Raw genomic sequence first — 144,179 nt, 5'->3', positions numbered from 1 at the left:
TATATTAAAGCCAATTTATAAGGGGGTAAGCTGGGTGGCTGAGTGGATTGAGAGGCCGACCCAGAGATAGGAGGTACTGGGTTCAAATATGACCTCAGACATTTCCTAGTCACTTAACCCCCATTGCCTAGCCTTTACCACTCTTCTGCCTTCGAACCAATACCCAGTATTGATTCTAAACCAGAAGGTAAGGGTTAAAAAAAAACACAATTTATAAGTAATCCAATTATCATTTCACATATAACATTTGATGTTAACATCACATTTAAACATTATATATATATATATCATATTTCACATGTAAACACAGAAAATAATTTTTAACAAGGCTTTTGATGTTAATGACAAAGAATCGTTACAAATTTATAGGAATTTGGCAGGGAAGCACAAGATGGAAACCCCATTGCTTATGATAAGTCATGACTCTTACAGTGCAGATTTTCTTGTTATTTGTCTGTTTAGTACTATTTTTAGCAGAAGAAACTGCTTTTCTTTTCACTTTTCTACTATCTAACCTCCTCAGTCTTCAGCTAGGCAAATCTTTTTTCCACTTTTTGGATATATTATTTACAAACCTTTTAAATTCAAATTGCTTTTAGGAATGTTTAGAAAGTGTTGTCTCCATATGAAGAGCAGTACTCTTTAAGGCAGAGAACCTTCAAACTCATCAAAATGGCTATCTTTTGGCTATGCAGAACATCCAAGGCTTATATTAGTTCACCTTGACACTGTTTTTTCCAGTCAGAATGGATCTCAAGCAGCGCTACTCAAGTTGAATCCTTATTGTAGGAAAAATAAAACTAGCCACCTCAATAGGTTGCAAAGCTGTGATGAAGTTCATTCTTCTCAAGCTAGAGGTGGCAGTGAAGAACAACAGTCTTTAAGGATCACCTTTACCCCTTTCTAGTTGCATTTCAATAGAGAACCTGAAGCTTTTGTCTCTCCCACTAGTTAGAAATTGCCTAGCTCCATGTTGGTGAACCTGTGGCACACATTCCAGAGGGGGGCTGTTCCCTTCCCCCCTCTTCATGACTTCCTGAGGACATTTTTCTCATCACCTGATCACCTGTCCCTCTGCCCAGCAGCCCAGTGGGAGTGCTTCCTTCCTCCTCTGTCTGAGGTAAGGTGGGGGGCTCACACGTGGCAAGAGGGTTGTGGTTTGGGCATTTGGTCTCTAAAAGGTTTGCCATCATCAGCTTAGTGGAAGCCTTTTACCAGCTGTCAACTATTCTAGAGTCATAAAGTAGTCATATAAAAACTGACTCATGATAATGCTCTGTAGGTATAGGAGTCTGCAACATAAAACTATTATTGCTTTGGCACTATTTAAACTGTTTATCCATTCTCATATTTCTCTAGTTTTTAAATAAAAGTTCCTTCTCAAAGATGTACTTGGATTGATGCAAAGTGAAATGAGCAGAAGCAGGAGAACATTATACACGGTAACAGCAATATTATAAGAAGACCAATTGTGAATGACGGCTATTCTCAGCAATACAATGATCCAAGACAATTCCAAAGGACTTACCACAAAAAATTCTATATACTTTCAAAGAAAGAACTGATGGAGTCTGACTACGCCTTTGAAGCATACTTTTAAAACTTGATTTTTCTTGTTTTTGTTTTGTTGCTTTTGCATGTCTAATATGGAATTTTAAAAAACCCTTCTCTACTTAAAAAATATGTAAAATTATTCCCTAAAATAAAAACATCAATTTATAACTTTCATAAGGGAATTTGGGTCTTTATATTTAAACCTCACAGTTTATTTCCTTAATAAATATCTTAAATCACATTTTATATGAATATATTTGCAGTTATGGTTAAAATGTTTGCTTTGTTACTTCTTTTACTATCAACATGTTTATCTCCAATAGCAGTAATATCTTATATTCTTTGATATTAATAACCATATTTTAATTCATACAAATAATTTTTGTCATGTTCTTTATCACTAAACTCTTTTAATTAAAGAGAGTCTTAAAGATAATTTGTATCAGGGAAGATGAGGAAACTGGGGTTCAGGAAGCTTAATCAGAGAAGGTATTCTAATTATTTCATCATTCAAATGTTATTGAATGTTCATGTTTTGGAAGCTAGTTTGGATTCACTTGGAGGAGCACGATGATTTTTAATGTTCCCAAGGGATGATTTTTGAGTGAATGTAAGTATCACTAGTCATATATATCCTACTCTCCTCTTATAAGGGAAAATGTTTAAATTTAAAAATTTTAAATATATAACTATATTATCTGTGTTCTAGGCATGAGGTTGAGCTGAGTTTCTCCATTTTGATTTCAATTATTTGATGAAGCAGGAACTTTTATTTTCTTTGAACAAACATCATTAAAAAGTACACTACTGGGGGCAGCTGAGTAGCTCAGTGGATTGAGAGCCAGGCCTACAGATGGGAGGTCCTAGGTTCAAATCTGACAACTGACATTTCCCAGCTGTGTGACCCTGGGCAAGTCACTTAACCCCCATTACCTAGCCCTTATCATTCTTCTGCCTTGTGACCAATACACAGTATCGATTCCAAGACAGAAGATAAGGGTTTATCATTAAAGCTTTTTTTTTAATGAAGTAATCTAGTCTCCTCAGGGAATCATAGTAATCATATTTGTATACATTTCTAGGTAACATCATTAAATCTAGACTGAATGTTTTTTGTTGTAGTCATATAATGCCGTTTAAAAAAGATGTTGAAATACTTTAAAAAAACTACAATAAGAGGGAAAGAAAAGAAATTAGATGGATGAAAAAAAAATTGATCTACTATTGTCCAAGTTGGCAGGGTCAATTAAGTCAACCTCAAGTTTATATTCAAGATCCAGAGTTAGGCTCATCTTTGACTTTGCTTTGGAAAACCAAGTCTGACTACAAAAATTTTTGAATTGTTCAACTTTGACCACAGAGATTTTTAACAAAGATACATGCTAAAATTGGGCATTGAATTCAAATTTTCCTCCATTAAAAATGGGTATTATCCACAACAGCAAGAAAATAACCTACTCAAGGAAATTTGATTATATGATTATTTCCACATTTTTAGAGTCAGAATTATTCCTACCTTGTCTCTTTCTACCATTGTATGATATTAAATACTGTCTCTTGTTAGTCCTACCTCCAAACAGCCAGTGTTTGTCATGAATAATTCTAATAATGCATTTTGTGTCCTTTTGAAACCCATCATTTCATTCAAATTAGGTATCTGCAGCCAACTCATAGAATGTTTCTTTGAAAAATCTATTTCTTAAGATGATGTGAACATTCTATATTTCCTATTAATAAATTAGGTAAAAAAAACACAAAGAAAATTATATTTCTATTTAGTTTATGTTTACAGAAGTAAAAAGACCTAGCTAAGCTTTTAGGACAGTAATCCTGCTCACTTATCTAAGTCAACTAGTAACAAGCTGGGTTATTTTATTCCTGCTTTACCTTTAGCAATCTAAAATTTTCAAGGAAAATTAAGAATAATATTGAAAAAACATAAAAGAATCTAGAATGAAAACATGATGTAAAGGCTAAAGTCAACTAAAGAATTATAAATTTATCCCTATCAGGACAGATCTTAGGACTTCAAATATATTACTTGAGACACTTTCTATGCCATAAGAATAAGGTAGGCAGTGCAATGGATAGAATGTTGTACTTGATGTCAAAAAGGCTCAAGGTTAAATCTTACCTCATATACTTCATAGCAGTGTGATCCTGACCAGGTTATCTAGTCACCTTTATCCTGTTTCCTCCTTTATAAAAGGTAGAAAATAATAGCACCTGTGGCACTATATGTTAAACCATATGTTTTATATGTTAAAAAAGAAAAAAAAAACACCAGAGTTCCCGAGTTAAAATTAACTAGAGCCACTGCTACTCTGAATCTTCTCAGAGTCAAAGACCCCTCCCAGGCACAGGATTGGTCCTTATTGGTCCCGGAAGTAGGGAGCATGGCTTCTCTCCTGCATGGGATTGGTCCATTCAGGACCAATACTACACCAGGGAGTTGGTGGGAGAATGGTCCCACCTCCAGCATGGGATTGGTCCATTCAAGACCAGTCCCACACCAGGAAGTAGAAGGGAGAGACCCCTGGGGCATGCTAGGAGAGGTAGTTCCCCAGCATGCACAATCTTTTAAAACCCACAATATCAAATATATAAACTTTATAGTAATAAAGTATTTTGTGAGTGCTACATTAATGGCTAGCTCTTATAACCATTGAACATTTTCATTCTGTCATTTATGAACGCTTAACTATTTTAATATTGTTAAATACTGATGAACATTTGTTACTATATAGTATTTTAAATAGTGTTGTGTTGTTTTTTTTTTTTTTAATTTTGGACAACTATTGAGTTCTTCTTATGTGTTGGGGCCTCTCTGGGTCGTGGCTCTACTCTAGGTACTTTGAAAGAATTCTTACAAAGTTGACAAAAAGACTATCCCTGAATTCGTGAAACATATTCATGGAACATATTATCTAAAAACACATATGCAGAATTATCAGTAATACCAGGCAGAATGTAATGATTGCCATAAGGGAGATGTCAATAAATTCCTATTGGGATTTAGGAAAGGAAGATATCATATTCAACAGAGAAGATGTATTTCAGCCTTTAAAACCTGTTGGAATTTTAGCAGATGAGAATATTGCAACTGAAGGATAAAGAACTAGTATGAATAGGGACTTCCGGTTAAGATGGCGGCTTAGAGAAAGCTAAAGCTCAGATCTCCGGAAAACCCTTCCCGACCAATCTCAAACGATAAGCTCCTAAGGCGCCGAAATTCAAAACGATCAACAGCACAGACCCTGGGAACCCTCCTCCTGGACCTGGACCCGGTTCAAAAGGTACGGCTCCCCTTAAAAGCCAGAACCCGAGATCACTCGGACCTCAGGGGTAGGAGCGCAGAGTCCAAGGATCCCGGAAGCCGCAGCCGCGCCGGGCTCAGAGAGCAGGGTCTGAGGAACAACAACCCTCAGGGTCTTCTACCCAAGTCCCAGTCCGGGTGAAAGTTACTGCCTGGGGCTTCCGCTGCAAAGAGCCAGTCGGTCAAAGAGCCGGTCGGTCCGGGTGAAAGTTACTGCCTGGGGCCTCCGCTGCAAAGAGCTGGTCAAAACAACAGCAACCCTCAGGGCGGGCAAGACAGCCTCACGGGCTGGATCCTGCTATCCAAGTCTCAGTGAAAGTCTGTGCTCTCGGAGCTTGGGGAAGCTGCAGCCCATCCCCCCGCAGGCCTGCGAAACAGCCTCACGGCCAGCGATTCTGAAGGCAACTTCCGGAAAGCGAGCCGGGGGGAGAGTGTGGCCTCGTGGTCAGACCCTTCCATTCCAGTTCCAGTGAGGCATATTCAGTTTAACCCAGGGAAAGCCCATAGAACTATCTGCCCAGGACTGCCTCTGAACACCAGAAAGAGACAAGAAAAACTAATCCTCCACATTCAGAGATGACAAACTCCACAGAACCACAGAAGCCCCAAAATACCAAGAAAAATAAGAAGAAAGGGGCGACTTTGGACACATTCTATGGAGCCAAAATACAAAATACAGAGCAGACAGAAGATAATATAAAAGAAAATGCTCCAAAACCTTCCAAAGGAAATGGAAACTCTCCACAAACCTATGAAGAATTTGAATCAGAAATGACCAAAAAGATGGAAGCCTTCTGGGAGGAAAAGTTGGAAATAATGCAAAAGAAATTCACGCATCTACAAAACCAGTTTGACCAAACTGTAAAAGAAAACCAGGCTTTAAAGGCCAGAATCAGGCAGCTGGAAGACAACGATCGTGTAAAAGACCAAGAATCAATAAAGCAAAGCCAAAATACCAAGAAATTAGAAGAGAACATAAAATATCTCACCGACAAGGTGATAGATCTGGAAAATAGGGGGAGAAGGGATAATTTAAGAATAATTGGACTCCCAGATAAGCCAGAAATAAACACCAAACTGGACATGGTGATACAAGATATAATCAAAGAAAATTGCCCAGAGATTCTAGAACAAGGGGGCAATACAGCCACTGACAGAGCTCACAGAACACCTTCTACACTAAACCCCCAAAAGACAACTCCCAGGAATGTAATTGCCAAATTCCAAAGCTATCAAACAAAAGAAAAAATCCTACAGGAAGCCAGAAAAAGACAATTTAGATATAAAGGAATGCCAATCAGGGTCACCCAAGACCTTGCAAGTTCTACTCTGAATGATCGTAAGGCATGGAACATGATCTTCAGAAAGGCAAGAGAGCTGGGTCTCCAACCAAGAATCAGCTACCCAGCAAAACTGACTATATACTTCCAAGGGAAAGTATGGGCATTCAACAAAATAGAAGACTTCCAACTTTTTGCAAAGAAAAGACCAGAGCTCTGTGGAAAGTTTGATACCGAAAATCAAAGAGCAAGGAATACCTGAAAAGGTAAATATTAAGGAAAGGGGAAAATGTTATCTTCTTCTTTTACTCAAACTCTCTTCTATAAGGACTACATTTATATCAACCTATGTATACTAACATGTGGGGAAAATGTAATGTATAAATAGGGGGTAAAGAAAGACCAAATAGAATAATCATTCTCACACAAAGATTCACATGGGAAGGGGAGGGGAAGAAAACTCCTATAAGAAGGAGAGGAAGAGAGGGGGGGGGGGGTTACTTAAACCTCAATCTCAGGGAAATCAGCTCTGAGAGGGAAAAACCTCCAGATCCATTGGGATCTTGAATTCTATCTTACCCAACAAGGGTAAGGAGAAGGGAAAACCAAGGGGGGGAGGGGGAGAGGGAGAACAAAAAGGGAGGGTAAGAGAGGGGGGAGGGGGAGGGAACAAAAAGGGAGGGACTAAAAAGGGAAACATCAAGGGAGGGGACAAGGGGGACTGTTTCAAAGTAAATCACTGGACTAAAAGGTAGAGCCGAAGAAGAAAAGGTTAGAATTAGGGAAGGCAATCAAAATGCCAGGGAGTCCACAAATGACAATCATAACTTTGAACGTGAATGGGATGAACTCACCCATAAAACGTAGACGAATAGCAGAATGGATTAGAATCCAAAACCCTACCATATGTTGTCTTCAAGAAACACACATGAGGCGGGTTGACACCCACAAGGTCAGAATTAAAGGATGGAGTAAGACCTTCTGGGCCTCAACTGATAGAAAGAAGGCAGGAGTGGTAATCATGATATCTGATAAAGCCAATGCAAAAATAGACCTGATCAAAAGGGATAGGGAAGGTAATTATATTTTGTTAAAAGGGACTATAGACAATGAGGAAATATCATTAATCAATATGTATGCACCAAATAATATAGCACCCAAATTTCTAATGGAGAAACTAGGAGAATTGAAGGAAGAAATAGACAATAAAACCATACTAGTGGGAGACTTAAACCAACCATTATCAAATTTAGATAAATCAAATCAAAAAATAAATAAGAAAGAGGTAAAAGAAGTGAATGAAATCTTAGAAAAATTAGAATTAATAGACATATGGAGAAAAATAAATAGGGATAAAAAGGAATACACCTTCTTCTCAGCACCACATGGCACATTCACAAAAATTGACCATACATTAGGTCACAGAAACATAGCACACAAATGCAGAAAAGCAGAAATAATGAATGCAGCCTTCTCAGATCACAAGGCAATAAAAATAATGATTAGTAATGGTACATGGAAAACCAAATCTAAAACCAATTGAAAATTAAACAATATGATACTCCAAAACCGTTTAGTTAAAGAAGAAATCATAGAAACAATTAATAATTTCATCGAGGAAAATGACAATGGCGAAACATCCTTCCAAACCTTTTGGGATGCAGCCAAAGCGGTAATCAGAGGTAAATTCATATCCCTGAATGCTTATATTAACAAACAAGGGAGAGCAGAGATCAATCAATTGGAAATGCAAATGAAAAAACTGGAAAGCGATCAAATTAAAAACCCCCAGCAGAAAACCAAATTAGAAATCCTAAAAATTAAGGGAGAAATTAATAAAATCGAAAGTGATAGAACTATTGATTTAATAAATGAGACAAGAAGCTGGTACTTTGAAAAAACAAACAAAATAGACAAGGTACTGGTCAATCTAGTTAAAAAAAGGAAGGAAGAAAAGCAAATTCACAGCATTAAAGATGAAAAGGGGGACAGCACCTCCAATGAGGAGGAAATTAAGGCAATCATTAGAAATTACTTTGCCCAATTATATGGCAATAAATACACCAATTTAGGAGAAATGGATGAATATATACAAAAATACAAACTGCCTAGACTAACAGAAGAGGAAATAGAATTCCTAAATAATCCCATATCAGAAATTGAAATCCAACAAGCCATCAAAGAACTTCCTAAGAAAAAGTCCCCAGGGCCTGATGGATTCACCTGTGAATTCTATCAAACATTCAGAGAACAGTTAATCCCAATACTATACAAACTATTTGACATAATAAGCAAAGAGGGAGTTCTACCAAACTCCTTTTACGACACAAACATGGTACTGATTCCAAAACCAGGCAGGTCAAAAACAGAGAAAGAAAACTATAGGCCAATCTCCCTAATGAATATAGATGCAAAAATCTTAAATAGGATACTAGCAAAAAGACTCCAGCAAGTGATCAGAAGGATCATTCACCATGATCAAGTAGGATTCATACCAGGGATGCAGGGCTGGTTCAACATTAGGAAAACCATCCACATAATTGACCACATCAACAAGCAAACTAGCAAGAATCACATGATTATTTCAATAGATGCAGAAAAAGCCTTTGATAAAATACAACACCCATTCCTATTAAAAACACTAGAAAGCATAGGAATAGAAGGGTCATTCCTAAAAATAATAAACAGTATATATCTAAAACCAACAGCTAATATCATCTGCAATGGGGATAAACTAGATGCATTCCCAATAAGATCAGGAGTGAAACAAGGATGCCCATTATCACCTCTACTATTTGACATTGTACTAGAAACACTAGCAGTAGCAATTAGAGAAGATAAAGGAATTGAAGGCATCAAAATAGGCAAGGAGGAGACCAAGTTATCACTCTTTGCGGATGACATGATGGTCTACTTAAAGAATCCTAGAGATTCAACCAAAAAGCTAATTGAAATAATCAACAACTTTAGCAAAGTTGCAGGATACAAAATAAACCCACATAAATCATCAGCTTTTCTATATATCTCCAACACAGCTCAGCAGCAAGAACTAGAAAGAGAAATCCCATTCAAAATCACCTTAGACAAAATAAAATACCTAGGAATCTACCTCCCAAGACAAACACAGGAACTATATGAACACAACTACAAAACACTCGCCACACAACTAAAACTAGACTTGAACAAATGGAAAAACATTAACTGCTCATGGATAGGACGAGCCAATATAATAAAAATGACCATCCTACCCAAACTTATTTATCTATTTAGTGCCATACCCATTGAACTACCAAAATACTTCTTCACTGATTTAGAAAAAACCATAACAAAGTTCATTTGGAAGAACAAAAGATCAAGGATATCCAGGGAAATAATGAAAAAAAACACATATGATGGGGGCCTTGCAGTCCCTGACCTAAAACTATATTACAAAGCAGCAGTCATCAAAACAATTTGGTACTGGCTAAGAAATAGAAAGGAAGATCAGTGGAATAGACTGGGGGAAAGCGACCTCAGCAAGACAGTATACGATAAACCCAAAGATCCCAGCTTTTGGGACAAAAATCCACTATTTCATAAAAACTGCTGGGAAAATTGGAAGACAGTGTGGGAGAGACTAGGAATAGATCAACACCTCACACCCTACACCAAGATAAATTCAAAATGGGTGAGTGACTTAAACATAAAGAAGGAAACCATAAGTAAATTGGGTAAACACAGAATAGTATACATGTCAGACCTTTGGGAGGGGAAAGGCTTTAAAACCAAGCAAGATATAGAAAGAATCACAAAATGTAAAATAAATAATTTTGACTACATCAAACTAAAAAGCTTTTGTACAAACAAAACCAATATAACTAAAATCAGAAGGGAAACAACAAATTGGGAAAAAATCTTCATAGAAACCTCTGACAAAGGTTTAATTACTCATATTTATAAAGAGCTAAATCAATTGTACACAAAATCAAGCCATTCTCCAATTGATAAATGGGCAAGGGAAATGGATAGGCAGTTCTCAGATAAAGAAATCAAAACTATTAACAAGCACATGAAGAAGTGTTCTACATCTCTTATAATCAGAGAGATGCAAATCAAAACAACTCTGAGGTATCACCTCACACCTAGCAGATTGGCTAACATAACAGCAAAGGAAAGTAATAAATGCTGGAGGGGATGTGGCAAAGTAGGGACATTAATTCATTGCTGGTGGAGCTGTGAACTGATCCAACCATTCTGGAGGGCAATTTGGAACTATGCCCAAAGGGCGACAAAAGAATATCTACCCTTTGACCCAGCCATAGCACTGCTGGGTCTGTACCCCAAAGAGATAATGGACACAAAGACTTGTACAAAAATATTCATAGCTGCGCTCTTTGTGGTGGCCCAAAACTGGAAAATGAGGGGATGCCCATCAATTGGGGAATGGCTGAACAAACTGTGGTATATGTTGGTGATGGAGTACTATTGTGCTAAAAGGAATAATAAAGTGGAGAAGTTCCATGGAGACTGGAACAACCTCCAGGAAGTGATGCAGAGCGAGAGGAGCAGAACCAGGAGAACATTGTACACAGAGACTAATACACTGTGGTATAATCGAACGTAATGGACTTCTCCATTAGTGGTGGTGTAATGTCCCTGAACAACTTGCAGGGATCCAGGAGAAAAAAAAAACACCACTCATAAGCAAAGGATAAACTATGGGAGTGGAAACACCGAGAAAAAGCAACTGCCTGAATACAAAGATTGAGGGGACATGACAGAGGATAGACTCTAAATGAACACTCTAATGCAAATACTATCAACAAAGCAATGGGTTCAAATCAAGAAAACATCTAATGCCCAGTGGACTTACGCGTCGGCTATGGGGGGTTGGGGGGGGGAGGAAAAGAAAATGATCTATGTCTTTAACGAATAATGCTTGGAAATGACCAAATAAAATATATTTAAAAAAATAAATAAATAATAAAAAAAAGTAAAAAAAAAAAAAAAGAACTAGTATGAATAAAGGATGTAAGCCTGGGAAAACATGAGCAGTACAGAGGAAGTGGTGAGCAGCCTAGTTGGGCAAGACTGTAAATTATGTACAAGAGAATTGTGGGACATAAAGCTAGAAAGGAAGATAGCATGTCATTGAAGATTATTGAAAAGGAGTGTGTGTGTAGATAGATAGATAGATAGATAGATAGATAGATAGATAGATAGATAGATAGATAGATAAGATAGATAAGAGACTTGAAAACCTGAGAACAATATTGCAGATGTCTACTTTTAAGTTGAATTTTCTCCTTTTATGGTATATATCTCCTTAGGGTGGAGAGTCCCCTTCCCCCCCAAAAAAAAATAAACCTCTAAAACTAATTAGTAAACTAGAGAAAAGGCAGAAGAATTAATTGTGAAGAAAGTCAAGGGAGGAGAGGTAAGCTATGGTACCCTGGGGTAGGAAATAGAACATGATCAACAATGTAAAATAGATAGAAAAAGGAGGATAAAGACTTAAAAAACACTATTGGATAAATTTTATATGAGGTTACTGATGATTATTGAGAAAGTAGTATAAAGAGTGTGGGAGGGATAGCACAAAGTTTGCAAAAAATTAAGGTGTGATTAGTGAAGAAATGGGGGCAGAAAATGTAGATTTTTTGCCTGAGGAAAGCTTGGCATTTAAAGGAGAGAGATGGGTGGTAACATGAGAAGTCTTCATGTAGAAGTCTTATGGGAAGTTTGTTTTTGTTTTTGTTTTTGTTTTCTTTTTGGAGGAGATATATCACTCATGGTTAGGCAGAGAAGAACCCAAATGGAGTTAGAGAGAATGAATATATTAGAGAAGAATGAAGAGATTACTGATAGACCAAGGTCAAGGATGAGCATGTTGTTGTTCCTTGCATTATCTGTTATGATGAATAGACTGAATTCCTTGAAAGTATGAGTAATGATTTTTGGTTCTTTTCTGTAACCTCCTCATTGTGTTCATGTAGGGTTTATCATACATAAACACATAGTGTACCACATGAATAACTTTTTAAAATATCCAGGGAACCCCAACAGAGTTGGTAAAAGTGATTCTTATAATTAATTAATTAAATTTATTGAAATTTCAACTTTCACACAAATGCTAGAATCAACTATTATGGAATACAAATAAGTAATGTGTGAGATAGAATGGAGTGTGCTATTCTCAGGATGAGCATTCAGCTTACAAAGGCTGGTTTGTTACCTTTTGTTGATTGAGGACTCAATTTAGGAGGGAGACTGATGAAGGACAGAAAGGACAATGAACAGCTCAGTTGCTCCTCTTTCCTCACCTACATTGGGTTGGAAGCACAGGTGCTTTGATTTCTGTATATATTGCCTACTTGCTGCCTGGTCAGTCAGCACTTCTTAGCCCATCATTGAAGTATTCTCTTTCACTTCAGTTTTCAAACCACTGCCTCTTTTTATTTCTACTTTCTGATTCTAGGATTTCTTTATTTGAGGGGGTTATCTTAGATAATCACAAGTATAGATTGGAATTTTAGGGAAAAATAAAAAAAATAAAATAGTTCTCCCCCCACCCAGTACTCAGGAAAATGATTCAAGCTGGTCAACCTTTATTGTTACTTTAATCACTACTTTACATATTAGAAATTTCACAGTTCTCAATTATTTTCCCCACCTGATTATGAACAATATTGAGGAAGGGATTTCGTATTACTATTGATTTCCTTACCTAACCAGAACCTCTAGAATAATTCTTGTAAGTGATGGTCAAAAGTCAGGAGGTTGCCTTCAGCTTTCCTCAGTAGGAAAAGTGCAAACGTGGATTCTTGAGGGAACTTTTAATTCCCACATTTCTGAAAATATGTTTGGAGTTAGATTTCCTTCCCTTGTATTGACTGTTGCTCCTCCAATCAGAATATAAGGTCAGCCTTAGTGAAAAGAAAACTTTTAGCCTTGGGCACAACACAAAAGAAAGTAAGGATAATCACAGTTTTGGTGTATCTGTGCCCACAGATAAGAAAGAGAAAAGCCAAAGGAGAAAGCAAAAGTCTTGCAGGCATCTGCTCTACACACTCCAGCCTAGACACTTCAAATTAATTTTTTTCCTTTTAATTTATATTTTTATTGTTATAAACTTGACACAAACCAACAATCAGGAATTCTTTTAAATAAAAGAAAAGCAATGACAAATATAAAACCCAGTGGAACTGCTCGTTGGATACCAAAAGGGGATGGGAAGAGGGGACAGAAAGAACATGAATCATGTAACCATGGAAAAATATTCTAAATCAATTAATTAAATAAAATTTTTCAAATAAAAAATAAAAAGGAAAATAAAATGCTTTGCATGTAATACTTGGAATCTATTATAGATAGCTGTTTTATATTCATTTTACAAGTCATTTTAATACTGCCCTGCTTGTCTGTGTTCTCTTCTGAACTTGTTTTTGCTCTTTTAAAACAATAACTAGCCAATATTTAAATAGAGCTTATCAGGTACTACGTTAAGCACTTTATAATCATTCTTTCATTTGACCCTCACTACAACCTGAGAGGTAGGTACTTTATTATTATCACCTCAATTTTACTGATGAGGGAACGGAGGCAGAGGTCAAGTGATTTCTTGGGGTTCTGTAGCTAGTAAGTTTTTAAGGCATTTTTCTGACTCCAGGCCCAAAGTTCAACTGTGCTGTCTAGCTGTCCCATGCCCTCTCTACTGACTCTCTTTTAGGTATTTTATTAACATTATCCCCTCTCTTTTCTTCTGATAGAGCAGTATTTCAATCTTTTATTGTATCTATCTAGAATTCTTCTCAGGTTTCTCTGTCAGATTCCAGTATCTCCAGTGTCTTAAATGTGAGCCTCCTTGACTCTCAGTGACTCATTTTTCACTTAAAATGTAGCAACTCTCCAAATTTCCTATATGAAAATGACAATTCTTTTAAAAATTATAACATAATTAACAAATGTTTAGATGATTTCCCATTGGAAAATTTTTATCTTTCTTAGTTTAAAAATAATTATATACCTCTCAGCTGAAAGAAAATAGTAACCAGCAACTCTACATCTTAAATATGGGTAAAGGTCTCCTTTGGTGTCCTTGAAATTATTTTTTTTTTGCCTTCATATTTCTCCAGTTTTTAAATTAAAAAAACTCTTTGTGGTAGAAAACTGTTCTTACACAATTGAGGAATCAATTTACATCAACCACAAGGTGAACTGAGTATATTTTTGCCACAGTTAAATTTCTGTCCAAAATTGCTCAAATCTCATACTAAAGTTGGGTTTCCTTATATTCATACTCACAGTTTTTTTTTTTATTAAATTAAAAGTTATTTTTCCATGATATTTTAGGTACCAAAATGTTCATTTACAATAGTTGCAGTATCTTATATCCTTTGATAGTTAATGTCAATATTCTTCTTTATACAAAATACTTTTTTCATCTATTCCATTAATTTTATTTTTAATGTAATGTTTTATTTTAATAACAAATTTGCATATTAGTCTTCCAAAGGTATATGATCCATATTGTCTTCCTCCCTTCTTTTCTCCTCACCCCCCCCACAAGGTGACAAGCAATTCAATCTGGATTATACATGTATTGCCATTCAAAAAAATATTTCCACATTATTCATTTTTCTAAACCCCAAAGCATACAACCAGATAAAATAAAAGTGATAAATCATATGTTTTCAGCAGCATTCCCACTCCAACAGTTCTTTCTCTGGAGGTTGAAAGCATTCTTTTTCATAAATCCCTCAGAATTGTCCTGGATCCATTGTGTCACTGTTAGCAGCAAAGTCTATCATAAAATTCCACAACAATGCAGTTACAGTATATAATATACTCCTGGTTCTACATATTTCACTCTGCATCAGTTCATGGAGGTCTTTCTAGCTCTTTCTGAAATCATCCTGTTCATCAATCCTTATAGCACAATAGTCCCATTACCATCATATACCAAAATGTGTTCACCCATTCCCCTCTTGAAGAGAGTGCTGTAAATAATTTATAAAGGGAGATAATGAATTCCAGTTCACATAGACACAAAAAAGATGGTATAGGAATTCAGTTCTCTATTTCTCACCCAGATGTCTTAGAAGGCTCTAATTTCAGCAATAAAGAGAAATCAAAGTAAGCTCCTACACATGTGCCAGAATTGGTATCAAGTGGGTAAGAAGTTGGCAGAAGTTATGGAAAAGGTGGTGCCAGAGAAGCCAATACAATAAATAAACCAGATATCAGCAAACTCTGGGAGAGAGACCATTTTGAGAAGTCATTCTTCTTTCCTCTTCAGAAGGGTCAAGTAGATAGACAACATTAAAATATCAATCAAAAAAACATTAGGACTCACTGAGCCATGATCTCAGATATCTTGAAGAAAATAACATATCTAACAGATGAAGTCAGTGTGACATTTTTATTGTCAGTTTTTAAAATGTAATCTTAAAATCAGATATTCTCATTTAACAAGGTAGAAAATCTATACAATTTTTTTAAATGGCTAAGTTTTAGTCTAGAGTTCAAAAAGTTAAAAAAAAATAATTGTACCACCCTTAGTCTAAAAATATTTGCAGAAAATGATGACAACTGAATTGTAATGTTTCCTATCTAATTTGTTCACTTAACATTTTTACTACTCTTGTGGGGAAAAATCCCCAAATTGCAGTTATTAACAGTTCCATTTACTAAAGTAATTGGTTATAAGCAGAGTTTCAAGTTGTTCACTTTCTTCTTCCTTTTAAAAATACTATCTCCTGGAAAATTAAATAGAATATCAAGTGGCATACTTCCAAAAATGAGCAGCTGCCATTCACATTCCTTAAGAGAGACCAGATACCCATATGCAAGAAATAGGGAATTTGTCAATAGGAAACAGACTCTTTCTGAAGGTAACCATGAAAACTGTTGTCATTGAAGATTATCAGTTGCATTGCTACAGCTCATACACTGATTGAACTCTCTTCAATCAATTAGGAATGGAACTATCAACAAAGCATGCAAATTATAACATTATTCTTATATGTAGAGCAAGTAACTGGACATTATTGAGAAGGCACTGCATTAAATATTTCAGGCAGGTTTTTAAGCATACAGAACCTGCATGTAAACAAGACTGATAGGGGCACAAAGTTCAAAAAATTTCCTAAGAGAGGATAATAGATAAAGGATGGAGTGAAGCACTAAAGCAGATAATCCCTCATCCAATAATTCCACGTTATAACAACATTCAATTGTTTTTAATCGCAATGATATGCAGAAGGAGTAATAATTGTTAAAGCATATGGATATTCTACATTTAGGTTGTATGAAATGCTTTAACTATAGAATATCTCCCTAAATTCCTCCAGATTAACTATGAAACTTTAAAAAAAGTACATATTTGATAAAGGGGGCGGAGCCAAGATGGAAGTATAGAGTCAGTAAAAGTTCAGACCTCTGAAAACCCTTCCTTACCAATTACAAACTAAGTGCTCCTGGGGACTGAAAATCAAACCTAACAACAAGATGGAGCCAACCTACCCTACTGCTGGACTCAATTTAAAAGGTATGTCCCCCAAAAGCCAGAATTTGAGAACACTCTGACTTAAGGGGAAGGCAGAAGAAAGATCCCAGGATCTCCACCTAGAGTGTTAAGCCTCCAATGGCAGCAAGAACCTCAGGGTGGGAAAAGGTGCTGGTCTGGAAGGAGTACCTTGTGGGCAAAGTTGTGCCAAGCTCAAAGTGTTGAACACAGGTGGTAGGGAAGGAGTTAGAGAAGGAGTGCAGAGCAGGCAGCCTAGTTGCAGCAGCATAGACCCTCCATATTGCTCCCCCCTTCCAGGAGGTTTTGGCCTCAGAGCACCTCCAGCACAACCCAGCTGGACTTAATCCCATCAAATGTCTTCTGAGAGCAGGGAAGCTCAAGTTCCAACACCCCTCCTCCACAGGGAGTAAAGAAGAGGTATTTATGAGTAAACAACAGAAAAAGAAAAAGAAATTACAATCAACAGTTTCTATCCAGGCAATGAACAAAGAGCAAATGGAACAGACGAAGAGGGAACACCAAGTAATAAAACAGAAAACCCAGCGAATTGGATACACGCTTTGGAAGAACTCAAAATAAAATTCAAAACACAATTAAGAAAGGCTGAAGACAACTGGGAAAAGAACTTAAAAACTAAGAGAAGTCAGTTGGAAACAGAGGCACTTGAACTAAAATGAGAAAATAGTGTCTTAAAGGCCAAAATCAACCGTCTTGAAAATGAGGCAAAGGAGATGAAATATGAGATAAAGAGGATGAAAGATGGCCTCCAAAGAAAATCAGACCAGAAGGAGAAGGATGACCAAAATTCCAGGGATGAAATCCAGTCTTTAAGAACCAGAATACAACAATTAGAATCAAGTGACTTCACAAAGCAGCAAAACACTAAAACAAAATCAAAAGCATGAAAAATTGAGGAAAATGAGAAGCATCTCATTCACAAAATAGAAAATTTAGAAAATCATTCCAGGAGTGACAACTTAAGAATCATTGGTCTACCAGAATACCATGACAAAAGAAAAAGCCTGGACATCATACTATAGGAAATTATCCAAAAAAAAAAAAAAAACTGCTCCGATATTCTAGAACAAGAAGGAAAAGTGGAGATGGAAAGAATCCAGAAATCACTTCCTGTACTTAATCACCAAATGACAACACCCAGGAATGTTATAGCCAAATTCAAGAACTATCAGACCAAGGAAAAATTTTAGAATGTTATAGCCAAATTCAAGAACTATCAGACCAAGGAAAAAATATTAGAATGTTATAGCCAAATTCAAAAACTATCAGACCAAGGAAAAAATATTAGAATGTTATAGCCAAATTCAAGAACTATCAGACCAAGGAAAAAATATTAGGAGATGCTAAGAAGAAGTCATTAAGATACCATGGAACCATAGTGAGGATAACATAGGATCTGGCTGCATCTACACTGAATTTATATGTCACAAAGAAGCACATGCCGGGAGGGGGGAGAATATCAATACAGTGGAAGGGTAAAGAGGTTGGAGATAGGAAATACTCAACTCTTACATGCATTGAAATTGACACAAAGAGGGAAGAACAATCCAAAGCATTGGGGCAGAGAATAAATTTGCGCTCTATAGGGGAGTAGAAGGGTAACAAATGGACTGGTGGGGAGGGAAGCAGTAAAAGGGAGGGGGTACTTTTAGAAAGACTACAGGGAAAATAAGGGGGGAATAAGAAGGGAGGGGGTAGAAAGGGAAGTAAAATAAGGCTGGGAACTAGGGGGACTGATTAAAAACTCACATTGATGTAGAAGGAAATAGCTAAAGAAGAAAAGGCAGGACCAGGAGTAGACATCAAAATGCTGGTAAATACCCAGCTGATAATCATAACTCTGGATGTGAATGGAATGAACTCACCCATAAAATGCAAGCAAATAGTAGAGTGGATTAGAATCCAAAGCCCTACCATAATCTACAAGAAACACACATGAGGAAGGTAGATATGCATAGGGTCAAAGTAAAAGACTGGAGCTAAATCTATTGGGCATCAACTGATAAAAAGAAAACAGGAGTCCCAATCATGATATCTGACAAAACCAAAGTAAAATTAGATCTAGTTAAAAGATATAGGTAAGGTAATTACATCCTGATAAAAGGCAGTATAGACAATGAGGAAATATTAGTACTCAACCTGTATGCACCAAATGGCATAGCATCCAAATTTCTAAAGGAGAAACTAGTGGAACTCAAGGATGAAATAGATCAAAGAACCATACTGAACCTTCCTCTATCAGAACTAGATAAATCAAACCAAAAAATAAATAAGAAAGAGGTAAGAGAAGTGAATGAAATCTTAGAAAAATCAGAGTTAGTAGATATGTGGAGAAAATAAATAGGATGTGAGGTGTTGATCTAAACCTAATCTCTCCCATACTGTTTTCCAGTTTTCCCAGTAGTTTTTGTCAAACAGTGAGTTTTTGTCCTCAAAGCTGGGATCTTTGGGTTTATCTTACACTATCTTACTGAGGTCATTTATCTCAAGTCTATTTCACTGATTCTCCCCTCTGTCTCTTAGTCAGTACCATATTATTTTGATGACCACTGCTTTTCTGGTACTGCAAGGCCACCTTCCTTCACATTTTTTCATTATCTCCTTTGATATTCTTGATCTTTTGTTCTTCCAAATGAACTTTGTTATATTTTTTTCCTAATTCAGTAAAAAAATGTTTCTTGGTAGTTTGATGGGTATGGAACTAAATAAGTAAATTAATTTGGGTAGAATTGTCATTTTTATTATGTTAGGTCATCCTACACATGTGTAATTAATATTTTTTCCAATTGTTTAGATCTAGTTTTAATTATATAGAAAGTGTTTTGTAGCTGTGTTTATTGTGACAAGGAAATCACTTTAAAAGACTGACATATATATTAATTTAAGGTCGCCAAGGAATTCAGCTATGTAATTCCAAAATGAAAACTCAAATCAGCCATCAGCCTTTTATAGAGTTTAATTACAAACAGGAGGAAGAAAGGAATTAGAGAGATAGAGAGAGAGAGAGAGAGAGAGAGAGAGAGAGAGAGAGAGAGAGAGAGAGAGAGAGAGAAAGGGGAGAGAAGGGAATAGGGCTTAAATACCCCCTCTGTTTAGGCTGGGCCAAAAGGCCCAAGCCCTTAGATAGCTGGGGCAAAGAAAAGAGATCAGTCCCTATTACTCAGGTGACCAAAAATGGAGAAACAGTCTCAAAGGCCCCCACCTTCAGCTTCCTTCAGAGCAAGCTTCTCAGAGCACACTCCAACCACTCAGACAAACTCCTCAACCCCCCTCGAGTCTTCAGACCCCTCTATCTTTAAGGAAACCATCCAAGTTCCCTCCCCTCAGTTCTCACATCTACCAATCACTGTCCATCAATTTCCCTGTGCCAACGGAGGCTCTAGCTTAACCCAGGACCGCCCAGAGGTCTCTGGCTTTGCACATGTCTGTTGAAGGTCATATTTTCAAATAATTAAATCTTTGATCCTTTGCTACAGCCCTTCCTAAATCCTGTTAACCTGAGTAGGGTAGAGATTGATTCCAAGTATCTCCATTGTATCAATTCTAAAATCAATCATGACTCAAAGAAATTCCTGTTCTATGCTTAAGCATAGGTCAAAGCCCTTTCCATTGTTCAAAAGGTTTCTGTCCTAAAGTAATCTTAAGAAGGGAGGAGGAGGAACCTCCCATGCCAATGGGGTTCACATTCCAATAGACTATCAGTAAGAAATTTTCCAAGTATGAAATTTCCCAATGGTGAAATTTCCAACATTTATAAGTCTAAGGAATTTTAAGGTTTACATTATATAACTCCTGTATTTGTCCTGGCAAATAGATTCCTAAATATTTCATATTATCTAGGATGATTTTAAATGGAATTTCTCTATCTCTTGCTGCTGAGTTAATTATGGAGAGATAAGTCTCTAGTATTTTAGCCATGTGGTGATAAAAGGATTTTTTGGCCATGGGAACCCATGAAACAAAGAAAAATGATAAATGGTCTTCAATCCTGTTTAGTCCCTTTCTTCTCTAGCAGTTGTGGAAGAATGACAAGAAAGTGGATACATAATGTTACAAATCACATTGTTTTTAGACTGTCAAGGAATTTTAGTTTGATTGTCAGTATTGAGTTACCTTTTTCCTTACTTCTTTTTAAAACCCTTGCCTTCCACATGTTTCCAGAGCATAAGAGTGGTAAGGGCTATTCAATGGAGGTTAGGTGACTTGCCTAGGGTCACATAACTAGGAAATGTCTGAGGTCAGATTTGAATGCAAGACCTCCCATCTCTAGGACTGGTTTTCTATCCACTGAACAACCTAGCTTCTCCCTCCTTCCTTCATTCTTAAGACATTGATGTATGTTGGGAGTATGATACTCTCAGAATAATGTCAAGCAGTTAATTCCAAATATTTAGACCTAAAAATGTGTGGACTTGAAAGTGGAAAAACTGAGAAGGGAAGACTAGAAGTGTTATGTTGTTACATTGGTCTAGTTATTTTTTCTCTAAGAATGACTTTGTGGCTAGTTCTTTTATTTTTCTTTGGTGACTTTATTTCATTTGAGTTCTTTTTAGTTAACAAAGGGAGACCATACACTTTACCTCTCACGTCATCATCTAACATGTTTTAATAATTAAAAAACAAACATGCCAGTAGTGACTGTCTCAGGCAGAGTCCATGTAAGCTTCTAGTACTTTGACCATTCACTATTACTTTAGAAATCTTATAATATGAGCTTCTTTAACTATATTAATAGTCTTTAAGTTTTTTAAAATATATATTTAGCATGTAATTCAAGTGTAACTTTGAAACTCCTCAGAGAAGCAAGAATTCAAAAAATGTCCTAGGGTTTTAATTTAATTGATTGAACTTATTTTGGACTACTTAATTCTATAATAAAAGACCACTCTTTATCAATAAATTTAATTGCATCATTTTCCAATTCTCCCATTTGTAGATGCTCTTTTTCATTACTTGTTCTGTCATTACAACCCTAAACTTATGAAACATTCATTTAGCAATGTCTCCTCTGAAAGTTATTCTGTGGGAGTTAGACAATGAGCCATGATGCTTACATTTTCCTATTTCTGAGCTACACACCTGTGTGCTACCAGTATTTCTGAACTAAAAGGAAATTTCATTACATCTTTTTCTTCACTGGGAGCTAGCTAACAGTATAGAAATGACCAAATTTTCCTATTTTCCTCCTCTGGAGATCAGTGGAGTAAATGGTAGTTAGTCCTTCTTTATGATATAAAGACTTCTCATTAACATTATTATCATTGCAAAAGGCTAAATAAAATGACACTTTTAAAGGATAATATCTGCAGGTATATTTTGAATATTGGAGAACAATGGAGGAGTACACATAGGAATATTCTCTAAGCCTATACTATCATTATTCATGGAATGCATCTTTATTCCATATGAGTCCTTTCTCACAACATTTTTTTCTGTGACAAACAAGGGCCAATAACTATATTTAGAACAAATGTGCTACCTTCCTTTATTTATTGCAAAGAAATATAAGAGAACAGGTAATTTTCCTTCAAATGGCCAGAATAAGGTGTCACTACTATATATATATATATATATATATATATATATATATATATATATATATATATATATATATATATATATAAAGCACCCATGATACTTAGAGCTTATTGGAAGAATTAAAAAAAAAGGTTTATAAGATTATCATAGAGTTTTCAACAAATATATCATGGCACAGTATGGTATATCTTTTTTTTTTCATGACATCTAATTTTCACAAGAGACAAGATAAGGGAGTCAAAATACCTCATTGGTAAGTTATTTGAATTAAAATAAAAATACATATATACATATACATATATATGCCTATACATGTACATTATTATAGAGCTAGAAGTGCTCTTATAAGTCACTTAGTTCACCCCAACCCCAGCTAATGTCAATTATCTCCACATTATATTTGAAAAGTAGCTTTTTTAGTATCTCTAATCACCTGAAGGGCAATTCATTTTTATAAGACATCCTCTAAGTGAACAGAATAAAAGGAAAAAAAAAGAACAAATCAATTTAGAAATGTATTCAGACTGATATTTATTAAGATTTGATTTGGTTTCCATGATTCTCCAAGCTAACTAGAAAGACATTCCTCCCTCCTTCTATATTTGGAGTAAGAGAGAAATTGTCCCCTATATTCAATATTGCACAGCTCCCTTCCAAGTGGTTGGAAGCATGTGAAATTCTTCGAATTCTGTCCCCCTGCTAATTGAATATATTGGGCCAGCAGACTACTCTGAGACTACTCTATGAAGCTTTCTTTGGACATGGGATAGCTGGGGGATGTAGAGACTGTGAAACCTAGAGAACTGTGATGGGGGATAGAGGAAAGATGTAGGTAGGGTCTAAAAGTACATGAACTTGAGACATTGTGGTGAGGACTAGACTGGAGCAAGATTGACTACTGGCAAAAATATAAATATCATGTTTACTCCACCATAATCCTTTTTCCTACTTCCTCATTGCAATCTCCACAAGTCCTGATACTTGTCCAATTAATTCTTTTGCATTTCCCTACCCCTAGACCAACTTGGAGGAAAGGTGAATGGAAAGCATAGTCGCCCCAAGCTGAAACAACATTGTAGTTTGCCATTTGAAAGCTTTTTATTTTACTATTTGGATTTCTAAGATGCATGATTGTTTTAATACATTATTTGGTCATTCAAAGTGAATTGTCAAATCTTAAGAAATTGGTTTCATGGCTCAAGGAACAAATCTATACACTATGAGATGGGGGGCTTGATTTGTAAGATAAAAGTGGTTTGATAATTATAGCAATTTGGGAATGAATTGCTGATCAGGTAACTAGGCCTCCTCTATTGAACCATAAAACTAGTTCCTTTATTCTTATTTAGTCCTGATAGAGCTAATGGCTTGAATTACAAAGCAAATCCACATTTGGAATATATCATATTAATCTTGAAGTTTCCTAAAGAAAGTATTGTCACCAGAAAGCTGAATGCTATGGCTCTTGTTTAAACCAACTGGAGTTCCATCATTATTTGCAACCAATTTCAGACTTTTTCAAAGTATTAAGAGGTCTAATGATGGTGATTAACTCAGTTAAAGATGTGGAAAGATCACTAGGTCACCAAAAAATCTAAAACTATCTAATTTGTAGTTAGGCTAATTTATGATGTTACAGAGGAAATAGAGAAGTGATTAAATGTGTAGATTAAAAAGGAAAGAAGAAAAGAAAGAAGGGAGGAAAAAAGAAGGAAAGATAAAAAGAGGATAGAGAGAGTGAGTGAGTGAGAGAGAGAGAGAGAAAGAGAGAGAGGAAAAACCTGAGAATCCAATTGAAACTACAAAGATCTCACAGATTGCTATTTGAAAACATTTTGTTTTACTGTTTGGGCTTCTATGATTCTTGATTGTTTCAATAAATTACAAGACAAGAATAAAATTTTGAATTCTGTGAATTCAAATTCATGATTGACAGAGCTAACCCAGAGTTCAAGGAATAAGACCTCAATAAACAGAATGAGAGGATTTTTCTATTTGGTAACCATTAGGGACCCATACTAATTCTTTGTTTAGAGACATCTGAATATTTTGAACACATAGGTGAGTAGATTACTCATAGTAGCTAGTTATCATCTGATATTCACCAATTTATTACAGCTCCTCCTTTTATCGTCTGACCTCACCTCCTAATCAGTTCAGGGAATTTATTGATCACATGAGACTGTTGATCACATTAGACTTCTAATATCAGAAAACAATAGAATGTTAGATATTAATGAATGCAGTTCTACAGTCACTTCTAGAAATCTCCACCGAAACAACTGTTAACAATAATAAAGGAGAACTTATTAATTCAGGAATCATTATATTGCAGTTGTTTTAATTGTTAAATAGTTTATCCTTATAATAAACCAAACTGTTTCTGTATGATATCTTCCTATGAATCCATATTGTACCTTAAGGAACCTGAGAGAATAAGGCTAATCCATTTTCCTCATGAAAATTTTGGAAGATGACAAGCATGTCCTTGTTATATTTTTTTTTCAGCCTAAAATCCATAACTCTGTCAGTTATTCTGAATATAACCCAGGTTCAAGTCCTCTTTACATACTGGTCATAATTTTCAGGAGTCTCTCTAAGCTATTAATGTCCTTTTAAAAATATAATGCTCAGAATTACATACAATACTCCACGTGTAGTCTGACTACAACAGGATATAGGGGACTATTACCTTTCTTGATTTCTATCTATTTGTCAATGCTGCTTGAGCCTGCATTAACTCTATTGGCAGACAGCATTATAGTGTTGGATTACATTAAACTTGCAGTCAACTAAAATCCCTAATTCTTTCCCCATTGAACTTCTGTCCATCTGAATCTCTCCTGTTCTTTCCTTGTGCTCCTCTCAAACCCAGTTGATATTTTGAACCTAATTGAGAACTATTTGTTTATTTCTGATTAATTTCTTCTTATTGAATTCAACAAAGCTTCCCAGTCCATTGAGGTTCTTTTGTATTCTGATTCTATTATCAATTTCATTAGCTATCTTGAGAATATTAACCAATTTTATATGCATGACATTTATATATTTATCCAAGTCAGTAATTAAAACAAAAAGGAAGTTTATAGAATAGGACTGAAAAGCTAGAGTTGAAATACCACTGAAGACCTTACTCAAGTAGCTCCACTAAAAAGGGAAATAAAATCAGCTTTGTCTGATTTGCTCTTAGAGATGTTTCTTTTAACATAATTTCTAGGCACTATTTCTTCTATTTGAAAATCAGGACAATATTTACTCATATGCAGTACTCATGTGTTCTTGTCTTATATCAACAGGGATTAAGCATTCAAATATGCAAATTCCTAGGGAGTCATTTGTCTACACCAAAATGAGTTGCATTGCCAGAGTGCTTTCTCCCTTCCTCAGATACCGACATGAAGTCATTCAACTCGTGACATTTAGGAATTGGTACTTCAGGAAGGGTTCCTTTTTTAAATTTTAATTTGGAGGCCTGGTGAAATTGTTTGTCAACTTTGGGAGTAGGGGAAGGAGGGGTGAGGGAGGCAACATGAATCATGTAACTTTGGAAAACTTACATGTAAATTTGTTTATGGAATAAAACAAATCTAAATTTTTTTAAATAAAAAAGTTTGTAGAGAAAATAATTAGTAGGAGAGGAATTGATAGGGCCAATTACTGTGGGAAATTCATCTTCCATATGGGAAAGATGTGCACAAGCACTGTCAGATCTTCCATTTTGTTCTCAAGCTTTACCCCATAAGATAGACATCATTGTTGGTTCTTGCTGCCGCTGCTATAATATTGAGGGTTATTCTCTACTTGACACTGGTTCATGAGCTAATGCAAACATGCATTTAGAGACAATTTCTTTCTCTCCTGACTCCATCACAGGAAAGGAAAAATATCCCATGAACAATACCAGTCCCTTAATATAAAAAAAGGAAAAATCAATTTCTCATATAGCTAGCACCAAGGCTTGTTTCTATTTGCCATTATATACAATAAATAATATCCTTCTACTTTTGCTCTATTTCTCTTATTGCGATCATTATTACCATTATTTGAAGATAAAATGAAGCCACTAGTCCTGAATGTATGAATTTTAACAGCTTGAATGAATGTCTTAGAAGCATGAGACACAGGGAAGTAAAAGAGACTAACATAGTCTCTTTTCAGGGAGCCACAGCATCCCAAGTCAGCTCAAATTCATAAACAAAAACTAAATGCTGAAAGCTACTAACACCCTAAATGAATCAAGAACCTTTAGGTATATTAATGATAAGCTACTTGAGGCAAAAGGGGTTGAAGTATCTGGGAAAGAAGAATTCCTCATCATATATACCTATTACACCAAGATTATGATGATGAGATATTCTTTGGGCACAGAACAAGTTGCATACCATTAGAAGACCTTTATGCAAGATTAGGGGTTGATAATGAAGATGACTTTGTAGAGAAGTTGAATTACATGGCTTGTACAGATATAGATTTTAAATGGGAAGGTGGATATTAAAGAACATATTAAAGAACTGGAGGAGGAGAGATAGATATCCAATTTCACATCTATTCTCTAACTTCAAAACATGACAAATGCCATTCATGCTGTAGGAGTGACACCAAGATTAGTTGGAGTTCCACAGGGTAACATACTACACAAAACCTTATGAAAATGAAGACTAGTCTTAGGTAGAAAAGAACGTATTCCAGCAGAAGAACAACTAAGTAATTCAGCAACAGGCTTGTAGCATAAAACACCATCTTCATAACTATGACAGAACAAACACCTAGAATGCTATGGAAGCATAGATTCACATTTGATAAATTTGTTATCAAAGACTTTAACATCAAGTTATAGTTGAGAACTGAGACAAATTATCCATATCCTCTCAAACTTCATCCTTAAACAATCTCTACAGAGGGAAGGAAGAGAGGGAGGGTATGCCATGAAGATATTACCTCATAGTTTCAGATACTTCACTAGACACAATGTGATCCATCCATCAATGTCATCCATGATGATACATACATAGGACATCTGAGAAAACAAAAAAAGTCCTAGTCATGAGCAGCAACACAAATAGCCCTAGAACAAATCAATAACAGTCCCTATAAATGGAAGCCAATGAATGGGAAACAAAGGAAAGCACACACAAGACTACAGTATCGACAGAAAGTATAGACAAGAGAGCATTGCATTTTAAAATGATAACAGGAAAGCACTGCAAAAACCAGTTAAAACAGAGAAAAATATGCATTTAAAAGATTAGCAGCCAAGGAAAAATCTCTACATGTTCTATACAAATTATCTGCCAGTCATAGTAACAGAACAGAAAGAAACAATATTATTTCAAATGAAAACATAACTCCATGATCAAACAAATACATTATATCCAAATTCTATCTTCAAAACATAAGTACACTTACAATAAATCCCTTTGTGAGAAAATCAAACAGCAAAAAAGACAAGCAAACTTCAAATTCATATTCTTGACAAAATTCTAAGAACTTATGCATAATTCTATATTATACTATTATGCTTACACCCACCCACAAAGATGTATATAGGTAAAGCTTACTTCCACACATGAAGATAAACACATTTAATGCTTACTTCCACACATGAAGAATAACTAATGAATTCTGACAAGCATTCATGATAAAACCCATAGTTTACTTCTATGCACAATGAAAATTTCAATCTTACATACATGCACATGTAAAAAATTTACATGCATGCAAGTTCCTGACTGTTCTAGTTTGTTCCTTAATTGAAGAACACAGAACTACAATCAAGACTGAGAGCTGACAAGACTTACATAATGACCAGATGACTGGAGAAGGACAGAGTTTATACAATCAACATAAAAGGACATGGAAGGACTTTGAAAATTTGAACTTGTGATCATGAGGATATGTAAGAAAGCATCATACATGTTCACATCACATATATGCATACACTTCCTACATAGAAAAGGAAGATATCTCATGGAATGGGTGAGTATACAATGTATAGCATAGTGGCAAAACACAAAGTTACACTGATATAAATTAGAAGATAAGACAATTACTTATTCAAAATGTTATGGAAATTGTTGGGATTGTTTAAAATTGTTCCATGGTTTGTTATTATGTCAACACCATGATCATGTAAATCCCTATTACCTAAACTATTTTCCTATACCCAAACTTAGCATAAAACTAGGTAGACAAAATAGCTAAGATAAGTTTAGGATTTTGGGAGGGCATTATTTTGGGAGGGTAAAGGAATATTTAAGATAGTATAGGGTAAGAATTAGATAGATAGGGATATCCAAAAGGTAAGTATCATTAAAATTTGCTGGGTGCAAATTTTTTAAAGACAAAAAAGGGGGGATGTGTAGAAATTACAATGCATGAAAAGGGGAAAAGGGTGGAGACAGAAGCTGTTAGTCGAAATGAAGATTCCATTTGCAATGTGACTGGGAGATAGTTAAAACCAAGTCAACAGCTGGTCTGGGCTGAAAGAGGCTTTTTGGATTTTGGCTGAACCTGAAGGGCTTTTGGCTTTTGCTGGCTGGCTGATTGGAGGAAGAAGAAGAAGAAAGATAGTTGTCCTCATATCTCTCTGACTGACTCTGTTTCACAAGAGTGACTGGATTGCTATTTCTCCCAATATCCTCCTAACCCTCATTTTAGAGAATAGGGAAACCTTATCCCTCTTACCTTATCCTCCATCCTTGACCTGTCTTCCCCAAATAAACCCTTACTTGAGAAAAGAGTATTTCCTCTGAAATCTCAAAGCTCACACTGAGTGATCTGAGGGAGAAGAAAAAGGGGGAGGGGAAGCTGAAAGGCTTCTGAAAAGGGAGGAAAACAGGGAGGAGGGTAGGCAAAACTTGATCCATTAGTCATTTAGTATATCCTCAATGTACACCCTCAGAATTATTATCTATTACACTATATACCCCATAGATTCCCTTTTGTATTCTTTGTTGGTATTTTATTACATGCCCTTATTTTCTAATATAGCTTCTAACTAACAAATGAATTATGATTTAGTGATATCCCTTAAGCATTCTTATCATCTTTATTCATATATAACAGGACATTTATATTTATTTGTAGTTCTTTGGTATTGTTACTATTGCTTCATTTATCTTGGATTCTAGTTCCCTCTTAGAGACTTTGCTCTACCCTTTCTAGTCTGAAAATAATTCTCCTTGACAGAGAACATGAAAGAAAATTGGGAGTAAAATAAGTTCACTTTTTATTGTCCAGGAATATTACACCATCTGCTTTCTTCCTTATTTTCCACAATCAATATATCCAAAGATCCTCTTTTGTTGTTATAAGCAAGTTTCATGCAAATCTCAACTCTTTTTTAGCTTTGGACTTTCTGAAACTATTTTTATAGTTCTATGTGAATTTTATTACATTTTCCTTGTTATTCTCACATAGAAATTCATCTAAGAATTTCTTTTGCATCTACATTAGGCTTTTTAGAGCTTACCTCTTTTCTTCCTTATTAGGTTCATTTGTGTTTATATTTTTGGAATTTCTTTATTGAGAACTTTCTATCCCTCTCAAGTCATATTCCCTTTTAGAGTCTGTCAAGGATTAGAAAACTGTAAAAGTTAAATTAATATACAATAAATTCAAATATTATATTTTATGACTTATTAATGATCACTAGAAATAACAAAAAACAAAAACAAAAACACATGCCCATGGCTAATCTACCTGTTCAAACAGCCTGCTCCACCAAAGCCCCAATGCAGGAAGCAAGGAGAGCTAGCCAGGGACAACCACCCTATTTATCTCCTGTCTACTTCAGCATGTAATGACAGGAAGTCAGTGGGCTCCTGGGAAATGTAGTTCAAAGGCACAAGATTTCCAATTGCACAAAACCAAAGTCCAAGGCCCAAAGAAATGTAAACATTTAATCTGAATTCAAAATGCTTTCTGCAATGTTAGGTCTTTTTATTTAATTCATGTGTGACTCACTCCAAATGTTTCTGATGGTCCCCTTCCTGTTCCAGCTTTTGCTGATTCAACCATCATTATTCTAGTAGATGTAACCAGTGACTTAGCTAGTCAGATTTAGGTGCAGAGGGGGTAATTTCCTTGTCAAGTCTCTGAAGATGAAATTTTTGAGATGAACATTTTATGGAAACAAGTCAAGATGTTGTTTGCTGCTCTGCTTTAAGCTGATATAATTTGCAGCAGTAATGTAGGTATTTGAAATCTCTTATCACTAGTACATCCCATCTCTTGGAATTGTGCTGGGCTCATTCATGATATATATTAGGAAATTATCAATGTTTTCCACAAGAATAGGCCATTTATCATATATCTCAAGGTAATATTTTTTAAAATCATCATTTAAATGATCTCATGCATTTTTTTTCTAGTTCATGGATTTCTACACAGATTTGTTTTCATATTAACTTATAATGCTATGCTAGTACTAATTCATTTCATTTGTTTTAAGTACCACTTATCTTTCCATTGTCAGTTTCTAGTTATCCCAATTTCTAGTTATCTTCAGAATGCAATAAAATCTGTGACATCATATTTATCTTATATCAAAATTTAAATTCCATTTTAAATATTACTCATACTCTGTCATCAATATAGAGACATATGAAGTCAGCTCTGTTCCTGAGATATTTATAAACAATTTTTCCTGTTAATTACTAGATGCTTATTTACCCTTTTTTATGTATCAAAAATAATATCCCCCCAAACATCCAGATTAGATATTATATTGAGATACAGTCCTCCCTCTCTTCATTTTCAATTTAAAGTCATCTTGCTCAGATTCATCAAAATTACAACCAAATGTATTTTCTAAGTCTCCATTACTACCAAAACAGTTGTCCCCAAATCTCTGTTTTTTAACAGAATATTAAATTACCTTACCAATATCTATTTAATAATCCAAAAATAGTAATTTGAAATTTTCTCTTGCCAAGGAATGAAAAGGCTGCTTTAATTGTGGAAGGGTGTGGATAAGTTATGACTTAAGGCCAAGGAAGAATTTCAAATAATAACAGGAATGAAAGATGTTATCAAAGAATTAAATGATAGGAAAAGATGGCCTGGCTTGTGGCGAACTCAAGGATGAGGGATGAACAGGTAGAGAGCCAAATTACCCTGTCAATATCTGAAGAAAGCAAGCAAGGGCTCTATCATATCTAAAATATTTTGGATTGCTCCTCTATGGAGATACTGTGGGATTGTTACAAGGGAATCACTTTAAAAGACTGATATATATTAATTTAAGGTCGCCCAGGAATCAGCTATGTAATTCCTAAATGAAAAACTCAAGTCAGCCGTCAGCCTTTTTTGGAGTTTAATTACAATAGGAGCAACAAAGGAATTAGAGATATATAGAGAGAGAGAAAGGGGAGAGAAGGGAATAGGGCTTAAATACCCCTTCTGTTTAGGCTGGGCCAAAAGGCCCAAGCCCTTAGATAGCTGGGGCAAAGAAAAGAGATCAGTCCCTATTACTCACGTGTCCAAAATGGAGAAACAGTCTCAGAGGCCCCCACCTTCAGCTTCCTTCAGAGCAAGCTTCCTCAGAGCCCAGGAACCACACCGACCAAAAACTCAATTCCCCCTCGAGTCTCCAGACCCTCCTATCTTTAAGGAAACCATCCAAGTTGCCTCCCCTCAGTCCTCACATCTACCAATCACTCTTCATCAATTTCCCTGTCAATGGAGGCTCTCGCTTAACCCAGGACCGCCCAGAGGTTTCTGGCTTTTGCACATGTCTGTTGAAGGTCATATTTTTCAAATGATTAAATCTATACTCCTTTGCTACAGCCCTTTATAAATCCTGTTAACTTGAGTATGGTAGAGATTGGAATAATTAAATTTTGATCTAGGCTGCAGCCCTTACTCAATCCTATTAGGACTGAATAGGGTGGAGTATCTCCATTGTATCAATTCTAAAATCAATCAAGACTCAAGAAATTCCTGTTCTATGCTCAAGCATAGGTCAAAGTCCTTTCCATTGTTCAGCAAAGGGTTTCTGTCCTAAAGTAATCTTAAGAAGGGAAGAGAAGGAACCTCCCATGCCAATGGAGTTCCCATTCCAATAGACTATCAGTAAGAAATTTTCCAAGTATGAAATATCCCAATGGTGAAATTTTCAACAATTATAAGTCTAAGGAAATTTGAGGTTTACAGGATGGCATGCTCAGTTATTTTGATTTTGTTTGTTTGTTTGTTGAGGTTGATTTGAAATCTGTGCCATTAAAGGGAAAATCCAAAATTAGTGAAATGACAGGTCTGTCTGAATGTCTTTTCCTTACATATTTTACTATGCCTCTCACAGTAGATAAAGATCTGGGCATGGAGTCAAGGAGTTCTGAATTCAGATAAGGCCTCAGGTAGTTAATATGTGTAAAATCCTTGACAGTTCACTTAATCTCTGTCAGCCTTTATTTCCTCAACTATAAAATGTCCAGGAGAATAACGAGATTGCTTTGATGACAAAATGAGATTATTTGTCAAGTGTTTCATTATAGTTCCCAATATATAGTACACACTATCATACTTGGGTTTTTTCTTCCTTGTACATCAAACTCATAGTACTTTCATAATTTGCACATGATTCATTCTTGGTGTTTTCCCTATATTCATTCTTTTTAATGCCATTTCTTCCTCTCTTATAAGAATACAGGATTATAATGCTAGAGTCCAAGTTTGATGGTTACACCATGCTTTTATTATAAATCTTTTCTACTTTTTTTTTCCATTTGTAGTGTTATTTTTCATCCTTAAATGCCCTGAGGATGACTACCTATTTGAAATACTTGCCAAGATTTCTTTTAACTGGTTTTATATTACATCGATTCTTTCATCTTTCTGATATAACGCTTCTCATAATTATCCATCATTTTATTTCATAAGATTTGAGGAATAGGTTTCTTTTCTAACCCAATGTTATTTGTAACTCTCAAAAATGTTTTTATTATTATAGTAAATAGAAGAATCATTCATGGGAAAATATTGGACATTAAAGGCTATAAAATGATATGCAAAAAAAAAAAGAGTGGGGGGAATCGATGATGGTACCTAGAGATACTTGAAGAAATAAAATAAATAGAATCATCTTTGTCACACAAAGATACACATGGGAAGGAAGGGGAAGAATACTCTTAAAAGAGGGAGAGGAAGAGAATGCTAATTGGTAATACTTGAACATTACTCTCAGTGAAATCAACTCTGAGAGGGAAAAGCTTCTAGATTGGCCAAAATAGTCACCGCTAAGTCACTGCTGGTGATGAATTTCTCTATAGATAGCTGGCTGATCCTTAGTAAAAAGAATCTGTTTTCAAGGCCATACCTAAAAACTTTTCAGTATAGGGAAACCTATAGGAGCCAACACATGATTCATATAGCATTTGATAATTCAGTCCAGCCTTTATTAAGTGCCCACTTTGTGCCAGGCATAGTGCTAAATTTGGAGGACATAATATCATCCATTGAAAATATACTTCTGAGGTTTCAGAATAATGTTTTGTGGAGGAACTAATTAAAAATAAATACAATGAGTGTGTATCACTGACAATAATTGACCACTGATTGGTTAGAGTGACTCTTCAAATGTGCATTGCGCCTCGCCATCCAAAACGCGCACAGACAGTTTAGGCATTTTATAATGTGAGTCATCTTAGAGATCCATCTTATGTGCAAACATTCCAGTCCTGCCTGGATGACAAGCTGTCTGCCAAGGGACCACTCACTGGAAGCTCAACTGAGAAATGGACCCAGTCCAGAGATGCAGTGAAGGAAACATCAAAGGCAGTCCTATGCCCCAAACAATGCAACCACCAGGACTGATTCGACGAGAACAACACTGCTATTGAAGACCTATTGAGCAAGAAGAACAAAGCCTTTATGGAGTGGTAAAATAACCCAAACTCTGCTCCTAAAAAGGACAGATTCAAGTCTCTCCAAGCCACGGCGCAGTGTGAGATCAGGAAGATGCAAGACCAATGGTGGGAAAAAAGGCAGAAGAAATCTAGCGTTTTGCTGATACAAAAAACTACAAACAATTTTTCAGTGCCCTCAAGACTGTCTATGGGCCATCAAAACCCACCACCACTCCCTTGCTGTCCTCTGACGGTGACACTCTCATAAAAGATAAAAAAGGCCTCAGCAACAGGGTGGAAAGAACACTTTAGTCAGCTTCTCAAAAGACCCACTTCAGTCGACCAAAGCACCCTTGACCAAATCCTCCAAAACCGCACCATTGAACAACTTGACATCCCTCCTTCAATAGAGGAAGTCCAAAAAGCCATTAAACAAATGAGTGCAGGCAAGGCACCTGGTAAAGATGGGATCCCAACCGAGGTGTACAAGGCCTTAAATGGAAAGGTGCTCCAGGCACTCCACATAGTGCTGACCAGCATATGGGAAGAGGAAGACATGCCCCCAGAACTCAGAGATGCCTCCATCATAGCCCTGTACAAGAACAAAGGCTCACGAGCAGCCTGTGACAGCTACAGAGGCATCTCACTACTCTCCACTGCTGGAAAGATCCTTGCCCGTGTTATACTCAACAGACTCCTGTCATCTGTTTCAGAGCAGAACCTGCCTGAATCACAATGTGGCTTCTGACCAGATCGCAGCACCATCGACATGGTCTTCATGGTGAGGCAAATTCAGGAAAAATGCCTTGAGCAGAACCTGAGTCTCTACATTGTCTTCATAAACCTGACAAAGGCGTTCGACACAGTGAACAGGGACGCATTGTGGGTGATCCTCAGCAAGCTCAGTTGCCCAGCAAAATTCATCAAACTGATCCAGCTCTTTCATGTCGACATGACAGGGGAAGTCCTATTTGGTGGAGAGACTTCTGATCGCTTCAACATCTCCAATGTTGTGAAACAAGGCTGTGTCCTCGCTCTGGTACTATTCAACCTATACTTCATCCAAGTATTACGACATACTGTGATGGATCTAGACCTGGGTGTCTACATCAAATACCGACTGGATGGCTCATGATTCGACCTTCGCCGCCTGACTGCAAAAACAAAGACAACAAAGAGACTCATCCTGGAAGCTCTCTTCTCAGATGACTGTGCTCTCATGGCCCACCAAGAAAATCATCTCCAAACCATTGTGGACAGGTTCTCCACCGCAACAAAACTGTTTGGCCTGACTATCAGCCTCAGAAAAACAGAGGTGCTGTTCCAACCTGCACCAGGGAGGCCAACTAACCAGCCATGTATTACAATCGACGGCACACAGCTTTCTAACGTCAACACTTTCAAGTACCTGGGCAGCACCATCGCCAACAACGGGTCTCTAGACCACGAGATAAATGCCAGGATCCAAAAGGCCAGCCAGGCACTCGGGCGGCTGCGCTGCAAAGTCCTCCAACACAGCGGTGTAAGCACTGCAACGAAGCTCAAAGTGTACAACGCAGTGGTCCTCAGCTCGCTCCTGTACGGTTGTGAGACATGGACACTGTACCGGAAGCACATGAAACAGCTGGAGCAATTCCACCAACGCTCCCTCCGGTCAATCATGAGGATCCGATGGCAGGACCGAATCACCAACCAGGAAGTCCTCGACAGAGCCATATTCTATGGTGAACTGTCATCTGGACTCAGGAAACAAGGTAGACCAAAGAAAAGATTCAAGGATCAGCTAAAGTCCAACTTGAAGTGGGCTGGCATTACACCAAAGCAACTAGAACTCGCTGCCTCTGACAGAAGCAGCTGGCAAACCCACATTAACCATGCCGCCGCCACCTTTGAAGATGAGCTACATCGACATCTTGCCGCTGCGCGGGAACGCCGACACCAGGCCACAACCACACCTCCCGTAACAACTGGCGTCCCAGGCCCCATGTGCCACAAACTCTGCGCCTCAGCCTTTGGACTTCAAAGCCACGTGAGGGTACATCAATAGATGATAATGCACAAAGACAATTGTCATTCTCTGTCACTGAGAGACTACCACAAATACTACTAAATGCATCAAATTTGTTCTTCTAAAGTTGCCCTTTAACTATGGCTTTAGAAATGACTGTTTTGGAAGGAATGAAAGCAAGAGAAAGGTGTGAGACTTCTTCATAGTGGAATTCATTGATCTTAGGGTCTGGACCCTTGGGTGATTTTACCTAGGAATTTATTTTACTCTGTCTTGCAACTATTTCTTTTTAATACTTGAGCATGAAGCTATGTTATAAGCCACTTGATTGATATCTTAGGTATGATTAGAAACAGCCTTCAAGTATTGAAGGTCATATAGCTAGAAAGTATCAGAAAGAAGAATCAGACTTAGATCTTCCTGACCTGGATGCACCCCTCATGTAATGTCTGATATTGCCATTAAAGCTACAATGAAATATTTGTTACTCATCCCAATTTTGAAGTGAAAAAGCATAAAGACTTCCTTTCAAATGCTTGTTTTGTAATTTCATTTCATTCCTACCTTCACCTTTGGATCTATAAGTTCAAGTAATGTCATTCTGTTTTCTATAAAATGAAAAATTGTATACCATTAGTTAATCACTATTTTATTTTGTTAACACTGAAATGTAGTGTTCTCATTTTCTAAATTCATTAGAAATGCCTTTTAGTTTGTAGAGATAAATAGTAGCCTCAAGGGGACTGAGTTAAAAATTCAACCTTGTTTTTGATGTATCCTGTGTATGATGCTTTGAAAAAAATACTATAAGTTTTCTTAACTCCAAGAAGGAGTAATGTTTTTATAAAAATTAATGAAAGCTGTAGGTATTATCAAATGTGGTAGCAAGAAAAAATAATCAGTCCAAAATATTTAAAATCTAAGTGTCTTCTTTATAATTTGAATCCAATGATCCTACCAATGATTATAGTTGATAGGATTTGGATCCAGAAGGGAATTCTGAGGTCATCTAGACTTTTTTTTACATATATGGCAACTAAGACTCAGAATGGCAATGTAACTTTCCCAAGGTCATATAGTCAGTAAGTAACAGAACTAGAATTAGCTTTGTTTCTAAATGCTATGCTCTTCTTATTTCACCATGAATTCCCTAAAGGAATCAACAAGGATATTTAAAACAGCCAATCCAGATCAAAATGGACTAGCAAAATAATAGGAATCTGTCAGTATTTTAAATTCCTACTGTTATTTGACCTTTTCTGTCTCATCTTTATCTATTACAACCTTAGCAGATCAGTGAATTTCCGTTACATCCTGATGGATTTCTTCAGAATATCTCTTCTTTTTTTCTCATCAGATTTTTTTTTGCTTTTGTATCACTGGAATTTTATTCATGAGAGATTCTCACACCTTTAGGATTGATTTCCCATGCTGAATTTTAGGCCACAGGAGCCTATCTTTTCTCTCAAATCTTTGAAATAACACTTTTCCAAAATCTATGGTGTGAATCAGACCATGCATCATTTTCCCTCTTTATCACAAAATTTAAGAGAGAACGTTCATTCCTTCTCCAATTTTCCATCAGTTCTACTTCAGTGGTCAGTTATTAGTCAGAATCACTTAGGCCAGAATCAGAATAGTAAATCCTTTCATCATTTCCTCAGTCTTTAAAATAATAATATTATTATTAAAGCAAACTAATACTTTATTGGTCACTTTGTTTTTGACAAACATGAGACTAAAACAGTTATATGAAGAATTGATATATCTAGTCATTATTATCTCCATATTGGGTTATGATCTCTCTCTAAAACTTAATTCTCTTGACTGAGGGAACCTGTCATGCAGGTAGAATTTTTTTAATAACCATTACCTTCCACCTTAAAAGAAATTATTTGCATTGGTTCCAAGGGAGAAGAGTGGTAAAGGCTAGGCAATGAGGGTTAAGTCATTTGCAGAGTCACATAGCTAGGAAGTGTCTGAGGTGAGATTTAAACCTAGGACCTCCCATCTCTAGCCTTGGCTCTCAATCCACTGAGCTACCAAGTTGTCCCTATGAATGGGGATTATAGGAGCAGAGATTGGAATTAACAAAGGTAAATAAGTGAAATAAAATGACTAATGAAATTCTAGACAAATAGATAGATATTATTGGAAAGGTAGGGTGATTTATATTATGAAGGAGGGACATAGGTTAAGACTTGAATGTTATTTGAGAGAGAATGAGAAGTCATTTATATATTTTGAGTAGAAGGATGACACAATCATAACTCTGTATGAGTATAGTTAATATGACAACTATTTGATTAATAAATTGGTGAGAGAAGAGTCTATATAGAACAGGTCAGTTATGACATTGTTGCTTAAGTCTAATAATTAAAGACCACAAAGTAGTAGCAATGAAAATACATTTTTCAAAAGAGATTGAGGAGTTCAATTCAACATGAGTGGACCAATGATTATATAATGAAAAAAGGGGAAAAGTATTAAGATTTTAAGCATAGAAAAATGATGCCTCTACATTCTCTCTCTCTCTCTCTCTCTCTCTCTCTCTCTCTCTCTCTCTCTCTCTCTCTCTCTCAAGTCAGCACTGGCCAAAATCAACAAGTGTGCAAAGGGATACCCTGAAGTGAGCAAGGGGCACCCACAGGTCTTGGGAGTTAACTAAGACCACCAAAGACCTACACCTGAGAGCAGTAACACCAGAAAAGCTGGCAGACAGGGGAGGGAAGACCTTGGGCTCCCCCAGGAAGATAGCACAGCTGTGGAGAACTGAGAATTTGCCTGAGGCTAAAGCCTTGAGCATCAGACCCTTACACTGAGAGCAAGCCCTCCTCACTCAGATTTCTGACTGGAAAGGGGAGAAAAAAAACATGGAGATGGCAAACAATGATCAGGAACAGCCTCTCAACACCAAGAAAAGCAAGAAGAAAGGGGTGACTTTGGATACATTTTATGGAGGGAAAATACAGAATACAGAGGAAATAGAAGAGGAAACACAAACAAATGCTCCAAAACCTTCCAAAAGAAATGGAAATTGTCCACAAGCTCTTAAAGAATTTAAATTGGAAGTTATCAAAAAATTGGCATTTTGTTATCAAAGTTATCAAAAAATTCCTTCTGGCAGGAAAAATGGGAAATAATGCAAAAGGATTTCAGCAATCTGAGGGACAAAAACATGCAATTGCAGAAACAGCTTGAAGCCTCAAAAAGCAGGACAGACCAAACTGAAAAGGAAAACCAGTTTTTAAAGGTCATAATCAGGCAACTGGAAGACAATGATCTTGAAAAAGAGCAAGAATTAAAGCAAAGTCAAAAGACTAAGGAATTAGAAGATGACATAAAATATCTCACTGATAAAGTGACAGACCTGGAAAACAGAGGAAAGAGAGACAATCTTAGAATCATTGGTCTACCAGAAAAGCCAGAAGTAAACAGTAATCTTGATATCATAATACAAGATATCATCCAAGAAAACTGCTCGGAAATTCTAGAACAAGGGGGCAAAATAGGCATTGAAAGAGTTCACAGAACACCCTCTACACTAAATCCCCAAAAGACAACTACCAGGAATGTAATTGCCAAATTCCAAAGCTTTCAATCAAAAGAAAAAATCTTCCAAGAAGCCAGAAAAAGACAATTTAGATATAAAGGAATGCCAATCAGGGTCACACAAGACATTGGAATTTCCACAGTGAATGACCATAAGGCCTGGAACATGCTATTGAGAAAGGCAAGAGAGCTGGGGCTTCAACCAAGAATCAGTTATCCATCAAAACTGACTATATATTCCAGGGGAAAGTATGGGCATTCAACAAAATAGAAGATTTCCAACTTTTTGTAAAGAAAAGACCAGAGCTCTGTGGAAAGTTTGACATCCAAACACAAAGAGCAAGAGAAAAATGAAAAGGTAAATATGAAGGAATGGGAAAAGGAGAAAAATGTTATCTTTTTCTTTTATTCAAACTCTCTTCTATAAGGACTATATTTATATCAAACTATATATACTAACATGTAGGGAAAATGTAATGTGTAACTCTCAAAAATTGTATGCATCATTAGAGTAGTTAGAAGAATCACACATAGGAAAACATTGGGAAATCAAGAGGAAATGGAGAAAGAGGGGGAAGAAAGACAAAGGGAGGGGGAAATCATTGATATTACTAAGATATACTTCAAGAAATAGAAAAAAAACTAAATAGAATAATCTTTCTCACACAAAGATACACATGGGAAGGGGAGGGGGAAGAATTCTCCTATAAGAAGGAGAGGAAGAGAGTGCTAATTGGTATTACTTAAACCTTACTCTAAGTGAAATCAACTCTGAGAGGGAATAGCGTCTAGATCCATTGGGATCTTGAATTCTATCTTATCCAACAGGGTGAGAAAGAAGGGGAAATTAAGGAGGGGGAGGAGGAGGGAGTATAAAAATGGAAGGAAGGAGAGGGGGGAGGGAAGTTAACATATCCTAAACAAACAAACAAAAACCCAAAAACCAACCAACAAACAAAAAGGGAACAGAAAGGGAGGGGCTAGAAAGGGAAGCATAGCAAGGGAGGTGACAAGGGGGACTGATTTAAAGTAAATCACTGGTTTAAAAGGTTATAGCTAAAGAAGAAAGGCCAGAATTAGGGGAAGATATCAAAATGCCAGGGAATCCACAAGTGACAATCATAACTTTGAACATGAATGGGATGAACTCAACCATAAAATGTAGATTAATAGCAGAATGAATTAGAATCCAAAACCCTACCATATGTTGTCTTCAAGAAACACTCATGAGGCAGGTAGATATCCACAAGGTCAGAATTAAAGGATAGAGTAATATCTTTGGGCCTCAATTGATAGAAAGAAGGCAGGAGTTGCAACCATGATATCTGACAAAGCCAAAGCACAAATAGACCTGATCAAAAGGAATAGGGAAGGTAAATATATTCTGTTAAAAGGGAGTATAGACAATGAAGAAATATCACTAATCAGCATGTATATACCAAATGGTGTAGCACCCAAATTTCTAAAGGTGAAAATAGGAGAATTGAAGGAGGAAAGACAGTAAAACCATGTTAGTGGGAGATTTGAACCAACCACTATCAAATTTAGATAAATCAAATAAAAATATAAATAAGAAAGAGGTAAAAGATGTGAATAAAATATTAGAAAAATTAGAGCTAATAAATATATGGAGAAAAATAAATATGGATAAAAAGGAATACACCTTCTTCTCAGCACTACATTGCACATTCCCAAAGATTGACCATACACTAGGTCACAGAAACATGGCATACAAATGCAGAAAAGCAGAAATAATAAATGCAACCTTTTAAGATCACAAGGCAATAAAAATAATGATCAGTAAGGGTACATGGAGAGCCAAATAAAAAATTAATTGGAAATTAAATAATATGATGCTCCAAAATTGGTTAGTTATAGAACAAATCATAGAAACAATTAATAATTTCATTGAGGAAAATGACAATGGTGAGACATCCTTTCAAACCTTATGGGATGCAGCCAAACAGTACTCAAAGGAAAATTCATATCCGTGAGTGCATATATAAACAAATTAGGGAGGGCAGAGATCAATGAATTATAAATGCAAATAAAAATTTTGAAGGCAAACAAATTAAAACCCCCCAGAAGAAAACCAAACTAGAGATCCTAAAAATTAAGGGAGAAATTAATAAAATAAAAAGTGATATGAATATTGAACTAATAAAATAAGACTAGAAGTTGGTACTTTGAAAAAACAAAAAAAATAGACAAAGTACTGGTCAATCTAATTAAAAACAGGAATGAAGAAAAGCAAATTAACAGCATCATAGATGAAAAGAGGAACCTCACCTCCAATGAAGAGGAAATTAAGGCAATCATTAAAAACTACTTTGCCCAATTATATGGCAATAAATATACCAATCTAGGCAATATGGATGAATATTTACAAAAATATAAATTACCTAGATTAACAGAAGTAATAGAATTCTTAAATAACCTTATATCAGAAAAAGAAATCGAACAGACCATCAAGGAACTCCCTAAGAAACAATCCCCAGGGCCTGATGGATTCACCTGTGAATTCTATCAAACATTCAAAGAGCAGCTAATTCCAATACTATACAAACTCTTTGACATAATAAGCAAAGAGGGAGTTCTACCAAATTTCTTTTATGAAACAAACCTGACTGATTCAAAAGCCAGGCAGGTCAAAAACAGAGAAAGAAAATTATAGACCAATATCCCTAATGAATATAGATGCAAAAATATTAAATAGAATACTAGCAAAAAGACTCAAACAAGTTATCATGAGCATCATTCACTATGATCAAGTAGGATTTATACCAGGAATGAAGGGCTGGTTCAATATTAGGAAAACCATCCACATAATTGACCATATCAACAAGGAAACAAACAAAAATCACATGATTATCTCAATAGATGCAGAAAAATCCTTTGAAAAAATAGAACACCCATTCTTATTAAAAACACCAGAAAGCATAGAAATAGAAGTGTCTTTCATAAAAATAACAAACAGTATATATCTAAAACCATCAGCTAACATCATCTGCAATGGTGATAAACTAGATGCATTCCCAATAAGATCAGGAGTGAAACAAGGATGCATATTATCACCCCTATTATTTAACATTGTACTAGAAACACTAGCAGTAGCAATTAGAGTAGAAAAATAAATTGAAGGCATTAAAATAGGCAAGGAGGAGACCAAGTTATCGCTCTTTGCAGATGATATGATGGTCTACTTAAAGAATCCTAGAGAATCAACCAAAAATCTAGAAGAAATAATCAACAACTTTAGGAAAATTGCAGGATACAAAATAAACCTGCATAAATCATCAGCATTTCTATATATTTCCAACACAGCTCAGCAGCAAGAATTAGAAAGAGAAATCCCATTCAAAATCACCTTAGACAAAATAAAATACCTTGGAATCTATCTCCGGAGACAAACACAGGAACTATATGAACACAACTAAAAAACACTCTCCACACAACTAAAACTAGACTTGAGCAATTGGAAAAACATTAACTGCTCATGGGTAGACAAGCCAATATAATAAAAATGACCATCCTATCCTAAATCATTTATCTATCTAGTGCTATACCCACTGATCTTCCAAAAAATTTTTTTTACTGATTTAGAAAAAAAAAACATAACAAATTTCATTTGGAAGAACAAAGGATCAAGGATATCTAGGGAAATAATGAAAAAAAAAATACAAAGAAGGTGGCCTTGCAGTTCGAGATCTCTATCTCTATTATAAAGCAGTGATCATGAAAACAATTTGGTACTGGCTAAGAGACAGAATGGAGGATCAGTAGAATAGAATTGGGGTAAGTGACCTCAGTAAGACAGCATATGACAAACACAGACCCCAGCTTTTGGGACAAAAACCCAGTATTTGACAAAAATTGCTGGGAAAATTGGAAGACAATGTGGGAGAGATTAGGTTTGGATCAATACCTCACACCGTACATCAAGATAAACCTACAATATGTGAATGACTTGAACATAAAGAAGTAAATTAGGTGAACATAGAATAGTATACATGTCAGACCTGTGGGAAGGGAAAGCCTTTAAAACCAAGCAAGACATTGAAAGGGTCACAAAATGTAAAATAAACAATTTTGATTACATCAAATTAAAAAGGTTTTGTACAAACAAAACCAATGTAACCAAAATGAAAAGGGAAACAACAAACTGGGAAACAATCTTCATATCAAAAACCTCTGACAAAGGTCTAATTACTCAAATTTATTAAGAACTAAATCAATTGTACAAAAAATCAAGCCATTCTCCAATTGATAAATGGGCAAGGGACATGAACAGGCAGTTTTCAGCCAAAGAAATCACAACTATTAATAAGCACATGAAAAAGTGTTCTAAATTTCTGATAATTAGAGATATGCAAATCAAAACAATTCTGAGGCATCAACTCACACCTAGCAGATTGGCTAACATGACAGCAACAGAAAGTAATGAATACTGGAGAGGATGTGGCAAAGTTGGGGCATTAATTCATTGCTGGTGGAGTTGTGAATTGATCCAACTATTCTGGAGGGCAATTTGGAATTGTGCCCAAAGGGCAATAAAAGACTGCCTGCCCTTTGATCCAGCCATGGCACTGCTGGTTTTGTACCCCATAGAGATAATAAAGAAAAAAACTTGTACAAGAATATTTATCGCTGCATCTTTGTGGTGGTCAAAAATTGGAAAATGAGGGGCTGCCCTTCAATTGGGCAATGGCTGAACAAATTGTGGTATATGTTGGCAATGAAATAATAAAATGGAGGAATTCCACGGAGACTGGAAAAACCTCCAGGAAGTGATGTAGAGCAAAAGGAGCAGAACCAGGAAAACATTGTACACAGAGACTGAAACATTGTGGTACAATCATATGTAATGGACTTCTCCATTAGTATCAATACAATGCCCCTGAACATTCTGAAGGGATCTAAGAGAAAAAAAAACACTATCCACAAGCAGAGGACAAATTGTGGGAGTAAAAAATCCAAGGAAAATCAACTGCTTGACTACAGGGGTTGAAGGGACATGATTGAGGAAAGACTCTAAATGATCACTCTAATGCAAATACCAACAACATGGAAAAGGGTTTGACACAAGGACACATGTTATACCCAGTGGAATCACATGTTGACTATAGAAGGGGTAGTTAGGGAGGGAGGAAAAGAAAATGACCTTCATTTCCAAGGAAAAATGTTTGAAAATGACCAAATAAAATAATGTTTAAAAGGAAAAAAAATGAAAACTGGGACAACAAATGAAAACCTTAATGGGATTAGAATTGGGATGCCAATTGGTTTATCAAACTCTATTGTTTGTTCAGGAAACAAATATTTGAGACTAGCCAAGGCAGAGCAATTCAGACTAAAATCTTATTCATATTCCCTTGAGCTAGAGAGTTCTCAATATCGTCATTGCCTTCATTAACTTATATGGAAGCTTAGTGGCATCAGAGTCTCTGACAGAAATAGGAAATTTAGAAGTAAGGATCATGTTAGTCAGAGAACATTTGATTTTGAACAAGTTGATTTTGAAGGGCTAGAGAGGAATGTCTAGAAGACAGTGGGAGAACTAAGGAAATTGTAATTCCTAGCATGCAACTATAATAAATAATCTGAGGACAGATCAGAGGTAAAAGGGGGGAGAGGTATGGAAGGACAATGCAAGATTTTGGATACTTGAGGTCACAGAGAACCTACTCGCCTAAAAACCCCTTACTCCCTTCAGGGTCCCCTTACCCTTACAAAGATAATCTGACTGTGTTTATTTACTAAAGATGAATTTAATAACACGTTTAGATTGGGAAGGTATCAGGATAGAGGGAATAGGGATTTTCCTATACTTTGTCACAGATTGGGTTTGAGTCTCTCTCAGCTTTTGAGCTGAGGCCAGGCCTCTCAGGCTTGTGTAGGGTTTCTTTTATTCCTGTCTATGCTGTCTCTGTGCTAGCTTTCTTAAGTTCAAAGTCCTAGCAGTAGACAGCAAGAGGAAGAAAAGATTGTCACTTTCAGAGTTGGTTGCGTCTGTCTCTTTGGGTTAGCACCCTAAAGACCAGGCTTACAGTTCAAACTGCTCCCCTTAAATCCCTTTGTTTGATGACATGATCACAGGAATCCAGGTAGAGCCCACAGTTGGGAAAAAATCCAGGAATAGAGGTACATCTATCCAGAGACAGGGAGAGTGTTCCTTACAGTCTGAGGGCCAGGAAAGAGTCTCCTGGAGAGCAACTGTCACTTTCCAAGTTGCTCCTCCCCCCTCCTACTGTCATCACTGTCCATAAATCTTCACTCTAACATTCCAACTGCTGTCTGCTCCACCTCAGTGGCAGAAAGGCCAAAACTTGATTCAGTTTTCCTTTCCACAAAGTCCAAAAGTAGTAAGGCATAATTAGAAGGAGAGACTTGCAGTTGGGCAGACCTAGGTTTAAGTCCTTCTCTGTGTGCTCTACTGACTGTATGCTCTTAGGTGATATATATATATATAATAACATAATAAAACATAATATAACATATTATAATCATATATATATATGCATATATATATATATATATGTGTATATATATATATATATATATATATGTCTCGACTTTTACCAAGGTAGTACTCGGATCAACCAGACCATTAGATCTAAAGTTATAATTTTATAATTGGAGGTCATCCTCATGCAGAAAAGTTCCATGTTCCTTACATTGTCTTAACTACCAACACCAACTACTTTCCAGTTACCAAAAACTGTCAATCACAGCCTCAAGCCCAGGGAATAGCAGAACTAAGAAGATAATTAATATTTCCAGACTAACCTTTCCAGTTATCATCCTAGAAAGCAATCCCTATGGAACTATGGCCTTGCAGCTACTTCTACCCTTATTGTAGTCCCTGCTTCCTTTTAGCAAAGGAAGCTTTCTCCAGTAAAGTTCTTGGCAATTACAAATGGTTCAATGACAGAAATGATGCTGAAGAAACCAGTGGACCTTTCCATGTCACTTAAAACTACAACCTCCTCTACCTCTAATCTCCATTAAATGTAAACTCTTTGTGAGCAGATTGGTTTACTTTTCTATTTGTATCCCCAGTGCTTAGAACAGAGTTTTCCATATAGAAGACACTTAATAAATTATTTTAAAGTAATTCATTCAGTGAATCAATAAGCATATATTAAGTGCCTACTATGGGTTGTACAAACACAAGCATTCCAAGACTGATTTGTAGAGTAGATACCAATGTTTATTGCTAGAAAAAAATTCTTCAATGCAAACTCCCCACATACATGAAATTTATAGTTTGCCAAAAAACAAAAACAAACAAAAGAATGCAAAATAACATGTAGCTCAGGCTCCTTTTTATCCATCATTATTTGAATAGATCCTTAGAAATGAAAATATTGCCATTGACATTTTATTTCTTCAAACCTCTTTCCTGTCTCTCCTTTATAAAAATACCACATCTGGCTTTCTCTACTTATTAGCTTTTTTCTTTTATCAAGAAAACTTGAAAAGTTGGACTTGAGAAACATGCAAAAATTCTAAGACTTGTTTGCATTCTACTGAAATCTTCTTTTTGCTGAAGGGGATCAAATCAATGAAATATGATGAAACCATATGCTCATTATTTCAAAGTGAGCAGCTGCTGCAGGGAATATTGGGAAGATTTATTAATTCTACCAGTCCTGCTCATTAAGTCTAGGTATCTCTAAACCTCCTGTCTTCCCCCACAAAGGGCATCTCAGCATTGCTTTCACCCTTCCCCCCACTTCCATAGAAATGGCACTGATGGTTCTCCTTATTCTCTTTCAGAGTAGAAGACATACTGTTCCATGTTGATCCTGACTACTATATAACTGGGTAACATTCATCCTACAAAAAGAGACTTTTTGCTTAGGCATGATTTGGAAGAGACATAAGTAGGATTAGCCTTGGCAACGATGAATGTTTCCTGCTATGGGCCATATGCACATTTAATTGAGTTTGCAAGTTTCCAGGCATTTTGCCAAATGGATAGTCTACCTTCTGGTAAGAGAGATGAAGTTTTCCCTCTTCCTCCTACCAACCTTGGGTATCCAAGAATTCATGGAAGCTAGAGGGCTCTACTTTGGGAGAATTCCAGCCACATTTTAGGTAAGCAAGCAAACACATTGAGGCAAAATACTGGGGTGTTTCATTTTAAATGTTTAATTAATTGTTTTCCCTGGTCACACATCTTATTTGCTGGCCTCAACAAAGCTTCATGAAGTTTGTGCCTATTTGCTTATACAGTTTTTTTCTGATTTGTAAAATCAGAATGTCAGAAAACGATGTAACCTCATCACCTCTTTTTCACTCTTAAAAATTACCTAAGAAGGAAATATCAGTGTCTCAAGTATTCAACAATGAAAATTTGACAATGCATACTGATGTACTGCCTCTTGTATGGTCAGAAAGCAGAGACTCCTTTCTAACATTTAAAATTTTATTCCTTAATTTTAAAATACATATTTAAATTTTACTTAAAGTGTTTCTTTTCAGAAGGAGAATATGCCATTGACCTGAGTTTAAGAGATGGTACTTCAATCATAAAGCAATTATTCTACCTCCCACTCCCAACTTTCACAAGGAAACAATGGTGATTTCAAGTAGGACTCAGTCACTAAGAGTAAATATCTCTTAAAGAAGATTTTATAACTTGTGAATAATGATACCAGAATAATGGCTGAGGAATTAATTTAATCAGTTTTTATATTGTTAGAGAAAAACTCACTAAAATTAAGACAGAGCCATGGGGAAAGACAAGACAGAATATCATAGGAATTTTCTAATTAGGCAGAGTTTTACCTCTTATTTCCCAGTTCTTGCCTTCTCCTAATGGAGAAGAAAGCTCAGATGCCTCAGTGGTCCCATAGTAAAACACCTGAAAACACCAATTGGCAAAGAAATATCTAAAATTTGAGACTAGAGAAAGGAAAATGAGGACCCACTGGAAGCAATATTTGGATGAATAAGTAGAGCCAAAAAGAAGAAAAGGCAAGAGTAATAGAATGAATAGAAAAAAGTTGTTAATTGGTATGTCTCCCAAAGGGCAATTGGAAGACTTTAAGTCAACAATAAAACTTTACAAATAATGATTACACAGGAGAATAAGCAGAAATGATATCATGAAAAAGAAGAAAAGAACAAATGCAGAGTTCAGAGAATAAATAAGAAAAAATAATTGATAGTTCATGTATGCTTAATCTTGGGTGTTTAAGAATTCATGGAATTCACAAAATATCAATAAATCTAGAGGAAGAATGAAGCTCATTGGGTAGACCCCCTTTTTTGGGTTTTTTATAGAACAGAGACAATAGTGGCATAGGATGGGTAGAAAAGGATAAGGAATATATTATGTTATTTAACATGTAGGATGAAATACCAAAATTGATAGATAGAAAATGCTTTTGAAATATTGAAGTAAAAGCCCATGAGCAGGAAGAAATAGAACTACCTTTCAACTGGAGGCAATAAGCTTTTCAGTGAAGTACTCTAAATAATTAAATTAAGGGTAACTGAACAAAATAAGATGTTTACAATATGGCCACTTCTAAGACTGTGTATCCTTTCTCTCAAGCATGACTCAATGATATTGTCTACCATGCTACCTCTGTAATAAAAAGTGAGCTTCCTCATGACCTTGACTCAACCACTGTGATTGATTTCAATCTTTTACTAAAGACAGCAAAAGCTTCTTTTTATTCAAATTATTCTGAATGTAGTATGATAGATTTTAAGTTTGCCTCAGGACATTTTCCATCTGTATATGACTACATTATTTTTCAAGAATAATCAATAGGCAATTGCAAAAGTAATAAGAACTATTTTTAAAAAGTTGATGAGCCAAAATTTTTTAAATAACATTTCCATGGAAGAACTTTACATTATTGGTTTAAATTATTTCAACTATATCCTTAGACTTTTAAGAAATTCAAAAAGATCTAAATTACAATGTAAGTATTTGCTTGTGAAATGAAATTTTATTCTGTCTTTTATATATAAAATGATAATTTTAGAGAAAGAAGAGACAGTCAAAAAGTAAGTCTGAGATCCTGAGAAACTGAATGACTTGGTCAGGGTCACACAGCAAGGAAACGAATCTGGCACGATTAATGGGCCCTTGAAATAGATGACTAGTAAAGGCTAAAAACCTCACAGGGTCATTGTGATAGCAGTATAGGAAAATATAAGTTTCCAGAAATTAAATACTGTTAACAGGTATCCTTGAGAGAGTTGGTCTATTATAAGAAGGGAAATATTTTAGTTTGGTATAGGTTCAAAAACAGACACCTTGGTGGCAGCTGGGTGGCTCAGTGGATTGAGTGTCAGGCCTAGAGATGAAAGGTCCTGAGTTCAAATCTGTCCTCAGATACTTCCTAGCTGTGTGACCCTGACAAGTCACTTGTCCCCCATTGCCTAGCCCTTACCACTCTTCTGCCTTGGAACCAAAACACAGTATTGATTCCAAGAAGGAAGGTAAGGCTTTCAGATAAAAACAAACAAACAAACAAATTAATAAATAAACAAATTAATAAATAAACAAATTAATGAATAAATGAATAAATAAATAAATGAATAAATGAATAAATAAATAAATAAATAGATAGATGAATGAATGAATGAATAAATAAATAAATAAGTGAAAAAAGATACCTTCTGGGCCTTTAGACTTTTATCATGCTAACAAAATGGTTTTATGTATGTATACATGTACCCATATTTACATATATAACATCTATAGCATGGATATAAGCAATTTATACATATATTTATACATATAATTATACCTAGAAGATGTGGGCAACTCCATTTCAGCTAATCAATTCTCTATGGCCTTTGTTCTTCAAAACTCTCCATAATCTTTGTGGAACACAGTGTTAATTGAATTAGTTACACAAAAGTGACCATACAAGAGTTACCACTAAATAAATGTAAATCAAATATAAATTTTGCAAAGTTATAGGTAATTGTGATTATTTATAAATGCTTATTTTCATGTAAAGATTTGTCCTAATCATTAGCCTGATATAGATGAAATGATTTTCCCCTTTGCGAGTGTACACATGACCTACTTACCCCCTCTTCACTGAAATATAAAACAGAGATTTAAAAAAAAAAACAAAATATGTATTGACTACAGAGACTACAGAGATAACTGGAAATGTCTTGTGTCCACCTTAGAGTAGCTGCGGCATTATTGTCTCAATGTCTTTGAATGAATGAATAAAAAATGCATTTAAATGCTCACAATATACCATATGCTATAGATCTAAATACAAATTTTCTATTCTTTCCATACTAATTTTCTCTGTTTATCTTTCTTTTTCACTCTATTTATTTTTTATAAACTATTTATTTATTTATTTTTTCCATTATTTTAAATGTTTCATTGACATATTTTTTTTTTTTGCATCAAAATCAAGGCCCATAATGACCCCACCAAATAAATAGAATTCATGTTTTATAATAGAGTAAGCAGAATCAAACCAAAGTGTGCACATTATGTTTCTGAAAAATACCCCCTCTCTACAATTTGCCCATCAACTCTCTGCCAGAAGATGAGAAATATTTATATAAGATTTATTTTAAAAATTGTCTTCTGTTCTAGTAAAACTTTAAGACAGAAAGCCAATGGATAGGCAAAGGAAGGTTAAGTGATTTGTCTAGGGACCCACAGCTCAGAAGCATCTAAGAACACATTTGAACACAGGTTCTCCCAAGATTTGACATCTGGTACTCTGTTTATCTATTTTAACTAACCACTTTTTATTATCAGTTTTCTAAAGATACTAAATGACTTTCTAAAGTCGTTGCATCGATCAAAGATTTTATATCTTTAAAAGTTGTTTTCTTTTAGGTTATTATGACCATTTTACAAATTGTCCTAGTTCTGCTCACTTCATTTTCTATCAGTTCCTAAAGTTTTCCCAGGTTTTTCTTAATATGCTTCTATACATCATATTATACTTAATTAATTTTTTTGAGGATTTGAGGATTGCTCACTTTGTTACCCTTCCATTAGACTGAGCTCTTTGAGCAGTCTATATATAGTCTTTAAAAAAATTCCAGTGCTTAACACAGTGCCTGACACATTGCAATGCTCAATAAATGTTTAATTGATTGATTCCTATTTTGTACCACATCAAGTGTCCTTCAAATATTTTTATCTTTTGGGTGTCCTTTTCTTTGTCTTTATTCTCTTTTCAAGGCATACAGGATATGCTTTGTAATAGTATTAGTACCAATAGTATTATTGATTCTATATAATTCCAGTTGTTTGTTAGAATGGCTGTGAGAGTTCACAAATGCCTGTTCTAGTATGCCTGTCCTCCAAAAGTTCCTTCAGTAACTCTCCTTTTGTTATTTTTTCCTCTGTGTATATGTGTGTATGGGGGAGGGTCTGATTTAATTTGTTCTCATCCACAATTCATGCATTAATTCAGAGACACTAATCATGGCCCTCTGAATTATGGCTCCAGAGATGGATCTTAGAGATGAAATAGTTCAATACATGCAGTTAAAAATGAGAAAACTATGACTGAAAGGAGTTAAAATATTTGACCAGTCACAGAAATAGTAAGGACAAACAGTCAGGATTAGTACTCAGTTTCTCTAATTCAGAATCTTTCACTTCCTCTCTCAGTTTCATTTACTTTTCTCTCATTCGCTCTTTAACACGCCAATTTATTTTCTTACTTCATCACTCAGATAAAACTTTCTTTTTATAATTGAAAATTTTTATTTAATTAATTAATTTAGAATGTTTTTCCATGATTACATGATCCATGTTCTTGCCCTCCCCTTCCCACCCACCCCCACTCCCGTAGCCAACATATAGTTCCACTGGGTTTTATTTGTATCATTGATCAACACCTATTTCCATATTATTGATAATTGCACTAGGGTGATAATAAAACTTCTCTTACCAATATCAGCAAAATTCTAATTATTATATCTGATGACTTTTTCTTAAATGTCATCCTTCTTTAGCTTTTCAGCATTTGATACTGCTGATCATCTTAAATAGTCTCTTATCTGTTTTTTTTTGTAATTATCAACTCTTGATCTTCCTCCTACCTATCTGAATGCTTAAGCTCAGACTTGTTTATAAGATCATTAATCTTATAAATTTATAATCTTATAAATTGCTTGGTGAACTCATCAATTTATATGAACCTAATTATGACCTCTCCTGATGACTCTCCAATCCATATCTATATTCCTAATCTCAATCCTAAAATCCCATCCTATGTTAGTGAAGACCAAATACAAATTTCAAAATGAATGTCCAATGGACACCTCATAGTCCCCTTTTCTTGTGCTGAACTCATTCATAGTTCACCCAACTCAATCCTATCCCTCTTTTAAATTTCACTATTTTTATATAGGAAGACACCATTTTGCTAACCTCCCCAGGCTTGTAATCTCAGGCTCATTCTTGATTTATCACTCTCATGCCCCCCACATCATTTAATTGCCAGACCTTTTCAATGGTGCCTCTACAATATTGATTTCATCTCTCACCTTCTCTTCTTTTGCAGGCACTCATCACCCCCTTGTATTCAATTACTCTTGACCTGGTCTTCCCCACACAGCTCTCTCCCCATTCTAGACCTTCCTTCTTGCCTGCTAAATAGATTGTTCTAAAGGAAGAACATGAATATGTCACTCATCAACCCAATAACCTACAGTGGATAATTATTATATCCAAGATCAAATATGAATTCTTATATTTAATACCTTTCCCAATTTGCTCTCAACCTCTTTCTCCAGTCTCATTACATTTTTATTTCTTCTATATATAACATAGATTAGGTAAAGCTATCTCCTTACTATTCCTCATACATTACACTCCATTTATCTCTGTGCCTTTACAATTATATATAGTAGTCTCTCGGTGATCGAGTATGACTATTGTCTTTGTGCAGTTTCATCTACAGTGTACCCTCATGTGCCTTTGGAGTCCAAAGGCTGAGGCACAGAGTTTGTGGCACATGGGGCCTGGGACGCCAGTTGTTATCTGGTCAGAAGCCACATTGTGATTCAGGCAGGTTCTGCTCTGAAACAGATGACAGGAGTCTGTTGAGTATAACACAGGCGAGGATCTTTCCAGCAGTGGAAAGTAGTGAGATGCCTCTGCAGTTGTCACAGGCTGCTCGTGAGCCTTTGTTCTTGTATAGGGCTACGATGGAGGCATCTCTGAGTTCTGGGGGCATGTCTTCCTCTTCCCATATGTGGTCAGCACTATGTGGAATGCCTGGAGTGCCTTTCCTTTTAAGGCCTTGTACACCTCGGTTGGGATCCAGTCTTTACCAGGTGCCTTGCTTGCACTCATTTGTTTAATGGCTTTTTGGACTTCCTCTATTGAAGGAGGGATGTCAAGTTGTTCAATGGTGCTGTTCTGGGGGATCTGGTCAAGGGCGCTTTGGTCGACTGAAGAGGGTCGGTTGAGAAGCTGACTGAAATGTTCTTTCCACCTGTTGCTGAGGCCTTTTTTATCTTTTATGAGAGTGTCACCGTCAGAGGATAGCAAGGGAGTGGTGGTGGGTTTTGATGACCCATAGACAGTCTTGAGGGCACTGAAAAATTGTTTGTAGTTTTTCATATCAGCAAACCGCTGGATTTCTTCTGCCTTTTTTTCCCACCATCGGTCTTGCATCTTCCTGATCTCACGCTGTGCCGTGGCTTGGAGAGACTTGAATCTGTCCTTTTTAGAAGCAGAGTTTGGGTTATTTTGCCACTCCATAAAGGCTTTGTTCTTCTTGCTCAATAGGTCTTCAATAGCAGTGTTTTTCTCGTTGAACCAGTCCTGGTGGTTGCGTTGTTTTGGGCCTAGGACTGCCTTTGATGTTTCCTTCACTGCGTCTCTGAACTGGTTCCATTTCTCGGTTGAGCTTCCAGTGAGTGGTCCCTTGGCAGACAGCTTGTTGTCCAGGCAGGACTGGAATGTTTGCAAATAAGATGGATCTCTAAGACGACTCACATTTTAAAATGTGCTAACTGTCTGGGCGCGTTTTGGATGGCGAGGTGCAATGCGCATTTGAAGAGTCGCTCTAACCAATGGGTGGTCTGTCCAGCATTCAGCTCCTCTCATGGCTCTGGTGATCTTTACATCCTGGATGTCTCACCAGCGTACAATGATGTAGTCAATGAGATGCCACTGTTTTGATCTTGGGTGCATACACGTTGTTTTATATTTGTTCGCCATTCTGAACACAGTGTTCGTGATGGTGAGTTTGAACTCTGAGCATTTGATGAGTAGCAGTAGGCCGTTGTTGTTCATTTTGCCCATGCCTTGTTTGCCGAGCACTCCTTTCCATCTTTCATGGTCCTGGTCAACGCGGGCGTTGAAGTCTCCCAGTAGTATCAGCTTGTCATTTGTGGGCACTGAGTGCAGGACGGCACTCAGGTCAGAGTAGAACTGCTCGATGGTCTCCTCTGTGCTGGTCAGTATTGGGGCATATGCGCTGATGATTGTGGCATACCGGTCTTTGCTGAGAGGCAAATGGATCTTCATGAGCCTCTCGCTGATGCCCACAGGCAAGTCTGGCAGCTGTTTGAGCAAACTGGTCTTGATGGCCAGGCCAACACCGTGGATTCTGTCTTCATTTGAGGCTCTACCTTTCCAGAAGAAGGTGTATCCAGTGGTGGGTTCGCTGAGTGATCCCTCTTCTGGTAAGCGTGTTTCACTTAAGGCTGCGATGTCGACGTTATATCGCGCCAGTTCTTTACCGATTAGAGCTGTTTTTCTCTCAGGTCTTGGGGTTATTCTCTCTGTCAAGTAATGTCCTGATGTTCCATGCTCCTAGTAGGAGTTTCTTTGTATTTTTTCTTTGATTTCGATCGCTTAAAGGGGATGACCCGCCAGCCACGGTGTGCTGACCGGGAGTTTGTAGGGCAGACAATGTTTGGGACGCCTTTACAATAGTGAGCCCCATATACAGAATTAAGTCTTCTCAAATCTGTCTCTTAACATTCCTTACTTTTTTCAAGTACCACCAAGGAGCCATTCCTTAATCCTCGTAGTTTAAAAATCACCTGAAATCCATTATCTATTTTGTAAATCTATATAAATGTGCATGTGTGTCTAAGAAGAGATTTATATACATGTATATGTGTACATGTATGTATACATAGCCTTAATAGCTATCCTTTCATCTATCTATTTTTATCTCTACACACAATTTTTTCCTACTAGACTGAAAGATCATAGAGACTGTTTTCACTTTTATCTTTCTATTCCTCTGTGCTTGGCACATAATGCATATTTATACAATTATGGATTTATAACTTGAAGAGATTTAAGAAACTATCTAGTCTAATATATTCATTTTCCCCATAAAGGAACTGAGGTCTATGAATGTCAAATGACTTTTTCAAGGCTACATGGATAGGTGTTAGAAATGGGATTTGAAATTATCATCTGACAATGACACATATAACAAACACCCAGTGGAATTGCTCATTAGCTACAGGGGTGGTGGTAGGAGGAATGGAGGGAAGGAATAGGAATCATGTAACTATGGGAAAATCTAAAATAATTAAATAAATAAATAAGTGAACTTAAATTCTTAAAAAATGATCATCTGACTTGAAAGCTAACATGATTTCCATTGTACTATTTGTTGACTAATTTTCATCTATCACTGCTATTTCACCAATTTCATTGATATTTTTGGTGGGAGAATTATGGGTTATCATTCCCATCCCTTCTTTGGCCACTTTTTAAAACATTCTAATGCTGTAACACCCTTCTATAATATTCAAACCATAAACCCTACCTGTTCAATCAGATTCATGTTTATTACCATTTTTTCTTTTGTCTTTTATAGATGATCATTGAGTTCAACACCTAATGTTGATTTTTTATGTCATGTTATAATGGAAAGTATAACAGATTTTGAGTAAAATTATGAGTTTAAATTCTTGCTCTATTTCTTTTTATCATTTGGGGACAATTTACTCATTTATAAAATAAAAAAAATGTTTGGCTTATAAGACATAATGATTCACCCTACCTCTATATACATACAATATGATATAAATCATATTATATATGTAATATATCATATATCATATTGTTTTAATCTTAATTTTCTTCTTTAATCTTTTATCTATATCTTATGGCAAGAAAACTGAGAAAATTAATAGTCATTATTCTTACTTTCTTCCACTACAGGTTCTAAATTTCCACTTTTGTGTTCTTCCTTCATTAAATTTTTGTATCAGAGCCTACGTGGTACACTGGAAATGGAACTTAGTGACTTCCAGTGAAGATGGCAATGTAGAACATTTGGGAAAAGTCTTAATTCCAGGGACCATCCCAGGGTACCAAATGGAACAATGAATGGTAAGAAGTGAAAAAAGAAACAACAATAGCCACATTATCTCTGAACCAATATTGTACAAGGTCATGTTCAGAAACAAGGTTATGAGGATGCCAGAAGAGGAGTAGAAGCAGGAAAAGTGTCATGGTGGGTGAAGCTTTAGGAAATAGGGCTTAAAGATTACTAGTAGTCTGAAAGAGGACCTACCAAGATAGTTGAAAGCTAACCAATCTTGAGTAAATAGGATCTGAAACTATTAACCCTAACCTATTAGAAGCATAGTGAGGGACAAAGTCATCTCCTAACAGACCACTATGCAGAGAAAGATAAAACCCATTCATGCATAACATGGAGAATTGAAATGATAGCAAGTGACTGGGTCAGTTCAACAGACAGATGCATATGCCTAAAGCCCTGAAGGAGAATTGAAACCAGCATAATCTTTAATATCTGTATACAGTATCAAATAATTTTTTGGTTTAAGAGAAATCAAAGAAGAGAATAACTCCATAAGTACATAGAGAACTCTGTGAAAAAAATGGTTTGGCCACAAAGACACCAAAGATGGAAGAAGAAATGAAGTAAATGACAAAATTGAAAGGAGAAATGAAATAAGAGTTACTGAAGAAAACAAAAGAGAAGTTTAGAACAGAAGGTAGAAAACTTTACTTAAAAAGAGATTATCTGAAAAACAAAATAGACAGAATCCAGTGCTTTCAAGAGACAATAAGAAATACTGGAATAAAATTTAAAAAAAAAATGGAAAGATAAAGAACATGTAATATGTCTACTATCAAAATCAACTGACAAGAAAATAACTTTGAGAAGCATTTGGATTCACTAAAAACTATGACCAAACACAAAACTTAGATACTGTACCATGAGAAATCATAAAATTGCCCAGATATTTTAGAAACAGAGGGCAAAAGGAAAATGGGAGGGGGCCATCAATCAGTTTCTGAAAGAACTTCCAAGTTGAAAAAACACCCAGGTATATCATAGATAAAATCCAGATTTTATATCAGGAGGAAAATTCTGTAAGCAACCAGAAAAAAAAAATTATGGACCAAGAAAGCTCTATAAGAAACATTCCACAACTACCATGAAGATGAGCGAAATCTTGGAATATGGTACTTCAAAGAGTAAAGAAAAAATAACATAAAATCAATAATATTTTTAGAAGCTTAGTATAATCCTAGAAGGGGATAACATGTAAATTTAACATAAAATAGACCTTCCAAGCATTCCTGATGAAAAGACCAGTGAATAAATGCTTTTATGGAAGACAAAAGAAACCTAAAAAAGTAAATAATTTAAAGTAATTGGAAGAGGCTAAATGTTGAAGTGTTTACACTGTTACAAACTTAGACTTGATGTCAGGAAAAATAATTTGTCTAAAAGTGGAAAGAATTATTTCAGTAGTGGTAGGTTTCTTCTTTGGAACCTCATTCTGTAAGGTAATCTTTTTATTTTTGTGATGAAAAAATGGCTGCTTAATTTCCTTCAATTTTCAAGTTTTGATATTCTATAATGGGGAAGAATAAAAAAGTATCCTTTAGTTTTTGTAACTTCTCCTGGTTATGCACTCTGATATTACCAATATCCTGGTGTAGACTTTCATCACCTCCTACCTGGACTATCCTGATGTCTCTCTGACTCAAGTCTCTCCCCATCCTTGTCCATCCCCCAGTCAGCTCTCAAAGTTATCTTTCTAAAGAATAGATTTGACCATGTCACCCCTCTCTCAGTAAGTGAATCAAATTCAGTGACTCCCTGTCACCTAGTAGATCTAATATTAAATCCCCTTTTAGTCATCAAAACCTTTTGTTCTCTCTACTTTTCCAGGCTTTTTATACCTAAAATACACCTGTCCCTCACAAATACTCTAATATCTCTTATACTTTTAATAATTACATTATTCCTTTTCTCTCTCAACTAAGAAACACCATTTCCCATTTCCAGGAATTTTCACCGTGACCAATTCTTTAAATATTTTTCTCCTCATCTCTGCCTCTTGCTAACCCTGGCTTTTTTCAAGACCCAGCTAAAGTCTAACCTTCTACAAGAAGCATTTTCCAGTTCCCTTTAATTTTAATTTAATTCTTCTCTCTTTTGATTATTTCCATTTTTTTGCATATACTTAATTTGTACAAAATTGTTTTAATATTGCTTCCTCGTTTTACTGTGGACTCTTTAAGAGTAAGAGCTGTCTGTTTTCTTTCTTGACATCCCCACTTCTTTATACAATGCCTGGAACATAATAAGTACTTAATAAATGTTTATGAACTAATTGAAATAAATTAGGAATAAGGGAGAGATTTTTGGAAAAAGATAATGAAGTCAATTTTGAACATGTTGAAGTTTAATGAACCTAAAACACATCTACTTTAATATATCCAATAGGTGATTGGAGTTGTGAGTATGGAAGCTGGCAAAGAGTTTAGAACCAGATAAGTAGATTTTAGAATTATCAGCACAGAGATGATAAACTAATCCATGGCAAAATAAACATGAAAGAGCAGTTTTAATTAGGGTTAACTTGCAACTCTGTGCCACTCCATCTTCTTAAATATATAGAAACATTTTTTTCTATATTCTGGAGTACTAAAACAATCAGTGGGATCATAGGATCCCAATTAACTGTGATTCAAAGGTTCCTGCCAGACTTTCATGACAAACAGAGTGATTTTTAAGGTACAAGACATCCCTACTAGACCTCATCTTGTCTAGCGTTCTTTTATTCTGCACCAATTATTGCCCATCACAACAAATATTATGTTTTGGACTTTAAAAGAGTTACTTTTATAGTTATTATTATTCCATGCTCATATTTTTAGCTAACCATGCCTATTGTTTCTTTTATTTATTACTACAGCTTTATTTAATACCTATTGAATCAAAAGCCCTATTTTAAGTTCACGGAAAGACTCAAATTTCAGATATCCTCCTTGCCTTCTTGGAACTTTGTCTCTTAGGGGCATGAAACAAAAAATGACCACTATAAAACAGAACATTACTTCATAACTATTTTAGGCAGGTATGATTCAAAAGTTCCATGGTTCTTCTGATGGGAAATTCTACTCAAGGAGTAAGGAATAACTTCTTCTAAGGTTCAAATATAAGATAAACTTTCTAGAGTTGTGGGCTGGTCCTTGAAAGATACTTTCAACAAGCATTTTAAAACATATTTTGCTAAAACATCCCTTAAATCTCCCCAAATCAAACATTGAGTGTCACTTTGAACAGTTAAATTTGCATGGTGACTATTTGCCTTTAAACTAATTGATTTAAACATGCTAAAATCTCTTTCAATGAAATTCCTGAAATTCAGTGAAATTCAATGAAATTTGGTCTGTAGTTCTCTATGGGGTCAAGCAGAAAAATTTGATCTCATACACTTGATAACCCTTTAAGTGATATAAGATGAGTATTTTCAAATTCCTCTAAATTTAGAATACAGGGGAACTATGAATGGAGAGTACAGGATTAAACAAGATTGGGGTTGAGAAAATATTTGTCTTCTAATAATATTCTGTACCTGACATCTTGATGAAATGCCACTGCCTTCTGGTCACATATCACACATATTTCAGTGGCTAATAAGTCAGTTTAATAACCAATTCAATATGTAAGGGAAATTTAGCTATGAGGATGCAAAAGAAAGGCTGACTAAAAGGAACTAGTAAGAAGCAGAACTCCTTTGATAGAACCATGGTTCCTTATGAAAAATGAAACATCTGATTTCAGTGTTTGGATCTTTTTGCCTACAATAATTATTACTCTATTGATCCTGAAGCGTAAAGGCAATGTACAACAATATAATACATGATATAACAATGCACTATTACACTTGGCTGCAGGGGAGATATGCAATGCTTAAAGTATGAAACAAGCCTCTTAGGCACTATTCCCTTAATGCAACATGATTTTCCCCCTGTTATTATGAAAATGCTCCTTCAATTCAGAAAGCTTAACATTTGGAGTATTGTCATCAAGCCCTTTTAATGTACCATCAACACTGGATAATGGTTCTTAAAAAAAATCTCTCCTGAGATGTTTACTTTTTCATGTTAAATGTGGTACAACAAGAGACCATATGGTCTGGTGTTCTATAACTTTTTTTGGCTGGTATCAAAGCTAAATGACTATGGTGGATGTAAATCAATATATATAATCTTCTCAACATTTAAATGTACAAATAAGAGACACATTCAGAGAGTGCCAATGCCACAATGAAATAAAAACTTTTAAATTTAAAAGATTCCAGAGGCAAATAAAATATAAAGTTAGTGTAAAAAGAAAAAAAAAAGCTTGTGGAAGAGATAGTATTTTATAGTCAGAATTCAGGTTTTGATTTTTTATTTAAAGGGCAGGACTGCATTTTAGGTCTGTCATGATTCATCTTCAGTTTTATTCATGGGAGCATATGATATACTTACTCCCTTTCTTCCTAAAATTTTAAATTTTAAAGAGAGTAAAGAACATAAATCAGAGCAATATTAATGCAATATCTAGCCAGGAGTGATTTGTTTGTTTGTAAATAATATGGTACAAAAGTGTCTAAAAATCAAGGGGACACTAGTTTTAAATTTTTTAACTTAAAAGAATTATAATGTGTTAGCCAAATATATTTCATAAATCTAAAAAAATAATTTTCAATACCACCCATGGAAGAATCATTTATCATTGACTTCCTACTGAATATTTTGAACCAAATGGCACAAAGACTACTCAAACTCAAAAAGTCCCAAATAGAATGCATTGTGTTTCCCTTTAAACCCAAACTCCTTTCTGAATTTCTCCATTACTCTCCTGATGCTAGGATATCATCATCCATTGGGAAATATAGTTCATAAATTCAACATTATTCTTGATTTTTCTCTCTGATTACACTTATTCAATCATTTGTCAAATTGTGCTATTTACAGTATTTTTAAAATTTAAGTAGTTCTCTCTATTCACATCCCCCTGTTGAGTTCCTCATAGCTTCTTACCCAGATTATTGCAATGTTCTCCAAATTGGTTCCCCTGCTTTAAGTCCTTCCCCATTTTACTTTATTTTCTACACAGCAAAGTAATTTTCCTTTTGTGAAGATCTGACCATATCACTCTTCTCAGTGAATTTAAGGAGCTCCATTTTGCCTCTAGGATACATACAATCTCCATTATTTGCCTTTGTAAATAATTCACAACTATATCTCAAAATATCTCTCCAGTCTTATTATACTATACTTCTCTCCTACACTTTTCTGTCCAGTTAAGTTTTCCCTTCTTTCTGTTATTCAAATACAGTACTCCAAATCCATTTTCTTGACTCCATGCCTGGGATGCAGATCTTCCATATCTCCCTCTCATGGAATGCTTCACTTCCTTTAGAATATACTCACATGCTCCATAAAATCTTTCCTGATATTTTTGCTCTAACTTTTGGTTTCTTCCATCTTCAGCTTATTTGTATTTAATTACATTTAAATTAAATTAAATTATTGGATATATATTAATTCTATAATTGCTTATCAAATATATAGGCATGCTCCTTCCCCAATAAAATGTCAACTTCCTGAGAACAAAATTGTTTTGTGATTTTATGTTTTTGTATCACCAAGTACTTTGGAAAATTACTAGCAAAAAGTAGACCCTTCATAAATGCTTGTTAACTAATGGAAAATTATGATAATTTATGTTTCATAAATCCAAATTTTTATATGTGAAAAAGGAGTGGCATCTATATATTCTCCATCAATTCATTAATCCATTAATAAATTTATCTCCATTAATTAATGTAAGGAATGATGTAGTTTTAAATTTATAATGTTTGTCTTAAAAAGGACTGACTTTTGTGCCAGAAAAAACTTAAGACTCCTTAAAATTACTATTTAAGGGACAGTGAGGGAGCTCAGTGCATAGAGAGCCAGGCCTGGACACAGGAAGTCTTTTTGTTCAAACGTGGCCTCAGATACTTCTTAGCTATGCAATCCTGGGCAAGTCACTTAACCCCAATGGCCTTACTGCTCTTCTGCCTTAGAACTGATACTTAGTATTGATTCCAAGACAGAAAGTAATCATTTTTTAAAATTATTATTTAATAGTCTACACCTCTGTGAGCCAAGTTGAGCAGGTAATAGTATTATTCTTTTCAAAATAAGGAACCAAGCTCAGATAAAGCTAGTAATTGCTGAAATCACTTCAAAGTTATTTTTTTTTAGTTAGGAAGGAGGGAAGGAAATGGAGGAAACAAACATTTATCATGTGCCTACTTTGTGCCATTTGATCCTCGTAACAACCTTAGGAGGTAGATGCTAATATTTGCTTCATATTATAGACGAGAAAACTGAGATGGAGAAAGTTTGACTCACCACTAATAAGTATCTGAGGCTAGATTTGAACTAAAGTGTTTCTGACTCCATATCCAGCACTTTATATCTACTGTGCCACCTAGCAGACTCTGGTATTGGTGCAAAGTTTTATTGGCAGGGATGGGGTGGTTTCAAAATTCTAATGTGGTTGGTATATAGGACCGATGTGGATCAGCAAGTATTGTGCATGTTAGATTGTCAAAGAGTGGCCTGGGGCACTAAATGTGCCCAGTCACACAACTATAATCTGATAGAGATTGGATTTAAGGACAAGTCTTTTGGACTCCAAAGTCAAGCTGACAATCGCACTCACCTGCCTCTTTTTAAAAATTTTATAGAATAATATGGATTATGAGAGGCATAATGGATATATAATCAGCCTCAAAGACAAGAAAAACCTGCCTCTTATGCATACTGGTCCTGTGACCTAGGTGAATCATTTAACATTACAGTGTTCTAGGCAATTATTTCAGATAATAAGTTGAAGAGAAGGTGCTGACCTTTATTGATAGAGAAATTCATCACATGGGAGTTCCTAATACTAATGAAGCCACATGTCCATTTTTGTCCCTATTTGTAACTTGAAATAAGGATTATTTATTATACATCAGAGAAAAGAATTGATTTCACATAGTGGTGGAAAATTGTGAGATTAAAAATACGCAAGGTAAACAAAAATGTATTTCATCTTGTAGTAGTCGTAGTGGGGAAGTCTATAAGTAGAGGATGCAGTGTATAGGGAGAATGGAGAAGTAGGGAAGGAAGAGACTATGGGACATTTACTTTTGCCCAGTAGGCAAGGAAAGGTCTTTTAACTCCTCTTTCCACCATAGGGTTTTCTGGTTTCCAGAGGGGTCTAGGAATTTTCTCTTCTCTCCATTGGCTTCAACTTCTACTGGTCTACCATGTTGCCATAATTTTAGGAGTCCAGTAACTAGTGCCTCAGTTCCATTTAAACACTAAACATTGGATTCGTTTTTACTTCAATATTTATTTTCAAACATTGATGGATATATACTTAAAAGATTCAGCAAGAATGGATATAGAAACATTTCTCTTAAAACCTCAGAAACATAATATCCTTCCATCCTTTCTTCCCCCACTCAACATCTGGGCATGGAGTGGGATATAAGCACTTACAATCATAGTTTAATTCAGTTCCCAAATAGTAAATACTAGTAAATTAAATTCCTAAACCTCTCTGATCCAGTACACTTTTTTTCTCCCTACTAGACTGGCTATAATATGTAGCATGGATTTCTGTACTCCCAGATCTTCAAGGCTTGAGCTCCTGGGTTGGGGAATTTTACACCCTGCAACTAGTAAAAAACAAGTATGAAAGGAAAAGGAAAAATCTCAAACTTGTAATACTTGTTACTGGGTAGGTTGAGGCTGGTGGATCAAGAGTTAAGGAGTTCTGACCTACAATAAGACTAAAGTTAGTTGGAAATATACATTAAACATGGTATCAATATTGTGAGGTCCCCAAAAGTGGGAACCATCAGGTTGTCAAAGAAGAGGAGAGCTGGATTGCTAATGATAAAGTTATTCGATTTTTATACTGCTTTAACTTTTTATCCAAGGAGTATGACCTCTGTACTGGAATGGACAGGACAAAAATTGGTGAGTTCATAACACAGTCAAAAAGAGAGAGAGCAAGAAAACTCTTAACTACTGTTGATAAATTCAAATCATTTTGCTCAGATGAACTTTTTTGGGGGGATGCTGAAAGAACTGGCAGATGTGGTTGCTATGTTCCTGTCAATGATATTTAAAAGGTGAAAGGAAGAGGCATTACTAGAATGGAAAGAGAAATATTGTCCTGACATTTAAAAAGGGGAAAGGAACAGAACCTGTGAACCATAAGATTGTGAGTTTGACCTGAAAATTTGTTAAAGCATTTGATGCATTATTGGACTTTATCTTCTCAACAATCCTAAAACATAGGTACTACTATTATTATATTATAGGTACTATTGTAATAAATATTCTTAGCCCCATTTTACAGATGAATAACCTGAGGATGAGAAAGGATATATCCTAGGATCTATTAGATTGGTAACATCCCATTAGATTATAAACTTCTTGAGGCAGTGCCTATCTTTTACTTCTTTTCGTATTCTGAGTACTTGGCACAGTGCCTGGTGCATAGTAGGTATTTAATAAGTGTGTATTAACTGATTGAAGGCAGATAATAAAGAGGTGAGACATGATTGGAACTCGTGTCTCCTAACCCTGGATTCATTGCTCTATCCATTATATCCCCCCCATTCCTGCAAGAGTCCCTCAGTTTTAGTCTATTGGATATTTAATGGTATATTCACTTTTTCAAGGTGCCATCTCTTTTTAAAGAAACTTCAGTCTTCATGGCACAATCTCCAAGCACAATTTTGGTATACTACCTTGCAGTATTTAGAAGAAACAGTTTTGTGTGTCTGGGATCCTTGACCTCTGAATGCTGGTGTTCTTAAAAGCTCTGATGAAGATATTCCCTAAGGAAAAAGAAAGGACTCAGAAGGAACTTCCTCTGACCTTGTGAGAGTGATTCACCACTTTCAATTATTCTCTCTAGGATCTTTGTCCCCAAAGATGAGATCAGCTCACATGGAGGAAACACAAACACTTCAACTGGCAGGAACAAACAGAAAACATCTCCTATGTAATCTTATTCAGAGAAGGGGCATAACAGCCTGATACAACATGGACCCAAAGAAAAATTCCTTAGGGAAAATCCATAACAATGCTGCTGTTTTATTTCATTCTACCAGCAACTCTACAAACATTTTGTCTCACTGTCTTTGCCCCCTGAAACAATGACAAAATTACAGGATTAGTGTCAAAATCAAAGGATTTAACAGCAGTTATTTTGACCTTTTCAGAAGGCTGATAACAGCCTCTGTTCCTCCTTCCTCCAGCCAGGAGCACCAAACCCTTCAGAAATTTGGGGATAATAATGATTCAGGACTGAACAGACCAGCAAATACAATAAGTCATGTGCTTCCTTTGTTCTGTTGAACCATACAGAATTATGGAATACAATAGTTCAAATAATTCTAAGAACAATTCTAAAATATTATCCAAACCGTGCTGATGTTATTTAGTTGTTTTCAGTCATTTCACCCTCCATGACTTCACTTAGAAAAGATACTAGAGTGGTTTGCCCTTTCCTTCTCCAGATGATTTTACAGATGAGGGAGGCAAAAAGGGTTAAGTGAGTTTTCCAGTCACATACCTAGTAAGTGCCTGATGCCAGATTTGAACTCATGAATATGTTTTCCTAATTCCAAGCCCACTGCCTTATCCATTATGCCACCTAGCTGTCCCAATCCAAATAGTAAATAAATACAATTACACTCTGCAACTTCACTGGTCCAAAGCATTCAGGCTCTGCATGAAGTTATAACTGAAGAATTCCATTCCATTTTTAAACTACACCCGTTATTATAAAATTTTGCCTTAGAAACCTACATTTAATTTTTTTCAGCTTCTAATATTTATACTAACTCCAACTCCTGAGTTTTAAGTAGATAAATCTAAAAACTGTCCATACAGCAGCCCTTCAAATATTTGAAGACATTAATGTTAACAATAGCAAACATTTCCCAAAGGGCTTTAAAAGACTGTGTACCCTTTGATCTATCCATACCATAGCTGGGTTTATAATTCAAAGCAATCATAAGGAAAAACACTTGTACAAAAATATTTATACCTGCCCTTTGTGCTGCCAAAAAGTTGGAAAATGAGGGGATGCCCGTCAATTGGGAAATGGCTGAACAAATTGTGGCATCTGTTGGTGATGGAATACTATTGTGCTCAAAGGAATAATAAAGTGGAGGAATCCCATGTGAACTGGAATGCCCTTCAAGAATTGATGCAGAATGAAAGGAGCAGAACCAGGAGAACTTTGTATACAGAGATGGATACACTGTGGTACAATAGAATGTAATAGACTCCTCTTCTATCAGTAATGCAATGATCCAGCACAACTCTGAGGGACTTATGAGAAAGAACACTATCCACATCAGAGAAAGAACTGGTGGGAACAGAAACACAGAAGAAAAACAACTGCTTGATCCCATGGAAAAATATTTTAAATTAATTAATTAAATAAATAAAATTTTAAACTAAAAATAATAAATTAAAATTTAAAAAATAGCCAGCATTTAATAATACCTACAGTTTGCAAATTACCATACTAGATTCTGAAACAAAGATAAAACAATTATGTTTTTTAGCCTTATGTTACTAGTATTCCCTAAGTTTTCTCTTCTCCAGACAATATATCTCCAATTCTTTCAACTGATGCTTGGATGGCAAGTTCTTTCATCCTCTCATCAATCTGTTCTTCTGTTACAAAATACATTCCATCTCCCATGTCATTTCCAAAATAGGTCTTCAAGAAATCAAAACAATAATCTAGGTGTTATCTCCCTCTACCTTGATATTGATTCATTAATGACTATTCTTTGGGTAAGTTATTCAACCATTTCTTAATTTACTTCTAATATCATCACTGAGACAAAATGTAATGAGAGGTCCATATTTTTTTTTACAAAAGCATAGTTGAAATCAAGTATGCTATGTCTAGTCCATTTTCTCTTAGCTACCAGCTTAATTACCATGACAAATTTAAAAAAAAAATCTGTCATGAACTATTCTTGAGGAAATTATGGCAATTTTTAGTGATTACTAGCTTCTTTTCTAAATTCCCATAAAGAATTCATTCCTCCAGAAATAAGGATACCACATCTCTCAAATGTGATAACCACATCTTGCCAGAAATAGCAATTATCTCATTGCAATAACTTTACAAATTCAATTTCATTCATTATACAACTTTGAAAAAATAAATTATTCTCTGTCATAAAATTACAAGCTTTGCTTAAAAGGCAATTGTTTCTAAATAATGGACTGAAGGGGAAATTTTATACAAAAATTAACAGTAATAAACATAATATTTTATAAAGAAAGAAGTAATTTGGCCTCTAATTTTAGCATTTAGTGGGAAGGGATATAATAGCATTGATCTCTGAGAGTACTGGAAAGGAAACAAATTCTACATCCTAAATGGTAAACAGGATCTTCTTAAAAATGAAAGACAAAGATTCTGATGAATGGGTTAGTGATTAAACAGAAACCATCTAACATAAGCTACATTCTTTTATCTATTCTGAGAAAGTCACATCTATACATTTACTGTAGTTATGTTGGAATCAGTAATTTGCCTGACAGTTCTAATGTCTAAAGGAAAATATGTCTCAAAATAAAGAGTACTAAATAATTCAAAAATAGAACTTATAAATAGAAATTATGTTAGGGTTACTCATGGAATGGTAATGCATTAAGGCTGGCCATATTGCTAAAGTACTTTCCCTATACTTGAAATGTGAGTATCTTATTGATATTCCAAAGACATTGTCACAATGACACTTGGTTGTCCTTTTTTAGGATAGATTTTTCTCATGAAAATATCAGATGAGTGCTAATTATGTTAAAGAGTGTTGTATAGAAATAATCATACCTGTTAAACTTCATCCATTGCCACATAGCAAATATCAATTACTTAACCTTCATAACTAAATCTTTAACTAAAGATAGATTCTTTACATCAATCCTGGGACTCTCTTGATTTCACTTCATCAATTTTGGATGGTCGGGAAAGAATTTCTTAATTAATATTAAGAAATAAGTAAAATATGGTAAATTTCACTTCATTTTAAATGGGCAACTAACAAAATATTGAACAAAAGTATTAATAATGAAAAGTTTGATCCTTTTCCATTAAAAATTACTCAAACATGAAAATTGGAAAATGTATATGCTTATTTATAAGAAAAAGGCTGAATTTATTTCCCAGAAAGATAGAACTTTAACCATCATATTGTACTAGAACAGTAATGGCAAATCCAAGCTGCCCGCTCCCTTACCCCAGAAAGGGGAGGGAGGAAGTGGTCCCATTGGGTTGCTGGGCAGTGGAGAAGATGATGTTAAAACAATGCCCTCAGCTGTGGTGGAGAACGGGAAGGAAGCAGCTCCCTCCAGTATCTGTGCAGTAAGTTCATCAGCACAATACTAGAATATCTTAATCAACATGATGTGCCTCTGAATTTCTGACTTCAATCAAAGCTATTTATGCAAGAAATGGTATAAGTATACAAACCAAGAACACAAGCAAGAATATTTGATGAATTTAGATAAGGTAGCAGCATGGTAATGAGATTGGTGGTGATGAACTTAACTTGAAAAGGGCATCTTATTCCTTGTAGTTGAAACCAGGGAGAGCAACAGATACAGAGTGGTGGATAGCATTACACTTCTCTCTTCTTATAGTACTTTACCAAGATCTTTCAGAGGTCCAAGAAAACAGCTTGACAATTATACCTCCCAAGTAGCCTAAGGTATATTTTGGCCAGCCCTGGCACTTGGGTGCTCCCTAAGAATCTGTTAGAGTTTTTTCCCTATCCTTTACAATTCAAAGATCAAGAAAAAAACACAAGAGTTGAATTGTTTGGTTTTGTCACCACTATCCATAATTATCCTAGTATTTTTATATTATCTGATACATCTTATATCATCCTAGATATCAGAACATACTATATACACAGGTGGCCCCTGAGTCTAAAAAACCTGCATCCAAGGTCTGTTTATGAAATATACTGGTTTTGTGATAGTGAACAAGATAGAAAAATGTTCAACTAAGAAATTGAAGAAATCATTAAATACCTGGACAAGTCACTTAATTCCTTGTGCTCCAAACAACTTTTTAAGACCTTCCATTTCAGAGCAGTTTACTGGACTGCAGTGATAAGAGGTAATTTTTAAAATTTATTTAGAATATTTTTCCATGGTTACATGATTCTTTATTTTTCCCACCTCTTTTCACTCCCCCTTCTGGAATTGACAAGCAATTCTCATGGGTTATAAATGTATAATTTATACATGTATAAATGTATATAAATGTATAAATGTTCAGAATCTATTTCCATGTTATTCATATTTGCAGGTGAGTGATCTTTTAATATCAAAACACCAATCATATCTCCATTGAACTTTGTGATTGATCATATGCTTTTCTTCTGCATTTCTGCTCCCACAATTCTTTCTCTGGATGTGGATAGCATTTTTTCTAATAAGTTCCTCCGGATTATCAGAATCCTTGCATTGTTGCTAATAGAAAAGTCCATTACATTTGATTATGCCACAGTGTACCAGTATCTGTGTAAAATGTTTTCTTGATTCTGCTCCTTTCATTCTGCATCAATTCCTGGATGTCTTTCCAGTTCACATGGAATTCCTCCAGTTCATTATTCAATTCAGCACAATAGTATTCCATCACCAATAGACACCACAATTTTTTCAGCCATTCCACAATTAATGGACACCCTCTCTCATTTTCCACAATTTTTTGCCACTACAAAGAACACAACTATAAATATTTTTATTTCTGTATTTTCCTTTATTATCTCTTTGAGGGACAAACCCAGCAGTGGTATGGCTGGATCAAAGGGCAGGCATTCTTTTAAAGTCCTTTGCTTATAATTCCAAATTGTCCTCCAGAATTGTTGGATTAATTCACAACTCTACCAGCAATGCATTAGTCCCAATTTTGCCACATTCCCTCCAACACTTAATCAATTTCCTTTGCTGTCATATTAACCTGTCTTCTAGGTATAAGATGGTACCTCAGAGTTGTTTTAATTTGCACTACTCTAATCAGGAGGGATTTAGGACATTTTTTCATTTACTTATTGACAGTTTTGATTTCTTCATGTGAAAATTGCCTATTCATGTCTCTTAGCTATTTGTCAGTTGGTGAATGGGTTGATTTTTTTTTTGTAAATTTGATTTAGTTCCTAATATAGTTGGGAAAATAAAAGTTTATCAGAGTGTTATGTTATGAAAAATATTCCCAGTTGATTGTTCCTTCTGATTTTAGTTGCATTGGTTTTGTTTGTACAAAACTTTTTTTTTATTTGAAGTAATCAATAATTGCAAAAAGAATACAGCAAGTAATCACAAGGGTTATTCATTATGATCAGGTGGGATTTATACCAGGGATGCAAGTATGATACAATATTAGAAAAACCATCCACATAATTTACCATATCAATAAGCAAACCAAGAAAAATCACATGATTATCTCAATAGATGCAGAAAGAGTCTTTGGCAAAATACAAAACTTATTCCTTTTGAAACACTAGGAAGTAAAGGAATAGAAGGTCCTTTCCTAAAAATAATAAACAGTATTTATCTAAAACCATTAGCAAACATGATCTGCAATTGGGATAAACTAGATGCATTCCCAATAAGATCAGGAGTGAAAAAAGGATGCCCATTAGCACCTGTATTATTTAACATTGCACTAAACACTAGCAATAACAATTAGAAAAGAAAAAGAAATTGAAGGTATTAAAATTGGCAATGAAGAAACCAAGTTATCACTCTTTGCAGATGATATGATGGTCTACTTAAAGAATCATAGAGAATCAACTAAAAAGCTAGTGGAAATAATCAACAACTTTAGCAAAGTTGCAGGATTCAAAATAAACCCACATAAGTCATTAGCATTTCTATATATCTCCGACACATCTCAGCATCAAGAATTAGAAATAGAAATTACATTTAAAGTCACCCTAGACAATATAAAATACATATGAATCTATCTGCCAAGACAAACACAGGAACTATATGAACACAACTACAAAACATTTTCCACACAATTAAAACTAGATCTAAACAATTTGAAAAACATTAACTGCTCATGGGTAGGATGAGCTAACATAATAAAAATGACAATCCTACCCAAACTTGTTACTTATTTACTTATTTAGTGCCATACCCATTGATCTACCAAAAAACTTTTTTTACTGAATTAGAATAAAAACAAAACAAAGTTCATTTCGAAGAACAAAAGATCAAGAATATCCAGGGAAATAGTGAAAAAAAAAATGTTAAGAAAGGTGGCCTTGCAGTCCCAGATCTCAAACTATACTATAAAGCAGTGGTCATCAGAACAGTATGGTACTGGCTAAAAGACAGAAAGGAGGATCAGTGGAATAGATTTGAGGTAAGTGACCTCAGCAAGACAGTATATGATAAAACCACAGATCCCAGCTTTGGGGACCAAAATCCACTATTTGATAATAGCTGCTGGGAAAATTGGAAGATAGTATGGGAGATATTAGGTTTGGATCAACATCTCATACACTACATGAAGATAAACTCAGAGTGGGTGAATGACTTGAACATAAAGAAGGAAACTAGAAGTAAATTAGGTGAACATGGAATAGTATGCATTTCAGATTTTGGGAAAGATTTTAAAATCAAGCAAGAGTTAGAAAAAACTCACAAAATTTAAAATGAATAATTTTGATTACATCAAATTAGAAAGGGTTTATAAAAACAAAACCAGTGCAACCAAAATAAGAAGGGAAGTAACAAATTGGGAAACAACCTTCATAACAAAAACCTCTGACAAAGGTCTAATTAGTAAAATTTATTAAGAGATCAATCAATTGTACAAAAAATCAAGCCATATTTCAATTGATTAATGGGCAAGGGACATGAATAGGCAATTTTCAATCAAAGAAATCAAAACTATTAATAAGCACATGAAAAAGTGTTCTAAATCTCTTATAATCAGAGAAATGCGAATCAAAACAACTCCGAGGTATCACCTCACACCTAGCAGATTGGCTAACATTATAGCAAAGGAAAATAAAGAATGGTGAAGGGGTGTGGCAAAGTTGGGATATTAATGCATTGCTGGTGGAGTTGTGAATTGATCCAACCATTCTGGAGGGCAATTTGGAACTATGCCCAAAGGGCGATAAAAGACTGTCTGCCCTTTGATCCAGCCAAAGTACTGTTGGTTTGTACCCCAAAGAGATAATAAGGAAAAAGACTTGTATAAGAATATTCATAGCTGTGTTCTTTGTGGTGGCCAAAAATTGGAAAATGAGGGGATGCCCTGCAATTGGGGAATGGCTGAACAATTGTGGTATATGTTGGTGATGGAATACTATTGTGCTCAAAGGAATAATAAAGTGGAGAAGTTCCATGGAGACTGGAACAACCTCCAGGAAGTGATGCAGAGCGAGAGGAGCAGAACCAGGAGAACATTGTACACAGACACTTATAAACTGTGGTACAATCGAATGTAACGGACTTCTCCAGTAGTGGCAATGCAGTGATCCTGAACAACCCGGAGGAATCTATGAGAAAGAACACTATCCACATTCAGAGGAAAAACTATGGGAGTGGAAACACAGAAGAAAAACAACTGTTTGATTACATGGGTCAAGGTGCATATAATTGGGGATATATTAACATCCTAACGCAAACATCAACAACATGGAAATAGGTTCTGATCAAGTATACATGTAATATCCCATGGAATTGTGCATCAGCTATGGGAAAAGATGGGAGGAGGGGAGGGATGGATAGAATATGATTCTTTTAACCAAGGACTAATGTTCTAAATTGACTAACTAAAATTTAAAACTAAATAAATTAATAAATTTGATATAATCAAAGACATTTATTTAATATTTTATAATTTCTCTATCTCTTATTTGGTCTTAAATTCCTTCCTTTCAAAAAGATCTGACAGATAATAAATTGATTACTGTTTATTATTTCACTTTTATATTTGAATGTATCTTGGTATAGGGTATAATTTGTTGATCTAAACCTAATTTTTCCCATACTCTTTTCCAAATTCTCAGCAGTTTTTGTCAAATAGTGAGTTCTTGTCCCAAAAGCTGGGTTTACCAAACACAAGCCTAATGAGGTCATTTACTCCTAGTCTATTCCATTGTTCTACCCATCTGTCTCTTAGCCAGTCCTATATTGTTTTAATGACCACTGCTTTTAGAGTAAAGTTCAAGATCTGGTACTGCTAGGCCCCCTCCTTCACATTTTTTTTTCATCATATCCCTTGATATTCTTATTTTTTGTTCTTCCAGATAAACTTTGTTATAATTTTTCTAATTCTACAAATAATTTTTGATAATTTGAAAGATATGGCATTGAATGTGTTGATTAATCTGGGTAGTATTGTCATTTTTATTATATTAGCTCAACCTACCCATGAGCAATTAATATTTTTCCAGTTATTTAGTTCTAGTTTCTATTGTGTGAAAAGTATTTTGTAGTTGTGTTCATGTAATTCCTGTGTTCACCTTGGAAGATAGAATCCTAAATATTTTATATTGTCTAGAGTGGTTTTAAATGGAATTTCTCTTTCTAACTCTTGCTGCATAATTTTGTTGGAAATATACAGAAATTTTGATGATTTATGTTGGTTTATGTTGTATTTTACAACTTTGCTAAAGTTGTTAATTATTTCCACTAGCATTTTAGATGATTTTCTAGGATTCTTTAAGTATACCATCATATCATCTGCAAAGAGTGATAGTTTAGTTCCCTCATTGACAATTTTAATATCTTCAGTGTCTTTTTCTTCTCTAATTGCTACTGCTAGCATTTCTAGTAAAATGTTAAATAATACAGATGATAATGGGCATCCTAACTTCACTCCTGATCTTATTGGGAAGGTTTCTAACTTGTCCCCTTTGCAGATGATATTTGCTGATAGTTTTAAAAATATGCTGTTTATTATTTTGAGGAATGACCTTTCTATTCCTATAATTCTGTGTGTTTTCAAATAGGAATGAGTATTGTATTTTGTCAAAGGCTTTTTTCTGCATCTATTGAGATAATCATGTGATTTCTGTTAGTTTAATTGTTGATATGGTCAATTATGTGGATGGTTTTCCTAATATTAAACCATCCTTGCATTCCTAGTATAAATTCCACCTTGTCATAGTGAATAATCCTTGTGATAACTTGCTGTAGTCTTTTTGCCAGTATTTTATTTAAGATTTTTGCAACTATGTTCATTAAGGATATTGGACTGTAGTTTTCTTTCCCTGTTTTTGTTCTGCCTGTCTTTGGACTCAGTACCTTATTTGTGTCATAAAAAGAATTTGGTAAGGTTCCTTCTTTGCTTATTTTGTCACATAATTTGTATAATATTGGGATTTTTTGTTCCTTAAATATTTGATTGAATTCACTTGAAAATCCATCTGGTCCTGGGGATTTTTTCTTAGGGTGTTCCTTGATGGCTTGTTCAATTTCTCTTCCTGAGATGGTATTATTTAGGTATTTTATTTCCTCTTTAATCTAGAAAATTTATTTTTTTGTAAATATTTATCCATTTCACCTTGATGGCCATATTTATTGCCATATGCCATGAAGCCAGATCTTTGTGCAGAAGGGTACCCTAGTATTTTATTTTCACAGCATGGACTCACCCCCAAAAGCCCCATCCCAATTCCATATTGCTTTAGAAGTGTATGATATCATTAATTATTATTATTATTATTATTATTATTATTATTATTATTATTATTTTAAAACCCTTATCTTCTACCTTGGAATTAATACTTTGTATTGTTTCCAAGACAGAAGAGTGGTAAGGGCTAGGCAGTGTGGGTTAAGTGACTTGCCCAGGGTCACAAAGCTGGGAGGTGTCTTAGACCAGATTTGAACCTAGGACCTTCCATCTCTAGACCTGACTTTCAGTCCACTGAGCCATCCAGCTGCCCCCATCATTAATTATTTGTAATTAATCATACCATTATATTTGGAGAAAACTGTTCAACTGACTGCTTAATTGAAATGACTTACCTACCCTATCTCTACTCATATGAAAACTCACATACTATTTCACAGTATTTGGTTCTTATTAAGTACTTAACAAATGCTACTTTTTTTCTACCTTCTTCCCTCCCTCTGTCTCTACCTTCTCCTTCCTTCTTTACCTCTCTCTCTCTCTCTCTCTCTCTCTCTCTCTCTCTCTCTCTCTCTCTCTCTCTCTCTCTCTCTCTCTCTCTCTTTCAAAGGAACCTCTTTGTCATTGTTCTCAATCATTTAACTCCTAAATGAATAATTTATCATGTGGACATGTGGAAGAGGAAAGCAAATAAGACTCTACATTATCATGGATATTGAAATATTGAATGGGTGAAACCATAGGGATTCCTAAACTAAGAACAAAATCACTTATCTGAAGCTATAGAGAAAATGTTATCACTTGATGTTGAATAAGGTATCTATTACAACTGTTTTAAAATAGATATTTTATTATATATGTATAACCCAGTGGAATTGCTTTTCAGATCCAGGAAGAGGGAGAGGAAGGGGGGGTAGAAATCTTGAATCATGTAAGCATGGAAAAATATTCTAAATAAAAATAAAATAAAATAAAAGATGGCTAGGGTGTAAGATAAAAAATGAAATAAAATAAATATTTTAAGACCTAAGAAAATATAAGTATTTTCTCATTATTAGAATCACTAGGGGGTATATGGGGTGCTCAGGGAGGGGTAGTATCTCCGGTATGGAGGGCTTGTCGTGCCCTTCTAGGGCAGCTCTCCAGCCTCTGACCCTCACCTGACACCCAGCTCTCACTTGTGGCTCCCAGTAGCTGCTAGCATGTGGCAGCGGCCACACCCCAGGCAACGGCTTCAACAGGCAGGCTAAACCTTGTAAGGGTAGCCATCGGGTTCGACCCCTGGTGAAGCAGGGCTTTGCTCACCCAGCATGTGAAGACTGCTTCGGCGGAACAGGCGGAAGAAACCAATAAGAAGTTTCAACGGCTGAGAGGGCGACGCAGCAAAGCACTGTGGAGTGCTCAGGGTGTGTTGGAGCACAAAGGACAACATGGCCATCCAATGCAGCTGAGGAAGTCTCCAGATGTAACAACTTTCGTGCCAATGGACTCAGGCTTCCAACGCCGAGAGAGTGGGACTGTCTCTGTGCATCGGCTTTTCCACTTAAATCTCCTTCACGCACAAGTGTCTTTGTGCACACTCATCTATAAACCATAGATGAAAAGGCACAAAGACAATCGTCATCCTCGGTTACCGAGAGACTACTACCATAACATACCATACCAGAATCACTAGTAAATTTATATTTCTTGAAAGATATCCATAGTACCTGACCATGATTTTATCTAAGTGAGGGTATGTAATCAGTGATTGGCAGGACACTTAAAATCCTTACTAAAAGCCATTGTGTAGTTAAATCTCCTTTCAGTATGGAAAGGACTGTGGTTGTAGACAAACTGGATGAGATCTAAATATACCGTGGAAATGAACGTTTGTAAAATAAAATGAAATTTTAGCGATTTTGCCTTAGCTTATGTTTCATTAGTGTGTGCAGAATGCTCTCTAAACCAGTTTTTCCTTAATGTAATAGACAAGCAAATGTTGCATATGATATAGAAGTGTGTGATATCTAAATGGTTCTCCAAGTCACTGCGACAAGCATTAAAGACTTGTTTCAGGAAAAGTAAGATCTTATTCATATAGCTGTCTTTTTTTGGTAATCTGGTCACTTTTGGACTTCATACTTTCCCTTGCTTCTGCCTCCTTTCATTTGATCAGAGTCAATGAACTGAGAGTAGAATCTCTTAGAAAAATATTTTTTGAGTCTTCCTTTTCATCCCCATTTCCTTAGTCACCAATCTCATTTAATTTTGTTACTTCATGCTTTGACAATTAAAATAGTCCCATGAGAGTTTTCTCTACTTCCAATCTCTCTCCCTATCTGCCCTACACAGTACTGCCAGAGAAATTTATCTTAAAGCTCAGAAACTTTCAATAACAGTCTATTGTCAAAAAAATAAAGCCCAAATTCTTTACTTTGGCATTTGAGGCTTTTTATATTTTGACTCCAAATTTCCTCCCTATCCTTATCCCAGATAATTCTTTTTCACAATCCTCATTCCAAACAAATTGCTATCTTCTTTCTTAAATATAGTGAGGGTCTTACTTATTCTTGACTTTTGCTCATAATGTAAGCTAGATTACGAATGAACTTTCTCTTCCTTCATTCCATATATACCTGTTAAATTCAAAACTAGACCTAACTCAAATGCTACTTCCTTTACAAAATATTTTTCTGAGGTTTCCCTAAGTATTCTTTCCCTTTTATACTTATGTATCATTGTTCAGTATTATCATTTCCATGTTACAGGTAAAGAAATTTGAAGGTGAAAGTAAATGATTTTTCTAAGGTCAAAGTGAACAGAAAGCAAGTGATAGTAGTAGTTGTTCAGATGTTCAACTTCTGGTTCAATATTTCTTGACTCCAAGGACTATAACATGCCAGGTCCTTTCATCCTCCCCTGATGTATCCTACAGTCTTTCCAAGATAATATTTATTGTTTCCATGGCATTATCTACATATCTTATCTCTGCTTTCCCCTTCTCTATTTAATCTTACCCAACTTAAGGGTCTTTTCCAATGAGTCAACTTCAAATTATATTGTCAAACTGCTTAAATTCCAGCTTTTTAACTCTTTCTCATTTTCTTCCATCAGGGTGATATCATCTTCATACTTGAGATTGCTGATATTTCTCCAGGCAACTTGATTCCAGCTTTTGATTTATTCCAAACAGTATTCCCCAAATTGTAATAATTAAAATTAAATTACGAGGGTGTTAGTAGCTTTGATAGCTTTATTAAATAAAAGTAGATATAGTAACAAGAGGGAAATGTAGGAAAGAGGTAAGGTAAGGAGTTGCCTAGCCTACCAGACTATGTGTTGTGTTCTGATGGAATGCAGTTCATGTCAAACAAAGGCTTTTTCAAACCCAATCTCCAGTCAGAAGTCCTCAAGAGTCTCTTCAGCAAGAGTCACCAGAGTAAGCATCTCCCTTCAGCAAAATTACCAATGCATGAATGTGAATTCAAATCTGAATGACAATCATAATGGGAATCTAAATGGGAATTCCTTGAGTGTCCTTTCAGCAAGATCCACCAGCACTAAAACCAGAGAGAGAATCTTCCTTCAGAATCTGAATGGGAAAGGGAATGACTTCCAGCCCACTTGGTCTTGCCTTTATAAGCTGTTTTCTCCATCCACTAGCTCTCCTTCATCATATCTCAGGAACCAATCATGGTTCCTCAATTTGCCTAGCACCACCCAGGGGAACAGTGCTTTTGGTTTCAATTTCCTATCTCATTGGCTTCAACCTCCTTTCACTGTGAGTGGCTATATCCCTGCACATCTCAATGGTAAAGAACCTCCAGGTCCCTGATAAATTAAATTAAAACAAAGGGAGGTGAATTCCATTCTCAAGCAGCTTTGTTGTACTCTTTTTCCAATCTTAAACCAATCAGATCTTCCATGTTCAACTATAGGTATTTTTTTCCCTGACCAGCTTATAAGCTGGTTCCTCAGAAGAAAAGATGATCTGGTATTCTCATGAAGCAGAAAGAAAGGCATACATTTCCAGTATAACTTGAAAGATTGTGGAGAGCAAGAGAAGTAATATAGAACAAGAAAAAGGTAAACACTATCTTAATTTTCATTAAAACAGAAGAGAATGGAAACCATAGATCAATGACCTTGACTTGAATTCCAAGAAAATTTCTAGAACCTTTTCAAAATTATTAGTGAATTCTAGAAAATAACTTGTGGTTACAAAATGCCACTGTGGTTTATCAATAGCAGTATGTATTGAACTAAGAATTATTAGTCTAGTATAGTGATGGTGAACCTTTTAGAGATTGAGTGTCCAAACTACATCACTCATATCACATGTGAGTCATCCCTTTAGCTCAGAGAGGGGAGGTAGGAAGCACTCCCACTGGGCTGCTAGGCAGAGGGGTGGGTGGTGTGAAAAATGTCTCAGGAAAAGTAGAGAGGGGGAGGAGAGCAGCCCCCTCTGGCATATGTGCCACAGGTTCTCCAACAAAGTCTAGTATATTCAGGGAACCTTCTTAGTATAGTTTACCTGGATTTTAGCTAAATATGTAACAATATATTTATTGTTTTTTTATGAAAAAGATGGAGAAATTTAGACAATAGTATGTAGCTAGTCTTGATTAGTACAATTGTTGAATCCTATGAAGTAGTGTCATATGTCATACTTTATATTTCCATAGAACCAAGTAACATATTTTACATAATTATAACTTTGAAAAGTGAAAATCTAAATGTGTGTAACAATTTTGTGAGAGTCACAATTCACTCTAACAAATACCTACTTATAATTGAGTATATCTATAATTGGTCAGATGGGTTGACTCCAAAAAAGGAATCATAAATGATTCAATTTCAATTTGGAACGTGGTCTCCAGACCACATGAGGTAATATCTATAAAGCACTTAACACATAATAGGTACTTAAGTGGTTATTTTTTAAATCTATTATTCATGCTGGTTTTTTTTAACATTTTTATCTGTGATTTAGATAAAGGCACTGATGACATGCTTGTCAATTTTGTGGCTAACATAAAGTTTATAGAAATGAATACAAAATTTTATAATTAGGTTCAAAATAACAACTGCCCATTACCAAGACAATATCAGAAATATATGATTAAAAAGCAATTTGTAAAAAAAAAAGAAAAAAAGATATTTAAAAAAACAGTTCTTTCTCTCAATAATAGTCTAAAGGGAGGAAATATGCAAGCAACTAAGTACAAAAGGATAGAGACATCATACATTGGAAATGATTCACACAGAGAAGAGACTAGTATTAAAGGGGGGACTGAGAAAAGGCCTCTTGAAAAAGGCAGGATTTTAGCTGAGACTTGAAAGAAGTAAAAGAGTTCAGGAGATATAGATAAAGAGATAGAAGATAATTCTAGGTGTGGTGGACAGTTAGTGAAAATATCCAGGGTCAGGAAATGGAATGTCTCATGGAAGAAAAACAAAGGAGACCAATGTCAATAGAACACTGATTTAATGAGGAAGAGATGAGATAGAGTTTGTTTGGATTATAGTTAGTTCATGTTAGGAAAAATGTTGCTAAGATGGAGAGCATTAAGAAGAAGGTGAAAGAGAAAATAAGGGGCCATGGGCTTAAGTCAAATGAAGACAACTTGGAGAACCTTAGAGAAAAGAAATTTGTGGGGTGAGGGAGAAGGAATAATAATTGTCTTCTGTGAAAGACAGAGTAGACTTATGATACTTGGGCCCAGAGAGCAAGACTAGAGGAATGTAGAAGTCAGAATGAAATGTTTAATGTAATAATAAAAGGGGAGAAAAACAACCCTTCAGTAATTAAAGTTATCCAAAAGTTAAATAAGCTGATTTGGAAATATAGAATTTGCTCTTAGAGGATGTCTTAAAATATGTTAGACAACACTTTTGAGGGCTATTGTATTGGATAATTGAGAATAGTGGGTTAGACTAGACGACTTTTAAGGTTCCTTTTAACTTAAAGACTATGATGCTCTGACCCTTCGTTTGGGATATGGATAGTCAGAAATGTGTCATTTAAGAAGTAAAGAAGGACTACCTAAGGTATGTGAATTTATACCTATGTGAGAGGGCCATCAAGCGACACTGTTTAATACAGTTGCACATAGAGAGCAGGAGGTCACAAAGTAGCCCCCAGGAAGGATGGAGACATCCACTCAGCCTCCCTCTGTGTGAATTCTCTCACTAACATACCTTACTATTGGAATTGCTAAGATTATTGTTTTCTCTCTAGTTTCAGGAAAAATAATATGAGAGCAAAATACTTGCAGGATTAATACTAATGTTCCACATTATCCCCCTAGAATATCACCAAAAGATCATACTTACAAAATCAAACCTAAAAGACTATTTGTGGGTTAACTTCTGGCAGAGCTGTACTCACAATTCTCCACCCCCATGTACAGGACAGGAACAAGTTTTCCTAAACTAGTACATTAATCACCCCAGGGAGAGGCTGGTACACCATGCCTCAGTGACTGTACTGGAAACCCCCAAAGTAACATTAGAAAAATTATATTTAAAACTGGATTGTTTCCTTTATCCTTTGATTCCTCAACTTGGCTACATTGTTTGTTGGTTGTTTTCTAAGACATCCTGATTGATTATCTATTTTATTAAAAGTAACAAATGATTTTCTTTGATAGTCCACAAGTCTAATCACCTCACAGGGTAATGAGATCTGACCTTTAGCTAGACTCCCTGTGATGAGAAATTATTTATCATTTGCAAATTCTTTGTGTGTGTGGTCATAATCAATAGTAGCAATGTAAGTATATAGAATGATAACAGAATGTTAATCAAATGATTTGTTAAAAGTTAATGTAGGCAGAGTCAAGATGGAGGCCTAGAAGCAGCAGAAGTTCAGCCCTCTGAATTCTCTTCCTTACAGATCACAAACTGAATTCTCCTAGGGGACTGAAAATCAAACCTAACAACAAGACAGAGCCAAGGACCCCTCCTGCCGAACTCAATTCAAAAGGTATCCCCCCCCACCCGAGCCAGAATCTGATAACACTCAGGTTTAAGGGGAAAGCAGAAGGAAGGTCCCAGGACCCCTTCCCCCCACCTAGATCACTAAGCCTCCAGCGGCAGCTGGAACCTCTGGGCGGGCAAAGACACTGTTCTGGAGGGTGTACCTTGCAGGCAGGGCTGTGCCAGGCTCAGAGTGTTAAATACAGGCAGAAGGGAAGGAGCTGGAGAGGGAGCATAAAGTGGGCAGCCTGGTCAGAACTGTGGAGACACTCCATATTGCTCCAGCCTTCCAGGAGATTTTGGTCTCAGAGCACACCCAGCCCAACTAAGCTGAACTTAATCCCATCAAAAATCTTCATAGGTCAGGGAATCCCAAGCTCCAATACCCCTCCCCCACAGACTGCTGGACTTTAATCCAATGAAAACCTCCAGAGAAGAGGGAAGCTCAAACTCCAACAAACTTCCCCCACAAACTGCAGCGAGAGATCTTCTGTCAAAACTCCAAGAGGGGAGACTAACAGAAGACCCCAAAACCAGAAAAACGAGAAGAGAAAGAGCACAGACAAATACAGGGAGCAAAGAAGGGGGAAAATATGAGCAAACAAAAGAAAAAAAGAAGAAAGACATTACAATAGACAGTTTCTATACAGCAAATGGAACATGGAGGGAGGGATCAGAAATTATAAATCAGAAATCCTATTGCATTAGATACAAGCTTTGGAAGAACTCAAAATGCAATTCAAAACACAATTAAAAGAGGTTGAAGACAATTGGGAAAAGAACTTAAAAACTAAGATAAGTCATCTGGAAAGAGAGGCGCTTGAACTAAATTGAGAAAATAGTGCCTTGAAAGCCAAAACCAATGAGCTGGAAAATAAGGAAAAGGAGATGGAATGTGAGGTAAAGAAGATGAAAGATGAGGCAAAGAGATGAAAGACAAGGTAAAGAGGATGAAAGATGACCTCCAAAGAACATCAGATCAGAAGGAGAAGGATGACCAAAAAGCCAGGGATGAAAATCCAGTGCTTAAGAACCAAAATAAAACAACTGGAATTAAGTGGCCTCACAAGGCAGTGGGACACTATAAAACAAAACCAAAAGAATGAAAAAATTGAGAAAAATATGAAGCATCTTATTCACAAAACAGGATTTAGAAAATCATTCAAGAAGAGACAATTTAAGAATCATTAGTCTACCAGAAGACCATGACAAAAGCAAAATCCTGGACATATTACTACAGGAAATTATTCAAGAAAACTGCCCCTATATTCTAGAACAAGAAGGAAAAGTGGAGATTGAAAGAATCCACAGATCACCTCCTGTACTTAATGCCTAACTGACAACACCCAGAAATGTTATAGCCAAATTCAAGAACTATCAGACCAAAGAAAAAATATTACAAGTTGCCAAGAAGAAGTCATTCAGATACTATGGAACCACAGTGAAGATAATGCAGGAACTGACTGCATCCACACTGAAGGACTAAAAGGCATGGAATATGATATTCCAGAAAGCAAGGGAACTGGGTCTACAACTAAGAATCAACTACCCAGCAAAACTGACTATATTGTTATAGGGGAAAGTATGGTCATTCAACAAAATAGAAGAATTCCAATTATTTGTAAAGAAAAGACCAGATCTGAACAGAAAATTTGATACCTAAGCACAGGACTCAAGAGAATCCTCAAGAAGTAATTAAAAGGAGGGGAAAAAAACAAACAAAACAAAAAACCCTTTTATTTAAGAGACTCAATAAGTTAAAATGTTATGTATCCCTAAAAGAAAAGAGGTCATTGGTAACTCTTAAAAATTGTTATTATCTCCTGGGCAGCTAGAAGAATTACACTTAGAGGGAACAGTGACAAACTGTATAGGATGAAATGACAATACATAAACAGGTATATAGATATATGAATTCATAAATGCATATATATGTGTGTGCATGTATATATATACATATGTGTTTATATATATATATCTAGAGATGATAAAAGAGTTTAATACTAAAAGAAATGGGAAAAGAAATAAAAGGGGGTAAATTTATATGCCACAAAGAAGCTCATGGTGGGAGGAGGGGAGAATATCAAACACTGGATGGGTAAAGAGATAGGAAATGCTCAACTCTTACGTGTGTTGAAATTGACCCAAAGAGGGAAGAACAACTCAATCCCTGATAGTCTACTTAAAGTATCCTAGAGAATCAACCAAAAAGCTAAACAAAATAATCAACAACTTTAGCAAATTTGCATTATACAAAATAAACCCACATAAATCATGAGCATTTCTGTATATCTCCAACCCATTTCAGAAGCAAGAATTAGAAAGAGAAATTCCATTTAAAATCACCCTAGACAATATAAAATACTTAGGAATCTATCGGCTGAGACAAACACAGGAACTTCATGAACACAACTACAAAATTCTCTCCACACTATTAAATCTAGATCTAAACTAATGGAAAAACATTGATTGATTATCATGGGTGGGATGAGCTAACATAATAAAAATTAAAATCCTACCCAAATTAATTTACTTATTTAGTGCCATAACCATTGAACTACCAAAAAACTTTTTTTACTGAATTAGAAAAAAACATAAAGTTCATTTGGAAAAACAAAATATCAAGTATATGCAGGGAAATCATGAAAAAAATGCAAAGAAGGAGGAATTGCAGTCCCAGATCTCACACTATACTATAAAAAAGTGGTCATCAAAAGAATTTGGTACTGGTTAAGAGTCAGAAGGGAGACATCTGGTCAAGATGGCAGTTTAGAGAATGCTAAAGTTCAGATCTCCAGAAACCCTTCCCTACCAAACTCAAACTATATGCTCCTAAGGCACCAAAATTCAAATCAAACAACAGCATAGACCCCGGGAATCTTCCTCCTAGACCTGGACCTGGATCAAAAGGTATGCCCCCCCCAAAACACAGAACATGAGATCACTCAGACCTAAGGGGTAGGCAGAAGGAAGGTCCCAGGACCCATCCCCCCAACCCAGAGTGCTGAGTCCAAGGCAGCAGAGGGAACCTCAGAGCCTCAGGGCCGACTATCCTGAAGGCCTCTTCCTGAAAACAACTTGACCCAGTGGAGGGGTCACCCAGATAGCAGGGAAACAGAGAGAGACAGGAGGAGCCTGTAGCCCCCTGACCAGATCCTTCCCTCTGAGTCTCACTGAAGGTCCCTGCCTCAGGGCATACTCAGTCTGAGGTTAATCCTATCACCAGCCCTCAGAGCTCCAAGAAGCCATGGCCCCTCCCCCTTCAGAGAGCTGGGTCCTCTGAAACAACAATAACCCTCAGGGCTGGCAAAAGGGCCTCAGGAGCCGGCTATTCAGAAGGCCACATCCTGAAAACAACCTGACCCAGTTGCGGGGGAACCCAGACAGCAGGGAAACAGAAAGAGATGGGGGAGCCTGCAGCTCCCTGGCTGGATCCTTCCATCCGAGTCTCAAGATCCCTGCCTCAAAGCATTCTCAGTTCAACTGAGAGAAAGTTAATCTTATCAGGAGCCCTGGAAGCTCTGGGAAGCCGTGGCCCCTTCCCCCTCAGAGTGCTGGCTCTCCTGGCCAGCTAAGGCACAGAAACAAACACCCCAAGGAAAGGGCTGAGCCAGGTTCAGATCGTGGAAGTAAGGCAACAGAGAATAATTGGGAGGGAACTGAGGAGGGCAGGAACACGGAAACACCAACAATTCCTGGCTTCCCCGGGAAGACAGAACAACAACTGCATAGAATGGACAATCTGCCTAGGGCTAAAACCTCTGAACACCAGACAGAGATAAGAAAAGCTAGTCCTCCCCACTCGGATAGAGTTGGCACACTCCACAGAAGCACAAAAATCCCCAAATTCCAAGAAAAACAAGAAGAAGGGGGCAACTTTGGACACATTTTATGGAGCAAAAATACAAAATACAGAGGAAATAGAAGGGGAAACACAAGCAAATGCTCCAAAACATTCCAAAGGAAATGGAAACTCTCCACAAACCCATGAAGAATTTGAATCAGAAAGGATCAAAAACATGGAAGCCTTCTGGGAGGAAAACTGGGAAATAATGCAAAAGAAATTCACACATCTACAGAACCAGTTTGACCAAACTGAAAAGGAAAACCAGGATTTAAAGGTCAGAATTAGGCAACTCAAAGACAATGAGCAGGTAAAAGAGCAAGAATCAATAAAACAAAGCCAAAAGATCAAGAAATTAGAAGAGAACATAAAATATCTCAATGACAAGGTGACAGACTTCGAAAATAGATGAAGAAGAGATAATTTAAGAATAATTGGACTTCCAGAAAATCCAGAAATAAACACCAAACTCGACATCATAATACAAGAGATAATCAAAGAAAATTGCCCAAAGATTCTAGAACAAGGGGGCAATACAGCCACTGAAAGAGCTCACAGAACACACTCTACACTAAAACCCCAAAAGACAACTCCCAGGAATGTAATTGCCAAATTTCAAAGCTTTCAAACAAAAGGAGAAAATCCTCCAAGAAGCCAGAAAAAGACAATTTAGATATAAAGGAATGCCAATCAGGGTCACACAAGACCTTGCAAGTTCCACTCTGAATGATTGAAAGGCATGGAACATGATTTTCAGAAAGGCAAGAGAGCTGGGTCTTCAACCAAGAATCAGCTATCCAGCAAAACTGATTATATACTTCCAAAGGGAAAGTATGGGCATTCAACAAAATAGAAGATTTTCAAGTTTTTGCAAAGAAAAGACCAGAGCTCGGTGGAAAGTTCGATATCGAAAAACAAAGATCATGGAATACCTGAAAAGGCAAATATGAAGAAAAGGTAAAAGGAGAAAAATGTTATCTTTTTCTTTTACCCAAACTCTCTTCTATAAGGACTACATTTATATCAATCTATGTATACTAACATATGGGGAAAATGTAATATGTAAATAGGGGGAAAAGAAAGACCAAATAGAATAATCTTTCTCACACAAAGATTCACACGGGAAGAGGAGGGGAAGAAAACTCCTATAAGAAGGAGAGGAAGAGAGTTTTTACTTAAACATTACTCTCAGGGAAATCAACTCTGAGAGAGAAGAACATCCAGATCCATTGGGATCGTGAATTCTATCTTACCCAAAAAGGGAAGGGAGAAGGGAAAACCAAGGGGCGAGGGGGGAGGGAACACAAAAAAGGGAGGGAAGAAGAGGGGGGAGAGGAAGGGAAAAAAGGGAGGGAATAGAAAGGGAAACATATCAAGGGAGGGGACAAGAGGGACTGATTTAAAGTAAATCACTGGACTAAAAGGTAGAGCTGAAGAAGAAAGGTTAGAATTAGGGAAGGATATCAAAATGCCAGGGAGTCCACCAGTGAGGGTCATAATCCTAGAGACTCAACCAAAAAGCTAATTGAAATAATTAACAACTTTAGCAATGTTGCTGGATACAAAATAAACACACATAAGCCATCAGCATTTCTATATATCTCCAATACACCTCAGCAGCAAAAACTAGAAAGAGAAATCCCATTAAAAATCACCTTAGACAAAATAAAATACCTAAGAATCTATCTCCTGAGACAAACACAGGAACTATATGAACACAACTACAAAACACTCTCCACACAACTAAAAGTAGACTTGAGCAATTGGAAAAACATTAACTGCTCATGGATAGGACAAGCCAATATAATAAAAATGACCATCCTACCCAAAGTTATTTATCTTTTTCGTGCCATACCCATGGAACTCCCAAAGTATTTCTTTACTAATTTAGAAAAAAAACATAACAAAGTTCATTTGGAATAACAAAAGATCAAGCATATCCAGGGAAATAATGAGGAAAAAAAACACAAATGATGGGGGCCTTGCAGTCCCAGACCTTAAACTATATTACAAAGCAGCAGTCATCAAAAACAATTTGGTACTGGATAAAAGACAGAAAGGAGGATCAGTGGAATAGACTGGGGGAGAAAGACCTCAGCAAGACTGTATACGATAAACCCAAAGATTCCAGCTTTTGGGACAAAAATCCACTATTCGATAAAAACTGCTAGGAAAATTGGAAGACAGTGTGGGAGAGATTAGGATTAGATCAACACCTCACACCCTACACCAAGATAAATTCAAAATGTGTGAATGACTTAAACATAAAGAAGGAAACCATAAGTAAATTGGGTAAACACAGAATAATATACATGTCAGACCTTTGGGAGGGGAAAGACTTTAAAACCAAGCAAGACATAGAAAGAGTCACAAAATGTAAAATATTTGACTACTTCAAATTAAAAAGCTTTTGTACAAACAAAACCAATGTAACTAAAATCAGAAGGGAAACAACAAATTGGGAAAAATCTTCATAAAAACCTCTGACAAAGGTTTAATTACTCAAATTTATAAAGAGCTAAATCAATTGTACAAAAATCCAAGCCATTCTCCAATTGATAAATGGGCAAGGGACATGGATAGGCAGTTCTCAGATAAAGAAATCAAAACTATTAATAAGCACATGAAGAAGTGTTCTAAATGTCTTATAATCAGAGAGATGCAAATCAAAACAACTCTGAGGTATCACCTCACACCTAGCAGATTGGCTAAAATAACAGCAAAGGAAAGTAATGAATGTTGGAGGGGATGCGGCGAAGTAGGGACATTAATTCATTGCTAGTGGAGTTGTGAATTGATCCAACCATTCTGGAGGGCAATTTGGAACTATGCCCAAAGGGCGACAAAAGAATATCTACCCTTTGGTCCAGCCATAGCACTGCTGGGTTTGTACCCCAAAGAGATAATGGACAAAAAGACTTGTACAAAAATATTCATAGCTGCGCTCTTTGTGGTGGCCAAAAATAGGAAATCAAGGGGATGCCCTTCAATTGAGGAATGGCTGAGCAAATTGTGGCATATGTTGGTGATGGAATACTATTGTGCAAAAAGGAATAATAAAGTGGAGGAATTCCATGGAGACTGGAATGACCTCCAGGAAGTGATGCAGAGTGAGAGGAGCAGAACCAGGAGAACATTGTACACAGAGACAAACACACTGTGGTATAATGAAACGTAATGGACTTCTCCATTAGTAGAGGTGTAATGTCCCTGATCAATCTGCAGGGGTCTAGGAGAAGAAACACCATTCAGTAGCAGAGGACAAACTGTGGGAATAAAAACATCAAGGAAAAGCAACTGCCCAACTCCAGTGGTTGAGGGGACATGACAGAGGAGAGACTCTAAAGGAACACTCTAATGCAAATACTAACAACATGACAATGGGTTAGAATCAAGAACACATGTGATACCCAGTGGAATCACACATCAGCTATGGGAGGTAGGGTGGGAGGAAAAGAAAATGATCTTTGTCTTTAATGAATAATGCTTGGAAATGATCAAATAAAATATTATTTAAAAAAAGAGTCAGAAGGGAGGATCAGTGGATAGACTTGGGGAAAATGACCTCAGCAAGACAGTCTATGATAAACCCATAGATCCCAGCTTTGGGGACCAAAATCCACTATTTGATAAAAGCTGCTGGGAAAATTGGAATCTATGAGAAAAACCACTATCCACTGTGAGAGAAAACACTGTGGGAGTAAAAACACCAAAGAAGACAACTTGAATCATGGGTCGAGGGGAATATGGTTGGGGATGTATACTCTAAATGAACATCTTAGTGCAAATATCAAGAAAATGGAAATAGGTTCTGGTCAAGGACACAATGAAATTGCGTGTTCTCTGTGGGAAGGGTGGGTGGAGGGGAGGGAGGGAAATAATGTGATTATTGCAACCAAGGAATAATGTTCTAAATTGACTAAATAAACTAATTCAAATGGGAAAAAAGTTAATGTATCACTTATCCAATTATCTGCATTGAATATATATGCTGAATAATGTAGCTGTGTGCCAAGAAAATATAGCCCAGAGAGAATAGTTATACATAAAACCTGGCCCCAGGCTGACACTCTCAACTGTCTTCCTATTAGTCATTTGTGCCTTGGCCATCACACTGAATCAAAGACGAGCCATGTACAGAGTGGGTCCCTAGAGACAATGGCACCTATGGAAGAATTATTAAAATTATACAAGTTGCAGAGATGAAAACTGCAAGGATGGGTTGCCATCTATGTTTAATAGTTCCCTCATCTAATAAATTACACATTAAAATATTTGGCTTGACTTTCTAATTAGGCTATACATTATTCAAGAGACATAACTTCTATTTATTTGATTTTCTCCTAACTAGTATAGTATAGTATAAGCACACAGTACAAGGACATATAATTTAATAAAACTATTTTGGAAAAAACTTTCTGAATACCCAAAATAATCTAGAATTCATTAGCAAATCATCAATTCAATAAATAGTAACTGATTACCATCTGCAAAATACCACAAAATGAAAAGATCATAATACTTCCCTTCTGGAAACTGAGATTCTAGTAAAAAAAATGATTGCCAACATTCTCAATTTACTGTAATAGAAGATAGTGATAATTAAGTAACAGTGATGTGAAACCTAGATAGAAATGGGACTTATTAAACTGCTGCACATAAGTAACCCTGCTCCTTTCTCTCTCTCTCTCTCTCTCTCTCTCTCTCTCTCTCTCTCTCTCTCTCTCTCTCTCTCTCTCTCTCTCTCTCTCTCTCTCTCTCTCCTTCCTCCCCCCTCTCTCTCTCTCTGTCTCTCTCTCTCTCTCTTTTGGCCTGTAGAGAACCACATCACCCACAACCAACTTCAAAAATGGCAGGGAAATGGCATCAAGAAAGCTAGGTCACAGAGATAAGTCTTTGAAAGGGGATCACCCCACATTTCTGAGAAACAAGCACTTTCCAAGAAACTCAAGAAAAAGGGGCTGAAGAAAATGTAGGCCAACAATACCAAAGCCATCAATGCTCTCAAGGCCTCCAAGGCCAAGCTCTTCAGGCCCAAGATCTCCAAGGCCAATGCCTGGAATACTGGCCATAAGATGACTACCAAGTGTCTGAGCCTGAAAGTTGGCATCAAATGTCCAGGTTCTAAGATCACAAAACCTGACCCTAAGACTGCTAAGTTCACTGACCCCAAGTTCACCAAGTCTGACCCAAAGGCCACCAAATCTGACACCAAGGTCAATCCCAAAGCAGCCAAGGCCACCAAGTCTGATTCTAAGGTTACAAAGCCCAGTGATATCAAGGATGCAAAGCCTGCTTAGTCCACCAACCCTAGGGTTGCCAAACCAAAAAAAAAAATTCTGGGGTTAAAACTTGTAGTCCAAATCTTTCAAAAAAGAAGTTTCAGAACAGAAAGACTTGTTTAAACCCTAAACCACCACTTTTTCTTAGTCAGGGTTTCATTATTCACTATTTTGTACAAATAAAAGAAATGGTGAGTCATAAGAAAAAAAAAATAAACAGAATCCCTGCTGGCCCCAAATCAACTCGAAAAACTACATATTAACATCATCGATGTTCTATTAAAATTTAACTTATTTTGTTAAAATATTTCTCAATTCCATTTTAATCTGGTTTTGGGCTGACCTCAGGAATATTTCAGGGCCGTGTGTTTTGATACCACTCATTAAGTATGCAAAGTCTCAAGTTCAGATTAACTAGATTCTAGGAGGTTTTAACTTATTTTAGATTTTAGTTTTAAAATATATAGAAATTAGCATTCAGAAAAAATAATGACTCCCTGATTCAATTTGACAAGTCTTTAACTATTAAAGTTAACTTGGAATACGATTGTCTACTTCCTATGTGTGAAATACTGTGCTAAGTACTAAGGATATAAAGATGAACACAATCCTTGACCTCAGGGTTCTTACAGGCTAATGTCGGGTTATACACAGACACGGATGGGGAAGTGAGGTCTCTCATGTCAAGAATATATTCTCTCCTCCCTTATGAAACATAGAATCCTATGTAATTTTAAAGCACATTTGATTTGCCATCCTTTACATGATGCTTTTCTTTATCCACCTACCCCCAACTTTAGCTCTTTCTACCCCTTAAAATTATTTCACAATCATATATATAGCATCTGCATATATGTATGTATTTATAATATATATTTTATGTTATCTGGGGATCCTTCCATTAGTATGACAATTCCCAGAAATCAGGACCTGTTTTATTTTATTTTTTGTCTTTCTATTCTCAGTTCCTTCTACAGGGTTATATAGTGATCCCTCACCTATTGTGGGAGTTATGTTCCATAGACCCCTGTAATAGGTGAAAATCTGTGAAGTAGTGGCCTTATATTTATATTAATATATATTATTAGTATTATTATACTTCCCACTTTCCTATATAAGCCTTTTCTACACTCTTATTAACCAAAATCACTAAGCCAATCAGCATCCAAGATACAGTACACAGCACTATGGTTGGTTGTCTTTCATTCCATCAGCCAATTGTGTGCCATGTACAATCTCACAGTTGTCAAACATGCCCTAGTGGTAGTGGTGTAATGCATTTCCACTGTGTACAGTATGGTATTCATTTACAAAATACCACATTATGGTAAAAACTCCACAAGAAAACTAGGTATATATATATATATATATATATATATATATATATATTTTAAACTCACTATACAATGAAGCCTCTATAAGTGAACCACAATATAAGGAGGGATAAGGGACAAGGGACAAAACTTATCGAATTGAATTGAATTGTAATGAATTTAAATATATTGAGGAAAAAGAGAGACTCAAAATAAGTGCTCAAGGATATTGGGGGAAAGGGAGAACATTTTCAACTGTAGCATCAAGAAAGGCTTTGTGAAGGAGGAACAGGCACAGTTCAAACATGATGGAAAAGAAGAATTTCCACAAGCAGAAATATGGAAAGAGTATATCCCAAGCATGGAGGACAGACAGTGAATAGTTCAGTTTCATTGAAACGTGAAGCATGGTATGAAATAAAGGGAGAAAGTATGGAGGTAGATATTGAAGGGGTTTAAAATCTTGATTAATCATATTCCATAAACAATAGGGAGCCACTGATTTTTGAAGAAAGATGGTTTTATCTGTGTTTAGTTTTATTTGTGCTTAAAGAAGAAATATTGGCAGCTGTGGGAAGGGTAGATTGCCTAAGGGAGAACTAGAATCATCAATAGTAAGTTAAAATTAATTATAAAAGGTTGGGCAAGTTTGGTGATGGAGGTCTGGATTAGGATGACAGAAAGTTTGCCCATCATAATCATTTTGCTGTTTATCTATCAAGAACTTTTAATCAATCAAGTGATATGTTTCAATAAAAAGGCTCTCTGGGAGCTAACACTTCTCTGAGCAATTAGATGTCATCTCAAGTGGCTATTTATTTACTATCCTCTTAACAGCCCTAAGGCACTTGTGTCCCACATCATGGAGGTAGACAAAGTATTTTCTAATAAAAAATCAGACTATTGGAATAAAGCCAATAGAAAATAGCAACATTAGGGAATGTAAACATTGTTGGCACCTCAATTTTTTTCTGCACTTACTTCAGATTTCAATCTATCATTTTTGAAATGTATTATCTGATGGGTAGCTCTCAATATATCGTTTTTCACAACTGGAGACATATTTTTTAAAAATATACAAAATACCATGTGCTGAGACCATTAGAATAGGGCAGATTATAGCAAATTTATTTAACTTATTGTATTCCTTTCTATAAATCAAAATCTTCAAAGAAAATCCACTCAAGTTAAAATTGAAAAATCAATATCACACATCCTTATCTTAATATTTTAAATATGCAAAAATGTATCAAAACCATTTTTCATTGAGTTGAATTCTCTTAATTAGATAGCTATCATTTAGTCAAAATTCTCAAAAGGCAAGCTGACCCATATATCTTTATTTATAATACTTAGCAGATCAGTTGGTCCCTGTGGAATTACAGGCAACCACAAATCTGGCACAATTCTAATAAATATTGTTTTGTGTTTAATGTCTCAGAACTTCAACCTAAGTCCTCATTAAACTGTACAAGGCATTTGACACTCATTTATCATAATCTAAAGACCTGATTCTTGACATATTTCAATAAAATGTGCATTTTAACACTAAATTCTCGATGGGTCAGGTAGGAAGTGTAATTATTGTTATTTTATGATAGTAGAGAACTTGGATGTCAATCCAGATTCTGTCTTACTAACATATAGAATTTTGACAAATTATCTAACCACTTGAAACTTTAGTTTGCTCATATTCAAAAATGAAAGATTTAGATTTACTGATTTCCATGATCTCTTCAAGTTCTAATTCTATTCCTTCTTAACTAAAAAAAAAATTCAAAGCTCACAAGTATACACATGTGTAGACATATTGGGCAGGATAAATGAATACATGCAAATATTGAATTTTAGATGGGCAACACAAATTACATATTTTATTTTTTCCAGATTCCCTTTATGACTTCATTGGTATAGGAAATTCACAGGGGGAAAACTCCTTTACCAATGCAAATTGTCAATTACTTTTCAATTACAGAGGTTAAGTGTTTTGCCTAGAATCAGCACCAGAACCAATAGGTTGTAGAGAGGATCTCTAATTTAAGTATCCCTAACTCTATTTAGTATTCCATACTCTCTTTTGATATATTTATCTATTATGAATTTCAAAGCATTTTCTCATTGCTGATTTCACTTACTCCTTATGACCACACTGGGATTTGAGCTGTTTTGAAGGAAGACTCAAGAAGAGAAACAAAGGATCATAAAGAAAGATTAATAAGGTAGACATAGAGCCTAGGGGTGATTGGGTTCTGGTTTGATCATCTCAGGAATATATATATATATATATATATATATATATATATATGTGTGTGGAAAGAAGGGAGGAAAAGGTTAAATGAAGTTGTATAATAGAGGTACATAAAATGAAGAGTATACAAACACGTAAAAAGGAGAGGCTGGAATGAGAATACTATGAACCGCAATTCATCTGAATAAAACAAAGGATGATGAGACACACTCATACAGAAACACCTTCACACATGCACACCCTCATACATGACAGTTATAGAAATACATTATATTCATCTAGAACATAGACAGGGAAAAGTGAGTTAGGATGAAGGGCAAGAAAAGTGAAAGGATGATCACTAGCAAAACCAACTGCAACAATAAAAGTTAGACAGAAGGAAGTTTAAAAATAAATAAAATTGGAGATGCACTTAGGTAGTCTGTACCAATATAATAAACATAACAATAAGGCTGAAATTACTTGATTAAGGTAGTGGACATATCAAGCCAACTACCAGAAAATCACTTCATAGAAAAAGAAAAAAAAATTAAATTCATTGGAAGGGACAAAAGTTCAAAAATCTCAGTAAAAATAATAAAAAAAAAAACAAGAAGAGGGGCCACTAGTGGTACTAGATTCCAATCTAAACTATTAAAGAGAAATAATAAAAACAATTTGATAGTAATTAAAGTGATATTCCTAAATCACAAATTGGAATATTTCACTGTTCTATTCAAAAAGTCACTCCCTATCCCTTTAGGATTAAATATCTGTTTGATATTTCAAGTCTTTCACTATCTGTATCCAGCCTACTTTTCTAGACTTGTTACAAATTGTGGTTTCTCTAGGATCCAGAGAAATTGTGCCACTTACCTTTCTTATGCAAGACATTTCATTTCTCCTCTTTAGAGTGTTGTATGTAAGTTGCATAAGATATATGCTAAAAAAAACCAACATATTTTTTTTCCTTTTAAATCCCTTACCTTCCATGTTAGAATCAATACTGTATATTGGCTCCAAGGCATAAGTGGTAAGGGCAATGGGGGTTAAGTGATTTGCCCAGGGTCACACAGCTAGAAAGTGTCTGAAGTCTGATTTGAACCCAGGACCTCCTGTCTCAAGACCTGGCTTTCAACCCACTGAGCCACTCAGCAGCCCCCATAAAATTTTTTTAAAAGAGATTTCTGCCTGATATTTTAAATGGTGATCTCCAAAATGTTCATACTCATGAATCCAGAGAACTAGGAAATGCAATGAACTCAAACAGATTTGAAAAAAGCCCTTCAGAATTGTAAAATAGTGTTTTGTTTTTGTTGTAATTTTTAGGGATAGGTAAACATCTTACAGAATGCTTAAGGGTACATCCAAGCACTTTAGATGAATTGGTTTGCATCTTCTAAAATGTACAAGTCATCTGCCAGGTTCTCCTCAGCATTCAGCCTCACATCCAATGACTCTCAAGGCTATTATGGATTCCCATTGTCTTGACAAATTTTAGCTACCCTCATCATTACAGATGGGGCTGTGGATGTATGCATTTCTAAAATGCAAGATACTCAATAAAAGAATCAGCACATTGGAGTGGAAAACAAAGGACCTGAATTAGAAAGTGAATATTGCCAGTGAAGAGGTAGAAGGAGGGAAAAGAAAAATTCTAATATGTGTTCGATGAGCAACATACAAATGGAAGCAAGCAGTACTGAAACTCCTGAGAGTAATGTTAAGGTTAAAAATGATGAGTTATTAGTTTCCTGCTGGGGGAGAGAGAACAGACTCAATTCATTTGGTAATAAAAAATCCTTCATGCGGTTACTAAAAATAAATATGGAGATGAATCTTACCTGTATTGAATGCTCTTAAATAGTTCATAAGGAAAAGAAAATTTCTGGAATGTTAAGTAACAAATATCACCTCTTTTAACTTCTTTGTCTATGGGGAAAATAGTATTCTAGTAAATAAATCTAAAGGAGAGCAGTAGAATCCATTTCCTGATATGCCAGATTTTTCCATATTTATGAATATTGTGTTAAAATTATGCTTCTCTCAATAAACTTTTAAGCACTGGTATTCACACAAAGGCAGCATTTGAAATGGGTTTAAGCCCTTTGTTTGACATGTTCTACATGTGTGACCAGGTCTGATAAACAACTCTATTAGACTGTTATAAATTATGACTCAATTTAAATGTGTGTTCATTACATCAGAATATTCACAGTTATTATTGATAAATCAGCCCCAATACTTTTGAGAGGAAAACCAAAAAAAGATTTCAACTATCAACTTGACCCAAATATAGGAACCAAATTTGCTACATAAAAATCTATAAAGATGTAAAAAAAATATCCAAATAACCTGCATAAACACAAAATTTCCCCCTGTAAAATGCAAACTCCTCCAGTCTAGAGCCATTTACTTTTTATCTTTGTATCTCCAGTACTTAACACAGATCCTGGCTCAGTTATATTTCTAATATGTATTCAATTGAAATATTTATTTAAAAATGCATTAATAAAAAATAGGCAAGGAGAGACTTCCGGTCAAGATGGGGGCTTAGAGAAAGCTAAAGTTCAGATCTCCGGAAACCCTTCCCTACCGATCTCAAACTATATGCTCCTAGGGCGCCGAAATTCAAAACGATCAACAGCATAGACCCTGGGAATCCTCATCCTGGACCTGGACCTGGATCAAAAGGTACAGCCCCCCTCAAAAGCCAGAACCTGAGATCACTCAGACCTAAGGGGTAGGAGCGCCAAGTCCAAGGCTACAGAGGGAAACTTAGAGCCGAGATTGTAACCCCCGGCCAGATCCTTCTGTCCGAGTTCCAGTGAAAGTCACTGCCCTCAGAGCTCCGGGAAACGGCGGCCCCTCCCCCCTCAGAGAGCAGGGTCGTCTGAAACAACAGTAACCCTCAGGGCTGACAAGACAGCCTCATGGCCAGCTATTCTGAAGGCAACTTCCAGAAAGCAACCCGACCCAGTCGAGGTGGCACCCAACCATCAGGGAAACAGAGAGAGCCAGGGGAGAGTATAACCCCCTGGCTGGATCCTTCCATTCCAGTTCCAGTGAAAGTCACTGCCTTAAGGCATACTCAGTTCAACCCAGGGAAAGCTCAAAGAATGGACAATCTGCCCAGGACTAAAACCTCTGAACACCAGACAGAGATAAGAAAAGCTAATCCTCCCCATTCAGAGATGGCAAACTCCACAGAAGCCCAGAAGAGCTAAAATCCCAAGAAAAATAAGAAGAAAGGAGTGACTTTGGACACATTCTATGGAGCCAAAATACAAAATACAGAGGAGATAGAATACGATACACAAGAAAATGCTCCGAAACCTTCCAAAGGAAATGGAAACTCTCCACAAACCCATGAAGAATTTGAATCAGAAATGACCAAAAAGATGGAAGCTTTCTGGGAGGAAAAGTGGGAAATAATGCAAAAGAAATTCACGCATCTACAAAACAGGTGTGACCAAACTGAAAAGGAAAACCAGGCTTTAAAGGTCAGAATCAGGCAACTGGAAGACAATGATCATGTAAAAGAGCAAGAATTAATAAAGCAAAGCCAAAATACCAAGAAATTAGAAGAGAACATAAAATATCTCACCAACAAGGTGACAGATCTGGAAAATAGAGGGAGAAGAGATAATTTAAGAATAATTGGACTTCCAGAAAAGCCAGAAATAAACACCAAACTCGACATTGCAATACAAGATATAATCAAAGAAAATTGCCCAGAGATTCTAGAACAAGGGGGCAATACAGCCACTGACAGAGCTCACAGAACACATTCTACACTAAACCCCCAAAAGACAACTCCCAAGAATGTAATTGCCAAATTCCAAAGCTCTCAAACAAAAGAAAAAATCCTATAAGAAGCCAGAAAAAGACAATTTAGATATAAAGGAATGCCAATCAGGGTCACACAAGACCTTGCAATTTCTACTCTGAATGATCGTAAGGCATGGAACATAATCTTCAGAAAGGCAAGGGAGCTGGGTCTTCAACCAAGAATCAGCTACCCAGCAAAACTGACTATATACTTCCAAGGGAAAGTATGGGCATTCAACAAAATAGAAGACTTCCAACTTTTTGCAAAGAAAAGACCAGAGCTCTGTGGAAAGTTTGATACCAAAAAACAAAGAGCAAGGAATACCTGAAAAGGTAAATATTAAGGAAAGGGGGAAAATGTTGTCTTCTTCTTTTATTCAAACTCTCTTCTATAAGGACTACATTTATATCAATCCATGTATACTAACATGTGGGGAAAATGTAATGTATAAATAGGGGGTAAAGAAAGACCAAATAGAATAATGGTTCTCACACAAAGATTCACAGGGGAAGGGGAGGGGAAGAAAACTCCTATAAGAAGGAGAGGAAGAGAGGGTTTTTTACTTAAACTTTAATCTCAGGGAAATCAACTCTGAGAGGGAAAAACATCCAGATCCATTGGGATCTTGAATTCTATCTTACCCAACAAGGGTAGGGAGAAGGGAAAACCAAGGAGGGGAGGGGGAGAGGGAAAACAAAAAGGGAGGGAAAGAGAGGGGGAGCGGGAGGGAACAAAAAGGGAGGGACTAAAAAGGGAAACATCAAGGGAGGGGATAAGGGGGACTGATTCAAAGTAAATCACTGACTAAAAGGTAGAGCCGAAGAAGAGAAGGTTAGAAATAGGGAAGGATATCAAAATGCCAGGGAGTCCACAAATGCCAATCATAACTTTGAATGTGAATGGGATGAACTCACCCATAAAACGTAGATGAATAGCAGAATGGATTGGAATCCAAAACTCTACCATATGTTGTCTTCAAGAAACACACATGAGGCAGGTTGACACCCACAAGGTCAGAATTAAAGGATGGAGTAAGACCTTCTGGGCCTCAACTGACAGAAAGAAGGCAGGAGTGGTAATCATGATATCTGATAAAGCCAAAGCAAAAATAGACCTGATCAAAAGGGAAAGGGAAGGTAATTATATTTTGTTAAAAGGGACTTTAGACAATGTAATATCATTAATCAACATGTATGCACCAAATAATATAGCACCCAAATTTCTAATGGAGAAACAAGGTGAATTGAAGGAAGAAATAAACCATAAAACCATATTAGTGGGAGACTTAAACCAACCATTATCAAATTTAGATAAATCAAATCAAAAATTAAATAAGAAAGAGGTAAAAGAAGTGAATGAAATCTTAGAAAAATTAGAATTAATAGACATATGGAGAAAAATAAGTAGGGATAAAAAGGAATACACCTTCTTCTCATCACCACATGGCACATTCACAAAGATTGACCATACATTAGGTCACAGAAACATAGCACACAAATGCAGAAAAGCAGAAATAATAAATACAGCCTTCTCATATCACAAGGCAATAAAAATAATGATTAGTAATGGTACATGGAAAACCAAATCAAAAACTAATTGGAAATTAAACAATATGATACTCCAAAACCGTTTAGTTAGAGAAGAAATCATAGAAACAATTAATAATTTCATCGAGGAAAATGACAATGGCGAGACATCATTTCAAACCTTTTGGGATGCAGCCAAAGCGGTAATCAGAGGGAATTTCATATCCCTGAATGCTTATATTAACAAACTAGGGAAAACAGAGATCAATCAATTGGAAAAGCAAATGAAAAAACTCGAAAGCGATCAAATTAAAAACCCCCAGCAGAAAACCAAACTAGAAATCCTAAAAATTAAGGGAGAAATTAATAAAATCGAAAGTGATAGAACTATTGATTTAATAAATAAGATAAGAAGCTGGTACTTTGAAAAAACAAACAAAATAGACAAAGTACTGGTCAATCTAATTAAAAAAAGGAAGGAAGAAAAGCAAATTAACAGCATCAGATGAAAAGGGGGACAGCACCTCCGATGAAGAGGAAATTAAGGCAATCATTAAAAATTACTTTGCCCAATTATATGGCAATAAATACACCAATTTAGGTGATATGGATGAATATATACAAAAATACAAACTGCATAGCCTAACAGAAGAAGAAATAGAATTCTTAAATAATCTCATATCAGAAACTGACATCCAACAAGCCATCAAAGAACTTCCTAAGAAAAAATCCCCAGGGCCTGATGGATTCAACACTGAATTCTATCAAACATTCAGAGAACAGTTAATCCCAATACTATACAAACTATTTGACATAATAAGCAAAGGGAGAGTTCTACCAAACTCCTTTTACGACACAAACATGGTACTGATTCCAAAACCAAGCAGGTCAAAAACAGAGAAAGAAAACTATAGACCAATCTCCCTAATGAATATAGATGCAAAAATCTTAAATAGGATACTAGCAAAAAGACTCCAGCAAGTGATCAGAAGAGTCATCCACCATGATCAAGTAGGGTTTATACCAGGGATGCAGGGCTGGTTCAATATTAGGAAAACCATCCACATAATTGACCACATCAACAAGCAAACCAACAAGAACCACATGATTATCTCAATAGACGCAGAAAAAGCATTTGATAAAATACAACACCCATTCCTATTAAAAACACTAGAAAGCATAGGAATAGAAGGGTCATTCCTAAAAATAATAAACAGTATATATCTAAAACCAACAGCTAATATCATCTGCAATGGGGATAAACTAGATGCATTCCCAATAAGATCAGGAGTGAAACAAGGATGCCCATTATCACCTCTACTATTTGACATTGTACTAGAAACACTAACAGTAGCAATTAGAGAAGAAAAAGAAATTGAAGGCATCAAAATAGGCAAGGAGGAGACCAAGTTATCACTCTTTGCAGATGACATGATGGTCTACTTAAAGAATCCTAGAGATTCTACCAAAAAGCTAATCGAAATAATCAACAACTTTAGCAAAGTTGCAGGATACAAAATAAACCCGCATAAATCATTAGCTTTTCTATATATCTCCAACACAGCTCAGCAGCAAAAACTAGAAAGAGAAATCCCATTCAAAATCACCTCAGACAAAATAAAATACCTAGGAATCTACCTCCCAAGACAAACACAGGAACTATATGAACACAACTACAAAACACTCGCCACACAACTAAAACTAGACTTGAGCAATTGAAAAAACATTAACTGTCATGGATAGGACCAGCCAATATAATAAAAATGAACATCCTACCCAAACTTATTTATCTATTTAGTGCCATACCCATTGAACTCCCAAAATACTTCTTGACTGATTTAGAAAAAAAAAATAACAAAATTCATTTGGAAGAACAAAAGATCAAGGATATCCAGGGAAATAATGAAAAAAAAAAACACATATGATGGGGGCCTTGCAGTCCCTGACCTTAAACTATATTACAAAGCAGCAGTCATCAAAACAATTTGGTACTGGATAAAAGACAGAAAGGAGGATCAGTGGAATAGACTGGGGGAGAAAGACCTCAGCAAGACAGTATACGATAAACCCAAAGATCCCAGCTTTTGGGACAAAAATCCACTATTTGATAAAAAGTGCTGGGAAAATTGGAAGACAGTGTGGGAGAGTCTAGGAATAGATCAACACCTCACACCCTACACCAAGATAAATTCAAAATGGGTGAGTGACTTAAACATAAAGAAGGAAACCATAAGTAAATTGGGTAAACACAGAATAGTATACATGTCAGACCTTTGGGAGGGAAAGCAAGCAAGACATAGAAAGAATCACAAAATGCAAAATAAATAATCTGGAATACATCAAATTAAAAAGCTTTTGCACAAACAAGACCAATGTAACTAAAATCAGAAGGGAAACAACAAACTGGGGAAAAATCTTCATAGAAACCTCTGACAAAGGTTTAATTACTCAAATTTATAAAGAGCTGAATCAATTGTACAAAAAATCAAGCCATTCCCCAATTGATAAATGGGCAAGGGACATGGATAGGCAGTTCTCAGATAAAGAAATCAAAACTATTAACAAGCACATGAAGAAGTGTTCTAAATCTCTTATAATCAGAGAGATGGAAATCAAAACAACTCTGAGGTGTCTCCTCACACCTAGAAGATTGGCTAACATGATAGCAAAGGAAAGTAATGAATGCTGGAGGGGATGTGGCAAAGTAGGGACATTAATTCATTGCTGGTGGATTTGTGAACTGATCCAACCATTCTGGAGGGCAATTTGGAACTATGCCCAAAGGGTGACAAAAGAATATCTACCCTTTGATCCAGCCATAGCACTGCTGGGTCTGTACCCCAAAGAGATAATGGACAAAAAGACTTGTACAAAAATATTCATAGCTGCGCTCTTTATGGTGGCCAAAAACTGGAAAATGAGGGGATGCCCATCAATTGGGGAATGGCTGAACAAACTGTGGTATATGTTGGTGATGGAATACTATTGTGCTAAAAGGAATAATAAAGTGGAGGAATTCCATGGAGACTGGAACAACCTCCAGGAAGTGATGCAGAGCGAGAGGAGCAGAACCAGGAGAACATTATACACAGAGACTAATACACTGTGGTATAATTGAACATAATGGACTTCTCCATTAGTTGCGGTGTAATGTCCCTAAACAACTTGCAGGGATCTAGGAGAAAAAAACAGCATTCATAAGCAGAGGATAAACTGTGGGAGTAGAAACACTGAGGAAAAGCAACTGCCGAATACAGAGGTTGAGGGGACATGACAGAGGAGAGACTCTAAATGAACACTCTAATGCAAATATTATCAACATAGCAATGGGTTGAAATCAAGAAAATATGTAATGCCCAGTGGATTTACGCGTCGGCTATGGGGGGTGGGGGGGAGGAAAAGTAAATGATCTATGTCTTTAATGAATAAAGCTTGGAAATGATCAAATAAAATATTAAAAAATAAAAAAATAAAATAAAATAAATAGGCCATATCTGGACAAGTCACTTCACCCTGCTTACCTGCGTTTCCTCATATGTAAAATAAGTTGGAAAAAGAAATAGCAAACACTCCAGTATATTTTCCAAGAAAATCCCTAACAGGGACCCAAAGAGTCAGATCGAACTGAAAAATTACTAATAACAAAAACTAAAAAAGTCTATTTTGCCCTGGGGAGACAAGTGAATTTTTCTGAATGTATAAGATCAATTCTTAAATGTGAAGCTATTTTTAAATGATCTTATGCAGAAATATCACAATATAGATATTCCATCCTCCCCACTCTTCCCTTCCAACTTGAAGGAATTTTCCCTTCTTCTGATCTTCAAGCATTTTCCACATCTCTTGTATACCAGGAAAATGACTTTGCCCTTTGAGAGACTTGCCCTTTTCTGGCCAAAAGAACTTATAGAAACTGCTATAAATCCATGAAGAAAGCTATAATGAACATTTCTGATAAACAGAAATATAGACAGAGAAAGAGGAAACCATGTGAAATATCTTCCTTCACTTTGAGTTACAAGGAGCATTTGTTAAAGGCAATACCTTTGTTTCAGGGGGATATTGGGAGAAAAGTCATTTTTTAGGGATAGGAAAATTTATACTTGAGTCTATAAATAATTCTAGGGATTTCCATATATTTAATATATTTAAATATATTTTGAGGATTCATTTTTAAATATCCTTACCTCCTGTTGTAGAACTAATAAGTTCAGAAAGGAATTATAAGACAGAAAGGAAGTAACATCTAGGTAATTGGGGACAAGTGACTTGCTTGGGGTTACACAGATAGGAAGTGTTTGAGGTTAGATTTGAACCCAAGACCTCCCATCTCCAGGCCTGATTCCTCTAACCACTTAGCAACCTAGCTGATCCTAACAGCCACAAATTTAAGAGTTCTATTTTTTTCTTAATAGCATTTGCTTTTCTAATATTGAAAACTAAGTATTTACAAATGGGATATTAGTCTATTACTTCACCTGGTGATCTCCTCAGCTCCCATAGATTTGATTACCATCCTTAAGCTGATAAATTGTCAGATCTATCTTTCTTGCCCTAAAATCTATGCTGACATCCCATCTCTCACTTCTAACTGCTTTTGAGACATCTTGACTTGGATGTGCACCAGGCATTTTAAACTCAACAATTCTAAATTAGAACTCATTATCTTTCTCCCCAAACCTTTCCTTTGTCTTCTTTCCCTATTCACACTAAGGAGCAATATTGCCAGGCATCAGAAAATCCCCACTGCAGACAAACCTTATAAATGTAAACATGGAAAGAGTTTTACATGGAAGGAATCTCTTTCCAGACATCAGATGATCCAGATGGGAAAGAAACCTTATTGTATGGAATAAAATCGTGTTTTATTCGCCAGCATGTATTAATTAGTATTAATAATCTTTGGTTGGCAACTTCCTATAGAAGAGTTGTGAAAGTCTGGTGACTAGAGGCAACATCATCCTCCCAGTCCCTTAAGCTTTCAACAGGTCACCCTGAATTCCTCAGTATCTCTCACACCCATGTCAAATCCATTGCCAAGACCTTTTGATATGATCTCTTGACAAGATCTCTTGAGTGTACCTCTTTCTTTGCTCTGCCACTGCCACCCTTCTAGTGCAAGCTCTCATCACCTGGCTAGCTCATGCCTAGACCATTGCAAAAGCCTCCTGGTAGTTCTTCCTGCCTCAAATGTCTTTCCACTTCCTTTCAAGACTAAAGTGAGTTTCCAAAACACATATTCAATGATGTCTCTTCTGCCTTGGTGGCACCCCTTCCCAATCTCAATAAAATACAGCTTCTTATTAGCTCCAGGAGTAAAGACATAAGGCACTATTTGGCATTCAAAGCCTATCATGACCACCTCCCCTTGCCTTTCTGGTATTCTTACACCTTACTTCTAAACATGTACTCTATGAGGTAGTAACTTTGGTCTCCTGGTTGCTCCATGAATAAGACACTATCTCTTGGCTCTGGACATTTTCTATAGCTATCTTCTTTGCCTGTTCTTTCTACTGTCCTCCCTTTTTTTCTTTTGAGTGCAAACAATATTCCCACCTTGTTCAAGAAGACTTCCCTAAAATTTTCTTAATTTCAGTGTCCCCCTCCATTTATTCTGTATATAGTTTGTGTGTATGTGTGTGTGACACACACTATATTCAGTATATATTTTAATTTATATATAATATATTTTAATTTATAATATATAAATATAACAAATAATTAAATAAAACAAATTATAATATATTATAAATTGTATATCAAGTTATCATATATCATGCATTATATATCATGGTATATGCATCATATATAACATATAATTTAATAATTATAATATACAATCATATTAATTATAAATGTATTTATAAATATATAAATTAAATTATAAATTAAAATATATATAATTCAATATACAAATATAATTTAATTTAATTAAAATATGTATATTTTAAATTCACTGAGGGTAGTCACTATTTTTATCTTTTTGTGAATCCCTAGCACTTAGCACAGGATCTGACACATGGTAGTCATTTAATAAATGCTTATCAATTGTTTGATTGTCTAAGTATATTATACATGTTTCTTGTATTTCCTGGGGATTATATGTCAGGAGAATAATCCCCCTAATATTTATTCAGACTCTTAGTGATATTCTAGGGTATCTGATACTAATATATGAATGCTAAACTTCTATAAGTTTGAAAAATCTATCTCCCACTACTGATCTACTCTGATCCCTCATTATGGCATTTGGGAGACCCTGAATTTTTGAAACCTTTGCTAGCACAGTGCAAATTCTAGTCAGTAATACCTACCTAAAAAGACCTCAAGTATAGCCCTCATGATGGACTGTTTGCCTATTATCAGAGGTTCAGCAGAAGGTTAGTGAAAAAATAAATAAGACTTTTATGTGTTTACTTTCTACAATAATTCAGCAAATATATTTACTAGGGTGTGGAAGGCTTCTGATTTTCATTGAAAAGCAGAATGTCTATTGACAAAATTATACACTTAAAGAATTATAAGAATATATGCACTGCAATAATTGACTTGCAAATATGACATCAGATTCATTCATTCTTTCATTCAGAAAAGTAATTATTGAGTCTTCTGTGTGATATAAATTGTAGCACCAATTCAAAAATATATAAGGCTAAGAGGTTACAGTATAATGGGAGTGAATAAGGTATTTAAAGAAGCAACCATCAGGCTAGTCCAGATCAAATAAATGTATCATATGAATAGGATGGATCTTTTTCGTGGAAGTAGAAAGGGAACTTCAGTTTGATTCTATTAAAATATTTATTTAGCATTATACATAGAGATAGATATTCTGGGGCACAATCAAATGTAATAGACTTCTCTACTAGCAGCCATGCAAGGATCCAGGACAACTCTGAGGGACTTATGAGAAAGAACACTATCCACATCCAGAGAAAGAACTGTAGAAACACAGAAGAAAAACAACTCCTTGATCACATGGGTCGATGTGGATATGATTGGGGATGTAGACTCTAAACAATCACACCAGTGCCATTATCAATAATATGGAAATAGGTCTTGATCAATGACACATGTAAAACCCAGTGGAATTGCTCATTGGCTATGGGAGGGGGAAAAAAGAGGGGAGGGAGAGAACATGAATTATGTAATCATGAGAAAATATTCTAAATTAATTAATTAAATAAATAAACTTTTTTAAAAAGTTAAAATAATTTACTTAGTACCTATTACTCCAGGAATTGTTCTAAGTCTTAGGGATACAAAGGAAAATAAAATAGTCCCTGCTGTCCAGGATCATTTGTTTTACTCCACTCATTTATTTACTCTTTCATTTTTTCATTGGTTCTTTTATTTATTTTTACTCCTACAGCTGTAAACAAAGGATATGGAGAATTATACACTGTAATTTTAAGTGGGAGAGATTATAGACAGAAGGATCAGGAAAGGATTCATATAGGAATTGGCACCATATTCCTTCAAGTTCAAGTGATCAGGGGGACTTGTAATTTATAGTGGGAAGGATATAAAAATAATCAATTGTGGAGAAAAGGCTGAAGAATGGGTATGGGTTAGTATGGGGTAGAGAAGTACAAGATATGCCTCAGGATTGGCAAATGGACCAATTTGACTGATACAAATTTTGCATGAGGAGTAATAAGTATAAGACTGTCAAGGTAGTGAGAAGTTGGTGTCAGTATGACAGGTCTCTCAAAAGCCAAATAAAGTGTCTTGCCTCTGTCAGACAATATTTATAATTCAAAATTGATCTTTTTGGTATGCATGTAGGCAATCCAATGTAGGATTCCAGTTATTATGGCAGGATATGAAAGTGTACTCATGAGATCTGACCTTCTATGAGCTTTCAAGTTGAGGCCAAAAAAAAATTGACATAAACATATTACAACTAGAGATTAAGTGGTTTTTCATATACTGCAGGGAACCCTAGTTCTAGTATGCTAGTTTGTTTGACTTCTGATTATTTTGTGCTGTCTCACTTACCACCACAGAGCTCAAATAATACATTTCAAATGGAAAAATGAAGTCTGGTTGCAAGGAAATGGACTTATGTGTCATGAAAAAAAAAATATATAATTGGAAAGGATAGAATGTGCCTATGGAAAGGAGATTTTTTCTCCTACTTCATTCAAACTATTAATATATATGAACTTTGAAAGTATTTTTCTTCTAAATAAAATGAATCCCTCCCCAGATGTGACTTGAAATGATTTGCAGACCATGTTAGAATCTGTCATGGAGACTTCTGCTGCAATGGTGGAATCCTGAGCTTGTTTGCTACCAGGTAGATGTATCACCCTAAATTAAACACCATCCTAGTCATAGTGGCCTTGTGATATGGCCAGAGGAAGTCACTTACAGAAAAGAGCCAAGTAATTATATATAATGTTTTCATCTGACCATTTTTTCTTTTACAACGAACGTTTTCATTTTGTTAATTCCTTCAGGGAATTTATGGATTGAAAGAAAAGTGGAGATTTTATTCATATGGGGAAATTCCAGGTGAGGAAACTCCATCTACCAAGGTAAGATGGAAGCATCACTACAACTTACAATCTCTGTACTGAGAGATTACACAATTTGCCTGGAGTCACACAGCCAGACTGGGCTAGAGATGTCCCTTGAATAAATTACTTGCCTACCATTTGTGCTCATGACTTTCCCACCATGACTCAACTACCTTTTAGCTCTGGAACTTCTAGCTCCTGGGGCCTTCTTATTCTGTAGTATTCCTCTGTTCTATCTATCTCACTTTCTCACTGGTAAGTTCTTTTTAAGGTCTCAGTTTTGGGGACAGATCCAGCTTCTCCAAGGTTTTGTATTAAGCTATTAATTCTTTCCAATTCTTTCTTAGTTCTAATTTCTTCCATAGCTCTTTTATCTTTTCCATTTTTTCTCTCTAGTCCTCTCATTTCTCTTATAAAAACATTATAAACTTTTTTAAAAAAACTCTTGCTTCATTTTTGGGACATTCCAATTGGGCATTCTAGATTCCTTTTATGTTGCTTTCCTCTATTAGAATGTAATTTCCTTGAGAAGAGAATGTCACTTTTTTAAAAACCTTACCTTCTACCTTAGAATCAATACTATGTATTGGTTCCAAGGCAGAGGAGTGTTAAGGACTAAGTAATGGCGGACTAAGTGACTTGACTTGCCCAGGGTCACACAGCTGGGAAGTATCTGAGGACAGATATGAACCCAGGACCTGACTTTCAATCCACTGAGCTACTCAGTTGCATCCTGTCATACTTCTTGCTTATATTTGTAGCCTCAGAGCTGTGCCCAATGCCTGGAACATAATAACATGTAATTAAATGATTTGTTGGCATGATTTACTGACTTTAAGGACAGTTCTCTATCTCCTATGCTATACTTCCTCTCTATCAGAATGTTTATTAAAAAAATGAAAATACACTTTGGATCTATCTATCTATTTACCTATCTATCTACCTATCTATCTATTGATTCCTCAATCTATATATTGCTGTGGAAAACACTTTCATTTATTAATCCAATGGAGTAAATGTAATAATTTAATTAAATTATTAGAAAATCAATGATTTCACAATGTGAAATGGTCTTGACTTGTGCATGAATTAAATTTAAGTGAGGTGGAGTGGTACAAAGTCATCAACCTCATTCTCTCTTCCAGACCAAAGTCATGATGACTGGAGCTGGCCCAGGATGGAGTGAATAATCAAGTTATCTGTCTATAGTCAAACTCTAAGTGCTCCACAGTGCTTGTTTCAGTCTCCTTCATGGCCATTGGAACAAATTGTTCTCATCTGCCCATTCCAGCAGGGGGAGTTTCCACATGTTTCAGGTAGACAGCATTTCCCCCACCCAATTCACCAATGGAATTGTCATCCATTAGTTACTATAATCTAATTTAGCACATCTGCCAAGATGGTTTGTGGAATTTAGCCACTGTGCCTGTTATAGCTTCTTGGAGCCACAGTGAGAGTTGAGTGCCAGTTAGACCACAAAGGTTAGATGAACAACACTGAAAAGCTACTCACAAGTCCTCACACATAGGTGCTAGTCTTCTTTAAATACAAAAGCATTCCATTAATAAAAAGGAATACATTTAATAATTTAATTGCATTTATATTTTGTTTCTTGACCTTCTCACCATTCAACTCTGATATATAAATGTTTATAAATTATATATATGCACACACAAATATGTGCATATATACACATGTGCATGTGTGTGCACACATGTACATATATGTGTGTGTATACACAGGTATTCCTTCCAAATCGTGGAGGTTAGAGGTGTGGCATCTCTGTGATCTGAAAATTCTATTTACACTTTCTTGCCCTTCTCTTCAGGCCAAAGAAGTGGTCTGAATTTATTTTATGGGGCATTTACAGTAAGTTCCTTATTATAAAATTTGGGTTAAGTATTTGGTCATAGTCTATATGGAAGGCAATGTTAAGTAAAAATTATTTTTAAATTTTTTTCTTTGTCATCATCTGGTGGTTTTCACATGTCACCTGCAGCTTCCACAAATCTCTCCAGAATTTTCCATTTAATTTCTTATGCCAACTCTCAATATACTGAAACAATCATGATGGGAAAAATCATATGAAAAACATACCTATGGATACCTCTCTATGTATACATATACATGTGTATGTGTTCCTAGGTATGTCTAATACAATATATATATATATATATATATATATATATATATGCATGTATACACATAAACACAGACATATTCCACTATTGCATTGTAAGGTGACATGAAGGTAACACAATTTTTAAAATCTATGTTTGAAAATCATGAGTTCTGGAAGGTTCTATCCAGTTATAATAGCTTTAAGCAAAATCCCTATCAGCTGTCAGAGGACTAGTAAAGCTAAATTCTGATACATCACTAATTTAATATTTAATTAAATTAACAAATTCTCTAACCATGTCAGCCTCTGAAACAGAAACTCATACCTACATAGGCATACACACAGAGCAGGCTACATATATGCATATATGCACATAATATAATGATATATCAAAGTTATTTTATCAAGTAACCTTTATATTTTACTCCATGTATCTGTGTTTTAATGACTTCTTGTCAGCAAAAATATTCCTAATGAAAAAGTTCTAAATGTTACCTTTTGTTACACAAAAGTGTGACCTAGAATTCCAACTGCTTTCATTTTATCTTTTTTTAGATCCCCAAATTGGACTATCTATATTGATGAAATTCATTGCAAATATTTAGGAAGAATATTTGCTCTTTTAGAGATAAGTGGTGAGTTGACATTTTTGAATCTCATCTGATTTATACATTTCCAACTGAGAGCAAAGTATATTTAAAAATAAAAAAAAAACCCTGCAGTATAAAATATAGGGCAAACATATTCTTGTATTGGAATTTTGCTGAGAAAAGTGATTATTTTAATTCATTTTTATTGCATTCACTTTAGCTAATTTCTATTTCCATTCCTATCACCCCCAGATACATAATTTGGTAACAGTCCTTAAATTAATACAAGGTGTCACAAATAATTCTTTTAAATTATTAATTAATCCAGTTTAGGAAAAATATCCATGAACTAGTCTGAGAGAATCAGTAATTCTTCCCTAATGAAATTGATATGAATGGTGGACACTACATAGTATAGATTGATTCATATGAAAAGGTTTTCTCCTATGTGTGTAGAATTTTATGTTAGTTTAGTATTTTAGGTTATATTTATAGTAAAGGCAATCTCTCCAAAAATGCAGTTTGACTTCTTCCCTTCTCTATAACCTTGATGGATCTGTGAGCTCATCAATGTATATACTCCCTGCCCTGATAGAAGGCAATGTGTTTTTGTGCATTTAACTCTTGTCACTATTTTTCTATACATTATTCACATGTTATAACCTTTGTTTTGTGGCTTTCCTCTAGATTTATTAATATTGTTCAACAGCTAATGAAACATACCAGCTCTCCATTGGTCATTCAATAGCATTTATACTTGATGTAATCACATTGTTTTGTGATCTCCCATCTCTCATGAAAAGAGTGATGATATTTTTTTTCAGGATAACTCATCAATGATAATGAAAAGAAGATTGGTTTTGATATCAGAGCATGTGGGTTCAAATCTCACTTCTAATGATTACAAATCATGTGACCTCATGCAAATCATGCAACCTACTTCATCTATAAATAAAAAGGTTAGACTAGATGACCTGTGAGTTCCCACAGAGATGATTGTTCTTGATATTTCAATTGCACATGATTCTTTGTGACCCTATTTGATACTTTTTTACAAAAGTACTGGAATGGTTTGTCTTTTTCCTTCTCCACCTCATTTTAAAGACTAGGAAACTAAGACAAACAAGATGAATTGACTGTCCCAGGCTCATATAGCCATTAAGTGTCCAACGCTGTAATTTACCTAAGTTCCTTCTGACTCCAGACCCTGTACTCTATCCACTGTGCCACCTAGCAATTAAATATCAAATATCTCTAACAAAGGTCTGATAGAAAAGTTTTGAAGGCAACTTATAAAATTTATCTTAAATGAAATTTATTCTCCAGTTGATAAGAAATATTATGTTTGAACAGTTCTCAATATGAATGCAAATCACAGAAAGGGATAATGCACAATACTATTTCTAAGAAGAGAAATTAAAATCGAAACAATCTTTGAATTCTAATTTCATACTCAGCAAATTGACAAAGGTAGGAACAGTCAATATTGAAGAGATTGTGGAAAGACAAGAACATTAATCCACAATTTGTATAACTTGAGTGGATCCAATCATTCTAGAAATCAATTTGAAAATAGGGTAAGAGAATTAAATGCACATAATCTTTAACTCAGAAATCACACTGCTAAGCATACATCCCAAGAAGATCAATTATTTTTTAACATTATTATTTTTATTTGGTCAATTTCAAATTATTCCTTGTATATAAAAATCATTTTCTATTCCTCCCTCCCCTCCTGCAAGCCCTCCCATTACCAATGTGCAATTCCACTGGGTATTACATGTGTCCTTGATCCGAAACCATTTCAATGTTGTTGGTATTTGCACTAGGATGTTTATTTAGAGTCTACATCCCCAATCAAATCCCCTCCACCCCTGTAGTCAAGCAGTTGTTTTTCTTCAGTGTTTTTACTCCCACAGTTTTTCCTCTGCATATGGATCGTGTTTTATTTTTTTCTCATAGATCCCTACAGATTGTTAAGAGACATTGCATTGCCACTAATGAAGAAGTCCATTACATTCGATTGTACCACAGTATATCAGTCTCTGTGTATAATGTTTTCCTGGTTCTGCTCCTCTCAGTTTGCATCAATTCCTGGAGGTTGTCCTAGTCCCCATGGAATTCCTCCACTTTATTATTCCTTTGAGCACAATAGTATTCCATCACCAACATATACCACAATTTGTTCAGCAATTCCCCAATTGAAGGGCATCCCCTCATTTTCCAAAATTTTGCCACCACAAAGAGCACAGCTATTCTTATTCTTGTTTCAGTCTTTTTCCTTATTACCTCTTTGGGGTACAAGCCCAGCAGTGTACGGCTGGGTCAAAAGGTAGACAGTCTTTTAGTACCCTTTGTGAATAGTTCCAAATTGCCCTCCAAAATGGTTGGATCAATTCACAACTCCACCAGTAATGAATTAATGTCCCAAGGTTGCCACATCCCCTCCAGCATTCATTACTTTCCCTTGCTGTCATGTTAGACAATCTGCTAGGTGTGAGGTGATGCCTCAGGGTCTTTTGATTTGCATCTCTCTGATTATAAGAGATTTAGAACACTTTTTCATGTGCTTATTAATAGTTTGGGTTTCTTTAACTGAAAATTGCCTATCCATGTCCCTTGCCCATTTATCAAATGTGGATTGGCTTGATTTTTTGCACAATTGATTTAGCTCTTTGTAAATTGTTGTAATTAAATCTTTGTCAGAGGTTTTTGATATGAAGATTGTTTCCCAGTTTGTTATTTCCCTTCTGATTCTTGTTGATTGATTTTGTTTGTACAAAAACTTTTTAATTTGATGTAATCAAAATTATTGATTTTACATTTTGTGATTTTTTTCTGGCTCTTGCTTGGTTTTAAAGTCTTTCCTTTCCCAAAGATATGACAAGTATACTATTCTCTGTTCACCTAATTTGCTTATGGTTTCCTTCTTTATATTCATGTCATTCATCCATTTTGAGTTTATCTTGATGTAGGGTATGAGAAATTGATCCAAACCTAATCTTTCCCATATTGTCTTCCAATTTTCCCAGCACTTTTTATCAAATAGTGGGTATTGGTCCCCAAAACTGGAATCTTTGGGCTTATCATAGACTATCTTGCTGAGGACATTTACCCCAAGTCTATTCCACTGATCCTCCTTTCTGATTCTTAACCAGTACCAAATTGTTTTGATGTCCACTGCTTTATAGTATAGTTTGAGATATGGGACTAAAGGCCAACTTCCTTTGTATTTTTTTTTTCATTATTTCCCTGGATATTCTTGATCTTTTCTTCTTCCAAATGAACTTTGTTATGCTTTTTCTAATTCAGTAAAAAAGGTTTTTGAAAGTTCGATGGGTATGCCACTAAATAGATAGATAAGTTTGGGTAGGATGGTCATTTTTATTATGTTAGCTCATCCTACTCATAAGTAGTTAATGTTTTTCCAGTTGCTCAGATCTAGTTTTAGCAGTGTGGAAAGTGTTTTGTAGTTGTGTTCATATAGTTCCTGTGTTTGTCTGGGCAGAAAGATTCCTAACTATTTTATATTGTCTAGGGTGATTTTGAATGGAATTTCTCCTAATTCTTGCTGCTGAGATATGTTGGAGATATATAAAAATGCTGATGACTTATGTGTGTTTATTTTGTATCCTGCAACTTTGCTAAAGTTGTTGATTATTTTGACTAGCTTTTTGGTTGATTATCTAGGATTCTTTAAGTAGACCATCATCTCATCTGCAAAGAGTGATAGCTTGGTCTCTTCATTGCCAATTTTAATACATTCAATTTCTTTTTCTTCTCTAATTGCTACTGCTAGTGTTTCTAGTACAATGTTAAATAATAGAGGTGATAATGGGCATCCTTGTGTCACTCCTGATCTTACTGGGAATCCATCTAGTTTATCCCCATTACATATGATGTTGGCTGATGATTTTAGATAGATACTGTTTATCATTTTTAGAAAAGACCCTTCTATTCCTATACTTTCTAATGTTTTCAATAGGAATGAATGTTGCATTTTGTCAAAGGCTTTTTCTGCATCTATTGAGATAATCATATGAATTTTGTTGGTTTGCTTGTTGATATGGTTAATTATGTGGATGGTTTTCCTGATATTGAACCATCCTTACATTCCTAGTAAAATGATCATAGTGAATAACCTTCATGATGACTTGCTGGAGTATATTTGCTAGTATCCTATTTAAGATTTTTGCATCTATATTCATTAAGGAGATTGGTCTGTAGTTTTCTTTCTCTGTTTTTGACCTGCCTGGCTTTGGAATCAGTACCATATTTGCGTTGTAAAAGGAATTTGGTAGAACTCACTCTTTGCTTATTATGTCAAATAGTTTGTATAGTATTGGGATTAGCTGTTCTTTGAATGTTTGATGAAAATTCACTTGTGAATCCATCTGGCCCTGGGCATTTTTTCTTAGAGAGTTCTTTGATGGCCTGTTCAATTTCTTTTCCCGATATGGGAGTATTTAAGAATTCTATTTCTTCTTTTGTTAATCTAGGCAATTTATATTTTTGTAGATGTTAATCCATATCACATAGATTGCCATATTTGTTGCCATATAATTGGGTAAAATAGTTTTTAATGATTGACTTTATTTCCTCTTCCTTGGAGGTGAGTTTTCCCTTTACATCCCTGATACTGTTAATTTGGTTTTCTTCTGGGGTTTTTTGATTTGTTCACATTCAGGTTTTTTGATTTGCATGTCCAATTCATTGATCTCGGCCCTCCCTTATATGTTAATATATGAACTCAAGGATATAAATTTTCCTCTGAGTACTTCTTTGGTTGCATCTCATAGAGTTTGAAAGGATGTCTCATCATTGTCATTTTCCTCAATGCAATTATTAATTGTTTCTATGATTTGTTCTCTAACTAACCAATTTTGAAGAATCATATTATTTAATTTCCACTTAATTTTTAATTGGCTCTCCATGTACCCCTACTGATCATTATTTTTATTGCCTTATGATCTGAAAAGGTTGCATTAATTATTTCTACTTTTCTGCATTTGTATGCCATGTTTTTATGACCTAGTATATGGTCAATCTTTGTGAATGTACCATGTGCTGCTGAAAAGAAGGTGTATTCCTTTTTTGTCTCTATTTTTCTCCATGTATCTATTAACTCTAATTTTTCTCTAAGATTTCATTCACCTCTTTTACCTCCTTACTTATTTTTTATTTGATTTATCTAAATTTGATAGTGGTAGGTTTAGGTCTCCCACTAGCATATTTTTACTATCTATTTCCTCTTTCAATTCTCCTAGTTTCTCCATTAGAAATTTGGGTGGTATACCATTTGATGCATACATGTTTATTAGTGATATTTCCTAATTATCTATACTCCCTTTTATCAGGATGTATTTACCTTCCCTATCCCTTTTATTCAGGTCTATTTTTACTTGGAATTTGTCTGATATCATGATTGATATCATGATCAACGATATCAACTCCTGCCTTCTTTCTGTCAGTTGAGGCCCAATAGGTCTTACTCTAACCTTTAATTCTGACCTTGTGAGTATCTATATGCCTCAAGTGTGTCTCTTGTAGACAGCATATGGTAGGATTCTGGATTCTAAATCCCCTCTCCTATTCCTCTACATTTTATGGGGGAGTTCATCCCATTCATGGTCAAAGTTATAATTGTCACTTGTGAATTCTCTAGCATTCTTATATTCTCTCCTAGTTCTGTTCCTTCTTCTTTTGCTATATCCCTTTAAATCAGTGGTTTACTTTTAATCAATCCCCCTGTTCTCCTCTTTTAATATGCTTCCATTTCTGGGCCCTCCCTTTTTTATCTCTTCTTATTTTTTAGGGTCTGTTATGTTCCTTCCCCCCTCTCCTTCCCTCCCTTTTTGTATTCCCCTCTCCCTACCCCCTTTAGTTTTCCCTTCTTCCTTACCCTGTAGAATAAGATAGACTTCAAGATCAGATTCCAATGAATCTAGATTCTCTTCCCTCTCAGAATTGATTTCACTGAGAGTAAGGTTTGAGTATTACCTATTAGCACTTCTCTTACTCTCCCTCTTATAAGAGTATTCTTCCCCTCCCCTTCCCATGTGTATCTTTGTATGAAAAAGATTATTCTATTTATTTAATTTCTTCAAGTATCTCTTGGTACCATCATCTATTCCCTCCCCCACCCTTTTTCTTTTCTTGCCTATCATTTTATAGCCCTTAATGTCCCAATCTTTTCCTATTAGTGATTCTTCTAATTACTATAATAATGAATACAATTTTGAGAGGTAAAAATAATATTTCCCCATATATTAATATATATATATATAATTTGATCTAATTGTAGCCCTTAAAGAAGAGAGTTTGAATAAAAAAAACCAGTTTTCTCCTTTTTCCTCTCTTTCATATTTACCTCTTAATATTTCTCTTGATCTTTGTATTTGATTATCAAACTTTCCACTCAGTTCTGGTCTTTACTTTGCAAATACTTAGAAATCTTCTCTTTTGTTGAATGCCCATACTTTCTGCTGGACATATATAGTCAGTTTTGATGGATAGGTAATTCTTGGTTGAAGACCCAATTCTCTTGTCTTTCTGAATATTGTGTTCTAGGCCTTGATGTCCTTTAGTGTTGAAGCTTCCAGGTCTTGTGTGATCCTAATTGGTGCTCCTTGGTATCTGAATTTCCTCTTTTTGGCTTCTTGTAGAATTTTCTCCTGAGCTTCAAAGATCTGGAATTTGGCAAGGATACATAGAGAGAAAATAGTCACAGAGACACAGGAGTCATCAGCTTCACATTCAGCTTGTCAGCCCTTACTCCGATGGTTAGGGAGAGAGTGTTCGATTGACCTCGGATGAGGGAACTGATCTATTTATTAAGTGTAATTTCACAAGGAGGGAATTGCTGGGTGTCCATCACCCATTCAGTATATCAAAAGTTTTAACAATTTAATGACAAAGCCAAAAGGATGGATGATAACACAATAGGTCACCAGGTATCTGGGCCAGGACTCTTCTCCTTTCTAGAAAGCTGGCACCAGTCTTATCTTAGGAATGCATGTGTGGATCTTTGATATTCCAAAAGACCCTAAAACTTGTCTGTGAGCTTACACATAAGACACAACAGCAAAGATTTGGCTTTTAAGATCAAACAAATTTAACTGCATCCAAATATAAGAACTCAGCAGTCAACCATGTGCAATATTAGAAACATATCCATAAGTCTGGTCCATGAGCACTTTGCTCATTAGAGTCAGATTTTTGAATACATCTTTAATACTTTCATGATTTGTTCATAACTGGAACCCTTCACTAATTAACATCTGAAAAACAGAACCCTCATAAAAAAGCACAGGAATCTGAACAGAAATGATTTTGCTAAATATGACTGTAACATACTTAGACACTATATGGTCATTAATACATCCTAATATCACATCAGCTTTCTTGGCTGCCATTTCACATCATGGCTTCATATTTAATTGTGTTCTACAATAATCCTCAGATCTATTTTCACAAGAACTACTTGTTTAAATATCTTCTCCATCTCATAGTTGTACAATGGAAAAACAGAATATTTTAGGTGCTAGAGGTTTGAGTACAAGGGCAATCCTGCTAACTAAAAGGTTGAATCTTCTGTTCATCATTTACTTTTGTCCCCATGTCATGTACTCTGCTTTTTTGGAGGCTTTTTGATTGACATCCTATGTTGCTAGTCTAAGGGAGCTGTCCTGTACCTAAATTTGGGGTATGACTTCCCATTATCTAATCTCTCCAATTTCTAATTCTTGTCAAGTAAAGCCACACTTGCATCTGAAGCAAATCTTGTGTCCACTTGACATATTGAAATTGGATTCTATTTCAAATATGCTTTAGTGGTTATTGTTCACTAGAGGTAGCTTTCCATCATGCATATAGAAAAGTCAGAATGCCCTGCTGGTCTATTGCTTCTCAAGGGAGGTAACATTTTTTTTAAAGTTTCTGAAGATTCTAGAATATTGAGAAAGCTAGGAGACATTATACACAGAAGGAAGGACTCAGAGTCAGAGAAACCTGCGTTTAGGTTCTGCTACAGATATTTTCCATCTCTATGATCTTGGGAAAGTCACTTTCACCTCTTTCAGCCTCAGTTTCCTCATCTGTAAAATGAGAACAATAATATCACCTACTTCAGAGGGTTATGGTGAAGATCTAATGACAAAATGTGTGTCAAGTCCTTTAAAAGTATTTACATACAAATATATATATATGTGTGTGTGCATGTATAGTATATGCACATATATAACTATATATGTAAGATATTACTATTATTTTTAAATTTATTTAAAAAGATAAGCTTGCCATTGACTTGCTTTTATAAGTGTATAAGCCTCTAATTGTAGCTGTAATGAAATAGATATGCCCATGTCATAAAATTTCCTATTTATATGAGTGAGTATATGCATGTAGTTAATACAATTTATAATAAATCTTTACTGCATTGAGCTTAAAATGAGTGTGGCTGTTTTGGGGAGGGTATTTTTGGTTGGTAATATGACCTTTATTAACATAGGAAAATTAATTTAAAGTCCTTGTCATTCATTTTACATGGCAGGGAGCTGGCTTGATTTAGTAAACATTGCTTTGAAACTTATCAGGACTCTCCTAAAATATAGCAAAATAAGCTTTAACAGAAAGACAGTAGTCAGAGACATTGATGAACAATCCTAATTTGTAATACCTCCAGGCATTTCTACATATCAAAATGAATATAGTTTAACTCCCCAAAATTTGTAAGAAATGTTTTTAAAGTTTAGTTATATTTTTCAGGACTTCTGTTTATATATACTATATAATAATATATATGACATATATACACACATATATATGTATATATATATATACACATATATATATATATCAATATCCCAGTAGCATTTTTGACAGTCAATAGACATTTATTCAGTGCCTGTTGTGTACCAGGGACTGTGATAAATGCTGAGAAGACAAAAAGAAGCAAAAGACTCATTGACCTCAAAGAATTCCAAATCTAATAAAGGGGCAGCTCGGTAAATAGAGAGCCCAGACTAGAACTGGGAGGTCATAGATTCAGATCTGACCTCAGGAATTTCCTATCTATATAGCCTTGGAAAAGTCACTCCCCCCCCCCCTCCAATTGCCTAGACCTTATTGCTCTTCTTCCTTGGAACCAATACTTAGTACGATTCTAAGACAGAAGGTAAGGGTTTTTTTTTTTTTTTAAATCTAATCAGAGGGCAACTAGGTAGCATAGTAGAGATGGCACAAGCCTGGAGTACGGAGGACCTGGGTTCAAATCTGGATCCAGTCACTTCCTAGCTATGTGACACAGCTGTGTAAGGTTTTTTGTTGTTGTTGTTGTTTTTTAATTACAGAGACAGCAAGCCAACAAATATGTATGGATAAGCTATACATAGGAACAATGAGAAGTAAATAAGAGAGGGCAGGCACTAGAATTAAGTGTGGGTTGAAAAATGTTCCTGTCACAGGTGGAATTTTAACTGAGATTTAGAAGCTAGGGAAGGAAGTTGACAGAAGTTAGAAGGCAGTAGGTCATGGATGGGGGACAGTCAGTGAAAATGCCCAGAGCTGATAATGGATTGTATTTATGGACAAGGAAGGAGGTCAGTGTCATTACATTGAAGGAAATGTTGCAGGGAGGAAGATGTGAGAAGATTGAAAAGGCAAAATGGTACTAAGTCATCAAGGACTTAAAATATCAAACAGAGGAATTTGTTTTTGATCCTGGTAGCAATAGTGAGCCTATGGAGTTTGAGTACGAATGGTATAGTGAGGGAAATTACCTTGGTGATTGAATGGAGGGTCCATTGGAGTGGGGAGAGACTTGAGTCTGGCAGATGCACCAGAAGGGTGTTGCACTAGTTCTGTGATGGCAGTTTCAGAAGAAAGAAGGGAGTGAGTGTCGGAAGATAAATCTTGCAAAGGTGAAATCGGAAGGCTTTGAAAAGAGATTGTATATGGACATCCCCATAGGAGCGAGGTATATTGAAGAATCAACAATGATACCTGGATTGTTAGCCTGCTTGACTAGGAAATGATGGTAGGAAAGGTAGGAGGTAGAAAAGGTTTAGGGGAAGAAAAATGATTTCTGTTTTGGACATGTTGAGCTTAAAATGTTTACAAAACATCCAGTTCAAGATAACTAAAAGGCAGTCAAAGATGTGAGAATTGAGGTTAGCACAAGTTTTAGGGCAGGATGGACAGATTTGAATATCATCACCATATTATATCAATGGCAATTAATGAGATCACTCAGTGAGTAGTGTAGAACTTCAGAGTGTACAGAGACTGAGGAGAAGGTTAGAGAAAAAGCCATTGAATTTAGCATTTAGGAATTCACTGGTGACTGAAGAGACCAAATTTGGAAGAATGATGAGAGCAGAAAACCATATTTTATAAGATTAAAAAGATAGTAAAAGGAGAGGAAGGGTTGACACCCATTATGAACTAATTTTATGACCTTTAGCTGTATAATAGGAGCCAGAGATAACCTTTAAACTATCAATAATGCATATAGAAAAACATAGATATAAATAAAAGAGAAATATGAAAGAGGGCTACCTTATTACAAACGAATTGAGAAATTAGTGTAATATAGACAATTGTTTTAGAGTGGGTTTCAATGATTAGTCTGAAGAGCTGCCAAAAAACTAGAGAAGTAATTGAAAGAAATATGATTCTAGGCTCCATTTTCAAAATGAGATTGTAGCTAATATTCATAAACTTAATTGTGTCCAGTACTTTTTATCTGTGTTCCTTCTTTTCACTCTTTTTGATTCAGAAAAGGGTTGTATTTAAATGCAAACTCTGATGCTTACTTGCTATGTGATATAGGACAAGTCATTTCCCTAATCTGTGCCTCAGTTTCTTCATCTCTATGTAATAGTGATGAAGACAATAATGATGTTAAGTAGTGTTCATATAATTTTTTAAATCTCATGAAGTAATTTTGACCTATTTAATAGTTCTGTCAGGTCTATTATGCAGATTTTGCAAATAACTGAATTGAAGTTAAGAGAATTGAAATTACTTGCCCAGGCTAACAGGTAAATGAATGTCCAAGGCACAATTTGACTCAGTTCTTCCTGACTTCAAATATGGCACTAAAATCACTTTAAGGGTTAGAATTTCAGACATAAGAGGAAATTACTACAAATATAAGGAGTCTGAAGATGGAATATCATGTGGGAGAAATAGAAAGTAGGTTCATCTCTCCTGACCACAAAATATGGAGGGCAGCAAAAAGTGAGAAATGCCATTAGAAGGGGCCATATTCTTACCTTAAATACCAAACAGAAGACACTGGAGTTTGTTGACTGGTACGGGGCAGAGAAAATATGAAATGCTCTGATCCATGCTTTTGGAAATTGACTGTAACAACTATGTTGAAGATAGATTAGAGACTAATTAGAAGTCTCTAATTCTATTAGAGTCCAGACAAAAAGCGATGAGAGCCTGAACCAAGGTGGTGGTTACAAGAGTGGAAAGAAGGGACTGAATATAAGATGTTATCAAGATAGAAAAAAACAAGTTTTTAGAAATGATTAGATAAGTGGAATGAGTAAGAGTGAGGAAAAGAGAATGAGGTTGCAAAAATAGGAGTCTGGGAGGATGATGTTTCTTGCAACAATAAGAAAGAAGATGAGAACTGGGAAGTATTTTAGGGATAGATAACACTTTCAGGTTTTAAAATGAAGTGTGAGATGTCTATTGGGATATTCATTTCAAAATGACATCACATCTCTTCCATTTCTTAATAGGTGGTCCCTGTGACTTACTTTGTGAAAAAGATTCTTTGAAATTAGGCTGGTCCTTAAAAGCATAATCCATCATTAGTTTTGAGCCTTTCCAGATAGATAGGATTTACCAAAATTTTCCTTTTAATATCAAAGCCTTCAAGGACTTTGTATTGTATCCTGGGAATTATGTGTCATCAAAGAAGATATTTACAATGATACATTATATAGTTCTTTTAGAAGGTAGTGATAGTATGAAGAATGAAGATGGTAACATGTAAAACAAATCTTTACTTATTAGCTATGTTTAGTGTAAAAGCATTAAAGTAAGAGAAAAAGACCCTATCTTGTACCTATGAAAACTTCTGTCATGTTAGTGGAATTTGCCCATCTTGTTCTCATTTCATTCTCTTCTGTAAAATGAAGATAGCCATTGTTTTATTCCTGCCTCTAGCAGGGAGCAAAGAAATGTTAACTGAAAGAGATAATATTTATATAATGGATTGTAAAGCTAGTATCTCCCTTCCTAGAGACTCAAAGAATTGCCTATAAGGGCCAATGAGCTTTGTGATAAAAAAAAAACACTTTAATAAATCAAAAACTTTCCAGTACATTCTCTGAATTGGTCTTTCTATCTTTGAACTACAGAACTTAAATTCTGAAGTGCCTTCATTGATCCTTGGGATAAAGCAGACACTCTGCTTGATAACCAAAAGGATTTGGAGTGTAGAGTTTTTTAGAGCCTCTCTAAGAGTGTTGGTTGACTAGTACTTAACTTGTGAAAAAGAAAAATAAAGGAAAAAATGGTGAAAATATTTTGTAGTTGGTTAAAGATTTTGCTATTTCCATCCATATAGAGAGCATCCCAAAGTTTACTAATACATCCAAGCTAACACAGTAAATACTCCAAAGCATAAATCCTATTGCTTTCACAATCTGAGTTTAGGGGGAGAAACTCTAAATGTCAAGAGAAACGAAAAATGGTCTTTGAAAACAATCTTAAAAATGGCTTCAGTTCTGAGTTTGATCTTCTTGGTCAAAGTAGATAACTGCTTTGCATATTAATACTAGATAAATATTAGTCATTTCCCAAGGGAGATCATTCAAATTTTGGTAGAATATTTTTTTCCTTTTCCTAAGGTTAATTTTTCCTCTTTGCAACTTTCACTATTGTTGCCTAGGGCCAAGTGCCACATGTCTAATCTTTCATATCAGTTTTTCAATTCCTTTAAAACAGTTATCCTATTCTTTCAAAATATCTTTTCTGTATAAAACAGGACTCTTTGACTAATCAAAAGGCAATGTTTATTTATAAAAAACTTAATTTGTGTATTCCTGTTCTTTCAAGATGAGTGATCCAAGCAGCAACAGTTGTCATTTTTTAGCATTTTATCATACATACATATATGTATATATGTGCATATTTACCAATAAATGTGAATATGTTCACACATATTTTAAAAATAAGATTTTTGTGGAACAAAACTAGATCACTTAAAATAACCAAAAGAACAACTTTTCTAGAAGACATTCTGTGTTCCCATATCACATGATTGGGTAAAGCCACTTTCTTACAGCTGTGTAGTTGAAATATGCTATGTCTTTTCAAACTTCAAAGCTGGGATACTCTCCCTTTTCTGTACTACCCAGAGTCTGCATTTATCTGGAGCCTGGTGGTCATGGAATGACTGGGTAAGGGAAAGGCCACCTTCTTTTCTCTTTCAGTTGGTAACTGCTAGAAAGAATCTTGAAGTGGCATTTTTGTTCTGGTTTATCCTATTTTATTTTGTAATTTCAGTTCTAGGAATAGCTGATGGGATCTTCACTGGCCCTGAAAAGGAGCCATAATGACTTTGAGAGACAGGAATATAAGCTGAATGTTCATTTAGCCAGCCACCCTAACAGGGAAGCCTTGAGAAGTCATAATGATGGGGATTTGAGCTCAAAGTGAGGGTCTTCAATGTGAAAATTGAGATAGTTCTTTTTCCAAACTGAGTTAAACTATGAATATAATAATATGAGAAGGGTTGTTACTTCTAAGTGTTAGGAAGATGGTCATATTATCTTTTCCTTTGTTATGCATCTTAAGCTAATATCCCTTTAGAACAGATAATCTAATTATTAAGTTGTTAAAAGAATTTGGGTGCAGAGTACTCCCCTAAAATTCTGAGAAAATATTTACAAGGGTTAGAACCAATGACAGAGAGACTAGACACTCCAACTCTTCCCTCAATGTGCTGGAGAATCTTGAAAAAAGGATAAAATATAACATCTATCTTTTAGGTAGAAGAGACCAGAGTAGTCACCATTACAGATAAATTAAGAAACTGAAGCACAAATTCAGGAAGTGACCTAATAAGTTTCAGAGTTTGGATTTAAATACAATTCTAGTCTAAACCTAGAGGAGAAGTGAAAGTAAACACCACTAAAAAGTATTGGGCACAAATAAATCCCTGGAGATTACTTTCCCCTGTGTATTACTTTCCACATATTGGAAAAGAAGCATAGAATCCTGTCTCCTTCAATTGTTTCTCTTTAGCTGTATTTAGCAACTCTTCAGATTAGTCATAGAAAGTATTCAATTCTAAGAAAAATACTCAGCCTATTACACTAATTTCTAAATCCATTTATAATAGGATAAAGATTACCCTTTATTATGCCTATTATTTAATCCATAGTGGTGATAAGCAATGGGTGATTTCTGGCTCAAATTATAGTCCATATAATTAGTGAAAGTCCACAAAATTAGTATAGTGAGAGTCTGAAACTAAAAAGGAAAATGTTCTTGTCCTAGTATCACATCATGGAGAAAAAATGACTATATTAATGAGTCACTTTGTCCCTTTTCAGCACTGAGTATTCTTTAAGATAAGCCTTCAATCTCTGTCCCAAATAGTTTCACAAGCTAAGAAAAATGGTGGAGACTGGTGCTGATCAATATCTGCTAGACACCATTTTATCTCTGTCTGTCAAGCTGCCATGAAGTCATCCCATTCTAACTTCAACCTCTTTCATAAACAAGTTACAGTGGTGTCCTATAACCATGACCCACTTTGGGTTCCAAGGAAGCTAGGTGCTGCCATAGATAGAGGGGCAAGCTTGTAGGAAGTTAGGAAGACTCATTTCATGAGTCAAGATCTAGCCTCACATTGCTATGTAATTCTGGACAAGTCACTTAACCATGATTGTCTTACTTTTCTCATCTGTAAAATGAGCTGGAGAAAGACCTGGCAAATCTTTCCAGTAGCTTTGCTGAGCAAACCCTAAATGGACTCACCAAAAGTTGCAGGACTGAAAAGACAATTCAAATTCAAAAGCTGACCTATTGAGGCATTGAATCAAGTTTCTCATCTTTGTTCATTCATATACTTGCCAGTTACATGGTGATTCTGTCCTTTGTCATCCAGATTTCTTCTCTTTATTCTCTGGAAGGATAAGGTAGTTCCCCAGAATAGAGTCTAAATGTCTGCTTAAGATGTCTGTCAGAAGTGTTATGCAATGAGTTTGTCCCAAGAAGACTTAACCAAAAGCTGAAGATCTACGAAGGCTCAAAGAGAGAGAGACATTGAAGAGTAAAGGTAGAATCTTCAAATTCAAAATAGATATTCATGGAGACTTATGAATATCACAATTGAATGTGAAGAGATCAGCCAGATAATTAATGCACCACTAAGACAAAAACTGCATTCACAACTTTGTTCCTAGACAAACATCTATATCAGATTCCTCAAGAAGTATGGTAGGAGATGAAAATGTTTGAATTAATCACCTTTAGGGAATATGTACTACGTTTAAGGAAGAAACTTTTGAACAAGGAAGAATTTGTCAAAGTGAGAGAAGCACTTTCTCATAGGCTGTCTAAATATGATTAAAAAAAATAACAACCCTGAAATGTGGCTCTTTTATAGAAATGGTGCCAATAGAAACAGCTTCTGCTTATCCTAATCCAAGGATTATTGCCATAGTTAAAAGAGCCTGACCACTCTGTCTGAAAAGAGTATAGTACTCCTCAATTCAGTGCCTGGAGGGAGAAATATACTCCAGGTGCCCATCATAAAGTGAGCCCAGAAGACCAGTGAATCAACTTGTCGTATAGAGATGCTGAGACCTGAGAAGAGTTCAGCTGCCCATCTACCTACTTGCTTTACCTGCGTTACAGCTGCCCAATGGGTAGAGGATTTGGCCACAAAATTTAAAAAGCCTGGTAAAGAATCAGCACAGCCACAGTGTGACCTGCTCAAACTAGCCCAGTAGCAAATTGGCCATTCTTTCCAAGACACCACACTTTAAGAGAAGCAATCCAACTAAACTTATTTTTCAAAGTAAATTATTATACACTTCATGGGAATTTTCTGGACATCCAGGGGTCAAAGTTGCCACAGATAATCCCTTCAAATGTACAAAATTATCACTCTATGTTAAATGTCTTCTCCTCAGCAACCCCTCAATTTTGGATGTCTTTACTGGAAGATATACCTCTGGAATTGTAGAAAAGTTTTGTAACTGTTCTTGTTATTTCATTTGAGTAAGTATCTTTGATAAAAACACTAACTGAGGCTACTGGATGAATCAAAGAAAACATGGTTCTGGAGACTTGTGACCTGACTTAGAAAGATAGTCACTGGCAAGAGGATCCCTAGGAATCTGGATGAAACATGGAGTTAGTGCACTGGAAAACCAAGTAGCTAACGGTGGTATGGGCAGGATAAGACCATTCCAAAATTTCAGCCTGGTCTACAAATGTTGCCTTATTCACAGGGGATTTATCATGTTTCACCACAGGGAAATGAGATTTTGACCTTTTCAAAGGCAAGTTGTACCTAGGGGAAAATGATTTATGTAATAAGCATTTATTAAGTACTATCATGTGTCAGATACTGTACTAAGTGCTTTACAAAAAAAAAAAAGTTAATCTCTTGCATCTTTGTGACTGAAGCAAAAAATCAGGTTGCCAAAAATATTTGGGGAAAGAAGTAGCAAAGTCAAATCCAGTGTCTGTGGATAGGCATTGGAAGATGAAACCTGTGAAGGATCAGCTCTTTTCTTAAAATTTCCTTCAGTTTAAAAAATTCCTTCAGTTCTTCAGTAAGTGGGTACAATTGATAGTGTCAGCCTCAGTCTTCATCTCTGAGAAGCCTATAGGGCTGATTATCCTCCTCAGTATATCTCTTTTCTGACATAGGATAGGCTATATTTTTCTTCCTTCTCTCACTGATGGATCCTGGGCTAATAATTGTTTTGGAGTTGACTCTGGATGCTCTGAATAATTATTATGTCTATAAAATGGCATAGACACAGGAGAAAAATATGATGACAATCAAACCAACAGAAGTAGGCAACCTGATGGAGTTGGGTGTAGAATAGAGAGGAAATGGGCAAAGATAATAGCTTCATGGGATCCTAGGAACCTTCAAGGCAAATTAGTCCAACTCTCCATTTTATAGATGAGAAACTTGAAGCTCTCCAAAGTGAAGAGGCAAAATTTGAACCCAGATCTTCTGATTCCAAACACAACATAGTCTCCTTCACAATGCAAGGTTATTCTGATGTTTCATGCCTGCATGACTAGAAAGATGGTTTTAAATAGAAACTGGAGAATTTTCATAGTAGAGAAGGAATGAAAGAATTTATTCAAGGAATTCAATGTTTAGCTTATAGAAGAGAGAGCATGTGGTACATAATTGTTTTTAAATGTTTAAAAGATTATTAGGTGGAGGGAAAATAGTTCTTTTTTCTTGGACTTGGAGGATAGAATTAAGTAGTTTTCAAAAGACAAATTTAAGCTTGAAATAAGGGAAAACTTCCAGAATGACCCAAACTCTCCAAAAGAGGGGGAAAATGGCCTCTAGAGAAAAAAATTCCCCCTCACTGAAAGTCTTTATCAAGAGAGCTGATGAGCTTTGCTCAGGGAGTTGGACTTAGTGATTTATACTTAAGAGACCTTATTTTAAATCTTCATCAACTGTGTGGCTATGGACAGGTCACTTAGCAAGTCAGAGCCTCAATTTCCTCATCTATAAAATGCTTATAATACTTCTATACTTATGCCAAAGGGTTGTTGGGGGAAAGAGATTCATAACAATTAAATGCCATAAAAGTAAGTTTTTATCTTAGTGGGTTCCTGTTCAAGTCAGGGTTGACAAGAGGGCCTGTGAAGTCTGTTCTAAATCTCCTATTCTACAATGGGTTGAATTTTGAATATATTCCACTTGAGATACCAGAAATATATTTGGGATGAGAAGTCCAATAGGCAGCTGGACACTTTCAATTACTCCTATTCAAATCACATTCCAAATAAAATAAAGGCAAAATAAACTGTGCCTTGGATTATTTTTGCAAGAAAGAAGAGAATAAATCAATAATTATTTAACAAACATTTATCAAAGGGTTACTGAACTTGAGAGACAATTAAAGGAAACAAACAGAAAAATAAAATGTAATGAAATAAACTTATTTGCAAACCTGCAATAGTGACAAAGATAATGGTTTGCTTGTTAATTTCATAAACTCTTGGCAGTTGATTCATCATATTTTATAGACACACACACACACACACACACACACACACACACAAGTACATACATTTACAAATCAGCTCCTGCTTCTGGTTTGGGAGAAAAGCATATGCTCTTTTTGTGATGGTTCTTATACCTTTATCCCTTCCATCTCAGCTGGTCTACCTCTATCTTAAAATAACCCCTTTAGATTTGCCCCACTTATCCCCTGAACTGTATAAAGTAAGAAATGTTCTGGTTAGGTCCAATTCCATCTCTTTAGTCAACTTGTAAAGGGAAGATGGAGAGAAAAGGAAGACATGGGTTTAAAGTAAGTCAATATATGAAGATGACCTATTGTATCACAGAATTTAAAGCCAATGTGTGTATTAAAAGAATTGAACAATTAATTTATGTAACAAAAATAATGTATCAACAAAACACATTTTTGCAAATTTCTTATTATATAGAACTAACCTTGTACCTTTATTTCCATTTAAATTTCTGGTGATAAGAGGGATGAACTATGTTCTTAGATTTGGGTTTTTTTTCACCTATTTTTATTGTTCTAAGCAGTATTAATTTAAAACAACTAAGAATGGAAACCAGACAAAAGCACAATCTTCTTAGTGTTTTATTTTTTCCACTGCCTTGCAGAGGTGATGCTTAATAATAAATAATTAAGCAGCTAAGGGATACAGTATATTGAGTTCTAGATTTGAAATCAATCAGACCTGATTTCAGATGTGGCCCCAGACCCTTACTTATTAGCTATGTGACCCAGAACAAGTCATTTAACCTCTCAAGTTTTTATTTTTTTTAGCTGTAAAATGGGTATTATAATAATAGCACTTACCTCCCAGATTTAACATGGGGATAAAATGACAAAATAATTATAAGGTACTTTTCAAACCCTAAAGAACATTATATAAATACTAGTTATAATTATTAATAAAATGTTTTGTAATAAACTTGAGAAAATAAAATATTGACTATATACACATATATATGTACCCAATACATACATGTAAATATGTGCATTTAAATATGCATGCATATGTTTGTGCTGAGGCTTAAAGACATTAAGAAATTGCCCTATCCCTCCAAAGCTGCTAATGTTCAAATAATTTTTGAGGTTACCAACGTTTACTCTCTTGTTCCAGTAATTAGGACAACTGAAAATTACAAAGTACAATTCATTCCCCAATCACTTTTTGCCTCCTGAATTAAATAGTTTGCTTAGCATTTTATGACCACTGCAAATCATTAACAAAAAGTTAATTTACTCTCTTTTGTTCACAGTGAAGTAGTTCAATTAAATACATACATAGAAACAGATGTACAAACATATATATGTATACTCACCACACATATACAATGAATATATGCAGATATTTAGATATCTGCAGCTAATTTCTTAATTTTCTCAAGTTTATTCCAAGGTCAAAATTATATTGATAATCATATATAAATTATTTACATTATTAATGAAATTGAATTATTAAGTTTATAAGGTTATATATAAAATTATCTCTAATCTGTCTGTCTAGTCTTTCTATCTATCTAAATGTTCTGAGAACTTTAAAGTAACACTTAAATATTAGATGATACTGAGAGAGACTATACAGATTATTTGTGTATATCATGGATCCTTCATCCTCACTGCAAATTAGAATGAAAGCTGGTTGTTGGTTGAAAGGAAAAAAAAATTTTTTTTGAAAAAATTTTCATTTGTCATTGTATCTCCAGCATCCAGCAGGGTGCTTTGTACAAATTAAACACTAAACAAATATTTATTGAATCGAATTGAATTCCTCCACTGTGAAGAAAAGAGAGTGGATTAAACTGCTTTGTTAATGATTTGCAATGAGCATACTACTAACAGAAGGCAAAAACATTTTAAGGACTGGACTTTGTCATTTATAGGTCTGATTTGCATATTTATCAGCTTTGTGGCAACAAATCAACCTCTCTAAACCTCAGTTTCCTCATCTGAGAAATGGAGGACATTATATTTTATGACTTACCTCATTAGGCAGATGAGACAGGGATACATTTTTTAACTTTAAATTACTGTTTAAATGAATATTATTGATATAATAATCTTACTGTTTTATTATTAGAATATTAGGTTCATCTTAAATTTTCCTACTATCTTCAGAAAAGCTAAAGTAGAGATAATTAAGTATACCAGAAAACAATTACTTAAATGGCTTGTCTGTTCCATAAATCCAAAATAAAGTATACAACAGTGATTTTTTTTTTTAAATCCTGGTTATTTGATACCATCCTCAATAAGATTTTGCTAATTTCATGACTTTATTCTACTATACTGTTCCTCTACTTACTTTCAAAGAGCAAAAAAAAATTCATTCAACTTCAAGAGCAAAAGAAAATGAAGTTTTGCAATTTTAAGGAATCAAATTAAGATACAAATGCTTTAACACTGCAATGAAGTTCTACCTAAGGACCAACAATGATTTTCATGGGTAAAAAGCTATGTCTTTCCTGTGATGATACTATGCAAATATGCCTGTGGGCTAGAACAGGCATACTTGTGCATCAGGTGTACCATAAAAATAAATAAGGCAGCAGCAAAGCTGGAGTTAGAACCTGAGGTTACCAACACTTAGTCTCTTGTTCCATGTCAGTGTTCTCACTTCTGAGGACAGACTGCAAAAAGGCATTAGGGCACGATTAGAAATCTGCACAAACAGAGTTGTTATGGACTTAGAGGCAGAGAGAACCACTGTGGAAATGAGTTTAAGTGTTGTATTTTACAATTTACTCTAGACACTGTTGGTGATAAACGCAGTGAAATTCATTGTGTTTTCTCCTTTTGTGCCAATGTAAAAGAAGTTTTTGTGAGTCTCAAGAGAAGTTTATGGTAAAATGTGTATCCCTTTGCTACATCCCCTCCAGCATTCATTACTTTCCTTTGCTGTCATGTTAGCCAATCTGCTAGGTGTGAGGTGATATTTCAGGGTTGTTTTGATTTGCATCTCTCTGATTATAAGAGACATAGAGCACTTTTTCATGTGCGTATTAATTGTTTTGATTTCTTTGGCTGAGAACTGCCTGTTCATGTCCCTTGCCCATTTATCAATTGAAGAATGGCTTGATTTTTTGTACAATTGATGTAGCTCTTTGTAAATTTGAGTAATTAAACCTTTGTCAAAGGTTTTTATGAAGATTGTTTCCCAATTTGTTGCTTCCCTTCTGATTTTAGTTACATTGGTTTTGCTTGTACAAAAGCTTTTTAATTTGATTTATTCCAAATTATTTCTTTTGCATTTTGTGACTCTTTCTAATTCTTCCTTGGTTTTTTTTTTTAATATATTTTATTTGATCATTTCCAAGCATTATTCGTTAAAGACATAGATCATTTTCTTTTCCTCCCCCCCACCCCCCATATCCGACGCGTAAATCCACTGGGCATTACATGTTTTCTTGATTTGAATCCATTGCTTTGTTGATAGTATTTGCATTAGAGTGTTCATTTAGAGTCTCTCCTCTGTCATGTCCCCTCAACCGCTGTATTCAGGCAGTTGCTTTTCCTCAGTGTTTCCACTCCCATAGTTTATCCTTTGCTTATGAATGGTGTTTTTTTCTCCTGGATCCCTGCAAGTTGTTCAGGGACATTACACCGCCACTAATGGAGAAGTCCATTACATTCGATTATACCACAATGTATTAGTCTCTGTGTACAATGTTCTCCTGGTTGTGCTCCTCTCTCTCTGCATCACTTCCTGGAGGTTGTTCCAGTCTCCATGGAACTTCTCCACTTTATTATTCCTTTGAGCACAATAGTACTCCATCACCAACATATACCACAGTTTGTTCAGCCATTCCCCAATTGATGGGCATGCCCTCGTTTTCCAGTTTTGGGCCACCACAAAGAGCGCAGCTATGAATATTTTTGTACAAGTCTTTGTGTCCATTATCTCTTTGGGGTACAGACCCAGCAGTGCTATGGCTGGGTCAAAGGGTAGATATTCTTTTGTCGCCCTTTGGGCATAGTTCCAAATTGCCCTCCAGAATGGTTGGATCAGTTCACAGCTCCACCAGCAATGAATTAATGTCCCCACTTTGCCACATCCCCTCCAGCATTCATTACTTTCCTTTGCTGTAATGTTAGCCAATCTGCTAGGTGTGAGGTGATACCTCAGAGTTGTTTTGATTTGCATCTCTCTGATTATAAGAGATGTAGAACACTTCTTCATGTGCTTGTTAATAGTTTTGATTTCTTTATCTGAGAACTGCCTATCCATTTCCCTTGCCCATTTATCAATTGGAGAATGGATTGGTTTTTTGTACAATTGATTTAGCTCATTATAAATATGAGTAATTAAACCTTTGTCAGAGGTTTCTATGAAGATTTTTTCCCAATTTGTTGTTTCCCTTCTGATTTTAGTTATATTGGTTTTGTTTGTACAAAAGCTTTTTAGTTTGATGTAGTCAAAATTATTTATTTTACATTTTGTGATTCTTTCTATATCTTGCTTGGTTTTAAAGCCTTTCCCCTCCCAAAGGTCTGACATGTATACTATTCTGTGTTTACCCAATTTACTTATGGTTTCCTTCTTTATGTTTAAGTCACTCACCCATTTTGAATTTATCTTGGTGTAGGGTGTGAGGTGTTGATCTATTCCTAGTCTCTCCCACACTGTCTTCCAATTTTCCCAACAGTTTTTATCGAATAGTGGATTTTTGTCCCAAAAGCTGGGATCTTCAGGTTTATCGTATACTGTCTTGCTGAGGTCACATACCCCAAGTCTATTCCACTGATCTTCCTTTCTGCTTCTTAGCCAGTACCAAATTGTTTTGATGACTGCTGCTTTGTAATATAGTTTTAGGTCAGGGACTGCAAGGCCCCCATCATATGTGTTTTTTTTTCATTATTTCCCTGGATATCCTTGATCTTTTGTTCTTCCAAATGAACTTTGTTATGGTTTTTTCTAAATCAGTGAAGAAGTATTTTGGTAGTTCAATGGGTATGGCACTAAATAGATAAATAAGTTTGGGTAGGATGGTCATTTTTATTATATTGGCTCATCCTATCCATGAGCAGTTAATGTTTTTCCATTTGTTCAAGTCTAGTTTTAGTTGTGTGGCGAGTGTTTTGTAGTTGTGTTCATATAGTTCCTGTGTTTGTCTTGGGAGGTAGATTCCTAGGTATTTTATTTTGTCTAAGGTGATTGTGAATGGGATTTCTCTTTCTAGTTCTTGCTGCTGAGCTGTGTTGGAGATATATAGAAAAGCTGATGATTTATGTGGGTTTATTTTGTATCCTGCAACTTTGCTAAAGTTGTTGATTATTTCAATTAGCTTTTTGGTTGAATCTCTAGGATTCTTTAAGTAGACCATCATGTCATCCGCAAAGAATGATAACTTGGTCTCCTCCTTGCCTATTTTGATGCCTTCAATTCCTTTATCTTCTGTAATTGCTACTGCTAGTGTTTCTAGTACAATGTCAAATAGTAGAGGTGATAATGGGCATCCTTGTTTCACTCCTGATCTTATTGGGAATGTATCTAGTTTATCCCCATTGCAGATGATATTAGCTGTTGGTTTTAGATATATACTGTTTATTATTTTTAGGAATGACCCTTCTATTCCTATGCTTTCTAGTGTTTTTAATAGGAATGGGTGTTGTATTTTATCAAAGGCTTTTTCTGCATCTATTGAGATAATCATGTGGTTCTTGCTAGTTTGCTTGTTGATGTGGTCAATTATGTGGATGGTTTTCCTAATGTTGAACCAGCCCTGCATCCCTGGTATGAATCCTACTTGATCATGGTGAATGATCCTTCTGATCACTTGCTGGAGTCTTTTTGATAGTATCCTATTTAAGATTTTTGCATCTATATTCATTAGGGAGAATGGTCTATAGATTTCTTTCTCTGTTTTTGACCTGCCTGGTTTTGGAATCAGTACCATGTTTGTGTCGTAAAAGGAGTTTGGTAGAACTCCCTCTTTGCTTATTATGTCAAATAGTTTGTATAGTATTGGGATTAACTATTCTCTGAATGTTTGATAGAATTCACAGGTGAATCCATCAGGCCCTGGGGATTTTTTCTTAGGAAGTTCTTTGATGGCTTGATGGATTTCAATTTCTGATATGGGATTATTTAAGAATTCTATTTCCTCTTCTGTTAGTCTAGGCAGTTTGTATTTTTGTATATATTCATCCATTTCTCCTAAATTGGTGTATTTATTGCCATATAATTGGGCAAAGTAATTTCTAATGATTGCCTTAATTTCCTCCTCATTGGAGGTGCTGTCTCCCTTTTCATCTTTAATGCTGTGAATTTGCTTTTCTTCCTTCCTTTTTTTAATTAGATTGACCAGTACTTTGTCTATTTTGTTTGTTTTTTCAAAGTACCAGCTTCTTGTCTTATTTATTAAATCAATAGTTCTATCACTTTCGATTTTATTAATTTTTCCCTTAATTTTTAGGATTTCTAATTTGGTTTTCTGCTGGGGGTTTTTAATTTGATCGCTTTCGAGTTTTTTCAATTGCATTTCCAATTGATTGATCTCTGCTCTCCCTTGTTTGTTAATATAAGCATTCAGGGATATGAATTTGCCTCTGATTACTGCTTTGGCTGCATCCCAAAAGGTTTGAAAGGATGTTTCGCCATTGTCATTTTCCTCGATGAAATTATTAATTGTTTCTATGATTTCTTCTTTAACTAAACGGTTTTGGAGTATCATATTGTTTAATTTCCAATTGGTTTTAGATTTGGTTTTCCATGTACCATTACTAATCATTATTTTTATTGCCTTGTGATCTGAGAAGGCTGCATTCATTATTTCTGCTTTTCTGCATTTGTGTGCCATGTTTCTGTGACCTAATGTATGGTCAATTTTTGTGAATGTGCCATGTGGTGCTGAGAAGAAGGTGTATTCCTTTTTATCCCTATTTATTTTTCTCCATATATCTATTAATCCTAATTTTTCTAAGATTTCATTCAATTCTTTTACGTCTTTCTTATTTATTTTTTGATTTGATTTATCTAAATTTGATAATGGTTGGTTTAAGTCTCCCACTAGTATGGTTTTATTGTCTATTTCTTCCTTCAATTCTCCTAGTTTCTCCATTAGAAATTTGGGTGCTATATTATTTGGTGCATACATGTTGATTAATGATATTTCCTCATTGTCTAGAGTCCCTTTTAACAAAATATAATTACCTTCCCTATCCCTTTTGATCAGGTCTATTTTTGCATTGGCTTTATCAGATATCATGATTACCACTCCTGCCTTCTTTCTATCAGTTGAGGCCCAGAAGGTCTTACTCCATCCTTTAATTCTGACCTTGTGGGTGTCAACCCGCCTCATGTGTGTTTCTTGAAGACAACATATGGTAGGGTTTTGGATTCTAATCCATTCTGCTATTCGTCTACGTTTTATGGGTGAGTTCATCCCATTCACGTTCAAAGTTATGATTGTCATTTGTGGACTCCCTGGCATTTTGATTGCCTTCCCTAATTCTAACCTTTTCTTCTTCGGCTCTACCTTTTAGTCCAGTGATTTACTTTGAATCAGTCCCCCTTGTCCCCTCCCTTGATGTTTCCCTTTTTAGTCCCTCCCTTTTTCTTCCCTCCCCCTCCCCCCTCTCTTTCCCTCCCTTTTTGTTCTCCCTCTCCCCCTCCCCCCCTTGGTTTTCCCTTCTCCTTACCCTTGTTGGGTAAGATAGAATTCAAGATCCCAATGGATCTGGATGTTTTTCCCTCTCAGAGTTGATTTCCCTGAGATTGAGGTTTAAGTAAACCCCCCCCCTCTCTTCCTCTCCTTCTTATAGGAGTTTTCTTCCCCTCCCCTTCCCATGTGAATCTTTGTGTGAGAATCATTATTCTATTTGGTCTTTCTTTACCCCCTATTTATACATTACATTTTCCCCACATGTTAGTATACATAGATTGATATAAATGTAGTCCTTATAGAAGAGAGTTTGAGTAAAAGAAGAAGATAACATTTTTCCCCTTTCCTTAATATTTACCTTTTCAGGTATTCCTTGCTCTTTGATTTTCGGTATCAAACTTTCCACAGAGCTCTGGTCTTTTCTTTGCAAAAAGTTGGAAGTCTTCTATTTTGTTGAATGCCCATACTTTCCCTTGGAAGTATATAGTCAGTTTTGCTGGGTAGCTGATTCTTGGTTGGAGACCCAGCTCTCTTGCCTTTCTGAAGATCATGTTCCATGCCTTACGATCATTCAGAGTAGAACTTGCAAGGTCTTGTGTGACCCTGATTGGCATTCCTTTATATCTAAATTGTCTTTTTCTGGCTTCCTGTAGGATTTTTTCTTTTGTTTGATAGCTTTGGAATTTGGCAATTACATTCCTGGGAGTTGTCTTTTGGGGGTTTAGTGTAGAAGGTGCTCTGTGAGCTCTGTCAGTGGCTGTATTGCCCCCTTGTTCTAGATTCTCTGGGCAATTTTCTTTGATTATATCTTGTATCACCATGTCCAGTTTGGTGTTTATTTCTGGCTTTTCTGGGAGTCCAATTATTCTTAAATTCTCTCTTCTCCCTCTATTTTCCAGATCTATCACCTTGTCAGTGAGATATTTTATGTTCTCTTCTAATTTCTTGGTGTTTTGGCTTTGCTTTATTAGTTCTTGCTTTAAAGCCTGGTTTTCTCTTACAGTTTGGTCAAACTGGTTTTGTAGATGCCTGAATTTCTTTTGCATTATTTCCCACTTTTCCTCCCAGAGGGCTTCCATCTTTTTGGTCATTTCTGATTCAAATTCCTCATGGGTTTGTGGAGAGTTTCTATTTCCTTTGGAAGATTTTGGAGCATTTTCTTGTATATCTTCTTCTATCTGCTCTGTATTTTGTATTTTGACTCCATAGAATGTGTCCAAAGTTGCCCCTTTCTTCTTATTTTTCTTGGTATTTTGGGGCTTCTGTGCTTCTGTGGAGTTTGCCATCTCTGAATGTGGAGGATTAGCTTTTCTTATCTCTGTCTGGTGTTCAGAGGCTTTAGTCCTGGGCAGATGTTGGTTCTATGAGCTTTCCCTGGGTTAAACTGAATATGCCTCACTGGAACTGGAATGGAAGGGTCGGACCACGAGGCCACACTCTCCCCCCGGCTCTCTGGGTCGGGTTGCTTTCCGGAAGTTGCCTTCAGAATAGCTGGCCATGAGGCTGTTTCATCGGCCTGCGGGGGGATGGGCTGCAGCTTCCCCAAGCTCCGAGGGCAGGGACTTTCACTGAGACTTGGATAGCAGGATCCAGCCCGTGAGGCTGTCTTGCCCGCCCTGAGGGTTGCTGTTGTTTCGACCAGCTCTCTGCAGCGGGAGCCCCAGGCAGTAACTTTCACCGGGACTCAGGTAGAAGGCCTTGAGGGTTGTTGTTCCGAGGACCCTGCTCTCTGAGCCGGGCCGGGCTGCAGCTTCCCGGAGCCTTGGACTCTGCGCTCCTACCCCTGAGGTCAGAGTGATCTCGGGTTCTGGCTTTTGAGGGGAGCCGTACCTTTTGAACCGCGTCCAGGTCCAGGAGGAGGGTTCCCAGGGTCTATGCTGTTGATCGTTTTGAATTTCGGCGCCTTAGGAGCTTATAGTTTGAGATCGGTCAGGAAGGGTTTTCCGGACATCTGAACTTTAGCTTTCTCTAAGCCGCCATCTTAACTGGAAGTCCTTCCTTGGTTTTAAAATATTTCCCTTCCCAAAGGTCTGACATGTATACTATTCTGTGTTCATCTAATTTTCTTATAGTTTCCTTCTTTATGTTCAAGTCATTAACCCATTTTGAATTTATCTTGGTGTAGGGTGTGAGGTGTTGATCTAAACCTAATCTTTCCCACACTGTCCTCCAATTCTCCCAGCAGTTTTTATGAAATAGTGGGTATTGGTCCCCAAAACTGGAATCTTTGGGCTTATCATAGACTGTCTTGAATCCCAAAAGCTGAGATCTTTGGGTTTGTCATAGACTGTCTTGCTGAGGTCGCTTGCCCCCAGTTTATTCCACTGATCCTCCTTTCTGTCTCTTTTTTAGTACCAATTTGTTTTGATGACTGCTGCTTTGTAATATAGTTTGAGATCTGGGACTGCAAGGCCCCCTTCCTTTGTATTTTTTTTTCATTATTTCCATGGATATCCTTGATCCTTTGTTCTTCCAAATGAACTTTGTTATGGTTTTTTCTAGATCAGTAAAAGTTTAATTCTGGTCGTTAGGGACTGGTTTTGCTTTTCAGCTTTGTCTGCCCTTCTATTAGATGCTTCCAGCTCTTTCTCCAATTTTGAAGTCTTGTCTATCAGACTGCTGATTTCTTTCTCCCATTTTTTTTTCCAAAAGGTTTCCATCTTTTGGGTAAGTTCCAGTTTGAGATCTTCCAGAGCTTGTGGATAGTTTCAATTTTGGGAGGCATGTTCTGATTTTCTTTGGATTTCATCCTCATTCTCTTCTTTTCCTTGGGTACTCCCTCCATAAAAGTTTTCAACAGACACTCCCCCCTTCCTTTCTTCTTGGAGGCTTGATTTTGGGACATGTGAGCCATCCCTTTAGTGGTTTTATAACACTTTCTTTTTTTGGTCTGGGGTCTGGTCTGGATGATATGGGTGGGTTTTCTGCGAATTTAGGTTGCCTCAGACTAGTTCTTCCCAGTCTCTGAGGTTTCTTAGAGCCCTGTGTTGGGCAATCAGCACAGCCCACCCAGGTGTTTAGCTCCACCCAGATACTCAGGGCAACCTCCAGGATTTCAGCTCCGCAGCCCCCTGTGATCAGCGCAGGATTCTCCCTCCAAACTGCCCTGAGACATCATTTCCTTGAAATCTTTAGATCCCAAGGACCCTGGTGTGCCCCCCCAGACAGAGAAGCTCCTCACTCACTCACTGTCCCAGTGAGTGCTCTGATAGCTTACTCTGGTTTGGTCGGGGGGAAAGGGGGGATGGAAGGCTCAGTTCATGTTTTTGTGCTTTTCTTCCTCCTTATAGTGTGGGAATGTTCAAACCCCATGTACCTTCGTTTCTTTGGGGTACTGCAGAGTCCCTCCTTTCTTCCAAAGGTGTTTTTTATGCTCTTTTGAGGTAGTCTATTTCTTTCGGTGCCGGGGAGGGAAGCGAGTCCCGTCTAGATTGCAGCCATGTTTACCCAGAAATCCACTACTCATAAATCTTGAATGAATCTGTAGACCATTTTCCTTGTTGCATTGGTTTTTGTTTTTTTGACTGGAAGTATAGGAGTACTAAATTCTTAGATACAGGGTACTATGATATGTTATTGTAGAAATGACAGAAAGAAAAATGGCTTTAAGTATAAGTGAGAGGTTGGATTTTGCAGAGTCTGGCTGCATGCTAGGAACTCTGTAATAGGGGATTCTAGAGTCTAGAGAAAAGATTTGAAGGAGCAGCAACCAATGGAAGGGGCTTCCTGTTCCTTGGGGCTGAGTGGAGAGAAGGTAGCCAAACTCTGCTGATCCTGGAGAAACCAAATTTAACAGTGAGGTTGAAGGGAAGCCTTTGGACTTTCTTGGAAGTACCTTTCCTCACATGAAGAGAGACAGTGCAGAAGATCTTGTATCATATCAAACCTGATAAAGCCCTCATTGTCAAGAGGCAGTTATGGTGTGAGGTCTGAGCCAAACTCAGAGCCTGGCCCAGCTTGGTTGAACTTAGTCATCTGGGGTTCATCCCTGTTCCATCTTAAAAGACTGTTACTTCTTGAGAAAACACCTAGGGAGGATTTTATAGAATCAGGTAGATTCAGAGAGGGCTGGGATATTAGACAAAGAGGAAAGGCTTAGGGAACTTAATGAAAAACTAAGATTTTCCCATATGGGCAACATAGGAGAGGGGAGTAAGACTTCATAGTGTTAGGGAAACCATGTTCCTTAACCCTCCCTTTCTAACCTTGTGTTTTAGGTATAATAAATCCTTTACTTTTACACATACAACCACTTGGAGGCCTGGTTGTGCACTGGACCTAGGAGGTAAGGCCATCAGCCTTACTTCACTGAGGAGTACTGAAGTATTCCATACATTTCAGTGTACCCTATTATTTCAATGTCCAAAAGCTTTGTCATGAGAAATATTCATTAAGCATTAGTGCTGAATCTCAAAATGCAAATTATATATTGAACCCTTTAATGGTGGACTTTTACCTTTTCTGAAACACTCTATCTTCCAATGTGTTGCTTCTTGACCAGAAATAAGCTTATAGAAATATCACATACTCTCCCAATATATGGATAAACTTTCCAAAGCAAGAGATCTTATATTTCATATTAATTCCCATACATTTTATATATTTTTCAGTAATAGAATGTCGCCTTTCAGTATTTCACTTGAATGGTACATCAGCTAGTGCTTTGATGGTTTTAAGGTCTGTCCAATGTATAATTTCAAACTAATGGACAATTCCTTACATATTATGCATGCAAATGATTACTTGTTGCACCTCCAATATTGTTTGGATTAGCTTAACATTTCTGGTTTTGTTCCAAATTTATTTGTTCTTCCAAGACTATACAAATTGTTATGATATTTCCATTTGTCTTAATTACTTTCTTTTTTAATCCAATGAGTTCTTATTCATTACCTACCTGAATAAATTCCTAATAAATAGTATTTCAAATTCTAGAAATTTTCTATAATATTTTTGTGGTGTTTATTCCAGGTTGTGCCAAAAATTTTCAGAAGGTTACTTTGTTTGGAGCAGACTAAATGTCTAGTCCTATTTCACTGAAAAGGAAGGAAAAACATTGAATCAAATGAATCCATAAAAACTCAAGAAGATATGACAACAATTAAATATGATGTCATAACCATCACATTTTTTTCTTCTTATTCATTTTCAGGAAGGCTAGGGAGTGAACAAAGTGGAAAGTTCATACCTGACCTTTTGGGAAAATATTAAATGAGAGTGATCTCAAGAGTACAGAGGTATGTCAAAACAAAGAGAAAATAAAACAGAGCAAATGCTTGAAATATCATAAGCTTATAGATGAAAAGGAGTGGAAGGAATGACTAAAATCAAAGTAAGTTCCAACTTTGCTCAAAGCATGCATTTTCAAGACCTTCCAATTGGAGACCGTGATGAAGTGATTACTATTCTTTATTTTTCTCCACTAACGTCTGACTCTCCCATTTTTTCATGAGTTAATGGATGTGATTATGGGTTTTTTGAAAGTTATGAATATCTTACTAAGTTGAAAAGGCTTATTCAAGGAATTAGATGATGTACAGATTAAATCAACACTATCATCTTAAGTTTGACCACCCAATGATGATTTTTTTGAGGTGTAGGGCTATAACAAATCATGAAAAATAACTTTTTTAAAACCCTTACCTTCCATCTTAGAATCAATACTATATATTGATTCCAAGGCAGTAGAGTGGTAAGGGCAATGTAATAGAGGTTAAGTGACTTGCCCAGGGTCATACATCTAGGAAACATCTGAGACCAGCTGGAACCTAGGACCTCCTGTCTCTAAGTATGAGTCTAAATCCACTGAGCCATTCAGCTGCCACCAAGAATACTTTCTAATACAAACGTTTTATGAGATAATTTTGTAGATGAAGTATTAAAATTGAGAAATTGCTGATTTTTAAAAAGCACTAAAGTATTGTGAGTTTCCCCTTGACTCATAAAACTAAATTTACCAAAAAAATGGCTAAGAAAATGAAATGGTTTACAACATGTATGAAATCTATGACTTTTGTCATTTGTAGTACATATACACTAATTCTTGATTGGCTAAATAAAGGGTAAAGTTCTCCTATTGCTCTTTGGAACCATCTAAAGATTAAATGAAATGTAGTCATTCAAGTGTGCACATTACTTTTTGCAACCCTCCTCTAATTTGAGAAGAAAAAAACAGAAAGAGAAAAGTTAGGTTACTCAGTTGCTTTGTTTTATAGGGATAAATAATGAGATTAATTAGGTAATAGAGATTCCTGGTAAGTGGAGATCTGGTCAGTTTTGTTATTTTGTATAGAAAGTAAACCTGAATTAGTTTGCTCAGGGTTCTGATTTAACAATATTAAATTTCTCTTGATAAATGAATAGTTGGATGGAATGGTCTGTTGTGCCCAAAGATTAAGGAATTAGGTGAAACTTTCTAGTAAGATGAATATTCCTGTTGCTGGTTTCTTAAAAACCTTTAAGCCACTTTTTGCTACCCTCCCCTGTACTTTATT

This window comes from Monodelphis domestica, chromosome 5 (genome assembly GCF_027887165.1).
Source record: "Monodelphis domestica isolate mMonDom1 chromosome 5, mMonDom1.pri, whole genome shotgun sequence".
NCBI lineage: Eukaryota > Metazoa > Chordata > Mammalia > Didelphimorphia > Didelphidae > Monodelphis > Monodelphis domestica.
This window is presented reverse-complemented; position numbering follows the sequence as displayed.